Source organism: Oryctolagus cuniculus, chromosome 5, assembly GCF_964237555.1.
Source record: "Oryctolagus cuniculus chromosome 5, mOryCun1.1, whole genome shotgun sequence".
Lineage (NCBI taxonomy): Eukaryota > Metazoa > Chordata > Mammalia > Lagomorpha > Leporidae > Oryctolagus > Oryctolagus cuniculus.
Genome location: NC_091436.1, coordinates 135,766,997 through 135,878,969, shown reverse-complemented (window position 1 = coordinate 135,878,969; position 111,973 = coordinate 135,766,997). Strand labels below are relative to the sequence as shown.

The following is a 111,973-nucleotide window of genomic DNA, read 5'->3' as shown; positions in this document are numbered from 1 at the left end:
CTAGCGCTGTGGCAGCTGTGGCATAGCCCGTAAAGCCATTGCCTGCAGTGCCGGCATCCCATATGGGCACCGTTCGAGTCCTGGCTGCTCCACCTCCAATCCAGCTCTCTGCTATGGCCTGGGAAAGCAGTAGAAGATGGCCCAAGTCCTTGGGCCCCTGCACCTGCATGGGAGACCTGGAAAAGCTCCTGGCTCCTGGCACAACTCTGGCCATTGGGGCTATCTGGGGAGTGAGCTAGTGGATAGAAGACCTCTCTCTCTCTCTCTCTCTCTCTCTCTCTCTCTCTCTCTGCCTCTGCCTCCCTGTAACTCTGCCTTTCAAATAAATCTTTTTAAAAAAAAAAAAGTACAGCCCTGCAGTTGACAATGGGCAGCCTAGGTGCATTATATGTAGCAAAAGGTGTCTGTAGTGCTGTTGATGTAAAGGAGCATGCTGGACCACTGTTACAGGGAGGCATTCAGGTTAACATTGATTAGGTTTCTGAGCTGGAAGACCACACTTTCACCACACCCCTGTGTGACCTCATGCCCCTACCTGGCCATACCTTGTGCATCCACCAGCCAATCAGGTTAATTAACCACTCCCCTTTGGAAGTGGATTAAAAGCCTGGGACACCTTGGCTCACCCCTTTCTTTTATTTGGCCTTTTGCTAGTGCCAGGTTTGCTGTGGCCCTGCGCCTCCAGGGCATGTGGCCTATGAGCCACCCCCCCCCCCATATTTCCTGGCCTAGATGCTCCATGTGGCTGGCTTCTGGTACTCAGGATGAACCCAGATTTACCTCTCTCCTTTAGACAGGGCCCTCACTCTCCTATGCATCTTTCCTGCTGAATAAAAGTTTAAAATGTACCATGCTGCCTCATTCATTTATGCCAGTATTCTCTGAACATTAGGCAAGAACCCACACGGGCTTATTAATATGGGGAATTTGTTAATAAGCACAAGGTGATATCCTATGGCACCCATATTCCGATTTCCTATGGCACCCCAGATGGGACCTTTGGGAGACTCTTAGAAGGTCATATTCCAATATCATACTTTAGGGGGCCTATTCCAATATCACCACTGGGCCTATAACAGCACAGACATACAATTACATACAGCACATGACACTTGATAGTGATAATAAAAGACTGTTAGGGGCTGGCTCTGTGGCGTGGTGGGTAAAGCTGCTGCCTGCAGTGCCTGCATCCCATATGGGCGCTGGTTTGAAACCCGGCTACTCCACTTCTGATCCAGCTCTCTGCTATGGCCTGGGAAAGCAGTAGAAGATGGCCCAAGTCCTTGGGCCCCTGTACCATCGTGGGGGACCCAGAGGAAGCTTCTGGCTCCTGGCTTAGGATCAGCACAACTCTGGCCTTGGGGCCATCTGGGGAGTGAACTAGCAGATGGAAGACCTCTCTCTCTCTCTCTCTGCCTCTCTGTAGCTCTGCCTTTCAAATAAATACATCTTAAAAAAAAAAAAAAGACTGTGTGACTGGTTTATATATTCACTACACTATACTTTTTTCAATAGAGTATGCACCTTCAACTTATAATGAACTTTCTTTTAAAATGATACCTCCTGTTACATTGGCCACAACCCCTTCCATCTCATGCTCACTGAGGACTTTATTGTATTACACCATCAGCATACCACATGGCTATATATATGCCGTGTAGTCTGTGCATACAGCGGCTTCTAGTATCTTGGCTTGAGTTAGTACATTCCATGATGTTTGCATAACATTGAAATGGCCTAGCAACCTGTTTCTCAGAATATACCCCCACCATTAAGTGATGTGTGATTGACTCGTGATTGCAAATGGAGATGTCAAGGATAGTGACATTCAGGAATGCCCCTGTGGGGAGAAAAAATGGGTTCTTTCAGGTGACAGAGGGCTGACACCCCCTGAAACTGGGGCCTGGATAGAAAGGTTTGCTTTGGGGGCCAATGAACTTGCTGCTTGTGACACCAGCATCCCATATCAGAATGCCAGTTCTGATATGCCAGCAGAATGCCTGTCTGCTCCACTTCTGATCCACCCAGTTCCCTGATAATGGGTCTGGGAAAGCCGTGGATGGTGGCCCAAGTACTTGGGCCCCTGTACCCATGTGGGAGACCTGGAAGAAGCTCCTGGCTCTGAATTGGTGCAGCTCCGGCCATTCTGGCCATCTGGAGACTGAATGGAATGTGGATGGAAGATGTCTCTCTCTCTGCCTTTGCCTCTCTGTAACTCTTGGCTTTTCAAATAAATAAATAAAGTAAATCTTTAAAAAATAAGCAGATGGAAAGAACTCTGGGAAGTAGCAGGCTGGAATCCAAATCCACGTCCCTACCTCTTTAAAAAAAAGTCATTTGATTGGCGACCTGAGAAAAGAGCTGGATCATCCACAATGTGACATGAGCAAGTTATAGTCACAAAAATGCTCCATCCTGTGATTTTAAAGATAACCCATGGGTGATAAATGAGGTCAGAGACAACCTCTGAGTTGAATGTTTAAAGTGGAAACAGGGGGGCCACTGTTGTGGCACAGTGGGGTAGGCTGCTGCCTGAGACACTGGCATCCCATATGGACACAGGTTCAAGTCCTAGCTGCTCCACTTCTGATCCAGCTCTATGCTAATGCACCTGAGAAAGAAGAGAAAAATGGCTCAAGTCCCTGGGCCCCTGCACCCATGTAGGAGACTCAGAAGAAGTTCCTGGCTCCTGGCTTCTGACACCCAGCCCCAGCCCATGCAACTATTTGGGAAGTGAAGCATTGGATGGAAGATTCTCTCTCTCTCTATCTCTATCTCTCTGCCTCTCCCTCTTTGTAACACTGCCTTTCAAATAAGTAAGTAAATTTTTTTTTTTGACAGGCAGAGTGGACAGTGAGAGAGAGACAGAGAGAAAGGTCTTCCTTTGCCGTTGGTTCACCCTCCAATGGCTGCCGCGGCCGGCGCACCGTGCTGATCTGAAGGCAGGAGCCAGGTACTTCTCCTGGTCTCCCATGGGGTACAGGGCCCAAGCACTTGGGCCATCCTCCACTGCACTCTTGGGCCACAGCAGAGAGCTGGCCTGGAAAAGGGGCAACCAGGACAGAATCCGGCGCCCCAACTGGGACTAGAACCCGGTGTGCAAGGTGGAGGATTAGCCTATTGAGCCGCGGCGCCGGCCCAGTAAGTAAATCTTCTTTTCCAAAAAAAAGTATTAAGGGGCCAGCACTGTGATATAATGATAAAGCCACTGCCTGTAGTGCCAGCATTCCTTATGGGCACTGGTTCGAGTCCTGGCTGCTCCTCTTCCAATCTAGCTCTCTGCTATGGCCTGAAAGCAGTGAAAGATGGCCCAAGTGCTTGGGCCCCTGCATCCTCATGGGAGACCTGGAGGAGGCTCCTGGCTCCGGATCGGCACAGCTCCAGCCACTGCGGCCAATTGGGGAGAGAACAACGGATGGAAGACCTCTCTCTCTCTCTCTCTCTCTCGGCCTCTCCTTCTCTTTCTGTGTAACTCTGACTTTCAAATAGCTAAAAAATATTTTTTAAATATTGAACACTCAAAAAAAGTGGGAACAAGTCAGGACCCTTGTCTTTAAAAGGGCGTGGAGACAGACACATGGAGTCTGTGCCCCAGACCGTTGTGTTCACATCCTCCACGGAGGTGGTTTGGTGGCCCAGGCATGGTGGGTCCGGGGGTGGGGCTGGGGTGGGGGGTGGGTCATAGACCAGCAGGTTGCGGAGGCTGCAGGAGAAAGGGAGGAAAGGCTGAGAGGAAAGGGCAAGCCGCTGGTACCTCTTCACCCTCAACCAGCTGACACCTGGTCTCTTCCAGCACCCCCAGGGCTCACGCGTGGGAGGCCGGGTCCTCGCTGTGGCCATGTTGGGAGGGGCCAGAACCCCAGAGAAGTAGGGCCTGGTGCAAAGCCATTAAGTCTTGGGAGGGCTGAGGCTGACCCACTGAGTTAGCTCCCAAGACAGTGGTTGTTGTAAAGTGAGTGCCCCCACCCCCACATGCACCCTCAGTCCCTTCGCTCACATTCCGTTTCCAGATTCTCTGCCTCAAGGCCAAGGGTTCCTCGCGAGAACAGACGAGGCCGCTCAATCTTGGGCCCTCAGCTTCCAAAACTGTGAGCTACATAACCTCCTTCTCCAGGTAAGTACCAGCTGCAGGTGTTTGGTCACAGCAACAGAGACAGGACTGAGCCTCCATTCAGACCACTGCGCCCGAGCCCCGCCACGCTCCTCAGACGCCAGCTGCAAAGGACATGGCTGGATTCATTTACATCAACGCCGGCGATGAACGTGGAGGGAGAGTCCTCGGCAGGACCTTCACAACTTGACGTTTTGCAGTTGGGAGTGTGGAGCACAGGGACCGGTGGGATGGAGCCCCTGGCTCCTGGCTAACACGCCCTCCCTGACAATCATGTTTTAGTCCAGCTGCTGCCAGGAAGGGAGCAAATTGGTTCCCTTCATCCAAAGGGAGACTGCGTGGGGAAGGTCTGACCCACCTGGTGCCCAGGGCCTTCAGTAGTGGCTGGGGAGGAGAAAACATCTCTATTCTCAGGGGCCTCCTTGCCTCAGTCGGATCCACTCAGCGGCAGCTCTCCGCGGGCCCTGGAGAAGGTGCTGGGCCTGCAGGGGGAAAAATCGCAGAAAGTGCAGGAGTCAAAAATGGAATCAGTGACACTTCCAAGCAGAACTCCCAGAAGTCCTAGAGACCAGAGCCACCTACAGGCCAGCTCGTTAAGCCCAGCAGTGACTGGGAAAGCCAGCGTTTGCTTGCAGAGTGAGAACAGGAATCTGAGATGTCGCATGCAGCACAGGGGTGTGACGAAGAGCGAAGAGCGGGAGAGCGGTGTGCAGGACTACACTGGGCTACCGAGGAATCAGGACACCCAAGGCCAAGGGGCTTAGCGCTGGGGCCTCGGAGCCTCACGTAAGGCAGACGGCCCAGCGGCTCTGCACATCGCACCCTGAGCAGAGAGAGGTGAGAACTGGCCTGCAGGAGAGCAAGGGGGAAAGGAAGCCTCCGAAGGCTGCCTGTGTGTGTGCACACGCGTGTCGTGCATGTGTCCGTATGTGTGTACATGTGTACATGCGTGCGCAGGTGTGTGTGTACATGTGAGAGAGAGGAGAACTGGTTAAACTTGCCCATGGGTAGTGGCACACCAGGCAGGGTGGGAGGGGGAGGCTGGGCGGCAGGGAGAACTATTTTGTTAGCATTGCTTAGTCATTGCCGGTGCATGGGAACAATACAAAGTTGGTTTTAGAATTATTCTTAAATTCTCTACAAGCAGCACGGCCTCTCCTCACCACATCCGGGGCAGCCCTCCTGTGCCATCCCCTGGTGCGCTGCAGCCTGAGTGGCTGTGTGAGCAGAGGCCGGCTCCTCACCCAGATTGGGCAGCAAGGGCCCCGCGTGTGAGTGGTGTTTATTTTGTCCATGGGACCATGGTTTTGTGTAAGAGAGTTGCTTTCTAAATATTTGGTGAATGAATCAATAAATGGAGCCAAGAAAATAGGAGGAGAAATTACAGAAGCATTTAGTGTGAACACGAAGACTTCCCAACCACCATGGTCATAAAGTGATGCAGAACAGGAAACTACACCATCTCATTAGACATCTGGGGCTTCTTAACTGCATGCCTCAGACCTGCCTTTGGCAGCCTGGCGAAGTAGGGAGCATCGGATTAGCCTTCAGCAGCTACAATGAAACAATGGGACAACAAAGGAGAATGACAATACTGAAGCAGTTATTAAAATTAAAAATTCTACTGATAAGATCTAGTTGTGGATCTAACGACTATTATCATCTGCATAGTGATGATGAGTGTGCACGACAGTTCTGAAATTTTTGTATCAGCCAGAAGCTGATACAAAAATATCTGGAGGCCAGTGTTGTGGTGCAGCAGGTTAAAGCCCCAGCCTGCAATGCTGGCATCCCATATGGGAACTGATTCAAGCCCTGTTGCTCCACTTCCAATCCAGCTCTCTGCTATGGCCTGGGAAAGCAGCAGAAGATAGCCCAAGTCCTTGGGCTCCTGCACCTGTGTAGGAGAACTGGAGGAAGTTCCTGGCTCCTGGCTTCAGATCAGTGCAGCTCTGGCCGTTGCTGTCCTTTGGGGAGTGAACCATAGGAATGGAAAATCTCTCTCTCTCTCTCTCTCTCTCTCTCTCTCTCTCTCTCTTTGTCTCTACCTCTCTCTGTAACTCTTTCAAGTAAATAAAATAAATCTTAAAAAAAAAAAAAAAGATAATGGAGGGACTGGGGCTGTGGCATAGTGGGTAAAGCTGCAGCCTACAGTGCCAGCATCCCATATAGGCACCAGTTCAAGTCCCGGCTGCTCCACTTTTGATCCAGCTCTCTGCTGTGGCCTAGGAAAGCAGTAGATGATGACCCAAGTGCTTGGGCCCCTGCACTCGCATGGGAGACCCAGCGGGAGCTCCTGGCGAACTAACACTTCCCAAGGATCTGCTTTGCACCAGGGCCAAGCACATTTTGGATCTCACATTCATCATCACTATTCCTTCATAAAGCACGTGCTTTGTTTTTGCTTTCTTTTCATTTTTTAAAGATTATTTATTTAAAAGTCAGTTACAAAGAGAGGGAGAGAGAGAGAGAGACCTTCCATAAGCTGGTTCACTCCCCAAATGGCCCAGTGGCCAGGGCCCAGTCAATCTGAAGCCAGGAGTCAGGAGCTTCTTCCAGGTCTCCCACATGGGTGGCAGGGTCCCAAATATTTGGGCCATCTTCCACTGCTTTTCCAGGGCAGAAGTGGAGCATCTGGGACATGAATTGGTGCCCATAAGGGATGCAGAGTGGTAGGCAGTGGTTTGACCTGCAACATCACAGCGTCGACCCCTAAAGCAGCATTTAATTTATTTTTATTTTATTTATTTATTTATTTATTTATTTAATTTAACAGGCAGAGTTATAGAGAGAGGTAGAGACAGAGAGAGAGGTCTTCCATCTGCTGGTTCACTCCCCAGATGGCCACAATGGCCAGAACTGAGCCAATCTGAAGCCAGGAGCCAGGAGCCTCCCCCAGGTCTCCCACCTGGGTGCAGGGTCCCAAGGACCCGGGCCATCTTCCACTGCTTTCCCAGGCCATAGCAGAGAACTGGATCGGAAGCAGAGCAGCCGGGACTAGAACCGGTGCCCATATGGAGTGCTGGCACTTCAGGCCAGGGCATTAACCCACTGAGCCACAGTGCCTGCCCCTTATTTTATTTATTTTTTAAAAAGATTATTGATTTGAAAGAATTACAGGGAGAGACACACACAAGAACACACACATACACACACACAGAGAGAGGTCTTCCATCTGTTGGTTCACTCCCCAGATGGCCACAACAGCCAGAGCTGCACAGATCTGAAGCCAGGAGCTTCTAGGTCTCCCACGAGGGTGCAGGGGCCCAAGCACTTGGGCCATCTTCCACTGCTTTCCCAGGCACATTAGCAGGGAGTTGGATTGGAAGTGGAGCAGCCAGGTCTTGCATCCATATGCGATGCCAGCGTTGCAGGAGGTAACTTACCTGCTATGGCACAGTGCTGGCCCTAAAGCAGTATTTTAAATAAACTTCTTCCAAAGGAGATGGAGGCAAGCTTCTGTTGAGGGAGGCTTGGACATGACTTGTACTTGGGGCAGAACAAACGCTTTCTCCATCGGACACACAGTGTTGTGCGCTGCTCCTTCCAAGTTGCTCTTGGTCCTTCTCCAATGAACCCTCTTTGAGTTACACTTACCATTACTAGTTTACGTTTGAATTGGCTAAGACAATAAAGAGTTCTGCTTTTATTATCTTTTTAAAGATTTATTTATTGAAAGTCAGAGTTACACAGAAAGAGGTGAGGCAGAGAGAGAGAGAGAGAGAGAGAGAGAGAGAAATCTTCCATCCGATGGTTCACTACCCTGATGGCTGCAACGTCTGGAGCTGCGCTGATCAGGAGCCAGGAGCTTCTTCTGGGCTTGGGCCATCTTCCACTGCTTTCCCAGGTCATAGCAGAGAGCTGGACTGGAAGAGGAGCAGCCACGACTTGAACTGGCACTCATATGGGATGCCAGCACTGCAGGAGGCAGCATTACTGGCTATGCCACAGCGCCGGCCCCTCTGCTTTCATTCTTTTATTAAAAACTGCTTGACCTTGGCCGGCGCCGTGGCTCACTAGGCTAATCCTCCACCTGCGGCGCCAGCACTCTGGATTTTAGTCCAGGTTGGGGCGCCGGTTCTGTCCCGGTTGCTCCTCTTCCAGTTCAGCTCTCTGCTGTGGCCTGGGAGTGCAGTGGAAGAGGGCCCAAGTGCTTGGGTCCTGCACACGCATGGGAGACCAGGAGGAGGCACCTGGCTCCTGACTTCAGATCGGCGCAGCGCCAGCCATAGGGGCCTTTTGCGGGGGTGAACCAATGGAAGGAAGACCTTTCTCTCTGTCTCTCTCACTGTCTAACTCTGTCTGTCCAAAAAAAAAAAAAAAAAAAAAACAACTGCTTGATCTTACGAGTCTTGTGGGGAGACATGGTTAAGAGGAATGGTGACTACTGCGTGTACCACAGTGGTGAGAGGAAAAGAGATCTGACAGTCATCTAACGGGCACTCCAAGAGTTGCATGTCTGTGATGCGGGAATCAGTATTTGAACAAAGGAACATCTGTTGGATTTGGCCACATAGCATCTATTCCCTAGCGGGCTCCCATTTTTGCTTTGGGGCCACTGCTCCCCCTCATGGAACAGTCTGGTGGCACTGTTAGTCAAAAGACCCTGCAGCCCTCAGCCAAGGCCCCTGACTCAGCCAACCCAGAGTTCTCTCCGTGGAACGGGGCAGGAGCACTGACCCTGGCTGCCTGCATGCCAGAGTCTCCTGACTTCTTTCCTCTCCAAAGACTCCTGTCCAGCTTTCCTTCAGTCCCACAAACATCCTTCCAATCATTCACTTTTACCTCTTTTTTTTTTTTTTTTTGACAGGCGGAGTGGACAGTGAAAGAGAGAAACAGAGAGAAAGGTCTTCCTTTGCCGTTGGTTCACCCTCCAATGGCCGCCACGGCCAGCGCACCGCGCTGATCCGATGGCAGGAGCCAGGTACTTATCCTGGTCTCCCATAGGGTGCAGGGTCCAAGTACTTGGGCCATCCTCCACTGCACTCCCTGGCCACAGCAGAGAGCTGGCCTGGAAGAGGGGCAACCGGGACAGAATCCGGCACCCCCGACCGGGACTAGAACCTGGTGTGCCGGCGCCGCAAGGCAGAGGATTAGCCTAGTGAGCCACGGCACTGGCCTCACTTTTACCTCTTAATCTATTGCTTCTCTATCACTGGCTGCTTCCTCTGTCCCATGACTCTTTATGGACTCAGGAGAGAGGTGAATGTGGACACAGAAGGTTCCACCCAGTACGTGGCTTTATGATTTTGAGCTCATTATTTGAAATTCAATTTCATTACATGAAACAGGCAAAAGACCTCACAGCACTGGTCCCTACACTCAGAGAGATGAAATACATCCTCTGTGAGATTAGGGATTCGATTCACTCTCTGCTGAAGCCACAGTGCCTGTCACAGAGCCCAGAGAGGGCATCAGTAAATGTGCTGGCTTTATGACTATTGCATCCGAAAACACGTGGTTTGTCTAGCAGGTGACACGATGGCTGTGTCCGTTCTGCCCGGCAGGAGAGAGCTGACTTCTCCTTCTCAGTTATATCCTGGTCTTGCTTTGTCTTTCTTTCCTTGAGTCGTTATAATAGATCTAGTTTACTTTGGAACTCAGCCAATTTGTCTTCTCCCCATAGTGCCAGAAAATCAAAAAATCTACCGTTCTTGTGAGGAAGGTAGCTGGTCCCTATTTATTGAATGAGAAGAAAGGGGAATGTTCCCTCACTTTTTTGTGGTCCTCAAGGCACATGTCCACATTCAACAGCTCTGAAACTGAGCCAAGGTGGGCGTCCCCCTTATGTGGAGGCGGCGCTGTGGAAAACAGAGTCAACACTTCCCAGGGAGCCCAGCAAAGCAGCAGGGCAATGTGAGGCACAAAGTAGGGAAATACAGGGGAAAAGGGGTGCTTCTTTACAGGACAGGAGTCCAGGAACAGTGCTGGGGCCCCTCTGTACCGGATACTGCCTCAGGGATTAGCAGAGAGAAGCAGCAAATTCACACGGCTCTGTCGGACACAGTGACCCCAGATGTGGGATCTGGGAGGCCACTGTGTTTGCCGTCAGCGAAAGAAGTGAGGGAGAAATTTGAGGGGTGTGATGCTCCGCCTAAGGATCACAAGGCCCTTTCTAAGCCACAGAATAGATATTGGGAGAGCTGATGGAAAAGCCCCTGAGAGGCTTCAGTGAGAAGGGGAGGCCTCGCCGCCCGGGTGAGCAGGTGGACCACGGTGGACCACAGTGGACCGCTGGGGATGTGAGCTGTCGAAGAGCTCCAGCCCCGGTGCGTGCTGCCCCCTGCAGGTCAGTGTGTGAGTCGCGGCTTCCCTTCGCTCCGTGCTTTCCAGGTTCCCAGTTCTGGACCAGGGATCTGAGGACCCCCGCGGGAGTTAGATGTCTCCGAACACTGTGTGCTCCACGGGCTTCCAGAACCAGAGCCTCCACAGCTATCCCTTAGCCCCACGACTGTCATTCCAGCACTGTCCCTCAGTGAGGTCTGCAAAGACATGCAATTACCGGTCCAGACTGCATGTCTGGGCTCGGGGATGGCAGGGGAAGGAAAGATCAGAGCTGTGACGAGCCACGAGCCAGCTGCACGCCTCCCAGAGGGTATCCGGGAGCCCTTTCTATTGGAACCCACCCTCTGTCAAAACAGCTTATGCCTCTCCAGTCCCGAATCCCAACCCTTGGTCTTCCGCCGTTCTCCCGGCGCTGAACGTCTGGTTATTCATGGAAAGGGGAGGGGAGTAGGGCGAAGAGTGAGAAGCGGGAAGAAAGTAGAGACCGAGGATCCCGGGACCGGCGTCTGGGGAGAGCTCGCGGGCCCGCAAACCCTAACGCAGCACCAGGAGGCCCAAACGAACATGTGTGGGGAGCATTCAGCGTGAGAGCAGGAACTACGCCAAGGGGCGGGGAAAGTGGCCGTGGGCGGGGCGAGATCGCTCAAAGACAACCGTGACCCCGCCCCCCGATGAATCAGACCAGTCAGGAGCCGCCTGGTCCCCGCCCTCCTCTGCGATTCGGCCTCAGACTCTCAAAGCGGATAGGCCGAAAAGCTGAGTTTCTAAAGCCAATCAGACAGCTTCAATCGGAGATGGGCCGGAGCCCGAGGAAGGCGGGAGCGGAGTCAGTTCTGTCGCGCTGCCAAGCTCGGGACTCCGCGGCTCAGCCCTCCGGTCCCAGCGGCTCAGCCCGCAACCCGGGGGCCCGAGGGAAGAGCAGAAGCCGCCTTCCTCCCCCGACTCGCCCGGGACCTTGGGAGGGAGGCTAGGCCATAGGAATGGCGGAAACATCCCTGAACTCCCACTTTCCCTTCCCCTGAGCACGTAGAGGCGGCCCTGCGTCTCTCCAGCGAGAGCCTCGGTTCAAATGAGGTGTATGGGAGGAGGGAAGGCAGCAAGCAGGCTCCACGTCAAACACGCAAACGGATGAGATAAATCGGGAGGCTGCTCCGGCCCTGCCGCACGCTACAGGGTGCGCGTGGGTGCTACACTTCCAGCTAGAGGCTGTGTCCGCCGCTAGGGGAGTCATGGAGACAATCGAATCACAGGTAACTAGGGACAGTGCCCGGGCTGCACACCTGTGCCTCGTGCACCGAGGTACCTGCAATTTAAATATATGTTTTAAACCATTCACTTGAAAAGCATTTTCAGCGCTGTTGTGTAGTGGGTAACCTGCGTCGCCAGCATCCTGTATGGGCACCGGGTTGAGACCTGGGTGCTCCACTTCTGATCCAGCACCCTGCTAATGGTCTTCGGGAAAGCAGTGGAAGGCGGCCCAAATGCTTGGGCCCCTACACCCATGTTGGGAGACTGGAAGAAGCTCCTGGCTCCTGACTTCAGATCAGCCGAGTTCCGGCTGTTGCAGCCATTTGGGGAGTGAACCAGCAGATGAAAGCTGTCTCTGTGACGCTTTCAAATAAATGTCTTTTAAAAATTATTTGAAAGGCAGATCTTCTATCTTCTGGTTCATTCCCCAAATACTCTCAACAGCCAGGGCTGGTCCAGGCCAAAGCCAGGAGCCAGGAACTACATCGGTCTCCCAGGTGAGTGGCAGGGACCCAGTTGCTGGGCCACCACCTGCTGCCTCCCAGGCATTAGAGGAGGCTGGAATAAGGAGAGAGCAGCTGAGACCGAGGTCAGAACTCTCACCTGGGATATGGGCATCTTACATGGACACTTAACCTGCTGTGCCACAGTGCCTGCCCGCATCTGCCATTTTAACCAGAAGCCACCAGTAGCTTGGTTACTCACGAACTAGTCCCCTCCCTGAGGCCACTAGAGGTCAGATGTTACTATCCCTGCCCCTTCCTTAGAGATATCCCCCAAAAGGCTGTGAGCCCAGGAAGTGGTCAGAGAAGGAACGGACTCTGGAGATGAGATGGCTGCTTGGAGGCCCCAGGAGGCAGGAGCAAGGAAATGGGTGAAGAGTATCAAGTTGTATTAAATATTTATTGTTTTCTGCAGACTGGCCTTGGCCTAATCCTCCAGCCAGGAGGGGATGGGTTAGTGTTCACACTGCTGAGATCTCAGGTCAGAAAGCTCCCGAAAATGCATCACTTTGAGTGAAGGAATAAAGAAATGACTTGGAGGCAGTCTCCCCTTGCCAAGAGCTGAGTGAGAGACCGAGGCAGCAAAGGTTTTCACTGGGGAAGAGCCTGGGGTGTGTGGGGGCAGAGGAGGAGGCTGACAAAATTGGGAACAGGAGGAAGGTCGTTTGGAAAACCAGGAGAGAGTCTGGGGCAGCCTGAAGACACTGGGAGATTCAGCAGGCCAAGGGCTCCAGCTCACCCTGCGGAGCAGGGTCCCGGGAGCGAGGGCAGACTGGGGCATGTCAAAGGCCTGGGGGGCCGGGGCCAACAGGAAGGGGACGCCCAGGAGGAGAAGGGCAGGAGCTGGGGTGCGGCGTCCCTGGAGAGGTCCCGGCGCCTCAGAAGTTGGGCTTGTGCTTCTTGAGCTCCACCATGAGGTGGTGAATGTTGATGAGCTCAGCCCGGGCAGGGAGGGCGCGGAGCTGGGGCTGGGACAGCACCCGGTGGAAGCGATGGTAGAGCTGGATCAGCTGGGTCAACGCCCCCTGGTCAGAGAAGCCACCGAGGGGTCAGACTGGGGAGTGGGGTGGCGCTAGGGAGGATGACTAGGAATCGTCCAGCACCGCCGGTGGTGAAGAGCGAGGGTGGCTGGGCTGACGCCGAGCGCAGGGGAAAGGGCAGTAAGCAGCCATGGGGACACACGGGAGCCGCAGGTCACCTGGATGATACTCGTTCCATTTCTGAAGTTGGTGAAACTCCGCATTACGTCCTGACTCAGAGACTCCACTGATGACTTCCAGGAGCTGCCAAAACCGCGGATCAGCTGAGTCACCCGGGCTGGCAGCAGGAGGAAAAGGAGAGTAATAGACAGGGACGAGGTCAGGTGACCACGGAGCCCACTAAGCCCTCCCCAAGGCACAGCCATCCGCCCTATCAAGCCCATCTTTCCTGCCTCACTTCCTCCCCAAGTAACCTGTGTCCTGGCATTTTTCTTTTCCATTCACCCCATTACCACACTGCGTCCACACCTTCTTCCCCTCGGAGTCGCTCAGCCTGCCCACGCTCGATCAAAGCTTCGGCCTCCTTCACAAATGCCACCAGACCCCCAAAAGGGGGAGACAGCAACTCTTCAATAAATTCCTGGAGAGAAGCACACACACACACACACACACACACGGGCAAGTGTCCCAGTCAGCAGACTTCCAGGTAGGTGCTCAGTACACGCCCACAGCAGAACAGCGCATCTCTGAGAAGGTCATACACTTTAAGACATCGCTGGTTTCATAACAGATAGCGGAAATCTCCAAGGATCTCCCTTTTTAAAAACAAAAAACTAACTTGAGCTGGGAGCACAAAAACAGGGAATTGGGATCAGAGCTGGAGCCCAGGGGGTGGGAGCAGCAGGGATACCACAAGGCAAATAACTTGGCAACTCTGATATCCAGAAACTGGGTCTGATACCGTCTTGGGTGGGGAAACCAAGGCTCAGTCTCTTTTGAGAGCCTCAAAGAGACACCAATGTAGGGGTGGGTATTTAGCCTAGCAATTAAAAAACACTGGTTGGGATGCTAATATCTCATTATCAGAGTGCCTGGGTTTGAGTCATGGTTCTTTTTTTTTTTTTTTTTTTCCTTTTAAAGATTTATTTATTTATTTGAAAGGCAGAGTTACAGACAGGCAGAGGCAGAGAGAGATATCTTCCATCTGCTAGCTCACTATCCAAATGGCTGCAATGGCCAGAGTGGGCCAATCTGAAGCCAGGAGCTTCTTCTAGGTTTCCCACGTGGGTGCAGGGGTCCAAGCACTTAGGCCATCTTCCACTGCGTTCCCAGGCTGTAGCAGAGAGCTGGATTGGAAGTGGAGCAGCCGGGACTCAAACTGGCACCCATATGGGATGCAGGCACTTTACCCACTACGTCACAGCACCAGCCCCCCTGGTTCTGGCTCCTGATACCAGCTTCCTGCTGATGTGCACCCTGGAAGGCAGAAAGTGATGGTTCAGGTGGCTGGGTCCCTTCCACCCACGTGGGAGACCTGGACTGAGCTCCCGGCTCCCAGGTTTAGCTCAGCCTAGCAGGGGTTGTGGTGGGTATTTGGGCAGTGTACAGTGGATGGGAACTCTCTTTCTCTGCCTTTCAAATTAATTATTCTTAAAATCCTTGTTAAAAAAATCTAGTTGGAACTTGATCAAGTCTTTCCATCTTACTAAACATTTATGGGAAATACTCTTGACAGGAACAGTTTAGCCACACCATGCAATTGCAACGAGCAAGACCTAGACTGTCCATCATTCTACCTGACAAATGACTCAATGACTCAGTTTCTCTGACAAATTGCAGAGTAGTGGGGGAAAGAAGGAAAGAAAGCCTGCAGATTTAAAAAAGGTATGTGGGGGCCAGAGCTGTGGTGCCAGCATCCCATATGGGTGCCGGTTCGTGTCCTGGCTGCTCCACTTCTGATCCAGCTCCCTGCTAATGCACCTGGGAAGGCAGCAGAGGAGGGCCCAAGTATTTGAGTCCCTGCAACTCATGTGGGAGATCCAGGTGGGGTTCCTCACTTCAGTCTGGCCCAGGCCTGTCTTTTGGCGGCTTTTTTTTTTTTTTTTTAAGATTTTTATTTATTTATTTGAGAGGTAGAGTTACATACAGTGAGAGGGAGAGATAGAGAAAGGTCTTCCATCTGCTGGTTCACTCTCTAAAGGGCTGCAATGACCAAAGCTGCACTAATCCAAAGCCAGGAGCCAGGAGCTTCTTCTGGGTCTCCCATGCAGGTACAGGGGCCATCTTCAAGGACTTTCCAGGCCACAGCAGAGAGCTGGATCAGAAGAGGAGCAGCCGAGACTAAAATTCGCGACCATATGGGATGCCAGCGCCACAGGAGGATTAATCTACTGCACCACAGCACAGCCCCTGGTGGCCTTTTGAAGAGTGAACCAGTGGATGGCAGTTCTCTCTCTCTCTCTCTCTCTCTCTCTCTATCACTCTGCCTTTCAAATAAACCAATCTTTTGTAAAAAGACACGTATGGACCCTATATCAATCCTCATTTGAACCATATAAAACATGAGGTAACTGAAGACATTTGCATACTAGCTATTTAAAATGAGATAATTAAAAATTATAAAGTCTGATAATGTATTGTGTTTTATAAAACACAGATTCAGCTGTAGTGATAATGATGCGTAAGATTTCATTCAGAATAACTGGGGGAGGGTGTTCTGGGAAGAGAATGAGTAACGCTGCACACAAAACAAAATTGTACATTGTTACTGGTGGGGAGATCAGTGATGGTACCTCGGGCTCACCCTATTTGAAATTTTCCACAATAAAAAGTTGAATTTGGGGTTGATGTTTGGCTCAGCATTTCAGACAGGCCTGTGACACCCGAATCCCATACTGGGAGCGCCTGGGGTTCAAGGCCCAGCTGCACTTCCGATTCCACCTCCCTGCTAACGCAGACTGGGGGGCGGCAGGTGGTGGCTCCAGTACTGGGGTCCCTGCCAGCCAGGTGGGAAGCCCAGATTGAGTTCCACACCCCTGTCTTTGACCCAACCCAGGCTACTGTGGGCATCTGGGGAGTGAACTCACAGATGGGAGAGCTCTGTCTGGGCCTCTCTCTCTTTGCCCTTCAAATAAATTGAAAAAAAAAATTTTAATTAGAATTTTCAAAGAAAAATAATTAAATTTTTAAAAAAGAAGAGGAAAATTAAAAATGAACAAACCAAAAAAGGGGAACAGCATTGTGGCACAGAGGGCTACGCTGCTGCGTCTGACACTGACATCCCATCCCAGCGTGCCAATTTCAGTCCCTGATGCTCCATTTCTGATTCAGCTCCCTGCTAATACCCCTGAGAAGGCAGCAGATGATGACCCAAGGACCTCACCCCTGCCACCTATGTGGGAGACTAGGGTTGAGTTCCTGGCTCCTGGCTCCTGGCTTTGGCCTGGCCCACACCTTGCTGTTGCAGTCATTTGGAAAGTAAGCCAGCAGATGGAAGACCCCCCTCCTGTCTCTGTTGCTCTGCCTTTCAAATAAATAAATCTTTAAAAAATGTAATTAGTTTGAGAGGCAGATACAGAGAGACGGAGAGCAAGCTTCCATTCATTGGTTCACGCCCCAAATGCCTGCAACACTGGTGCTAGGCCAGCACTGGGAGCCAGGAACTTGGCTCAGGTCTTTCAGGTGGATGGTAAGAAGCCAATTACCTGTGCCATCACTGCTGCTTCCTGAGAGCGACATTAGCAGGAAGCTGGCGTCAAGAGCTGGAACTGAGAACTCAGCCCAGTACTCCAATGTGGGATGGAGGCCTCTTAACCACTGTCTTAACTGCTAAGCCAAACGCTGTCTCCAAGAGAAACTTTTGATAAAGCTTATCAATATCTAAGATTGTTCATAAAACAATGTTCCCAGAAACAAACAACTGGAAGCAATCCTAACACCCACTTACGGGGGAAATTCATGTTCACACATGTAAGGTGACATGGCAATGACAGAGAGTGAGCTAGAGTCCACATGCGGGATTGTGACAATATTACACAAATTCTATATGAAAAAAATCCCATGATTCTGTTTTCACAACACTGAAAAACAGAACCAATCATGGTTTTGGCATACTTAAATTCTGAAAAGCAAGAACATGACAAACATAACATTTAGGTCAATCAGTGCTGGTGCATGAGAGGCACAGTGGCCGGGCAGGACTTCACAGTTTGATGTTGGTTTTTGTCAAGATGCGAGTTCTTGGCTTGTACAGTAGGACCACAGGTGTTCAGATCACTTAAAAATTAATTGGGCTGGTGTTGTGGCAGGTGGGTTAAGCCACCATCCCATACAGGCTCCAGTTAAATCCTGGCTGCTCCCTTCTGATCCAACTCCCTGCTATGGCCTGGGAAAGCAGCAGAAGACGGCCAAGTCCTTGAGCCTCTGGCACCCTTGTGGGAGACCTGGAAGAAGCTCCTGGCTCCTAGGTTTGGCCTGCCTGTCCTTGGGAACTGTAGCCATCTGGGGAGTGAGCCAGCAGACGGAAGATCTCTCTCTCTCTCTCTACCTCTATCTCACCTCTCTCTACAACTCTGCCTTTCAAACAAAAACAAACATTTTTTTAAAAAATTAATATACCAACGACAGCATGTGGTGAACTAAGAGCTGTGTCCCGGAGGCCCCTCACGCCCCGCCCCTCCTACCTGAGTCCGCGCATTGAGCAGCTGCTGGAAGCTCTCCACCTCCTTGCTGTCGTCTGCAGCCCGCTCCTGAGGGAACACAGGCGCGGAACGCCACGTCAGGGCACAGCAGTCCTCTACTTACTGGACACGGCCAGGCTCTGCCTGACTCAAAAGCTGACACTGAACAAAACTCTCTGCCCTCGCGGGACTGACAGAGCGCCGTGGGGAAACCGCGTCTGTTACCATCAGCACGCCCAGCATCATGTCGTAGTTGTTGATCAGAAACACCAGCTGCTCCTTCCGTGACGAGAACTCAGCTGCCACCCGCAGGACAAAATTCTCCACCTCCACCTGCAAGCACGGACAGGAGGCGGTGACAAGGGGAAGCAAGGGCCCCCGCCCCTCCTCACGGCCGCCCGCAGCAGGCCTGCCCTCACCTGTAGTTGTCCCAGCAGCTGCATGGTCCGCTCATTGGGAATTGTCTGGTTGATGCTGACAAGAGCAGAGGAGAACTCGGCATACCGGCGTGTGATCTAGGAGCAAGAGGCGGGAAGAAAATCACACCACCCTCCTGGTCCAGTCAACGCCAACTCCCAACTCCCTTGGCCAACCACCCTCCACGCGACTCCCGCCTCTACTCCCTCCGACCAACCCAGGGTGAGTTATACCATACACCTAGACTGCCTCTCACAGTGTGGCCCAAACCACAAGTGTGACCTTGGCCAGCCCCTCGGTGCAGCTGGGAGCCCTGTCTTCAGGAAGCCCTTGGTTACCCCTGCCCCTTCTCACGTAGTGGGGCCGAGTGTCCAGCCCGCCCAGGCGCTGAGGGTCAGTGCTTCGGACGCTCTGGACGTTCATCTCCAGGATCATCTCAAACCGCGGCCACAGAAGGGCGAGCACCTGCTCCCAGTACCTGTGGGCTCAATCAGAATCGGAGGTCAGCTGGCAAGGAATGGGGAGCGGCGGCGGCCGACCTGAGGTTACTGGCTGACGGCTGACCGAGGGGCAGGGGTGTGTGAAGGGTGAGCTGGCCTCTGAACAGGTGACAGGGAGGAAGGGCCAAAGGTGTCAGGTCAGCAGGGGCCCGGGATGAGGGTAGAGTCGCGTTAAGACCAAGAATGCAAGGCCTGCAGGGCATCAAGGACCAGAACTCAGTGACCTGTCCAGGGCAGGAACATCCCTCTTCGCTGCGATGTTGCGGAATCGGAGAACGATGTGGATACAGAGGAAAACAGCAATGGCATCGTAGCAGTCAGCTAGATAGGACTCCAGATGTTTCTGTGATTTGGGAACACGCAGATTGCAAGAGCGTTAGTCTGGCATCCCAGTGCCTCCGGATAAGTGCATGGGCTCCTTTGGGGATGAGGTAGCAGGGAAGGACGATATCTAGAAGGAAAATGCCCCCCTTCCCTGGGCACTGGCTGCTCAAGCCCTGCCCAGCAGGCTCTATTCCAGTGGAACTCAGGGCTGAGCTGGAGTGCCAAGGTTTAGGGGTCCCTCAGTCTTCAGGAGTTACTGCCTGGTTTGTGGATCAGAAATAGGAGCAGTCTCTGTGGACCTCAGGCTTTGAGGGTTTCATGGGGAGTCACACCGCGAGCTCGAGGCTCAGGCATTCTAGAATGGGGGAGGCAGGTCCTAGTGCAGTACTGCAGGAGTTATGGCCCTGCTGTGGTGCGCACTGGGACTGAGCACAAGGATCTTACCAGGGTCATGGTGAGTGTACGGCCCATGACAGCGTGGAATAGGTCGTGGGCAGCTGGGCCAGACACGACAAAAAATTCACAGATGAAAAGATATTCACGGCAGGAATTGTCCAGGAGGGCATAGTGCTGGCTGCGGAACAGGGCCTCGAATGGATACTAGAGGAGGAGTAAAGAGAGGCAAAGGGGTGGCCCCCACACTGACCCCTCCGTGCATATGACTGGCAAATCAGCAACCCCGGTAACAAGAGCTCGGCAGACCCTTCCCATCCCATCTCAGTCCAGGCTAAAAGAGCACCCTGAATAGGCACTGAAAAAGTTGGGGAGCATGAGGGCCCCGAGAGGAAGAGCCTATCCCCCAGCCAGGGTTGCACTCCTGCACCTACCGCAACACCAGTCCCCCTCCCCTCCCCTCCCCTCGGCATGCCCTTCCTTCGGTGGTTGCCAACCCCATCACATCACGGCAGGCTGCAGTGAGTGCAGAAGGCGCTCCCAGGGCTCAGGGTACTGATGCTGGAGCCTGCGAGCTGGGAAACTGCCCAGCGATCTCTCCCTCCTGCCCCACACACGGAGTCCCACAGCGACAGAGCTTCTTCCTCTTCGCACGTACCCTTTGCTCTCCCCGCTGGGCTGTGTGAGGCACCAAGATGGGGGCCTCAAGTTCAGTGGGGGAGATGACAGAGCCACGGGTCCCCAGGGTGAAGATGGTGTTCCTGCTGCGGAGCGACGGCTTCGAGAAGAATCGTGGGAACGGCCCGAGTCAGGGGAACCAATGAGAACACAACTGGACCCAGGGACTTAGCACCTCGGGACTATCACTCAAGAAAGAGCGACAGCCTCCGTATCGCTCTTTCTAATGACAGGGCCCCACTTCACCTGACATCTGTGAATGGGCACCAGGGAGTCCATACTCCAGGAGATCACGTGACAAACCGTGTCTAGATGGCGGGTCCCTTTATCTGGGAAGAGGGTCCACAGCTTTCACCGCATTCTCCCAAGTTTTGGGGACAGAAAAAGGCAAGAAGTAGATCTTGGAGACAGAGAGAGGTAAGAAGCAGGCCCTTGGAGAGTGGCACTAGGGTCCCCCACCCTGAAGGCCTGGCTGGAGGGTCCCCAGCTCCAGGATATCTTTCTTCGCTGTATCTTCCACGCCCATTAGGTCATCCTTCTCAGCTACTTCCTCATACTAGGGAAAAGAGAAAAGAGAACTGGTGGCCGTCTCTTCCTACAGCACAGCAGAAAATCCCACTCCTTCCTTGCCCGGGGTTGTCCCCTGCTCCACGGGCCCAGGAATGCCTGTCCTTGGCCTCACCTGCACCTTCATGAGCCGCCCCAAGTAAGAGCGGTAGTAAGAAAGGTAGATCTTGCTCAGCGTCTCCACGTATTCATCCCTGATCTCCTTCGCTGTCGCTCGCTCGTTACCCAGCAGGAACTGATAGAAGAACCTGGAGGAGCCGAGGATAAGTCAGTCTTCCTGACCGCCAAGAAACAAGCCACTCACTGTGCGCTGTTCTAACACCTGGGGCACCATCCCCTCCCTCGCAAGGTGACCTGTACTTCAGCAGTGCCGTCTGAGGGATCTGATAGTTGGTCATCGGTTTTCTGAAGGAATAAATCTTCTGCAGGATGAACTCTCGGATCTTCGTCACTGCCTACATGTGGGAGCAAGCGCAGGAGGAAGGGTAGAGAGCAGCTCTCCAGTTTTCCTTAAGATTTTCAGGGAAGCTCAGGGAACAGGGCTGAGCCCTGCCAGGAGGAGGCAGGGGTGAGGCTCCTGGAGACAGGCTACAATGAGACCTGCCAGGGAAGTCCAGAGGGAAGATTCTAGAAAGGCCAGCTCCAGGGGTCTCCAGGGTCTCCACCCCCACTTCCGCCTACCTTGACCCGGAGCCGGTCAAGCACGCCTCTGACGTCTGCACAGGCTGCAGTGCCCCTGGCCTCCTGCTCTCGGACTGCGGCTGCCTTGGCATCCAACTCCTGCAGCTGCTCTAGGAACCTGGGCTCCGTCACTGGAGCCTCCAGAATCGCCCTGTTAGCAGGCAGGTGCGGGCTGGATTAGAAGCGAGACCGACATCCCTAAACTCGACCCGAACCACAGCCCTTACCTCTAGCCTGTCACCTCTACCTCCTTACCCTGCACTGTTCAGTCAGGACGTACGTACAGCTTCTAGTCCTAGATCCCCTTCCTAGGTACCTAACCTGGGATACCTGAAGCATACACCGAGGTTAGAACAGCTGTCAACAGAGCGGGTATTTGATGCAACAGCTAAGATGCCTCTCAGAACGCCCACATCCTGTATCAGAGGGCCTGGGTTCAAGTCCTGGTTCCACTTCCAAGTCTAACTTCTTGCTAATGAACACCCTGGGAGGCAGCAGATGATGGCTCAAGTACTTGGGTCCCCGACACCCATGTGGGAGACCCACATGGAGTTTGTGGCTCCAGCCTGGAACAGCCTCTGCTGTTGCAGGCACTTGGGACATAAACCAGTAGATAGATCTGTCTGTATTTCTGTCTCTTCTGTCTTTCTGCCTATCAAACAAAACAAAAAGAAAGAAAATGGTTGTCAACCCACCCACTAATTTTTGGAAGGCACCAGATGACCTGGAGCCAGGAGACCCACGAAGTAAACAGGGTAGGTCACCCCAGCCGTCCACCTGCTGGGGACATTGTGATGCTTCCAACCAGTGACTCACGTGACCAGAGCAGAGGGCACCACCAGCCCATCCACCAGCTCCCCGAGTTTCCCCCGCACTGCCTGGCGGTTACGAAGGCGAATGTTCATGGCTCCTGACTGTTCCTGCAGTGTCCGAATCTCAGAGCTGATGGAGCTGAGGTCACTCTGAAAAGCTCCCAGCATCTGCTCCATGCGCTGGGGGGAGGACAGAAGAAGGCACTGCAGTGCTGCAGGTTGGCAGGGGACAAGTGGGCCTTCTGAGTCTTGGCGAAGTCCCCAGTGCCTTCCCGTCCATGAGGAGGAAGATGATAAAGTGCCCCCAAGGTCGCGGGAAACAGCATTAGTTACGACACTAACAACAAAGCAGGTGCTGGAGGCCATCCTGAAAGTGACCCCACCTGTCCTCAGCTGAGGGCAATGAAGCAAAGAACAGCAGCAGAGGCCATGGCCTGGCCCAGAGTTGGCAGGGGGTCACAGGTCCCACACTAACCTCCAGGACGGCATCACAGGCTGTGATCTGGTTGTGCAGTGAAGCTATGTTCTCACTCTCTTGGATATCTAACCCACAGAAAGTCAAGGGGCCTCGCGGTGGAGATGGAGAGCCTAGCCTGCAGCACTCCTCCAATCCCTTCCTGGAGGCACAGAAACCTCAGAGAGAAGACACTGGACCCACAGGGCTGGCTGCACCACATTCCACCAACGTCTGTACCACCACCCCTCCCCGGAGCTGCAGGATACAATCCCGAATGGATTTCTGCTCAATCTGCTGTAATTCCAGCTCGACTTGCTTTGAATAGTGACGGAGATCCACACCCTAGGCAAACACAAAGGTGGCAGGTTAGGAGGACAACACAGTGATGGGATACAGGAGCAGAAGCAGTGAAGGGCTGGTGAGTAGGATGTCAAGGGAAGAGCTGGTTTTGTTTTTTTTTTTTTTTTTCTTTTGGAGGGAGACTGGATCAAGGGGAACAGATTAGTACAGTGGAAAGCCTCACCGTTTTAAGAGCTTCCTTTACTAATTCATCCTCCAGATTTGCCTGAATGTGAACTGGAAATAAAAGTTTACAATAAGCACCCAGGCCTCACAGCTTCCTACCTGTACCTGACATGGACACACCAATCTCTGCCTTATTCCTTCCAGATCATCAGGGAGAGCAGTCTCCCCTTATAAGCACTATTGCTTTCCACGGTTTCAGGTAGCCCCGAAAATAGCCCATGGAAAATTCTAGAAGTCAACAATTCGTGAATTTTAAGTCATGCACCCTGATGAGTGGTTTATGAAATCTGATGCCGCCCTGCTCCCCACCACGCAGCAGTGCATCCCCCTTTCCAGATCACCCGTGCTGCGTGTGTGACCCACTTAACAGCCCTCTTGGCAGACGCTGGGCTGCCAGAGCCCGTGTTCTCAAAACACTCACTTGACTTAATCATGGCTCCAAAGAGCAATGGTGATGCCGGCAATTTTATCATAACATGCTATTGTAATTATTCTTTTACTGTTGTTAATTTCTCACTGTACTTAATTTAGAAACTAAACTTTATCAGTGGCTCCTATGTACGTATACATAGGGAAAAATGGCAAAAAGGGTTTTATATGTCCCACAGTTCCAGGCATGTGCCAGGGTCTTGGGAGATATCCCTTAAGGATAATGGAGAACTGTGCTCTGCACCCGCCCTTGCCGTCACTCACCGTCCACTTCGTCCAGGATGAACTCATCAGAAGTGATATCCAACTCGCCAAGCTGCAGCGGCTCCTGAAGCCCTGGACCGGCTCCCTGGAAAGGAACAGGTTGATGGGAAGGGCGTACAGGAGAGAGGGGGAGAATAAAACAAAATTGGATGCCTCTAGTCCTTCAAGTGAGGGGGCTGTTTTTCCTGAGGCTGTTTGTATGGAGTAAAAAATGTCTAATTCTCACAGTGCACTCAGTTATGCTGGGCTAACCAAGAGGGGATATGACAAGGAGTCAGGCAATCAGTAACAGCAGAAGGGCCCGAATGAGGAAAAATAAAGGTTGTTGAAGACACAGCAGAACTTGCAGCTGAATTTTAAAGCCCTCAGGCTCCTTCTGTCACCACTTTCCTAGGGAACACCCGGACTTCTAGAAATATCAGCAAACACATGATGTTTATCAGATGCCATCTAACCCTAACGACAACCTACTTATAGGGTAGGTCCAATTATGGTCTGTGGAAAGTGGCAGCACAGAGAAGCTGGTTAACTTGCCAAGGACACAGCGTGTAAGTGGCAGAGCTGGAATTCGAACACAAGGTGGACTGGCTTCAGAGTCTACATATTCTTAACCTTTACATCTTCCTGCTTCTCTATTCTACAAAAAATGTGGAGGGAAGTTGAACTTGTGCCTCCAGAACCTGGATTTCTCCGTTCTGTTTCGCACTCGGGGTCGGGTCCCTCCCAAAAAGGGGTGTGGGGAGCCAAACAGGTATTATCGGTAGCAGGCGAGCTCCAGCCCTGGTGCTTAAACCCATCCTAGGACACAGGAAGACTGGACGGGACTGCTGGGGAGAAACAGCCCCAGGTGCTCACCAGCGGGCCCTCCTCCTCCTCCATATCTGAGGCCCCAGCCCGCAGCACCAGCTCTCGCGCAGCGGCCGCCATGGTCGCCGCAGCGGCCATTCCTCACAGCCTCACTTCCGGCAGCTGACAGTCCAGGTGAGTCCGTTACCCGGAGTGGAACTCCCAATCCCAGGGTGTCTGGCACACCGCGAAATCGTCCCTAGATATTTCATATAAATTGCGTGATTCTCGCTTTCCCTTTTCAGCTCAGAGCACTTCACCCAAATGCAAATAGAGATGCGGAAGTTTCAAGCACAACTTCCCTCCGGAACCTTCGCTGCTTTCATACGCAGGAACTTTACGGACTGTAAAGAGACACCGCACCGGAAGTTGTGGCTCTCCAGACGAACTATCAGAAATCGAGTCGGTTCCCATTGAGTTTCCGGAAGCGTTTTTCCCGAGATAGCCACGCCTCTTCCGCCCTGGGGCTATAAAAGGACACTACGTCACTTCCGTTCTCTCTTCCACAGAAGGCCTGCTCGGCGCCGGTTCTGCCGCCACCATGGTAAGCCTGAGATCGGTACCGGAATCCTGCGACATCGGAACCGGGGCAGGGAAGGTTTGCTGTCAGAATGCCAAGAATGGCATACTGTGGGGGCCTGCAGCTTTCCGTGTGGAGTCTTGGGTCGCGACTTTGGGGAGGGTCGACCAAAGGCTTCCAATTCCGGGAAGCGGGGCCCCGGGGAAGGGTCGCGGCCCCGGCGCGCTCAAGCTGCCGCAGGTTTGGGCGTGTGTAGAGCCCCCCAGCTTCCGCCGCGCGGGTTGCACTTTTGGGAACGGGCAGGACACCGTCAAGAGACGACGCTTTCCCGAGCTTGACCACTTCACATTCCTGCTGTTACTGCAGAGTTTGCTGTGGTACGAAATTGAAGCGGAGGGTGGTGGTCGTGGCTCCTGCGGAGGTGGCTGTGCGCCTGAGCGACCTTGGGGGCCAAGGGTAATTGAGCGTCTGATTTTCTCTCCTGTATTTTTCAATCAGTCTCTAGTGATCCCTGAGAAGTTCCAGCACATTTTGCGAGTACTCAACACCAATATCGATGGGCGGCGCAAAATAGCCTTCGCCATCACTGCCATTAAGGTAAAGTAAGTAAGGAGTTTGGGGGCTGTTAAGGTTTAAACCGTGAACGAGGCAGGGTTGAGCCGTTAACGGCCATATCGCTTCCGCTGCTGGGCTGACAAAAATGGCTAAGGGCACGGCTGACAAATCAGTCCCCTTGACATGGCGCATTTATGGCAGAAAGTAATCAAAACCTAACGGAGGTCTGAGGTCCAAGCCTCCCATCTGGGGAGGCGGGGAGTGGGGCAGGTTGACTGTCTGAACGCGCTAGGATTTTCCTGGGGCTCTTAGGCTGGTGATATTTCTAGAATGGGTTCCTTCAGCTTTTCCTTTCTCCCTAGTGCATCATAACAGCAACCCTTCCTGTAAAGTGTGGATGCCCCCCAAATTAGGTGGCTTTTTTATTTTGGGTGGGCGTGAGTCGACATGCCAACAAACATCAACTAAGTTTACAACACATGGGAAGAACAGTTTGACTAAGTCACTTTTCAGGCACTGAGTGACCTAACCTGTGATGTCTCCTGGGGATTCTGCAGCACTACTTGTCACTGGGAAAGGCTGTTTCTAAAGTTAGATGAATACTGAGGCTTTGCTAATTATGTGGGGAAACAATGAACTCTTCCTCTGGTGAGAGTATTAAAACTGGGGGGAGGGAATCTTGGATGGATTTGTATAGCTGGCAGAATAATTCTTGGACATTGGAAGACTGAGCCAAGAAAAGGGAAGGTGAGTATGGGAAGGGGTGGTTAAAGCAGTGGTAAGCAAAGTAAATCCGCCTGTGTAGGATGGAGAATGAGATTGGCCTTACACGTGCATTACAGCACCATCCCATGGGGCTGTCATCTGCCTGTGCTCTAGGTCAGGATGGTCTGCCTGTCACTGGCAGAGATTTGGAAACTGGTGAGAGGTTGGGGCTGGTTGAAACCTGTGAGATACCGACTGACCAGGTTACTAGAATTCTTAACCTACCAAAATACCCCTGTCCCCATGGGAAACGTTTAAGATTGATTTATTTGAAAGGTAGAGAGACGGAGGTCTTGCATCAGTTGGTTCACTCTCCAAATGGAAACAACAGCCAGGCCTGTGTCGGTCAGGAGCAGCTTCTGGGTCTCCTACGTGGGTGCAGGAGCCCAGTCTGCTGCTGTTTTTCCCAGGCGCATTAGCTGGATGAGATGCCAGCACTACTGGCGGTTGCTCTACGTGCTTGGCCACAGTGCCAGCCCCTGCTCTAAGTACTTGAATAATGCTAAGTTGGTATCAACTCTTCTGTGAGGTGCCACACCCTTGGACTACAAAGAAGAAAAAGGGAAACATTCAAGAGTAGAAGAGGGGCTGGCCCGGGGGCGCAAATCTCTGCTTGCTTCCATTTTGAAGTAAATCTGTACTGTTTCATCTGCTTAAATATTTAAATCTGAGGGAGACTTAGACCTTCTCTGTTAGAATCAGCCTGATAATTTGGTTTTAGGAGGTTGCTTTAAGATAAAGAGGAGAAGTACCATGTGTTAGTTTCCCAGCACTGTTGGTAAGAAGTTAACTCACTTAACACAACAGAAATGTACATTCTCAGCAAAGCCCGAATTCTGCATCAGCAGGGCCGAGCTGAGTCCTTCCTTGCCCCCCATCACCAGTTCATCACAGTGAGTCATGGGCTTTAGGGCTCTGATTTCTCGTTTCCTCTCTCCACAAAGATCTTAGTTCCAAATGTCACTGTGATCCAGGTAGACGAACGGGCAGCTTTTGAGCCAGCGCGCTTTCCTTCACTGTCCGGATCAGTGTGGTTTCTGAATACAGGCGGCAAGGGTGCCGGCAGTGGTCACTGGCGTTGATGGGGTGCCATAGACATAAGCATTGGTCACTAGGCACTGGTTATCTCTTGGCACTGACAATCGAGTGTGTGATCTTGGAGAACTTTTCAGGAGGATAAGATAACTTCCCCAACGAATTGGGACCCTGAACAACTGACAATCCTACAACTTGATTAACCCACTTAGCCTCACCAAAAGCCTAGTTTTGCTGCATCAGCTTGGAGAAGCAAAACCTTAATTGTCCACAATGCAGGAATCAGGCCACTTACTAACAACTGCATTTGCTAGGCAGTGAGGAGAAAGAAGGCTTCCTGCTTTCTGTAGGTTATTGTCCCAAGTTTTCTGTTATTGGTCCGACCCTGCCCCAGAACAAAGTATCTTCTTTATGGTTTTTTTTCCCCCCCAAGATTTATTTTATTTGAGAGGCAGTTAGGGAGAGACAGAGATCTTCTATCTGCCAGTTCACTCCCCACATGGCCACAGCAGCAGGTGCTGGGCAGGCCAGGAGCTTCATTCGGGTCTCCCACATGCATGCAGGGACCCAAGTAGCTTTCCCAGGCAGGTAGGCAGGGAGCTGGATTGGATGTGAGCAGGGCAGTTTCACCCATGACGCCACAGTGCTGGTCCCCTCCTTTATGTTTAAGCGGTAGGCTTTGTGTCCAGAAAAGTGGGTGAGGGAAGCATGACCTGGGAGATGGTGACGTACTCCGTTATTGCAGATCCTACCTTGGCATACCTTTTTAAATAACGGACCTATATGGGAAACGTAAAAATTGAGTGACTGAAATCTGTAATTCCAGGGTGTGGGACGAAGGTACGCCCATGTTGTGCTGAGGAAAGCAGACATTGACCTGACCAAGAGGGCAGGAGAGCTCACTGAGGACGAGGTGAGGACGGGAGGCCCGGGAGGGGGTGGGAGGCCTGGCCTTCCTTGGCAAAGGGCCCGGCTAGCTCTGACATCGCTTGCCAGGTGGAACGGGTGATCACCATCATGCAGAACCCGCGTCAGTACAAGATCCCGGACTGGTTCTTGAACAGACAGAAGGACGTCAAGGATGGAAAGTACAGCCAGGTGTGTATTCTCACGGGGATTGGGGACGCCCCCCAAATAGCACTGGACCTAAGAGCTTAGGGGTAAGACATCCTGGCCCCTCCCAATGTAGGTCCTGGCCAACGGTCTGGATAACAAGCTCCGGGAGGACCTGGAGCGGCTGAAGAAGATCCGCGCCCATCGGGGGCTGCGCCACTTCTGGGGGTGAGTGCCGGCGGGCGGGCGGCCCCTCCCCTCCTCCTCGCGCGCAGCGTCTCCAGCCCTTTCGGTGCCCGCCTGCCTCACCTGTGACCCTTCTCACTTGCAGCCTTCGCGTCCGAGGCCAGCACACCAAGACCACGGGCCGCCGCGGCCGGACTGTGGGTGTGTCCAAGAAGAAATGAGTCTGTGGGCTTTCTCTGTTAATAAATAGTTTCTGTACCTATGGCTTCCTCTGTGCTTTCTCCTTCCTCTGGTGCCGCTGAAAGGGGATGCTACCCTGCTTTCCAGGTGGCTGGAGGTGCCCCATGGGGCGGCTGGGCGGTGCTGAGGGCCACCCCACCACCACCATCACACACTGTACACACCCCCCACCACGACAGGACCCGACAGCCCCACACACACGACACGAGCCGACCCCAAACACGCGCAGACGGCCGGCCCTCTGAAGTCCCAGTGCTGGGCGGCCGTGCAGTGCGCTTCTGTTGGCCTACATGCACACCCCACACGCTAGCGAGGCTGACCGCTGCCCTGTGAAGCCGCAGTGCTGGCCACCGCGTTGCGGGGAATGTGTACAGCTGTGGGGTCCCTGGCGGGTGGAGCGGGTGGCACAGACCCCGCGCGCGGCCTCGAGGGGGAGTCCGGCTCAGTCGGGCGACACCCGCCGGCGTTGGGCGACGCGTGGGCGGTAGCTGAGCGGCGCGTAGCGGCTCCGGTGAGTCACTCCAGGACTTGGCCTGTGTGAGGGACGGGCTGGTGCGGGAGAGCTGAGGGCGGCGGCGCCGGCAGATGCGGGAGAGCGGCACACGCGCGCCCCCCGCCCCCGCGCTCCGGCGCAGCTTCCGGCGGCGGCGATGATGCGGACGCGCGGCGCCGAGAGGAAGCAGGGCGGGCGGCCGGCGCGGCTGCGGGCCGCCATGGAGCCCGGCCTGGCCGCGGCGTGGCCACAAGGTAGGTAAGCCGCCCCTGCCCTGCCGCGTCGCTCCCCGCATCCGCCCTGTGCATGGGTGCCGGCCGCCCGCCCCGCCCCGCAGCTCGGGCCAGGCCCCCGCCTTAACGCCCTACTTTCCTTGCAGATCCCAGTTGGCTGCTACACCATGCCCCTCAGCCCCTTCCGGCGCCTCCTCCTCGCCGCTTTGCTGCTGGTGATCGTCTGGACCCTCTTTGGGCCTTCGGGCATCGGGGAGGAGCTGCTGAGCCTCTCCCTGGCCTCCTGGCTCCCAGCCCCTTCCTCGCCCGGCCCGCCCCTGGCCCTGCCCCGCCTCTTGATACCCAACCGGGAGGCCTGCGGTGGTCCCGGAGCTCCCCCGTTCCTGCTAATCCTGGTGTGCACAGCCCCGGAGAACCTGCAGCAGAGAAATGCCATCCGGGCCTCGTGGGGCGGGCTGCGTGAGGCCCGGGGGCTCAGGGTGCAGACGCTCTTCCTGCTGGGAGAACCCAATTGGCCACAACCAGCGTGGGGCTCTCACGGGCACGACCTGGCGTGGGAGTCAGCCACACAGCGGGATATCCTACAGGCAGCCTTCCAGGACTCCTACCGAAACCTCACCCTCAAGACCCTCAGTGGGCTTAATTGGGCCGACAAACACTGCCCCTTGGCCCGCTACATCCTCAAAACAGACGATGATGTGTATGTCAATGTCCCGGAACTGGTATCCGAACTGGTTCTGCGAGGGGGCCGTTGGGAGCAATGGGAGAGGGTTGAGGAGTCCCAGAGGAAGGCTGCACATGAAGACAAAACGTGGGAGGGCAGCCTGGCTCTGGGTGCCAAGGCCACACCTCTCCTGTACCTAGGCCGGGTGCACTGGAGGGTGAATCCCTCTCGGCTGCCAGGGGGCCGCCACCACGTATCAGAGAAGCAGTGGCCTCACACGTTGGGCCCCTTTCCACCCTATGCCTCGGGCACGGGGTACGTGCTGTCCGCTTCTGCCGTGCAGCTCGTTCTGAGGGTGGCCAGCCAGGCACCCCCTCTCCCGTTGGAGGACGTCTTTGTGGGGGTAAGTGCTCGACGAGGCGGCCTTGCCCCAACCCACTGTGTCAGGCTGGCTGGTGCTACCCACTACCCACTGGACCGCTGCTGCTACGGCAAGTTCCTGCTGACGTCCCACAAGCTGGACCCCTGGGAGATGCAGGAAGCCTGGAAGCTGGTGGGCGGCTCTGATGGGGAAAGGATTGCGCCCTTCTGCTCCTGGCTCCAGGGGACCCTGGGCATCCTGCGGTGTCGGGTCATGGCCTGGCTCCACAGCTGAGTGTAGCCGGGGCCACGGAAGAGGAGAGAGCCGTGGTAGGGCCCAGGCCAGCCTAAGGCTGGGGCCCTCGCTGGGCTGTGGCTGTTATGTGTTCACAGTAGACCCTGTCTGTCACCAAAGACGGGTGTAGGAGATATCTAGGGCCCTGGCTGACCAGCCCCAAAGATGGTCTTCAGTAAGAGAAAAAAACTGCTGGAGCTGTTTCTCCCAGTCAGGCAGGAGAGAGGCATGAGCCCCTCAATAAACTTGTCTCTCCACCTCTCCGAGTGCAGTGTGGTCTTCACCAGGACTCCTGGAACCCAGAGGCTGCCAGGCCTGCTGGATGGAAAGGACATCTGCAGGGACAGTGGAGAGGGGAGAGCCTCTCTGGGCAGGTCTCTAGAACGCAAGGCTAAGGGGGCCAGTGCTGCGGCGCAGCGGGTGAAGCTGCTGGCTGCAGTCCTGACATCCCATATGGGTGCTGGTTCGAGTCCCGGCTGCTCCACTTCCTATCCAGCTCCTTGCTGATGCACCTGGAAAAGCAGCAAAGGTGGCCCAAGTGCTTGGGCCCCTACAACTACATGGGAGACTTGGCGTCTGGCTTCAGCCTGGTCCAGCCCTGGTTATAGTGGCCACTGAGGAATGACCCAGCAAATGGGAGATTTCTCTCTTGTTTTCTTTGTAACTCTGCCTTTCAAATTTAAAAAAAAAAAAAAAAAAAAAAAAAGCAAAGCTAAGGCCACAGCAACCACAGGGATAGGGGAGAGATGGAGGCAGGGCCCTATGACCCTGCTGATCCTAGAACAGGCCCATGCAGGGTAGGGAGCAGGTCCACAGGATGATCCAGATGTATTATCCAAAAAATAAACCACTTTCCTCTTTAATACCAGCCCACCCCAGGAAGGGGGCACACTGCCCCCTCCCACCTTGCCCTGATATTCCAAGAAATCGTCATTTCCATACAGGTGATCTTGGTGAAAGATGGTTGTTCCCAGCCAAGCCAGAGCCCGGCTCAGTGCACGAATCTGTCCAGGGCAGATGGCCGGGCCCCCGTGGGCTTGGGCTTCTCCTGCTGCTGCTGCTGCTGCTGCTGCTGCTGCTGCTCGAGGCTCTGCCGGACCTTGTCCTGGGGACAGATAAGAGGAAGACAGCGGCGTGGTGAAAAGCGGCCGGCTGGAAGGCCAGGGCCACGTGCAGGAGGTGCAGTCCGCCCTGCCAGGGCTGTTACCCTGTGCTCCTTGTCCATGACCTTCTTCTTTCTCTTCACCACGTTCGCTGTGGAGCTGCGGCCCTTCTGCTTTGGCTTTGGCTGGAAGGGAGCCTTGGCCTCGGGGTCATAGCCCTATGGGGACAGAAGTGAAATCCCAACAGCGCCAGGGTCAGGGAACTGGCAGGAAACACACACCCCAGCACACCACACTTCTGGGGGCAGGCCATGGTGGAATGAGGAAGTGGGAGTGAGACACTCTGGGTGCTGGGGGTCTGCTCCATACCAGCCTCTCTATCCGCTCCTTCTTTTCCTGCTCCAGAGAGATGACGTCCACTTCGGCCAGGGCTCGTGGGTCCAAACAGATGAGCTCTGCAGGAACCTGGGGGTGGCACCAGAGGGACAGAAGCCAGGGATGCAGCTGAGCCCCACTCTTCCCAGCCCCGAAGTGCGCACAGACGCCTCCAGCAGGGAGCAGCTCACCTTCTCCAGCAAGGCCTTCACCTCCCACTCCTGGCGCTGCTTCCGGCTCCGGTACGGGTTACTCTCCAGACCATCAAAGTTGGGCTCAGCAGCCCCTGAAGAGAGGAGCACGGAGCCGTGAGGAGAAACGCCTATAGCTCCAGCCAGCCAAGCCCCTTGCTCCTGCCATCAAGGACCCACTGATTCCCACCTGGAGTTCACTGACTGCCCCGTTCCCTGGCCACTCACCGGGGACCAGCATGCTAGTGATGCCCCCACTGTGTCCCACTCCCAGAACATCTTCAAAGGGGCAGAACTGAAGGCCATGGGCATGGCCTGCGAGCCGGTGGGTGAGGTAGGGCTTCTCTAGGGAGGGCAGGCTGGCCTTGCCCTGCCCGGCCCAGATGCTGACAACGTCGCCCATTCCCGCAGCCAGCAGTCCTCGCTGGGAGAAGGTCAGGTGCCCTGCTCCCTGGGGCAGCGTCCGAGCACTCAGAGGCTGGAATGTCCCCCGCAGGTCAAAGATCTTCAGCTGGTGGTCTAGGCCGGAGGTGGCCATGTACCTGGGAGGGGAAGGGGAATCGGCGCGCTGGGTTACTAAGCAGGCTTGTGGCTACGTCTAGATGTCAGATCTGCGTGGAGAGGAGACTGATACTAACTACTACCGCTACCGTCATATTAGACGCACCAACAGCATCTCAACTCAGCTTCACACATTCTGACTTACTTTTTAAAGATTTATTTGCTTCTTTGAAAGATACAGTCACAGAGGGAGACAAGAGGAAGATCTTCCATTCTCTGGCTCACTCCCTAGGCACTCCGGCTGGGTTGGGGCGGTAGAGGTTGGGGGAGGAAGTACCTGTCATTTGCTACCTCCCACATGCCTTAGCAGGACGCTGGATTGGAAGTGGGGAAGCTGGGACACACACTAGGCCCCCCGGCAGGATTGGGGTCACCCCAAGTGGCAGCAGAAGCTGCTGCACACCACCCCTCTGCGGATTTCCCTGTCACAGTGAGGAGTCTGAGGCACAGAGCAAGCAAATCTGAGTGAATGTGGGGCTGGAATTCAACTCAGGCCTGTGTTTTCTGTTTATTTTTTAAAATGTTTGCTTTTTGGGAGACCAGGAGAAGCACCTGGCTTCTGGCTTCGGATCAGCGCGATGCGCTGGCCGCAGCGCACCAGCCGTGGCGGCCATTAGAGGGTGAACCAATGGCAAAAGGAAGACCTTTTGCTCTCTCTCTGTCCACTCTGCCTGTCAAAAAAAAAAAAAAAAAAAAAAAAGAAGAAGAAGTTTGCTTTTATCTACTTGAAAGGCAGGAGACAGGGATTTTCCACCCACTGGGTCACTCCCCAGATGCCCACAGCAGCCAAGGCTGGGCCAGGTGGAAGCCAGGAGCCCAGAGAAAGCACAAGGTCAGGGAGCAGATTCCCACCCTGCCCGCGCTGCTTCTGTTGCTTCCTTGAGGAGGCTGGGTTTCTGTCCCAGTTTCTCAGAGAGCGAGGCTGAAGGGGACATGTTTGCAGAACACAGGAGTCTCTTTTTCACCCTGGTTGTGAGCCCAGGAGGGAACTAAAGCAGTCCTATGAGTAGAGATTCAGCCAGTGAGGGAGCCCAACACAGGCCCAGGGGGACACTTCTGACAAGATAACCAGGGCCCTGACTCGGCCAGAGACAAAGGCCGTCTGCAGCAGGAATTACCTACGGCCCCTGAGCACACGCAGCTCCCCTCTGCCCAGCAAACCTGGGTAAACACTAGGCCAGGAGTCCAGGCCTCACTGCTGTACTAGACTTGCAAGAGGCAATACAGCATTGAGAATCCAGTCCAATCCTAACGCAAGACTCCACAAAGCTGCAGGAGGAAGATGCTCAGCTTTGTCCCTGGTGTCCCCATAGCCTGTCTGCAGAGCTGAGGAGGACAAGATGAGCATGGGTGCCTGAGGACCAGAGCTACTGCACCAGGGTGTTGGTATGAGCAAATCCTGGGCTTCAGTGAACTAAGTGCCTAAGGCTGCGGCAGAGGAGTGGCTGACCCAGGCGGCCTGTGGGACAAATGACAGCATAGGCCCAGGGACTCATAGATCGCAGGAAGCCTTGAGCAGACAATGCCACCTTCTCAGGGCCATCCCACTGCCGACAGGGGAGTAAAAACAGGGTAGAGCCAAATTACTTGGCCACAAAGCTACAACTATGCAAGGCCCAGGGGGTCCGAGCATCCCAAAGGCATAAGTTGGTGACCACTGGGTTTTCCATTTCCAGGTGCACTTGCTCACTAATTTTCTTTAACAGAGTTTAAGAACAAACAGGGGCTGGCATTGTAGTGTAGTGGGTAAAGCCGTCACCTGTGATGCCAGCATCCTATATGGGCACTGGTTCAAGTCCCAGCAGGTCTACCTCCTATCTAACTCCCTGCAAATGTCCTGGGAAAAACAACGGACAATAGCCCAAGTACTTGGGCCCCTGCCACCTTAGTGGGAGACCCAGACGAAGCTCCTGGCTCCTGGCTTCGACCTGGCTCAGCCCTGGCCATTGCAGCCACTTGGGAAGTGAACTAGCAGATGGAAACTCTCTTTAACTCCTTCAAATAAATAAATAAATATTGGCCGGTGCCATGGCTCACTTGGTTAATCCTCTGCCTGTGGCGTCGGCATCCCATATGGGCACCGGGTTCTAGTCCCGGTTGTTCCTCTTCCAGTCCAGCTCTCTGCTGTGGCCCGGGAAGGCAGTGGAGGATGGCCCAAGTGCTTGGGCCCCTGCACCCACATGGGAGACCAGGAGGAAGCACCTGGCTCCTGGCTTCAGATCGGTGTAGCTCCGGCCATAGCGGCCATTTGGGGGGTAAACCAAACGGAAGGAAGACCTTTCTGTCTCTCTCTAACTCTATCTGTCAAATAAAATAAATAATAAATATTTTTTAAAAAATAACAAAAACCCTTAAATATTCTATACATATTATAGAAGATTCCTGAGCAGCAGGTACACAATGAAAGCATTTTACAGGAAAGATCATGTGACAACAGCGCCCGGACAATGCTAGGAAGACCTGGGGCTGGAAACCGGCTGTAAGGTTCATGCCCATGGGAGATTTCAAGGAGGGAGAGGAGCTGACCTGGGAGGGAACCCTGAGCAAGAGCAGCCCGAATCCCAGAGGTGACCATGGATAGTCAAAGAAGCACTCCCCCAAAGTATCACTGCCTGCGGACCCAGAAAACACTCAGGAAACAGCGCCCTCGATTCCTGCGAGTCCTGAAGGCTGAAGAACGCAGGAGCCACGGGGCTGCCACGGGGCCAGCTGCAGGAAAGAGAAATTCTGGGGGTCGGGCAGCTACAGGAGTCCTGGGAGTGGGAAGACCTCTCCAGTGCTGGACACACTCCATCGGGGACGACAGATAACGACTGAGCAGGAAGGGATGATGCCGGCTTCTCACACTGGGCTGAATTCCTGGTTCTGGTTCCTAACTCCAGCTTCCTGTCGGGCCCTGTGAGGCAGTGTTGATGGCTCAAGAAGGTGGGTTCCTGCCCTCCATGTGGGAGATCTGGATTGACTTCCCAGCTCCCAGCTTTGGCAATGGCCAGATCTAGCCATTGAGGGCGTTTGGGGAGTTAACCGTTCTTGCTCTTTCTCTCAAGTAAATAATATTGCACTTAAAAAAAAAAAAAAAAAAAAAAAAAGAACTAGGTGGAAATGAAATGGATCAACTGGCCAATCATCCCTATAAATTAAGGTCACCTGGTTTTGTATAAAAAGCGTAACTGGGGGCCGGCACTGTGGTGTAGTGGGCTAAGCCTCCACCTGTGGCACTGGCATCCCATATGGGTGGTGGTTCAAGTCTCAGCTGTTCCTCTTCCCTCTTCCCATCCAGCTCTCTGCGGTGGCCTGGGAAAGCAGCGGAGGATGGCCCAAGTGCTTGGGCCCTGCACTCACGTGGGCGACCTGGAACAAACTCCTGGCTCCTGGCTTTAGATTGGCCCAGCTCTGGCAATTATGGCCATTTGAGGAGTGAACCAGCCGATGGAAGACCTTTCTCTCTCTCCTGTCTCTCCCTCTGTCTGTCTATAACTACCTCTCAAGTAAATAAATAAAATCTTTTTTTTTTTTTTAAAAAAAAGGCAGCATAACTGGAACACCACACTAGGGCAGCCTCAACGAATCATGGTCATCCTCAGGACCTCGACACAGAACCCAGCCTGAAGCAGACGCCAGTGACTGCCTGGCAGGTGGAAGGAATCAGGACAGCAGTGCAGAGCAGTTGGCCTCTCCAGCGAGGAGTCCACAGCAGGCTCACCAGCCCACCCTCACTTCACCAGGCAGAACTGCAGAGACCGACAGAACTCCCACCCCGATTCACTCCCTAAATGCCAGCAACAGCCAGGGCTGGGCCAGGCTGAGGCCAGGAGCCCAGAACTCAATCCAGCTCTCCGACATGGGATTCCGGGACCTACAGATGTAAGTCATGATCAGGGTGCACGAGGCAGAGGCTGGGACTGGAAGCACGACCAGTGCTAAACCTTGACAGCACTCAGAGTATGTCACATACCACCGACCTCCTTACCTATCTGTGTGAAAAGACATTTGCAAAGATAAACTATGGGGGCCGGCGCTGCGGCTCACTAGGCTAATCCTCCACCTTGTGGCGCGGGCACACTGGGTTCTAGTTCCGGTCGGGGTGCCGGATTCTTTGCTGGTTGCCCCTCTTCCAGGCCAGCTCTCTGCTGTGGCCCGGGAGTGCAGTGGAGGATGGCCCAAGTACTTGGGCCCTGCACCCCACTGGAGACCAGGAGAAGCACCTGGCTCCTGCCATTGGATCAGTGCGGTGCACCGGCCGCAGCGCGCTGGCCACGGCGGCCATTGGAGGGTGAACCAACTGCAAAAAGGAAGACCTTTCTCTCTGTCTCTCTCTCTCACTGTCCACTCTGCCTGTCAAAAAAAAAAAAAAAAAAAAAGATAAACTATGGGGGCCGATGGAGTCGTATAGTGGGTTAAGTCATTGCCTGCAATGCCCATCTTATATAGGCTCTGGTTCAAGTCCTGGCTGCTCCACTTCTGATCCTGTTACATGCCAATGTGCCTGGGAAAGCAAAAGATGACCCAAATGCTTGGACTCCTACACCTACGTGGGAGACCCAGATGAAGCTCCTGGCTTTGTCCTGGCCCAGCCCTAGCCATCACAGCCATTTGGGGAGTGAAGCAGCAGATGGAAGGTCTCTGTCTCTTCTCTTTTTTTTTTAAGATTTATTTGAAAGGTAGTTACAGAGAGAGGTAGAGACAGACAGACAGAGAAGGTCTTCCATCCACTGGTTCACTCCCCAAATGACCGCAATGACTGGGGCTGGACCAGGCCAAAGCCAGGAGCCAGGAGCTTCTCCCAGGTCTCCTACATAAGTGCAAGGGCCCAAGCACTTGGGCCATCCTCTGCTGCTTTCCCAGGCCACAGCAAAGATCTGGATTGGAAGAGGAGCAGCTGGGACTCGAACTAGTGCCCATATGGGATGCCAGTGCTGCAGACCGGGGCTTTAACCTGCTGCACCACAGTGCCAGCCCCCTGTCACTCTTTCAAATAAACAAACCTTTAAATTTAAAGTTGAAATATGGGGTCAGTGTTATGGCACAAAGGGTAAGCCATTTTATCAGGCCAGCATTTCATATGTATGCCAGTTTGAGTTCCTGCTGCTCCACTTCTGATCCAGCTCCCTGCTAGTGCACCTGGGAAAGCAGAGGAAGATGGCCCCAAGTTCTTGGGCCCCTGTGCCCATGTGGGAGAACTGGATGAGGTTTCAGGATCCTGGCTTAGGTCTGCCCAGCCTCGACTGTCGCAACCACCTGGAGAGTGAACCAGTGGATAGAGGACCTCTGTCTCTGTCTCTCTCTGTCACTCTGCCTTTCAAATAAATAAATCTTAAAAAACGAACATATGAAAAAGGTCCAAAAGATAACATATGTAAAGTCTCTACAGGTCAGCATTAACAGATGAACACTCAACTTTCATAGTCTGGAACACTAACCTTGAACCTCAATTAAGCAAAATGTTATTTTCAGAAAGAGTAACTCAGTTCTTCCCATTAGCGGACCTGTATTACAAGAATACCATAATCATTACATTTTTAAGTTCACCATTTTAAATGCTGTGATGGGGCGGGTGGGACAGTCGGTTACGCCATCCCCTGGGATGCCACATTGCAGAGCAGGATGCCTGATTCCAGTTCCAACTGCCACACTTCCAATTCAGCTTTCTGCTAACACACCCTGGGAGGCAGCAATGATAGCTCACGTGCTTGGGCCCCTGCCAGCCATGTGGGAGGCCTGGATGGAGTTCCAGGCTCCTGGCTTCCACCTGATACAGCCTTGGCTGTTGCGGCATTCGTGGGAGGGAACCAGTGGATGAAAGAGCTCGCTCACTCTCTCCCTGTCTCCACTGCTCTGCCTTTCAAATAAATAAGAAAATAAATCTTAGGAGAAAATATTTTGTGATAACTTATTTTCTTTCTTGTAATTTAAGTACCTTTAGGGGCTAGTATTGTGGTGCAGTGGGTTAAGCCACGACCTCCAATGCTAGCATCCCCTGCGGGTACCAGTTCAAGTCCTGGCTGCTCCACTTCTATCCAGCTCCCTGCTAATACATCTAGGAAAGCAGCAGAAGATGGCCCAAGCACTTGGGCTCCTGCCACCCACATAAGAAACCCAGATGAAGCTCCTGGCCTCAGCCTGGCCCAGCCCCAGCTGTTATAGCCATTTGGATAGAAAACCAGCAGATGGAAGATCTTTGTCTCTCTTCCCTCTCTAACTCTTTCAAAAAAAAAAAAAATCTACATAATACCCTTCATTTTGCCTCCTGGCCAGCAAAGTCTATAACATTTACCATCTACCTCTTCAAAGAAGGTTTTTCCTGCCCTTGAGCCAGGGTTGGAAAATTCTAGCACCCAGAGGTGTGCCTGGCCAGGCAGTGGGCACACTAGAATTGAAACCCAGGTGGCCTGGCCATAGCACCTGTGCTTCTAAAGGTATCTCTCAGACCTTGCCCCTGTGAGCCCCAACCCTTTGTCCCCAATCACTAACTTACGTGCCTGTGGCATCTACTGCCACAGCCTGGACGCCACCACGGTGGCAGAGAATCTTCACCAGGGGCTCCTTCATGGCCGGACTCCATAAAGACACCGTGCCTGGAAATGAGAGGGGAGAGCCGAAGTTACTAACGCAAACCCAAGCCTGAAGCTAGCAACCCTACGGGAGACGTTGCGGCGGAGCCGGGGACTGACCGTTGCTGTGCCCAAGGTGGATGACGGCATTGTAAGGGTTCTGAGCCATGACGCGGAGCCGCCCAGCCCGGGCGTTCAGAGCGGCCACGATCTTCCCCACCGACACATCCAGGTAGGTCAGAAACCCTGTCTCTGACTGAGAGAGAGAGAGAGAGAGGAGTCCTGATGGTCCTCCATCTGCCCTCTCACAGGCCCTTCCCAGGGCTGCCCCGGGCCCGGGCTCCACGGGCACTCACAGCCGTGGCCAGGAGGAAATGGAAGGGCAGGAACTCCAGGCACGTCACTCGGTCACAGCGGCGGACGCAGTGCAGCTCGATGCCCTGGTTGTCGTAGATGTGGAGCCAGCGGTTCTGAGCGACGGCAAGCAGAGCCTCGGAATGAAGGAACCTTGGAGCCGAGGAGGAGGGGGTCAATGGGACGCCGTGGGGTCCACCACGAGTGGGCTGTCCTAGCCCCCGATCGACGACAGCGAGGCCACTGACCGGATGTCCCGCACTGCCTCCATGACATTGATCTCACACATGAGCTTTTTTGTCACCCAGTCGAATGCAGCCACGTGACCCCGACGCCCGCCTAAAGCCAGGTGTCTGTTAAAAGTGAGGAAGAGGCACACATTAGTCCAGGCGGAACCCCAGGACTCAAAGAGCAGGAGGTCCACCCTGTGCCAGCTCCCTGTCCAGGGTAAGGGGAGAGATGTGACATCCAAGCAAATCTCAAGCCTTTCCCCACACCCACGACCCCACACACACTGTGTGAGGCCGCGGTGGGCATGGCTGAGGCGTTTCAGAAAGCCTGGCCACGTCTTGCTTCAAGAGTCACTGGAGTTCAGCCTTACCTTCCAGTTCGAGAGTAATGCAGCCGGTACGGTCCAAACTGCCGCAGATTCAAGTCAAAGTGCTGCGGGAGAGGGGAGTTTGAAAGGAAAAGAAAAAATCCAGAAAGACTGGGGTTCAATTCCCAGCTCCACTCCGGAGGCACCAATAATGGCATAAGTCACTTCGTTCCTGCCACCCACGTGGGAGACCCGGACTGCATTCATGGCTTTCAGCTTTGGCCCTGGTGTGGCAGGCGTTTGTTGAGTGAACCAGCAAATGGGATTTCCCTGTCTCTCTCTGTGTCTGACTTTCCGGTAAACGCTACAGAGGAGCGAATGGGCTCCCCTCCGTATTGCCTCTGCTGCTCTCCCCCGATCAGCCCGGGGGCTCCTTCCCTCCTCAGCCTCACCTTGGCTGCACTTGCGATGTCCACGGCCTCCACAATGTCAGCCTGGCGGATCTTTGCTGTGTCTTCCCCATCCTCCCCTTCCAGGAACCTGGAAGAGCGTCCATACTGCAGTAAAGCTCCCTCTATGAAGTGGGCACACCAACATAAAACGAGGCAGGGAAATCCCGCGAGACGAGGGCCGGCAGGGCCAGGTCGGGGTCCACTCACCCAGGCTCCTCAGCAAGCAGCAACTCTGAGCGGGCAGCTTGGACGCTGGTTTCCTCTTCCTCAGCTTCAGCTGCCTCAAGTCTGCTGCGCGTCTTGGACTTGGAAGGCGGCAGCTACAACAGCGTTGGGAGTGGAGGAGGAGGAGGAGGAGGAGCGGAGGGAGAACACGGAGAATCACAGCAGAGCCACCGGGCCCCACCTCCATCCTTCTCACCCAGGCGCTCCCAGCCTCCAGTCCTTCCCCACCGTCCAGCGATTCTCACCTTTTTAGATTTGTCAATGCGACGGAACTTCCGGGCTGCCTCCACCGGGACGGGGGCGGGGCCCGGGAAGGGGTCCTGGGCCTGGGGCAGAGAGGAGGCAGTCAGCTCACAGCTTCGGGCTGACCCCCCAACCCTTTCACTCGCAAAGCACAGAGAAACCTGCCCCCGCCACCCTGCCGCGGTGCAGGCTCACCCCAGACAAGCTCCGCTGGGGCTCCGGCTTCTTCGGCCCTCGAGACTTCCTCGCGACCAGGGTCTTCTTGGAGATGCGCGACTTCTTTGTGACCTGAGTGTTCTTTGGTCTCTGGGGCCGGAGCTCCCGGTTCCGCTTCTTCTTAGGAGGCGGGCCTGGAGAGGCGCCGGTGGCGCTCGGAGTGGTGTCCACTTCCCAGTATCGCCGCGGTTTCTACGGGCAGATCAGGAGCCCTGGAACTCCGCGGCCCACGTCCCGCCCCCGAACCCCACAGCTAAAACCTCCCTGCCCGTCCAGAGAAGCCTGTACCTTCCTCTTGGCCTGAGGTTTGTCCTTCTTGGGTGGGGCATCCTGACTGGCCTTTGGGACTGTCTCCATCTCGCCCACTGGAACAACGATCCACGTGCAAATCTCTCAGCTGTCCCACAGTCGGCTTAGACTCTCCCGGAAGTCCTCTGTTCCGCCTCAGCCAATCAGCATCGTTCCAGGGCTGAAGTCTTGAGCACGCCATCTTGAGTGAGGGCACACTCTCCTTTAAGGGGCGGGGCGTGCTGTGGCATCTCCCTCGGGCGCCGCAGCTTATACCCGAGGAATGGGGAAAAAAAGTCAAGTCCGGGCCAGAAACCAGTAACAGAATAGTCTTTTTCCGGATTAACTTCTCTGTCTTGCCTAAAACCTTCTGAGTCCAGTCATTTCAGCCGAATGCCGCTTATTAAAAATGTTAGAACTACATTTCCCGACATGCAACCTGGAGGCAACTTCCGGATTGATTTTCCCAGCATTCCATGTTTACTTCCGGGTTGATTAATACAGAAGGGAGAACGTGAGTAGGTTAGGGTACCGTTTCAGGGGTTTTGCGTTTCTTTTCGTCCTGCACCCACTGGGGTCGGGTCGATTCGACTTCCCGGACAGGGAGAGGCCGCGGTGCCCCGAAGGACTGCCTCTCAAGAGGACTGTCATTTCCGTCGGCCCGACCAGAAAGGGGAGCTCGACCCCAGCGCCCCTCTCCCGTTCCCGCAGGCTTTCATCCCCGCCATGGCCGAGCTGATCCAGAAGAAGCTGCAGGGAGAAGTGGAGAAGTATCAACAGCTACAGAAGGGTAAGGGACCGGGTGGGCGTAGTCTCGCCGCAGCCCGCAGACTAGCCGAAACGAGCTCTCCGCCCCAGCCGGCCCGCTCCTTCCCCGCCTGTATACTCGCCCCTTCTTCCCGGTCTGCTTCCTCACATCCGCCTTCTGGGCCAGGACTGTGGGAGCCCGTGGCACTCTTGGTGTCCCACTCACGTCTCCCTTCCTCCCTAGACTTGAGTAAATCCATGTCAGGGAGGCAGAAGCTTGAAGCCCAACTAACGGAAAACAACATCGTGAAGGAGGTGAGGGGCCGGGAGTTGTGGGGGCGGAGCAGCCTGGACCGGCTGCGGTTCTGATCAGACCCGTCCCGCTCGCCCACCAGGAACTGGCTCTGCTGGACGGGTCCAACGTGGTCTTTAAACTGCTGGGGCCGGTGCTGGTTAAGCAGGAGCTGGGGGAGGCGCGGGCCACGGTGGGGAAGAGGCTGGACTACATCACAGCTGAAATGTGAGTTTTTGTCCCACTGCCCTGGCTGTCGGCCGGCGGGTGCTGGGGACCTGAGTGGATTGCCCTTCGGAGCAGCCCACGGAAGCCTCCCCTTTTAACGCGGCCTGCCCCTCCCCCTAGCAAGTCCCTCTAACTTCTCCCTGTCTTCTCTGGCCCCTGGCCTCTCCTCAGTAAGCGATACGAATCCCAGCTCCGGGACCTGGAACGGCAGTCAGAGCAGCAGAGGGAGACCCTGGCCCAGCTGCAGCAGGAGTTCCAGCGGGCCCAGGCGGCCAAGGCAGGGGCTCCCGGGAAGGCCTGACCTCGGGGCGGGGCGGGGTGGGATGGGCCACTCTAAGTACCTAATAAAATGTAAACACCTGGCTCTGTTGTCCTGCTTGTCTGTTCCCCCGGCCTCCATCACCTGACCCACACACCACACACCACTGTTACTCCCTCAAGCCCACATTCCAGCACCTGCAGTCTCTGGAACTAAACTCTAAAATGTCTCAAAGCTGCTCCTCACCTGTACTCGTATGTACAGCCCTTAATTCTCCGTTATTTTCCTAAGACACGGCCTTTTAGGAAACACAAGGACATTTACAACCTAAGCATATTGTTGGGAGTGTCGTTTAAATTGAAGAACTCAGAATTCTCTGAGAACCCAGGATGAAATGTGACTCCTCCCCTTGCTGTGAATACAAGTGCTCCGTAGGGCTCATGGGAAAATGGAAATAAAAGGTTGGGTTACAGCAGGTGGGGGCTTTTGACTCTGCTTCTCAATAAAAATATTTCCATGCAAGACATTTTGAATCATGCATTTTCCATGTACTCTTTGAAGACCCATCACATGCATGACTCCAAAGCTTCTGTACCAAAATAACCATCTCTCTCGTGTTCCGTTTTTTCATGAACTTTTTGCAGTGCCCTCGTACATCCACCAGGAAGCCCAGAAATCCTAGTTCTCTGTAGCTTCTGCCTGCCTAGAATGTGTAGTTTAGACTGATTTAAAAATCCCAACACATAATGCTTTACATTGTTATGAGATTTCCAAGTTTTACGTCACCCACAAAGTGGTTCTTGCATTTCTTTGTCCTAAAATTGTTTCTTAATTTGCAGCCAGGGGAGTCCTTCATACAGATGGCTTTAATTTGGGGCTCCTGCCTCACATGGGTCATGACAAATGAGAAAATCTTCAGAGTAAATGAAGGAAAGAACACATTCTATGGAAACCATTTTCACTGAGACTTCACTCTGCTCATCATGGGGGTAGAAAACACTGCTGCCCTGTTCCCCAGCTTTATCCTTGGCCAAGGCGGATGCACTGCAAGACCACGGACAGTCCAGGTAGTGTTTTGGTTTATTAGTGTTGTCACAGTGACAGGAACCCCCAGCGTGGGAAATGACGCTCCCACTAGAACCCACCAGCCGTCCCCGTGTGCCCTGGGGCTCAGAGCCTCGGCCTTGCCCTTCCCTGCCCCATCTCTATCCTGCGTTTCTAGGCCTCCAGGCTTTTCCTTGGCCCGCTGCTGCTAGGATGTGGCCAGGAATCAGAAACCAGTGCCTTTCTCCACGACTAGTTACGTGGCACATTGACGAGAGGTAGGGAGCTGTGTACAGGTATCCAACTTGGTTGCAAGGTTGTCAGCTCCCACAGGACTGGATCTCTCAGTCTGGTAAGCCGGTGGCACTTCACCGCCCCAGGGTGGCTGGCCGCCGTTAGGAAGTTCTGTCCCGGTGTGACCCATCGGCCCCACCCAGGGCGCCTCCCACGTCTGCCATGAACACCATGACTTCTTCGAGCCAACGGGGCTTCCTCTTCAGAACAGGGCCCGTGCAATCTTCCTCCCTGTGGCTTTGATCCTGGGAAAGGAGCCACCTCCTCCCTCACTTGGGGGAGTTCCTGAGGCCGAGGGGCCGCTGGTGGAGCCCGGGGTAGCAGCAGAAGGCCTCCGCCGCTGGCGCAGCAGGAAGTCGTGCGATGCGCCATCCATAGCGTAGAAGACGTTAGCCGAGGGCGGGATGGTCAGCTCTGTCGGGTCACAGGGTGGGCGTCAAGCACAAGACGGGGCCCCTGACAACTCCACCGAGGGGCGCCACTCCTCCCACATCCACATCTCCCTCGTGGCCCCTCACCTCGCTCCCCTGGTAGCAGCTGGACCAGCTCGTACTCGGAAGCCACCGCGTGATCACGATTGTTTTTCTTAAGGACACGACTGATGACACTTGGAGCCTTGTCCTGGCTTGTCACCTGGTAGAACAGGGACCAAAAGAGCAGAAGAGTGGCCCTGATGACCACTGCTCCCCATCCTTCCAATCAGCCACTGCCCCAACCATAAACGGTTACCTTTGCCCAACACTTTAAAATGAACAGGGTGGGTCCCTGTACCCCATAAAGCCAGCCCATGTGGTGCCCAGTGCAAGAGGGCTGCTGGCACAGCAGTTAACACACTGCCACTCAGATACCCACATCCCATTATCCTCTAAGTCCCCGCCCCACTACAGGTTCCAGTTTCCTGCTAATGCACACCCTGGGAGGCAGCGGGTGACGCATGGCTCAAGTACTTGGGTCCCTGCCACCCCTTGGGACACTCAGACTGAGTTCTGGGCTCCTGGCTTCAGCCTGGCCCAGTACCAGTTGTTGAAGGCATCTGGGGAGTGAACCAGCAGATGGAAGAGCTCTGTCTATGCCTCTCTGCCTTTCAAATAAGTAAAAAAATTTTTTAAAAAAGGGAGAGGCTGCTTCCCAGTGAGGAGACTGCAGTTGGTTCTGAAAACCTGGTAATGGATTAAAACTAGAGGAGGGGCCAGTGCGGTGCAGCAGGTTAGGCTGCCACCTGCAACACTGCCATCCCACGTGGGCACCGGTTCAAGTCCCAGTTGCTCCACTTTTTTTTTTTTTTTTTTTTTTTAATATTTACTTTGGGGCCAGCGCTGTGGCGCAGCAGGTTAAAGCCCTAGCCTGGAGCACCAACATCCCATACGGGTGCAGGTTCAAGACCCATCTGCTCTACTTTCATCCAACTCCCTGCTAATGCACCTGGGAAAGCAGTAGATGGCCCAAGTCCGAGGGCCCCTGTGCCCACGTGGGAGAAGAAGCCCCTGGCTTCAGACTGGCTCAGCTCTGGCTGTTGGGGCCATTTGGGAAGTGAACCAGTGGATGGAAGACCTAGCTGTGTATCCACCTCTCTCTGTAACTTTCAAATAAATAATAATTTAAAAAATTATTCTTATTTATTTGAAAGGCAGACTTAGAGAGAGTGAGAAATACATATAGAGATCTTCCATCTGCTGGTTCGCTCTCCAAATGGCCGCAATGGCTGGGGTCAGGCCAGGCCAGGAAGCCGAGAAGCAAGAACTCCCAGGTCTCCCACATCTGGGAAACCAGATGGAGTTCCTGGCTTCTGGTTTCAGCTGGGCCCAGCCTCAGCTGTTGCACCCACTTGGGGAGGGACCCAGCGGGTGGAAGCCCTCTCCCTCTCCTTGTAGCTCTGCCTTTCAAATAAGTAACTCTTCAAAAATGAAGTAAAACTGGAATCATTTGGCTGCCCAGACCTAAGACAACATTTACGGTCCGACCAGGCACGCCCAAACCGCACCGCAGCCACGGCCGCTCACCAGGATGCTCTTGTAGACACTGCCATCTTCCCCCAGCTCCATCTGGACTCGGATGATTCGGCAGTCAGAGGCCCCTGGCCCAGATGCCCCTCCCCCACATCCAGGCCCCCTGGAGGCCCCTTCTGCACCCCCACTCAGTGGGGAGCCACAGGAGGCGGAGCGCCGGTGACCTCGAGAGGGCCTGGGGGAGGAGGCTGGGGGAGAGAGGTGAGTGGGGTCAGCGGGGCTGTGCAGGGACACGCTGCTTTCCAGGGCAGAGTCCAGAGAGGAGACGGATGGCCACTTCATGTGCTGGAGACAGACAGCGTGAGAGGCGGCATGAGGGCGGGCAGGGTCGGCAGGGAGCCTTCAGAGTCGGGGTCGGGAGCAGCGCGCACCTGGGCCAAGCGGGTCAGCAGAGGAGCAGGGGTTCCAGGCGCCTCCTCTCCCCCAACACTGGGCCGGTCCCAGGACACCATGGGGGTGGGGCCCCCGACAGAGCCCAGAACCCTGGAATGGCAGGAGATGGACAGGGTCAGAGGGAGGGCGGCGCGTTCCCAGGAAACCACCCCCTAGGCGCCCCCTGCCTCACTCTGTCCACTGTGAGATGACCAGCGTTGGCCGCAGCACTCTGGGGGCAGGAGAGTCACTGGTACCCGGCGGCTCCACCTCGCAGGACACGCGGTGACTGCAGAAGGGGTGATAGGCGGAGGTCAGGACAGGACAGCTTCCCCATGCCCAGCCAGGGCCCCGGAGTCCCAGCCTCACCCAGCCAGTCACCTCTGGGCCTCCGTCAGTGGCCGGAGCCCCTGTAGCCACTGCTGGATGTCAGGGTCGGGTCGGAGGTCATAGCCGCGACACTCGTTCTGGAGCCGCCGCAACTCAGACAGGACAGCGAACTCCTAGGAAGGAGTCCTCCAACTGCAGGGGCCGAAACCCAGGGACCCCTGACGTCCCCGTGCCCCCTTCCTGGGACAGCGACAGGGATGGCCGGCATCCAACTCGCACGCGCCTCTCACCTTCCTCCGCTTGTCAAAATTGATGTATCCATTCTGCAAGGATTAAAAATGGGGGTGGGGCGAATGGCCTGGCCCTGCCTTCCAGGCCACACAGCACATGCCTCCCACCCCCCCTGCCCGCCCCTCACGTCCACCCTGCCCTCAGCACTCCACTTGGCCCTTTACACCGAGTATCTTGGCGGGGGGTGGGAGGGCAATGTGGCGTAATAGGCTAAGCCTCCGCCTGCAGTCCTGGCATCCCAAATGGGTGTCAGTTCTAGTCCCAGCTGCTCCTCTTCCCATCCAGTTCCCTGCTTCTGGCCTGGGAAAGCAGTGGAAGATGGCCCAAGTCCTTGGGCCCCTGCACTCATATAGGAGACTAGGAAGAAGTTCCTGGCTCCTGGCTTTGGATCAGCTCCGCTCCAGTCATTGTGGCCATTTGGGGAGTAAAACAGTGGATAGAAGATTCTCTCTCTCTCTCTCCCTCTCTCTCTGTCTATTACTCTACTTCTCAAATAAATAAAATCTTTAAAAGAGAATTGAGTATCTTGGTTAGAAAACGTGCTTGCTGAGGCTGGCACTGTAGCACAGGTTAAGCTGCCACCTGCAGCACTGGCATCCCATATGGGTGCCAGTTCAAGGCCTAGGTGCTCCACTTCTGATCCATTTCCCTGCTAATGCGCCTGAGGAAGCAATGGAGGATGGCCCAAGTCCTTGGGCCCATGCACTTGCGTGGGAGACCAGCATGGAGTTCCAGGCTCCTGACTTCAGCCTGGCTCAGCCCCAGCCATTGCTGACATCTGGGGAGTGAACCAGCAGATGGAAGATCTCTCTCTCTGCCTTTTTTTGTAACCCTGCCTTCCAAATTAGTAGATACAAATTTCTAAAGGTGCCTGTTTTATGGATAAGAAAACTGGGGCTCAGAGGATGAGGAACTTTAACTATGCTGATGCTTCAGGCGCGCCCTCCCACTGAACCCATATGCACGCCCACTTACAGACCAGCCAGGCCCAGAGAGGTTAAGCGACTTGTCGGAGGGTCAGAGTGAGCACCCCACAATCTGGCTTTTTCAGCTGCTTAGGCTCTGCTTTTCTGGGGGGACGTCTGCCTGCCTCTGGGGCCCACTCATTACGTCGCTGTAACGTGAACCACACACACACACCCCATCACCTCCAGCATCACACACACACACACACACACACACACTCCACTCACCTCCAGCACCACACACACACAAACACACACACACCCCGCTCACCTCCAGCTCATCCTTGGAGGCTGCATCCAGCATCACCAGGTCCTTAAGGAAGGTGCCAAGGTATGGGACCACACCCTGAGGTCAAGGGTCAGGGTCAGAGGCTCCTGCCACATCCCACCTGCCCACTCTGCCTCCCCAGTGCCCCAGAGGACAGATTTCATTCTCCTGGCCCTGTCCCACCCTTCGGGCTGCAACCCCCATAACACGCTCCCTACTCCCTCGCAAGCACCCCTGCCAGTCACTCACCCCACCCCGGGAGCCAGACCTCGGGGGCTTCTTGGAGTGTGGCTCCAGAGGGGCCTGCAGCTTCCCCTCCTGCTGGTGACGGAACAAGGAGATGTGGAGGAGGGGCGGGGGCGGGGGCGGGGGGAGGGTGGCCAGGAACACTGGAAGGCAGAGCCTCACCTGTGCCAGGAGCTCCCTGCTCTGGGAATAATTATCTTCCTCGGAGAAAATCTGGCAGAGGTTGGAAAAGACTCTGAGGCTGTCCCTGGAGGAGGGGACATGGCGGCCGTAAGGGCAGGCCTGACGTGGCCACCCCTACTCCCCAGCCCTCGGAGGGGTCGCCACGCCCAGTGCAGCGCCTGGCTGCCCCACCTGGCTGCTTCCCCCCAGGCTGCCCGGAGCCGGTGGATGGGGCTGGACTGCAGGGCCGACACCACGGCATACACGGACGAGAAGTTCCGCAGCAGTCGGCACTCCTGCGGGGGTCCGAGAGGGAGGCCAAGGCTGTGGGACCCCTGTGCACACCCCCGCCCCCAACAAGGCAATCCCCTCTCACCTCTGCCACGCGAATCCACTTCTCCAGGAGCCGGGCCCTCTGCGGGGGTCGCAGTGGCCGTATGGTCACCTCCCCAGGCCCCTCTCCGGTTGAGGTGGCCCCCAGGACAGAGCTGACCACTGCCCCTGCCACCTTGTTGAACTGTGTGACAGTAGCTCTGACAGATGGGCAGAGATGGGAGTGTCCCGGCCGGTCTCTGTGGCCCCACAGGCCCCCCAAGCACTGAGAGGGGACCAGATTGAGGAACAGCTCCTGGAAGGCAGAGGTCAAAGATTAAAGTTCAAAGCCATATGAGGCCAGACTTCCAATATCAGGGATCTGAGGATCTCGGGTAGCCAGGGAACCAGAGCGGCCCGGGGTTTGAAGGGTAACAACCAAGGGGAAAGGGGAAAGGTCAAGTGGGATTTGAGGAGGCTGGGAGCTGGATCGGGAAGGGGTGGAGGCAAGGGAAGGGTGTGGAGCCGAGGAGAGGTTAGTAAAGGGCTGGGGGCATGGGGGCAAAGGTCAGGGTCTCACCGCATCTAGCAGGGTCAGCTGTTCGGCCAAGTGGTCAGCGAGGAACACCAGGACATCCGTGGGGTCAGCAGGGGGATCGCCGGGGAGGGCCAGGGGCTTAGGAAGGTCGGGGGCCTGGGGGTCCACCCGAGACCGGAGGTTTCGGATGAGGTCAGCGGTGCCCCCCCCAACACCCTCCCCTGCTGCATACCCTGTCCGGAGCAAGAAGCTCTCAAGGCGGTCAAGCTGACCCTTGACCTCAGAGCCAAAATCCTCAGGGTGAGAGGCCAGCCAGGTGGACAGGACAGAGATGGCTACCCTGGGAGAAGGGGAATCAGCCAAGGGTCAGAGGTCAGGCTGCAGCTGGTGCGGAGGGGACGGCGAGGCTAAGAATCCGGGGTCACTCACCCTGTTGTCCGCTCTAGTTCATCAGCAGGATGAGACTCAAGTGCTTCCAGTCTGCAGAGGGAAGGACATCTCTCCAACCACATCCCCCTGCCCGCCTCGCCCCGCCTCGCCCCGCTGTGGGATGCTGGGGGCTTCAGGAAATCCCGACACCGCCATGATCCTTGGTCCCTTAGGTCCCTCACCTGTCAGCCACGAGCCCTAGCAGGGCAGGCGTGGAGGTGAAGGCCCGGTGGGTGGCCAGGAGGGCGGACACGAAGGTCACATCAGCCCCTGACGTCTGAGGGTCCAGCAGGTGTCTGACCAAGGCCACCAGGGTGCCAGCTCGGAGCCGTCGGGAAGAACGCGGGGGAGGCAGGGGAGCCTGCAGGATGCAGAAGACCCATCACTGACTTCCGCCCTCAGTTCTGCCCCTGGGTCTCGGGGACAGTCCCAGATCTAGACGTTAAGCCAGTTCATGTTGCTGAGACCCAGAGAGGGGCCAAAGACCATCAGGACAGCAGATGTCCAACCTAGCACTCGGGCCAGAAAGTCAGCCAGAGCGGAGTCAGAGCCACCATCTCACCGAGGGGTCAAGAGGCCGGTACTGGCGGCTTGTGACGGTAAACGTGGCGCCATCCTCCTCCTCTTCCCACACAGACACGGGGGCCTGCAGCGGCGAGGAAGGGGAAGTCATAGAGTTCCACACACCACCGCCCACTGCCCAGCCCTCGCCCGGGCCCTCCGCCTCCCTCTGCACCCCTCACCTGTGGCGGCAGGGACCAGTACCAGCGGGTGCGGGGGGCCGGGGGGGCTGGCGACCCCAGGTCTCTCCCACTGGGGCCCAGACAGCCCCCCCCTAGCCGCCTCAGGGCCCGATGGAGTCGAGGGGATTGCAGTTGGGGAGCGGATGGAGTGCAGAAACTCTGATCCTGGAGACCCCCAAAGCCCCTTCCCCCCAGAGCTGAACCCCAACACAGCAGAGGAGCAGGGCGCAAAGGGCAGGAGAGGCAGAGCACCAGAGGCACAGAGAAGCTGAAAGCCCAGTCACCGGCAGAGCGGCCTCATGCCCCGCCCTCCCAACCAAGGACCCTCCTTCTCCCCCGCCCTCTTCTACCCTGGTTCCCCGGCTAGGGGGCCTCCACTATCTCAGTCCTGGGGACCCCAAAGGTAGCTGCTCCAATCCCAATACAGGAAGGAGAAGGGGAAGTGGGGATGATGGGGGGGGTGGATTCAAGAGTCACGTGGCCCCAGCCCCTCCCCCCTGCCAATCTCGAAAAACCAGCCCTGCCAGTCTCCCTGCCTTCACTCAGGTCTGGACCCGGGAGTCCAGGGCCCGAGGGCCCCAAAACCAACTTCCGGCCTCTCTTGAGGCCCCAAACCCTGCTCCTGGCCACCATCATTCGTCCCCAGGAAAAGCAGATGACCACCCCGTGTGTCCAGCCTCGGCCTAAGCACCAGGCAGCGGGAGGGGGAGGGACGCTGGGAAGGGGAGGGGTCAAGAAACCAGAGGGTTCCCTCCCCAATCCCAGAGTCAGAGAAGCTGGTTACTGTGGCAACAAACCCCTCCCCGCCAAACAAAACCCAGGAGGGCGACGGGGAGCGCGACCCCAGCGCCCAGAGAGGCGGGCACTCTCAGGTGTAGGCAGGGAAGGCCGGGGACCAGCCGGGACGGCCGGGCAGGACCAGGGCATGTTCCTGCGGACAGCTCCCGAGCCGCACTGACACAAACCACAGACGCCAGCACTCCCTGCGGCAGGGCGGCTGGCACACACCCAGGCCGAGGCGCGGAAGTCCCTGGAGCTGGGAGGGAGGGGAGAGGCAGGGCCCAGAGGCAGCGGGAGAAAGGCGGACAGTCTCGGCCACGTTCACGCCCCTGCCTCCCGCCGCCCGCGTCTCACCTCTTCTTCTTCCTCCTCCTCCTCTTGCGCCTGCCCCCCGCCCACGACCCGGCCACCTGGGTCCCCACCCGCTTCGGGGTCTCGGCTCCGGAAGCTGCTCAGCACGACTCCCCCGGGGGGGCTCGTGTCCAAAAGCAGCCGCAGGGGCCGCGGGAGCATGGCCGAGTGCAGGAGTCAGCGGGGTCGGGCCATGGGGGCGCCTGGAGAGAGACGGGGGAGGGGTGCGGGTGGCGGGGTCAGGCGGGCGCGAGCGTCCAGGCGCCCAGATGAGAGTCCTGCAGGAGGCCGGGGCAGGCGGGCGACGCGGGGGTTGGACACTGGGGGCCCTGGGTGCGCTCTGCAGAGGAGAGGCTCACAAGGACGGGGAGCGGGCAGGGTCACAGGGTGCTCTGGCTCTGACCTGCTCGGGAGGGGTGGGGGCAGCGTGGGTCCCAGGCCGCTGTTCCGGTCGTCCTCTGGCCCCCGACCGAGTCCCCTCCTCGGCTTCGCCGCACCACCCCCCTTGCACCCCTCCGTCCGCTCTCTGGCCCTCCCGCCCTTTCCGCTCCCCCCCGCGTCCGCCCGCTCCGAGAGCAGGAGCCAAAAGGGGAAGGAAGTGAGAACAGGAGCCAGGGCCGCGGACCAGGGCAGCGCTGGACGGCCCAGGGTCCGGGACCCGGGAGCGCGGGTCCCCGGCGCCAGTGTCCTCCCCGCCCCCACTCGGGGATTCCGGAGCCCACGTCGCCGCGCACTGAGTGGGACTAAAGATTCCAGTCTCTAGACCCCGGGGAGGACAGATGCAGAATTAAACAATGCCTTCTCCACAAGAGCGAGGCTAAATCTCCCGCGGCAAGCATTCTAGGCGGGGAAAGACCCCGGGCTCCTACCCCCGGGCCACACTCCCCATTGCAACCAAGCCTGGCAGCGGACCGAAATCCACTCCGGGTTTTCCGAAGAGCCCCCAGTTCCCGCCCTCTTGTGAGGAGGCGGGACAGGAAGCCGCCACTTCCGGTCCCAGGTTCGGGGCTCCGGGGTTTCCGGTGCTCGGGGCCCGGACCTCCGCTGGCGCGCGGCGTCGTCTCGCTCCCGCGGGGAGTCGGCTCCTTGGCGACCTGTGGCGAGCACTCAAACTGTTTCGCCTGGGTGGTGGATGCTCTGGGCCCCTTTGGGAGATCGGGGCCCGATGTGACTGGAAGGTTCATTGGGGCAGAATGAGATCCAGTTGGAAGTACCGGAAGACAACTTTATTGCCACACGATTAGACCCGACCCCCGCCCCTCAGAGTCCCTAAGCCGCGCGGTCGCCGCTCCCGTCCTCCAGCATCAGCAGCTTTTAGAGGAGCGCCCTCTGGTGGGCGTCGCCGGGCCGCTGCCTGCCCTGGAGAAGCCCCCAGCCCGGGAGGACGAGGAGGCTGACCCGGCCTGGAGCGCAGGGAGCGTGAGGGGTGACCAGCAGAGGGGGCAGAGCGCTGGGGCCCGAGCCCGGGCCCGGCGGGCGGCGTTGAGCTCACCGGGGGAAAGGAGAACCGTCCTGTGGAAGGGGCGCCGGGAGGAGGCTGGGGGCTCCCGCGCGAGGGGACACGTTGGCAGGAGCCAGAAGAATGGATCTGGCCCTAGAGCCCTGGTTCTTCAAGTGTGGTCTCTGTCCCCGAGGCCCCCGAGTCTAGTTCTGGGGGGGGGGGGGTATGTAGAATCAAGAGCGGATCGCGCCAACATCGTGTCCAGCATCATTTTCAGGGAGTGTGCGGTGGCGCTGCCCAGAAAGCCACCTGATGTGAAGCCACACCGTCCCCCTCACAGCAAATGGGACGTGTGCGTGTCATTTAAATACGGTAAATAGCTTTAAATACGGTAAATAGCGCTACTCGTCATGCACACAGCTCTCTGAGGTCCTTGATGATTTCTAAGAGGTCCTGAGACCAAAAACTGTGAGAACCATTGCCCTAGAGTTCGAAGATGAATGCCCTGTGATTTGTGTCTTTTAGAAAAGCCACTCAGTGGCGGGAAACGAGGGAGTAGGAGCAGATGGTGCGGTAATATTTTGCGGGGCCACTGCAGTAGCTCGGGCCAGAGATGATGGAGGCGTCCGCGTGGTGGTGGCGGGTGCCCTCACTGGGTTTTCTGGAAGAGAAGCAAGAAGGGGGTAAGGAATTGGGGGACTTAAGGAGGTAGGCTGAGGGGCCCATCCACAAACGTGAACCTCTGTGGGAGAAGCATGGGGCTTTGCTGACTGCCTGCCAGCCCGGCACTGAGTCTCCAAAGGCCCCACCCCCGTGTGGAGGGCAGCCAGTCCCCAAGGAGATGTGCTGACCATCTAGAATGAACACTTGTTTGTGAAGACTTAGAATGCAAACAAGACTGATTGTCTACATGTAAAATGGCAGTATGTGGATATATTACTTAAAGTGTCTTGTTCCATTAATTGTGCCTGTTTAACCACATTGTTTAAATTTACATATATAAATGTATACGTTCTATTCCTATTGGACAGCACAGCTTAAATAAACTCAATCCCCACAGCCAAGGACACAGCTGTAGCCTCAGCAGCGTGGTCACGGGGCCTGCAGGCAGTTAACCCAGCTCCGTGAATTCCTGGTCTGGGCCCCCTCTCCTGCGGTGACAGCTGGGGAGGAGGGTACAATGAGAGAAAGACAGGGGGAGGCTGAGTGCGGTTACCTTCTCCTCTGAACCCGGACGAGTGGACCGGCAGGCAGCTGTGGGGAAAGAATGAGAAGGAACGCTGTAGGAGTGCTCGCGGGGCAGGGTGGGGGGAATGCCCACCGCCTGAGAACCACACTCACCGACCCAGCCCAGCGCCTTGATGAGTCCGAGGAGGAAGAAAGCAGACAGGAAAAGGCCGACGCTGTCCTCCAGCGAGGGCCCCGAGAGACCTGGCACGCGGAAGGGGCTCGTGAGCTCCGAGTTGTCCCCGCCGCTGGCCCAGGCTCCCCAGAGCCCCCCACACACACACACACTCACCTGCCACCTCCAGGGTGACCTCGGCGCTGCGCCCCGAGGCAGGCAGGCTGGGGTGGAGGACGCGGCAGGCGTAGCGCGCCCCGTGCTGCTCGGCGCTGACCGGAGGCGGCCGCAGGTGCGCGGAGAGGCTGACGGAGCCGTCGGAATGGTGGCGCAGGGCGGAGAGCCAGCTCTGCCCCCCGACCTTCCGCGAGCCGCCCTCGGCGCCGCCCCGGAGCTCCCACTCCACCTCCAGGTCCTCGGAAGGGTAGAAGTGGGACACGAGGCAGAGCAACTCCGGGGGTGCCTCCCCGGGGGCAGCCCACACGACGGGAGCGGGCTTCAGGGACACCGTGGGGGGCTCTGGGCAGAGTAGGAACGGAGCATGAGAGAGTGGACCCACAACGTTCTCCCTCTGAGGTCCTGGGTTTTCCCGCCTCCCCTAGCTGCCTCCATACGGGGCTCTAGCCAGGTTTTCTCTTCTGCCATGGGGACCCCCGCTATCTCCCCATTGGTGCTTCACGGGAATCCCGTTTAACCCTCCCCCCAATTTTCAGGGACCCTCACTTCACCTTCCTGCCTTTGTCCCGTAGCTCCTCAGGTGGCCACCGATCGTCCACCGGCTTCCCTTGCCTGACTACTTCTTCAGCATCCCCATCCCTCCCAGGGTACCCCCTAACCCCAGGTCCCACCCTCTACCCTTGGCGACTTTCATCCCCAACTCACTGTGCACAGCAAGCTCCAGGGTGACCTGCCCTTGAAGGTATGGCAGGTGTACGGTGGCCAGGTAGGTGCCCTCCTGAAAGGGCCGCACTGCAGGCAGCCAGAAGGTCCCATTTCCGGTCCATGGGCCTGAGGGCTCATCATCGTCCCAAGCAGCGAATGCCACCGCCCCCTCCTGGGCAGCTGGCATCTGCCCATTCAGCCCAGGAGTTGCAGCCAGGAGCAGGTGCCCCTTACCCAGGTGCTGGCGTCGCCACTCGAGTCCAAAGGGAGGAGGGCCTGGGGCCAGCGAGGTAGCAGCTGCAGGGGTTGGGGGCATGTAGGCGAAGCTCAAGTCCAGCATGGCGTCTCGTCCCAGACGGACTCGAGGGGCAGGGGTGTGGGTGAGGACGGTCAGTACCGCTGGGAAGGACAGGAGGGGGGTGGGCATGAGGGAGAGAAGGAGAGGGAGAGAAGTGGAGTTAGAGGGAGCCCTGAATTCCAGTTTTCCCACCCCTGAGGACAACTTTTCTGATACTCATCTCTGCCAGGCCTCCCTACAGGTCTCCTTTGCCCTGGGACTGGGTGGGAGCCGGTGTGGCTGAGGGTGAGACCTTTCTAGTGTAAGGGTGCCCAGGGATGGTGAGCGGGTGCAGGCCTGGAAGCCGGCTCTGAAGACACGGCCCACTCAGGTTCTGGGGCCAGTGACATCTGAGGGCATTTCTGACACCATCTGTACCAACCCAGTCTTCAGGCACCACCCGTGAAAAGCCAGGGCTTCCCCGGTTCCCGATGAAGCTACGGCTGTCGACCCTTCTGCTACTGTATAGAACATTTACTGACTCCAGAAGTCTGGCTTTTGCACAGACACCTTTGTCTCCTGAAGCAGTGTAGCGCAATGGTTAAGGGCCTGGAGCCTCGCTGTCTTCGTTCAAAACAACTCTAGGGGCCAGCACTGCAGCACAGCAAGTTGAGCTACTGCTTGCGACACCCAACACCGACACTCCAGACTTGTTCAAGTGCCAGCTGCTCCACTGCCAATCCAGCTCTCTCACTTTCTCACCTGGGAAGGCAGCGGATGATGAGCCAAGTACTTGGGCCCCTGCACCCACGTGGGAGAGTTCCAGGCTCCTGAGTTTGGCCTGGCCCAACCCTGGCTGTTGTGGCCATCCGAAGAGTAAACAAGCAGATGGAAGCGCTCACTCTCTCTCTCTCTTTTAAATAAATAAATCAACAACAACAACAAAACAAACTCAGCAGCTTAATTGTATAGTCTTGGGTCCCTTTTCCATGGCTCAGCTTAATCTCTAAAATAGTTATGATAAGAATATTAGTTACCTCCTGGGGTCCTTGTGAGGAGTAGATCACTTAACTTCTCTTGCTACCCGAATCCAGTAACTTCCTGCTTTGGGATTCAATCCATGGCAGGTGCTTACCACAGAGCCTGAAATGCACTACGTCTGCTGCTCGTTTTGCTCACACTTAACTGTCTGCCAGGCACACTTCATGGGCTCCAACACATCACATCTCTCCAACACGCCCACGCTGCCCCTACGCCCACCTTTCCTGGCTGTGAAGAATGCACCATCAGCCCCCAGACACGAAGGGCAAACACTTGGAGGCACTCAGACCTCCTCTCATTTGCTCATTCAATAAGTATTTATTAAGCACCACGGATGTTCAGGATATAATCATGTAGAAGTAGAGAACAGTGAGCAAGACAGAAGTCCCTGGCCTCGGGTTCCCAGAAATCACACATTGTGTGCTGTCTCCACCAGACCCTAACAGATCTCACATCCGGTACTCACTCAGGTTCTCATCAACATATTTTTGGAAAATGACAACAGCTTCCTCTTTTGTCTGCCTTATCCTCAGTCTCTCTCCCCTTCAACTCCTCCTTCACGTGGAAGTCAAACGTGTGGCTACAAGTCCGATCAGGTCCCTGGCCTGTTTAAAACCAAGCTACCTGGGAAGTCAGCAGCTAACGACACAGTTCAATTTCTAGCCCTGATTTTTACAAACTGTGTGTCCTTGGATAAGTTACCTAACTGCTCTGTGCCTCAGATTTCTTCATCTGCAATCTGGGGATAGCATTAATACCCATGTCTGACGATTATGAAGCAGAATAAAAGAGACTGTGCAGAGAACTGCTTAGAACAGGGTCTGGTATCTAGAATATGCTTGATGATGTTAGCTCTTGCTGTTCTCATTACCATCATGGGCTTGCTAGGTATCTTGGGAAAATCTCTTGACCTATATTCTGCTTACTAGTTCAATGATCTGATCCTTGCCTACTTTTTTTCTTTTAAAGATTTTTATTTATTTAAAAAGTTACAGAGAGAGAGAGAGAGAGAGAGATCTTCCATCTGCTGGTTCACTCTTCAGATGGCCACAACAGCTGAGGCTGGGCAGGCCAAAACCAGGAGTCAGGAGCTTCATCTATGTCTCCCTTGTGAGTACAGGGGCCCAAGCACTTGGGCCATCATCTGCTGCTTTCCCAGGTGAATTAGCAGGAAGCTGGGTTGGAAGCAGAGCAGCCAGGACTTGAACCCATGCCCACATGGGCTGCTGGCAACACAACAAGCAGTGGCTTCACCAACTGTGCCAAAACACCAGCCCCCTCACCTACCTTTTATAAGAATCAAAAGAATAGGCTTTTTAGAATAATGTTTCTCCTCCCCCAAAATACACCCAACTTCTGACATTCACTGTCATCTGCAGAATAAAGCCTCACTTTTTTTTAAAGATTTTATTTATTTATTTATTTGAGAGGTAGAATTACAGACAGTGAGAGGGAGAGACAGAGAGAAAGGTCTTCCTTCTGTTGGTTCACTCCCCAAATGGCCACAACGGCCGGAGCTGTGCCGATCTGAGGCCAGGAGCCAGGTGCTTTTTCCCGGTCTCCTATGTGGGTGCAGAGACCCAAGGACTTGGACCATCTTCTACTGCTTTCCCAGGCCACAGCAGAGAGCTGGATCAGAAGTGGAGCAGCCAGGACTAGAACCAGCGCCCATATGGGATGCTGGCGCTGCAGGTGGAAGATTAACCTACTGCGCCATGGCACTGGCCCCTCTCACTTTCAACATATTTGAAAATCCAGCCCCTAATCATCTCTTCATATTTCCCCTATGCCCTAAGAACCAGCCACATAGAGTCCCTCTCTTGTACCCCAAAGAAACTTGAATCATGGGCTGGCGTTGTGGCTTAGCTTTCAAAGAAACAAGCAACTTGAATCCCTGAGCACCGCTCTGCCTAGGTCATACAATTCCATCCATTTCCCACGTCTTTCCAGTTTTCTTATTTTTTTTATTTTTTATTTTTTTTTTATTTTTGACAGGCAGAGTGGACAGTGAGAGAGAGAGACAGAGAGAGAAAGGTCTTCCTTTGCCGTTGGTTCACCCTCCAATGGCCGCCGCTGCAGCCGGCGCACTGCGCTGATCCGATGGCAGGAGCCAGGATCCAGGTGCTTTTCCTGGTCTCCCATGGGGTGCAGGGCCCAAGCACCTGGGCCATCCTCCACTGCACTCCCTGGCCATAGCAGAGAGCTGGCCTGGAAGAGGGGCAACCGGGACAGAATCCGGCGCCCCAACCGGGACTAGAACCCAGTGTGCCGGCGCCGCAAGGTGGAGGATTAGCCTATTGAGCCACGGCGCCGGGTCTTTCCAGTTTTCTAACATCCACATATTCCATGTCCTTCAAGCTCAGTGCCACTGCTGTTCCCTCCTACAAGTGACGAGGTTCTATACATAGAAGTCATTTTTTTCTCGTTATTTTTTAATCCCAGCTGCTGAGGCCTATAAAGTTTTCTCAGGGCCGGCTGTGGCATCATGGGTAAATCTGCCTGGGACATCAGCATCCCATGTGGGCACCAGTTCAAGTCTCAGCTACTTCACTTCCGATCCAGCTCTCTGCCAACCCGCCTTCAAAAGCAGTGGAGGATGGCCCAAGTGCTTGGGCCGCTGCCCCCATGTGGGAGACCTGGAAGAAGCTCCTGGCTCCTGGCTTCAGATCGGCAGCTCTGGCCATTGTGACCATTTGGGGAGTGAACCAGCAGATGTAAGATCTCTCTGTCTGTCTGTCTGTCTGTCTCTCTCTCTCTCTCTCTCTCTCTCTGAAACTCTCTGCCTTTCAAACAAATAAATAAATCTTTTAAAAAAGTTTTCTCAACTTCATCAGATTGTCTTAGTTCAGTAGAGAAAAGAAAGAAGGTCTGAAATTTCAATTAGTTTCTCAAAATCCAAAAACCTATTGAACTGGTGGAAAAGATCCACAGGAAGATGTTTAAAGTTTAACCCCTAAGCTAACAGGGTTATTGGAAGCAATTTTAGCCCTGCCTCCCACAAATTATCCTCAGGGATGCTTACTGAGAATTTATGAGTAAAATAATAGGATGCCTGGGATGTGCTTTAAAATGATTTTTGAAAAAAACATGGAGGAGAGGTAGGATAAGTGAAGATTTTGGTAAAATGTAATAGCTACACAAGCGGGCAGGGTAAACACAGAGGGCTCCATTATCCTATCCCTACTTTTGTAAATTTGAGATTTTGATAGCAATGTTTTCGAATGGTGAAAACTAAACAGCATGCACACAAAGTATGTTGAGAAAGGAGATTTGTCAACAAACACGCTAAGCTACTTAGTAAGGAAGAATGTATTGGGGCCAGCACTGTGGCTTGGCAGGTAAAGCCTCTGCCTACAGTGCCGGCATCTCATATGGGCACCGGTTCGTGTCCCAGCTGTTCCTCTTCTGATCCAGCTCCCTGCTTCCGGCCTGAGAATGTAGTGGAAGATAGCACAAGTGCTTGGGCCCCTGCACCCAGGTGGGAGACCTGGAAGAAGTTCCTGGTTCCTGGCTTGGGCCTGGCCCAGCCTGGGATTGTGGCCATCTGGGGGAGTGAACCAGCAGATGGAAGATTACTCACTCTCTCTCTCTCTTCCTGTCTTTCAAATAAAGAAAGAAATTTTTAAAAATGTATAAATGTATATTAGCAAGATTATCAATGATCTCAGCATTGGAGAAATGTCACACAAAACAACAGCATCCATTTCCTGAAATCCCTTATCAAGCAGAAAATCTTGAAAAGACAGAACACAGGTCCTTGGTTTTGGCCTGCTTTGTGAGCTGCGGACCATCCTCCTGCCTGGTGAACCATCAGGGACCCCACCTGCACTTCCTGCATTGGCATGAGCTGGTCTGCCCCTCACGCTGCCCAGACGCCCTTTAGAGCAGGTGTACATCTACCTGATCATCTCTTCAACCCTTGAAAGTACCCCAGGACTGGCTGGCGCTGCGGCTCACTAGGCTAATCCTCCGCCTTGCGGCGCCGGCACACTGGGTTCTAGTCCCGGTTGGGGCGCCGGATTCTGTCCCGGTTGCCCCTCTTCCAGGCCAGCTCTCTGCTGTGGCCCGGGAGTGCAGTGGAGGATGGCCCAAGTCCTTGGGCCCTGCACCCCATGGGAGACCAGGAAAAGCACCTGGCTCCTGGCTCCTGCCATCGGATCAGTGTGGTGCGCCGGCCACGGCGGCCATTGGAGGGTGAACCAACGGCAAAGGAAGACCTTTCTCTCTGTCTCTCTCACTGTCCACTCTGCCTGTCCAAAAAAGGAAAGAAAGAAAGTACTCCAGGGCTTGTGAAACAATTGCTTGGGTTCTGAGGTTTAACTGAGGTTCATTAATAGTCAAAGCTTTGCCAGGGGAAAGAAATAAAAGTTAAGGAGCATGCTTACTATGAAAGAGGGTTTTGTTTTTTAACTTAACTTACAGTTTACTTATTGTTTTTAACATTATATTTTCATTTTCTTGACCAGATGGCCTAGATAGTCCAATGCTACCTTTTGAAATGGCATCATTGTCTCCTTCAGCATAATTGAGTGATACTTTGAGATTGGTTTCAGGAAAGCCTGTCATCACTGATCAGCCCTAAATGAAAAACAGTTTAACCTGCTCGTTAAAAGGGAGATTTAATTTGATTCCAATGAAGTGTGGCAGTGATTATCGGAATCCAGTGTGTTGAAGAAAGGCATATTGTTTGTATTTTGGAACCAGAAAGGAAAAGCCACTTAAGATAGTTTGAAGTAGGGGCCAGCACTGTGGCATAGCGGGTAAAGCCGACACCTCCAGTGCCGGCATCCCATATGGGCGCCGGTTCTAGTCCTGGCTGCTCTTCTTCCAATCCAGCTCTCTGCTGTGGCCTGGGAAAGCAGTAGAAGATGGCCCAAGTCCTTGGGCCCCTGCACCCGCATGGGAGACCCAGAAGAAGCTCCTGGCTCTTTGCTTTAGATTGGCGCAGCTCCAGACATTGCGGCCAATTGGGGAGAGAACCAGCAGATGGAAGACCTCTCTCTCTTCCTCCCCTTCTATCTCTGTGTAACTCTGAGTTTCAAATAAATAAATAATTTCTTTTTAAAAAAAGCTAGTATGAAGTAATTGAATTTCTGTCAATTGCCAAATCATTTAAATTTCTATATTCCCAAGCCCCAGAATAGATAATGACCGCCAGAATTCCAATTTTAATTGGAAGGCTAAATAAGTAAAATATTAAATTTCTTAATGATCATATTTTCACAGTTTTAGAAAAAGGAAAATCTTGTACATTTATTAAGGACATGTTCCTGTATAACAAAAATATTGATTTTGCTGAATGTTTTAAGTTGAAGTCACTTCATGGATGTCATACACACGAAGTGCATTTGGATAAGGTAGAAGGAATTGTCTTTTAAAAAAAGTTTAGGGGCCAGAAGATCTCTTCTGTCTTTTTGCCTCTGCAAAATAAAGATTTATTAAAAATCGAAAGATCTATTTTATTTATTTGAAAGACAGAGTTACAGAGAAAAGTAGAGAGAGAGAGAGAGGTCTTCCATCACTGGTTCACTCCACAATGGCCGCAACGGCCAGAGCCACACCAATCTGAAGCCAGGAGCCTCCTCCAGGTCTCCCACGTAAGTGCAGGGGCCCAAGGACGAGGGCCATCTTCTACTGCTTTCCCAGGCCACAGCAGAGAGCCAGACTGGAAGAGGAGCAGCTGGGACTAGAACCAGTGCCCATATGGGATGCTGGCGCTTCAGGCCAGGGCTTTAACCTACTGCACCACAGCGCTGGCCCCAATAAATAAATTTTCTTTAAAAAAATAAATAAAAATAAAACGTTTAAGTACCAAAAGGTTAGTTAATAAGTTAGTAAGTGTTGGCTTTTCTAATTTGTACTGTCACATCCTTACACTTTCTATTTTCAGTACATCTGTTTCTCAAGTAAACTTAGCTATTTTCCACACCTGTTTTCTTTCTGATGCGGAATTCAGGTTAATTAATATTTTGCTGCATCTGATAATGTATTATACGTTTGAAGCCTAGTGACTTCATTTGGACCTTCTTGTGATTTCATATGCTGTATTCTTCAAGCATAACATTCTGGTGAGTTTTATAAAACTGAAAAATAAATAGTGCTCCAGGCCACCCAACAGAGTCTGGTAATTGGCCTGGAGAGAGTATACCCACTGGTGTGGGTATTCTTTAGCTTTCAGGAAGATTCTTATTTGCAGCCTGGACTGCGAATTACTGAGCCCCAGTTTATTCTTGGTGCTAATACATGTTTATTGACTCAGTGAATAAATTAACACACTGCCTCCCCTGAGAGTCACAACAACAGGAAGGCAGCTGGGAAGTAGCATCCACATTTCACAGTTGGAAGCGCCTTCGCCCCCCACCTCCGGGAAGCCCGCAGCCCTCCGACACACCCCTCCCCAGTGCCGCCCCGCCTCAGGAGGCGCTGGGGCTAAGAGCGCAGCCCTGGGCAGAACTGGGGGCTCGGGCTGGGGGCCGTCCGTTCCCCGGGTCCTGCGGGTGACCCGCAGAGAGGAGAGCACGGCGGAAGCGGGGTGCAGGGGCTCGGCTGTGATCCACCTGTCTACGGGCTGGGCTGTTAACTAAAACGAGATTGAGGGAGGCCAGGCCGCTACCCTGGCCCCGACTACGGAGCGGGAACGCTCCCCGGCAGCCCAGGCAGAAACCAGCCCCCGACTCCGCACCCCGGCCGAGCCCCGCGACAGGCTCGCCCCAGGGCCCCGGGGGCACCCGAACCGCCTGGGCCTGCGCACTGAGCGGGCTCCGCCGTTCTCGCCGCGGCCCCACGGCCCGCTAGCGCCCTCTTTCGGGCGAGCCGAGCCACCGCAGGCCCGTGCGCCTGAGGGAGGCGGCCGCCGCGCGCGGGGTGGGCACGGGCGAGGCTCGGAGGCTGGATTTTGAAACAGGTGAACTGCCAAAGGCGAGGGTGCTTGGCAAGGCACAGCTCGGGGAGAAGCGAAGACAGAAGTTCCGCTCCCGAGCCCCTCCCTGCCCCATCACCTCGCAGGGCTGAGGCCCCGGGGCGGAAGCCCCGCCCCGCCGCGGTTCCCGCCCTCTTCTGCTGGGTGGCAGGCGCGGTAGAGGTAGAGTAGCTCAGGCCGACCCACTCCGCTTTACAAAAGCGGAAACTGAACCTGGTCCGCACTGCGAGTCGCCGGCCGATCGGGACCCGCAGCCGTCACCCGCCCATCTCCACCTCCCTCCACCCCGCTACCTGTTGCCATGGTGATGAGAGCCGGCTCCGGCTGAGGCTCCGGCTGAGGTCGCAGGAGGCTGGAGAGGCTGAGGACCGGGCTGGACACGCTGACCATCAGCCAAGCCCCGTCCAGGGCCCGCGGGCAGTCCTGCTCCGGGGTCAGGCGGCTGGCCCACTTGGCGGAGGCCGGGAGCGGGACGAAGCGGGTCATCTCGCAGTGGGGCGCAGGGGCGTCTCGGGGATACCGCCTGAAGGCGCCTTGCAGGGCGCCCGCGGGATCTGCGAGAGCCCAGGAGGGGAGTTGCAGTTGTAGGCGCACGGCGGGGAAAGGGGCTGGAAGGGCAGCGTTCGGGGAATTTCAAATGCACGGACTACCGGTAGTGAGGTGAGGCTGGGCCAGCTTCAGTCACCGAGGGGGAAACTGAGGTTATCCAAAGGGCAGGGGCTTCAGGTGGGGCGGCAGAGGGGAGGGCGAGTCCCAGAAGACTCACCGTGCACGCTGAGGTAGAGCTCAGGGTCGAGGTCCGGCCGGGGCGGCGGTCCCCCGGGTCCCTGGCGCAGCAGCAGTGCCGCGGGCCTCTTGTTCAGGCCGCCCCCGCGCGCGTCCTCCACGAACCAGCACTCGATCACCGCGGGTCCAGCCGAGACGCGGGTCACCAGGCCTGGGGGAGAGCGGCGCGAGTGAGGGGGGCGGCCGGGACGTCGGGTGACCCACCCTTCACCCTGGCGCGGGATGCAACCGCCTCCCTCCATTTCCATCTCGCAGCTCCGGGCGAGGAGTCGCGGGGGTCGCTCACCCAAAGCCACGGCGACGAGCAGGGACAGGGGCTTCATGGCGCTGCGCTCTCCTCAGTCTTCTCAGCCCCGAAGCCTCTTGTTCCAGTTCCCTCTTTCACTTTCACTTTCCTCCGAAAGCCAGCAGAACCGGACGGAGGAAATCCCCGCTCGGTTAGGTGAGGGCGCGTGCGTGGGCAGCGGGTGCCTCCCGCACTGGCCACGTAGGGACCGAGGAGCATCCTCCCCAGTTCAGGTGGGCACCTCGGCCCTGCCGCGCCCTCCTGGACCACCCAGCAGCGCCAAGTTGGAACCCTCCCGGAACCTAGGCTCCCTCTCAGAGAACCTCCCCGCACCTGCCCGCCCCTCCCCTCCCGTTCCCCCAGAACCATTATCCTAGCTTTCCTCTACCTCTGCTGGGTAACCAGCAAACACATAGGGGCGGTCCGGAAGCCAAGTGAAATGACCAATAAATATTTTAATTATTGTTTAAAAAAATTAAAACCTTGTACTCCTAAGACTCACTCCCTCGCCCTCCACCCACACCCCATGAGAACGGAGTTGGGGATCCCCACGGGCTGAGACAGGACAGAAATGAGGGATGCTTCCTGCCACAGAAGGTAGGTTCTAGGACAAGGGTGGGGGTCAAAGGCCTGGTCTCCACGACGACACAAACACAGACTTCAGGCACAGACTACAATCACCTGACCCTTAACCCTTGACTCCAGGATGCCGAACCCCTGCCCTCCCCTCCCCACCACAATGTGCGCCTTGCTCTGCGGAGCTGGGGCTTGGGTGTACCCATCAGAGGGGAAGGAAGGGCTTAGCTCCAGGGATACCTTGGGAGGCACCGTGGTTCCCCCTCCAGCATATGTACAAGTCCGTAGAGATACAAGGAAGACAGTAAGGGTGGTGGGAAACCACCCAGGGGCCATGGCGGCGCTCCTGTTCTCTCTTCTGAAGCTACTCCAAGGAGCCTGCCCCTTCAGTTTGCTGCTCCACCCCCACTGAAGCCCATCTCCACCTTGGGGACACTGGCGGGGGACCAGCCGCGTTGGCTGGACGGGGGTGTGGCCCCACCCGCCTCATCGCCGCTGCCCCCACCAGCTCCAGGGGACTCTCTTTTGGGCGGCAGGGCTGGTGCGGTGGGCCCCCCTGGTCCTGGTCCGGGTCCAGGTCCGGGTCCGGCCCCACCCCCACCCATGCGGTGCCGGCGCTCACAGTGTCCCCGGTGGCGCATGAAGCTGTCTCGCCACATGAACTTCTTGGCGCAGACACCGCACTCGTAGGGCTTGAGGCCTGTGTGGGTCTTCATGTGCTCGGTCAGGTGGTGTTTCATCTTGAACTTTTTGTTGCACACAGGGCAGTCAAAGGGCCGCAGGTTGAGGTGCATGTTCACGTGCCGGTCCCGCATGCTCTTGTGGGAGAAAGCTTTTCCACAGTGGCACAGAAAGATCTTGTTTCCGTCCCCACTGCCAGTCCCCCCGGGGGTGCTGGCCACGCCCAGGCTCCCCGCGGAGGACGTGCCCCCCAGCGTTGTCGGCCCGTGTTCCCCTTGGCTTCCTGGTGGCTGGCCTGGAGCCTGAGAGGAGGAGGAGGAGGAGGACGAAGATGACGGGAAAACCAGGATCTGGTTGCCCTGCATGTCCAAGGGAAGGAGGGCTCTTGGGGGGTGGGAGGGGACGTAGGAGGAGGGGGTCGGCCCCCCTGAGTCGTCAAGCCCGGCCCCAGGACCCCCACCCTCATAGGGGCCAAAGTCATTGGAGGACTCACAGAAGTTGACCTGCTCCTCCCCCTTGTCCGGTGGCTCCGTCAGAGTCCGGACATCGCTTATGCTGAGGGTGGCCTCAGGCCCTCCCCCTGATGGGACCCCAGAGCTAGCCCCCAGCTCCTCATCTTCATCATCCTCACAGGTCAACACCAGATCTTCCTCCTCCTCCTCCTCTAGGTCTGGGTCTTGGGGAACAAGGGGTGCTGGTGCTGGGCAGATCCCACCCCGCTTCACATAGACCCAGTGTTTCTGCGGCACGATGCTGGGAGGGGTGTAAGCGGGTCGCCGGAGCCCAGCCCCAGGGACCACCGCACCCCTCCCATCTCCGCCATCATCACACAGCTCGTCTGCCTCCAACAGCAGCTTCCCAGAGCTGGCTCCCCCACTGCCAACCACGGGGGCTGGGAATACAGGGCCGCCTCCTCGCCGCTCCCCATTGCCCACGGCAGAAGCCGTGAATGCCTCTTGGGAGGAAGACGAGAAATCAGCGGACTCCCGGGGGCTGAAGTAGTTGCTGCTGCTGGGAGACTGATTTTCACTGGCCCGGCTGGAGGCATGGGAGCGCCCGGAGCCCACGGAGGTGGGGGCCAAGGTGCCTCCGCTCCCTGATGGGGCGCCGGCACCAGGGACAGTGACAGAGGTGGCTGCAGCAGTAGTGACGGTGGTGGTGCTGGCAGAGGCCCGGCCTTCTCGGAGGAGTTCAGTGCACTTGTCCACAATGTGCCACATCTGGAGCACGGAGCCCACCGTGAGGAAGTTGACAATGTCAGCAGCAGCCATGCTGAGGCGGCCAGTGTACGCGGAGGCCAAGACAGTCTCAAAGGCGCCGGGGTCCATGACACTGGGTAGTGAGATGGAGGTCATGCCCTTGAGTAGGACCTGGTCATGGAAGTAAGGGGAGGAGGCGGCCAGGACAGCCCGATGAGCCCGGAACTCCCGGCCCTGCACTCGGATGGACACGTCACAGAGCTGGCCCTGCAGCCGCTGCTGATTGAGGGACTCCAGGAGGGCACTGGTCACCTCGGGGAAGGACACATGTACCACCGCGGCTGCAGGCAGGGGCAGCGGGGGTGGAGCCAGCGACAGAGGCAGGGGGAGTGCGGCCCCGCTGGGGGAGAGAGGAGATGGCTCCATGTTGTGGTGGGAGGGGATACCCCCCCCAGCCACAGGAACAAAGGAAGGAGAAGGGCGGCCGGGGGGGTCTCTGGGGAGAAAAAAGAGAGAAGAGCGCTAAGACCTTAAAACGACACAGCCCTTCACCGTTTAGAAACATGTTCACACTGGTCACCTGAGTAACTCCCCACAACTCAGGCAGATATGCCTCTCAACCCATTTGGTGGATGAGGAAACTGAGCCTCCGAATGATTAAGAGATCGTTCAAGGTCACACAGCCAGCAAGTGCCACTGCCAGCAAATGCAGGTGTCCTGACTCCGAATTCAGGGCCCTTTCCTGGGAGGTTAGGGAAATACGGTGCTCCTAGGGAGTGGGGTGCCTTCTCTTGGAACTAGACCCTGTAACCCTGGGAGCCTGACTTCCCAAAATCCACCTTTTGGGTGTCTGGTGCTTTCCTTTTCGACAGAAGGCACGTCTGCCTCCCCACAGAACACCACCTCCATCTCCCCTTGCCCCCCAGTTCCCGAGGCCACGCCCCTTCCGCCCCAGCTCACCTATAACCACGCCCCCTTTGAACCTGCCTTGCGCTCCGCCCCCCTTGATCCCTTCGACCCCGCCCCTTGTCTACCCCCGCCCCCGCCGGACCCCGCCCCCGCCTGCTCCGCCCCAAGCGCTACCTCGGCCTCCTCTCCCACCCGGAAGGCGCCCCCCAACCCCGCGCGTCCCCGCTTACCGGGCCGCGCGCCCCCGGGCCCCCCCCGCCCCTCACTCGGCGGCCAGAGCTGCAGCCTGGGCCCCTCCCGCCGCCATCTTGCGCCGACTCCCTCCGCCCTCCGCCTCCGCTCCGCCTCCCGTCCCTCCGACTTTAAAGGCACAGACAAGCACCCCGCCCGTGCCGCTGGGCAATACTCGGCCGACTCGGCTGCTTTTCCTTTAAAGAGCCGTGGCCTCATCCCACCTTAAAGGTGTCAGGCCCCCTCCTCCGCCGGAGACTCGGAACTTGTTTCGGCCGAAGTCTTCCTTCCCCTTTAATTTTACCAGCCTGCCTTTTCCCATTGGCGACGAGTCCTGGCCGCCGCTCCCCAGGCCCCGCCTCCGAGCCGTGTCCATTAGCAGGTCTGCGAGATCCGAGAGTCCTCTTCCCAGCGCTGACAGACCCTCGAAGCCCCGCCCCCTTCCTCCGGGCCTGGATTGGCCAGATAACCTCGAGTCGGGCCCTGATTGGCCTTTTACTCCTACCGCTAGGAGTGAGAAAGTAAAGCGCGTTAGGAGGCCGAAGCACATTTTTTTTTAAAAAGTTCTCGGTAGCGGACACCGGGGACCCGGGGCATCAGGAGAGCGGTGTAGGGGCCAGGCTAGGAAAGGGCAGATCCGAGTCCGGAGCTCGGCCCTCAGCGGCAGACAAGGAACAGGCAGGATACAGTAAGAAAAGCATTTTATTGTTTTTAACGTTTCTGTGTAAAACTTAAGCTTATTTTTTAAAAGAAACCACCAGAAGGGGTCACTCAGTCCCCCGCCCCCGTCCCCCTCCACTGTCATCCCGGAACGAACGGAGGCAGGACGGGGCAGCTAATCCGAGTCCGAGAGCACAATGATCTCCTCGGGGTCGCACTGCGTGGCCACGCTCGTCTGCGGAGAACCAGAGGCACAGTCAGGGCGCGCGCCCGGGGAGCTCGAGCGGGCGGGACAACCAGCGGGCCTCGCCCTTACCTTGTAAGTGCTGGCCCGGGCAGGCTGTGCCGGCAGGGTTTGGGACAGCCGGGCTGGCGACGGGCTGCAGAGGGAGCTGGTCACCAGGCCATGGCTGGGAGAGTCCACCCTCGTGGAGGAGTCCGCGGCTGAGGCCGTGGAAGCCAGCGGGGAGGGTGGGCTGGGCAGGGGCCGGCTCCTCCTCCCGTTCTTCTCAGGCACGGCTCGTTCCCGGTCCACGCAGCTGGGTACGGAAACAAATTCACAGTGGGGCACGGGGCTGGAGCTGGAGGGAGTCCAGCCTGAGAGCCCCTTGGCATCCCTCTGGCTCCTTCCCTCTTCCCCCGCCGGCGCTGTTACCTGTTTCCTAAAGGCCCGGACGCTATCTGCCGGTTCTCCTTCCGAGACTTCTTACAGGGGGGGCTGGCACCTCCCCAGGCATGGGGAGAAACACCTCCATTGAAGGAGGTGGAGGTGACCGCGGCTGCCCCGTTCTCCAAGACAGTGGTGACGGGCTCCTCCGCGTGCCTCCTGGAAGAGGAAACGTCCGTCTCCTCAGGGGAAGACGTGGTATCCAGGGGCAGGGCTTCAATCTCCAGCTCAAAGAGCTGAGACACGGGGCTCTCTTCCTCCGGGGGCACCTCCGCAAGCTGCTCCCCGTTCCTTTCCACACCCACGCTGGGGCGGGCCGCGGGCTCTTCCAACAGTGAGGGTGCTAGCGCTTTGAGTCCTGTGTTGTGCTGCTCCCTGGGAGACCTGCCGAGCTCTCGGCCGGGTTCCGGATTCTTTTCAGTGGAGACCTGTGGTGGAGGCCCGGGACTCCTGTCTCCAGCCTCACCTGGAAAAGGAGAGGGGACGGCTGCTGTGAGAACGGGAGACAGCGCCGCTGGGCGAGGGCCAGGTCTCCCACGGGCGGCTCGCGCGCAGGAGGCACTGACAGCGGGGCGACACGCTGCTTACATACCTGTTCCCTCCTCCTCCTCCTCCTCCTCCTCTTCATCTTCCCCCTGACCTTCCTGCATCTGCTCCAGATCCTCCTCCTCTTCGGAATCTGTGGCCTCCTCTTCCTCCTCCTCCTCTTCCTCCTCCTCCTCACTTTCCTCATCTTCTTCATCATCTGTCTCAGCTTTGGAGGTAGTAGGGCACTCCTGGGAAGCCATTCCACTGGGACCCTGGAGGACAAAGGAGTTTCTCTAAGGAATCCCTGGCCTCAGGGGGTTTGGTTCTTGCATTCCCTCTGTACCCCCCCATCCATCACCCTGGAACCCCTAGCGGCCAGCGCAGGGGGAGGACAAGGTCTCTCTGAAGGCTGCTGTCCCTTCCACACCTCACCAGAATCCAAGGAGGCTGTGGGGGAATCTGCAGGCTGGGAAGAGGTGCCTTGGGGGAGGCGGGCTCTTCTCTTCTGTCTCTCGCCTTCCTCACTTCTGTCTTGCATCATTGCGTATTTGGAGATGACCTCGTCTAGGCGGCTCAAGGCCAAGGTCCGGTTTTCCCGAAGGCGCCGGGCCAAGGCAGGATCTGACAGTGCAGGGTCAATGCCTACATGGGAAGATATGACAGCAGAGCACTCAGCCCACACCCTGGCAGAGAGGGCGAGCGGTCCCCTCTGCCTCCGACGGGCACCCCGCTAACCCGCTACCTGGCCTGTAGTCATCCGTGAGGTGGCAGCCGAAGTTGTAGATGAGGTCGAGATGGCGTCGCTCCTGTAGCCTGACGCCCACATCTCGGAAGGCGTCCTGGGCCATGAGCTGGAGCTGCTGGCGCGGGAGGCCGAGGCTGTGCCGGACAGCTGCCTTCTCTACGGCCCGCAGCACATCACCGTAGTCGGGGAAGGTGTCGGGGCCTGGCTTGTTGATGAGCCGCTCGATGCGCCTGTTGACCTCTGGGTAGCGGGTGCCGCGGTAGGGGATGCGCTGCTCTATGACCCGGCCGGTCAGCGAAGAGCAGTCTTTCAGCTCGCACAGTCGCCCAAAGAGGCGGATCAGCTTCCGCTTCAAGCGCGACTCCTGCAGGTACGTGGAGTCTGGGTCATCCAGTTCTGACAGATCCAGCTCCTTCTCCTGCAGCCTCCGGATCTCCGCCACGTACAGTGCCAGCAGCTGCTCTAGGCGCTGGATCTGCCGGCGGGAGCCACGGGTCCTTGGGGCCTCGGAGACAGCGGCCTCAGCATTGCCGGGCTCCGAGGCCGGGTCTGCAGAAGTATTACTCCCAGAGGGCTCACTGGAGGCGGTGGCAGCAGGAGCGAAGTTCAGCTTCTTCTTGGCTGAGTGGGCCTTGAGAACGGTGCAGAGCTCGTTGATGTAGACGTAGAGCTTGGCGGGCCGGCTCCGGGCCCGGGACAGGACCCGAGAGAGGATGTTGCAGAACTCGGCTGAGGCCAAAAACACAGAGTGGGCACGCTGCTGCCGACTGGAGAGGAACGGGACCACCTCAGGGTGGTCCGCTGTCTGCGTCTTACACAGTTCAAGGAACTGGAGGGTTCGGGGGAAGAAGAGAGCGGACAAGAGACAAGGGAGGGGGTTGAGAGAGAGAAGGGGGGGTGCAGTTAGTGGGGGAGAGAGGACCAGAGAGCCAGTGCGCCATCCCCCTCCCTGGGGTATAAGAATCTTCTCCCCTAAAGCTCACCTCTTCAAACAGCTTCTCATTCTCCAACTTGTAGCATTTCTTGCCGCCAGAACTACTGCTTCCTCCGGCCCCATGGGGCTCAGAGGAGCCAGGGGCTTCTGCCTGGGGTGAGGCCGGAGTGGGGGGTGGGTGGGAGGGCCCTGGCTGAGCGACTGCTTCATCTTCGTCATCATCATCCAGCACAATGATGCTGTTAGCGGTGGCCATGAGGGATCAAATCCCCCGGAGGGAGGAAGTGTTGGGGGTTTCAGAATTCCTGCTGGAAGGGGATGGGGCCTCAGAAAGAGCCCCTCCAGCATAGCCCCTCCCTTCAGCTCAGTTTCCAATCTCCGTGGGTTTCAGCAACACCCAGCCCTGCCCAACAGTGTCCTCACTGCCTGTCTTCTGCAACCATTAGCTCTGGATGCCTTCCCGGGCCCTTCAAGTGGCCCAGGACAGGGAACCGCAAACATTCAATCGCCACACCCAGCTCTACCTCTCACATTGGCTTCCGGTCTTTCTGTTCCATCTCCCCACTATTTCTCATAGTTGTCAAGTTGGTTCTTCCAACCCCAGTCCCGCTTCCCAGATTCCCATGACACCCTCACACACGGAAAACACACTCGCTCTGGCTGCCTCACGTCTGGCCCCTTTCACCCCGAAACATGTCAAACCCATACCCCACCCTTAATGATCACCCCAACTCCTAGACAATCCAACAGTCCTCTCAACGATCCATTCTCCTTTCCCCTCCTGCTATTAACTCCGTATTTCACCCTCTGATGGGCTTCTTCAAACCAGGGCACTGGGTTGGAGTATGACACCTCAAGAGCCCTCCCTCTCACCCCACCCTGATTTTACCTGGTCGCTCTCTGTGACTTGTAACCGATCGTGAGACCTACAGTGGGCTCTCCCGATTCTTCTCGGATCCCACCCTTGAGTCGCGCCGGCAGGGTAGATGAGCTTCCCGCCAAGTCCCCCTCCCCCAGGTCAGACCCCTAGCCGCCCCACTTCCCTTCAGGAATAAGGTACCAGAGCATGCCTCTCAGACTCAGAGCCCGCGTCTCCCCAGTACCGCCTCCTCGATATCCCCTCCCCCGTTTTCGCTCCCCACACAGTCCGGCCCGCACCTCAGAAACGGTCTCACGAGACGACCCTCGCCGCTGATCTCAGAACCTCGCATGGTTCCCTCCGCCTTCCTTCCCCCTCCCACCGCAGGCCCCACTACAGACCGGAAGCCGCGGAGTTTCCGCCTACACGCGTATAAGCGCGGCCATATTGTCGTACGGAGCCCAGCCTTCCTGCTTCCGGAAGGCCCCACCGAGCGTGCCTAGTACCGCCCACCTAGCCCGCGACTCCCTTCCCCCTGACCTGTAGGGGGCGGGGCCTGCCCCTTCAGGGCGTCCCGAAGTTGCTGGGGGCCGCCATTTTGTTGTACGGCCCCAGCTCTGCAGTGACTTGGGCCCTCAGCCGGCGGAGCTATTTTCACCTGGTGCTTCTGGGACTCCGCCAATCAGAAACTTCCTGCCTCGAGCCCAACCGCCAGCTAGTCGCGTGCCGAGACCACTGAGCCACCTTTCCCAGGGGTGGGAGGGGGGCAGTGGAATAGGCTGGCTGAAGAACTGGGGTCGCCAAGGCTGTGCATGGCTTCAGGAAAGGGCAGGCGTGTCTAAACGGGGAAATAAAACCTTTTCCTTCCGCTGGGCAATTAGTGAGGCTTCCGGTCCTGCTTTCCTATCTCCCAGGTACCGGTTTCCACCGCTTAATGGGCTTTGCGCCCCTCGCCGCTGCCCGGCCGCCGCTTCCACTTCCAGGTGCTACGTCCCCGGCCGGGAAATGTCGACGCATGCGTACAAACGAGCACCGCGCTCCCTGAAGGTGGTGGTGGTGGTATTACTATCGCTACGTTGTTGTTGACTGGCTTTCCGAGCTCCGCCTCAGAACTAATCAGCGTCCAAGCCGGCGGGACCCGAGCGGCGCTGCGCTGTTCTCCGAGTGGGGCCTGGACGCTGCGGCGGCATCGGCCCCTCGAGGCTCTGTCGTGGGGTCCGGGGGCTGGGGGGAGCAGCTGGGCGATGGCCCCCGCGCGTGCGGGGAGACGCGGTGGTCTCCTGCTCCTCAGGGAGAGCCGAGGACAGAGTGAGGAAGGAGCCGGAGGAGACGCCTCGCGTGGGGGAGGCCGGGCCGCGTCCCGAGGCGCGCTTGCGGGGACAGCGCGAAGCCCACGCGCGGGTGGTGGCCTCCTGCCTCAGGCCCGCGGCCTTGCATCCCTGACGCTTCCTTTGAGAATCCCTGTCACTTCTCGCCAGTCGTCCAGGCCTACAGCCTTCAAATTGAGCAACAAAACTCGCCAAGACCACTGGGTCTTGACAAAGAGGATTTAAGTTTCAGATCCTCAGCTTTCCCAAAATTGGGCTCCCAGAGCGAGCGCCTGCGGTAGAGGTTCTCCCTCTTCCTTCCCCTTCACAATGGACTTTCTCCATCTTATAATAATTCACAGCCGTGAAGTTGCCTGGGTCTCTTACCTGGCTGAAGTCAAAAGACACGTGGTCTATTTCAGCGATGCACCATGAACACAATCTTCTAGCTTATTAAAAATTCGTAATGCAAAAATTTGCACAATCTTTGTGCTGCTTGATAAATTCGTTTTTCATAATTGTAACGATAAATATTTTTAACAAAGAGTCAAAATCGCAAGAAAGACTTTTTTATTTAAAAAAATGTTTTTTATTTGACAGGTAGAGTTAGAGACAGAGAGAAAGGTCTTCCTTACGTTGGTTCACCCCCCAAATGGCCACTACGGCTGGCGCTGTGCCGATCCGAAGCCAGGAGCCAGGTGCTTCCTCCTGGTCTCCCATGCGGGTGCAGGGCCCAGGCACTTGGGCCATCCTCCACTGCCTTCCCGGGCCACAGCAGAGAGCTGTACTGGAAGAGGAGCAACCGGGACTAGAACCCGGCGCCCATATGGGATGCCGGCGCCGCAGGTGGAGGATTAACCAAGTGAGCCACGGCGCCGGCCCCAAGAAAGACATTTTTCATCTCAATTAGTATATATGTACCTTCAGGAAAACGTAAGAGGTTGGTCAATAAAAGATTTTCAAATATAAGAGCATATAGTTGGTGTTGGTGCTGTGGATTAAGACTCTGCCTCTGGCACTGGCATCCCATGTATGGGTGATGGTTCGAGTCCCAGCTGCTCCACTTTCAATCAAGCTCTCAGCTATGGCCTGGGAAAGCAGTAGAAAATGGCTCAATTCTTTAAGCACCTGTACTCGCATGGGAAACCTGGAAGAAGCTCCTGGCTCCTGGCTTTGAATCGGCCTGGCTCTGGTCGTTGCAGCCATTTGGGGAGTGAACCAGTGGATGGAAGACCTCTCTCTCTCTGCCTCTGCCTCTGTAGTTCTGCCTTTCAAGTAGATGTTTAAAAAGATAAAAAGAGCATATAGTTGCTGTCAGTGCTGTGGAGTAACAGGCAAAGCCGCCGCCTGTAGCACTGGCATCCCATATGGGTGCTATTTCAGGTCCTGGCTGCTCCTCTTCCAATCCAGCTCCCTGCTAATGGTCCTGGGGGACCTGGAAGAAGCTCCTGGTTCCAAGCTTCAGCCTGGCCCAGCACTGGCCATTTGGGGAGTGAACCAGCAGATGAAAGACTTCCTCTCTCTTTCTTTCTCCCTCTCTCTCTGCCTCTGCCTTTCAAATGAATAAATAAAAAGATTTATTTGAAAGGCAGAGAGAGAGAGAGAGAGGTCTTCCATCTGCTGGTTCACTTCCTGAGTGGCCACAACAGCCAGAGCTGGGCCAGGCTGAAGCTAGGAACCAGGAGCTTCTTCTGGGTCTCCCATGTGGGTGCAGGGGCCCAAGCACTTGGGCCATCTTCTGCTTTCCCAGGTCACAGCAGAGAGCTGGATGGGAAGTGGTGCAGCGGGGACTTGAACTGGTGCCCATACACTGCAGGCAGTGGCTTTACCCACTACACCACAGTGCCAGTCCCCCTAAATGAATACATTTTTTTTTTTTTAAGATTTACTTATTTGAAAGAGTTACACAGAGAGGAGAGGCAGAGAGAGAGAGGTCTTCCATCTACTGGTTCACTCCCCAGTTGGCCACAATGGCTGGAGCTGTGCCAATCCGAAGCCAGGAGCCAGGAGCTTCTTCCGGGTTTCCCACGAGGGTGCAGGGGCCAAGGACTTGCGCCATCATCTACTGCTTTCTCAGGCCATAGCAGAGAGCTGGCTCGCAAGTGGAGCAGCCAAATCTCAAACCGGTGCCCATATAGGATGCTGGCGCTTCAGGGTGCTAACCCGCTCCGCCACTGTGCCGGCCCCTAAATGAATGTCTTTAAAAGAATAAAAATCATATAGTTGTCTGGGGTGGGGGGTGGGCATTGTGCAAGGTGTTAAGCCCCTGCCTGGATGCCTGCATCCTTTATCTTGGGTGTTAGTTCAAGTCCTGGCTACTGATGGAAAATATCTATCTCTTTCCATCTCTCTCTCTCTCTCTCTCTCTCTCTCATTCCCTCTCTCCCTCCCTCCTTTTCAAATAGATATAAATAAGTAAACATTTTAAGAAGTCTGTTGGGAGATGGAATGGTAGGAGTTCAAGTTCAAGAAGAAAAAAATGAAGAAGAGAAAAATGGTTCCCTACTGTTTTTATTTTAAGTGGGTGTTGGTGGGTACCAAGTCACAATATTTCTATTCTCTTGACCACTCAGAAAGATGATTTTTTAAAAGATTTTTTATTTATTTGAAAGTCAGAGTTATACAGAGAGAGGAGAGGCAGAGAGAGAGAGGTCTTCCATCCACTGGTTCACGCCCCAATTGGCTGCAACGGCCAGAGCTGCGCCGATCCGAAACCAGGAACCAGGAGCTTCTTCTGGGTCTCCCATGTGAGTTCAGAGGCCCAAGGACTTGGGTCATCTTCTACTGCTTTCCCAGGCCATAGCAGAGAGCTGGATGGGAAGTGGAGCAGCCGGGACTCCAACCAGCACCCATATGGGATGCTGGCGCTTTAGGCCAGGTCATTAACCTACTGCGCCACAGCGCTAGCCCCCCAAAAAAGATGATTATTTTAAACTGAGTATTTTTAACATATCAAGAATTATATTCTAGAAACAATTTTAATTTATGAAATTTTTATTCACTTTAAAGATTTTTGAACTTTTTTATTTATTTGAGAGGTAGAGTTACAGACAGTGAGAGGGAGAGACAGAGAGAAAGGTCTTCCATCCACTGGTTCACTCTCCAAATGTCCATAACAGCCAGAGATGAGCTGATCCAAAGCCAGGATCCAGAAGCTTCTTTCAGTTCTCCCACGTGGGTAAAGGGACCAAGGACTTGGGCCATCTCCCACTGCTTTCCTAGGCCATAGCAGAGAGCTGGATGGGAAGTAAAGCAGCCGGAACTCGAACTGTCAGCAACACAGGATGCCACTGATGAAGGCAGAGGCTTATCCTATCACACCACAGTGCTGGCCACTAAGGATTTATTTGAAAGGCAGAGTGACACAGAAGGAGAGACACACAGAAAGAAATCTTCCGTCAGCTTGTCCACTCCCCAAATGTCCACAAGAGCCAGGGTTGGGCCAGTCCAAAGTCAGAATCCAAGAGCTTCATCTGGGTCTCCCATATGGGTGGCATGTACTTGGGTCATCTTCCATTGTTTTCCCAGGTGCATCAGCAGGAATTTTGGTCAGGAACACAGGAGCTGGGACTTGAACCAGTACTCTATAGGGGACACTGGTGTCCCTTGCAAGGGACCAACAACACCAGCACCTATGATGAAAAATTTTAGATGAATACTTAAAAATATGTGAGGGATAGCAAAGCAAACAGTTCCTGTACAGCAAGGGAAACAAGCATCAGAGTGAAGAGACAGCCTGCAGAATGGGGAAAAAAATAACCGTTTGAAAGCTATTCATCCAATAATGGATTGAAACCCAGACTATATATGATGAAGTATGGGCTCTGCCTAGTATCCATCTGTGATGAATGGATAAAGAATACGTGGTATATATACACAGTAGAATATTGTCTGGCCACTAAAGAGTGAAATCCTGTCATCTGTGGCAACATGAGTAAGTCGTTGTGTTAAAGTGAGCCAGGCACAGAAAGACAAAGCATGTTCTCGTTCATACGTGGAAGCTAAAAACATTGATCTTCTAGAAGTAGAAAGTAGAATATGGCTAGGCAGGTGGGGAGCAGAGGGAGACAGGGACAATGAGGTTAGACAGGAGGAGTCGATTCTAGTGTTCTACAGCACAGTAGAGTAACTACAGTTAATGTATACTTCAAAATGGCTAGAGAATGCTTGAAAGTTTCCAACACAAAGAGATGATAAATGTTTGAACTGACAGGTGTGCAAATTACCCTGATTTGATATCGCACACTCTAATACATGTGTCAAATCACACTTTCCCCACGAATATGTACAATTAGAATGTGTCAGACATTTTTTGAAATGTGTGAGGGGTTACATACTTTTCCAAAAATTTCCCTCAAGAACAGATGCAGAAACTTAGGGTGACTGCTGTACACCCTCCAAGTGTCCCCTCCACAGCCCCCAACAGCCCCATTTCCCTCTCTCTCTCTCTCTCTCTCTCTCTTTCTCTCTCTCTCTCGGCTCCCCTCTCACCTCTGTGGCAGGCAAAGACGCTGCGGTCACAACTCCAGCTCCTCCTCCTTCGGGGGGGTCCCCAAGAGCCAGTCCCCAAACTTGGCCCATGGTAGTGGCCACAGAAGCTTGTAAGCGGCCTCCAGCATGAGCAGGGTCAGAAAGAGGGTGAGGAAGATGAAGAAGACCTTGTCCAAGGTGCGTTGAATGGGACCCCTGGGAAGAGAGGGCCCCTGGGCAAATGCTAGGAATACATCCCCCTCATCCACATCACCTTCCTCTTCTGCCATCTTAACCCAGGGTCTGACAGCTGGCTGGGGCTGGGAGCCCTTGGTCAGCACAGCCAGGATTAAGGGGCATCGCTGTGGACATACTGCACCTGCCGGTCTTGACCCTAATTCGCACCCCAGAAAGGAGAGAGCGGCCTCTGAGCCTTCCGAACAATTATTCAGTCATGCATGCGATGTGGAAGGCCTGGGCCAAACGACCCCTAAATTCTGTTCAACTTTACCACAGTGAAGTCCTGTGGTTTGCAAACTGAAAGCCAACACAGAAACACGACCTGGAGCTGGGGCCCTGGGTTCAAGGCTCAGGCCCCTCAGAGAGCGAGCACGGGACGGAGCACTGCGGGCGGCGGTCGCGGGCCCCTGAGCGCTGGGTTCCTAACTTCCGGTCCCTGCGTTGCGGGAGGACCGCAACCGGAGTCCCGCCGGGAAGTTTAGGATTGGTCAGCGGGGCGAGGGTGTGTGACTGCGAGGCACTGCGGCGAGGGGTGGGGTCCAGCTCCCCAGGTCGCAGTGGGGGCTGCGGCCCCAGAGGCTGCCTTCGGGACGCCTGAGTTTAAGCGCATGAGGCGGAACCCCCTAGAGAGCCTACGGATGGGGCTGGTCCCTAGAAAGACAGGGATTAGAGGATTGGTTTGGGGTTGAAACTTCGCGTCCTGCTGCCCAGCTCCAGGAGGGGCTGGGGCAGTTGCCTGCGCTGATGAGCTTGCCGGGTGGGCGGGGTGGGCGCCTGCCCCGGGGACCCTGTACCTCCGCGTCTGGCTGTTCACCTGAATTATGTCCTTTATTGAAAGCACCGGGAAACCTAAGTGTTTCCCTGAGTCCTCTGACCCAGGGAGGGGCGGGAGGAGCCTGGGGTGCAGCTGGCCAGTCAGAAGTGCACACGCCCCGAGGGGTCTCACAGGAGCCCCAGGGATGGAGGACACGCAGTGAGGGTCGACCGGGGAGCTACGCGCAGACTCACACCTAACCGGTCACAGAAGCGTTTTGTGCATTGAGTGGGAGAGGAAAGGAAGGAAGTTTTTTTACTGGAGTTACACATTCAGAAGAATATCAAAACCAATTATATTTAGTTATTATTGCCCGTATTTAGGTTTTCTGTTGGTAGACCGGATATGGTTGAATGAATGATAAAATAAGCACGCATTATTTTGTTAAAAAGTATTTACGTATGTATTTATTTGAAAGGCAGAGCAAAGGGGTGGGGGAGGGGTCATCTGCTGTTTCACTCCCATAAGGGTCACACGTGTAGAACTGGGCCAAGCCAAAGCCAGGAGCCAGGAGCTTCTTCCGGGTCTCCCACGTGGGTTGCAGAGGCCCAGGTACTTGGGCCATCTTCTACTGCTTTCCCAGGTGCATCAGCAAGAACGCTGCATTAGAAGCCGAGCCGCAGGAACTCAAAAAGAGCTCTCTCAAACAGGATGCTGGCATCCCAAGTACGTACACACACACCATCAATTTTTTCTTGGCTTCATTTCAATGAAGTCACTAATTTTATTATTATAAATCAAGATTTTCACATAATCTGTATTCTATTAATGATAATGAATTAAAGAATTAAAAAATTAAAAGCAAGTAAGCTTTACATACTTTGAATATATTTTTATATAAAAATTTTAAATTAAGATTATTTTCATGCTTTCAAATGACATCTTTCTAATGTATAAATTACTTAAAGTACAAAATACAGGCCGGCGCCGCGGCTCACTAGGCTAATCCTCCGCCTAGCGGCGCCGGCACACCGGGTTCTAGTCCCGGTCGGGGCGCCGGATTCTGTCCCGGTTGCCCCTCTTCCAGGCCAGCTCTCTGCTGTGGCCAGGGAGTGCAGTGGAGGATGGCCCAGGTGCTTGGGCCCTGCACCCCATGGGAGACCAGGAAAAGCACCTGGCTCCTGGCTCCTGCCACCGGATCAGCGCGGTGTGCCGGCCGCAGCGCGCCTCCGCGGCGGCCATTGGAGGGTGAACCAACGGCAAAGGAAGACGTTTCTCTCTGTCTCTCTCTCTCACTGTCCACTCTGCCTGTCAAAAAAAAAAAAAAAAGGTACAAAATACAAATTATAATTGTTAAAATTTAAAATAAAGTTGTTATATATTAAAGTTGACATTTTATTAAATATAATTTTAAATAATTGATTTTTTGTATTTTATTTGAAAGAGAGGCAGAGCGAGACCTTCCACCCAGTTTCACCCCCCAGATGCCTACAACAGCTGCTGGGCCAGGCAGAAGCCGGGAGAGCGAACTCAATCCAGACCTCCCACAGGGTGCAGGGATCTGACTATGTGAGCCATCTCTGCACATTAACAGGGAGCTGGGATGGCAAGCAGAACCGGGACATGAACGCAGGCTCTGGTGTGGGCTGTGGGAGTCTCAAGCATCATCTTAACTGCTGTGCACACCTCTCAGCTCTAAGTATTTTATAAAAATAAGACCAGGGGCCAGCACTGTGGTGAAGGGGGTGAAGCCTCTGCCTGTGATGCCAACATCCCATGAGGGCACTGGTTCAAATCCCAGCTGCTCCACTTCTGATCCCGCTCCCTGCTGGTGCACCTGAGAAGGCAGTGGAAGATGGGCCCCTGCACCCGCATGGGAGACCCGGAAGAAGCCAGGAAGAGGCTCCTGGCTTTAGTCTGGCCTGGCTCTGGTTGTTGTGGCCATTTGGGGAGTAGACCCGCAGATGGAAGATTTCTCTGTCTCTCCCTCTCAATCTGTAACTCTGAATTTCAAATAAATAAAAATAAATCTTTTTAAAAAAATAAAACTGTAATTCAAGCCTTGGATGCCTAAGTTGCCAGTGTGACTTCACGGTCATACTTGTTATGCACGTATACAGTTCCCAATTTGCATCGTTCAACTTATGGTGGTGTGAAAGTGATACAGATTTGGGAGAAACTGTACTTTGAATTTGGATCTTTTCTGGGGCTAGGGTATGCAGTCCCACACTCTCTCTGATGGGCATCAGCAGAGAGCCACAGCTGCCAGTCATCCATGCAGTCTGGAAGGAAAACTACCCTCAACCTGCGTCCTAAGGCAGGATATGCAGTCGCTTAGGAACATGTATGGAATTCATTTTCTGTTTGCGACATTTTCAACTTAAGGATGGGTGTATAGGGACTGAATGAAAGTGCCTCTGTATACCAACTTGAATGTAATATGAATATTTTAGTGTGAGAGAGTATCTTTCAGCCACCACGTGCAACTGTGGCGCCACTAAGAAATGATAGTTATGAAAAAAAGTCTGCATTCATGCTGAGTAAGAGAAAGGCTGACAAGCTAATGAATTTGTCTTTCCACTTCCCGAAGCACTTTTCCTGCTCAAGTTCTCTCTGAATTCCATTTTCTAAAAGATTTATTTATTTGAGAGGCAAAGTTACAGAGAGAGAGAGAGAGAGAGAGAGAGAGAGAATCTTCCATCTGCTGGTTCACTCCCCAGATAGCTGCAATGGCCAGGGTTAGGCCAGGTTGAAGTCAGGAGCCAGGAACTTCTTCTGGGTCTCCTGCTAGTTTCCCAGGTGCGTTAGCAGGGAGCTGAATCAGAGGTAGAGCAGCCAGCACCCAAGTGGGATGCCAGTGCTGCAGCAGTGGCTTAACCTGCTGCGCTCAAAGTGCCAGCCCTTCTCCCTCTCCCTGAATTCTAAACAAGGGCCCCTCTCTAGGATCGGCAGTCGCACACATCTTGCCAGCATTTGGTCACCATCACCTTTGCTTCAGCGACAGTACAAGCTGTGTGGAAGCACATTTCTTTGGGACCTGAATAGTGTTGGTTATAACAACAGATGATTGCACCCATGCTGCATGAATTAGGAAGCCTTCCAAAATGGTTCCTGGGTGCTTGGGGTGCCTGCATCCCACATCAAATGCTTGGGTTGAGTCCTGGCTCTGCCCCAGTTCCAGCTTCCGACCAGTGCAGAGCCTGGGAGGCAGCAAGTGATGGCTGAAGTGGCTGGCTCCTCCCACCCACATGGGAGATTTGGATTGAGTTCCTGGCTCCTGACTTTGGCCCAACCATGACTGTGCCATAATTAATTTAATCATTCTCGTTCTGATGGATGCCTAAACTATGTCTCATTTGTTCTTATGACTAATCAGGCAGAGATAGAGATCACTGAATGTACGTTCTTGGGCAAATGTATATGTTTTCTTTAGGAAAGCTCTAGAAAAGTGCAAATTGGGTAAACATGGAAAGAGAACAATACTTATAAATTGTTTGATATTGTTAAAATTCCTTTCCAAAAATGTAGATTCCCACAGGCATCCTACTTGATCAGTTTTAAATTTGGGGCAATTTCTTTGAAAGTATATTATATCACTTTTATTTCAATTTTTAAAATCTTTTTTACTTTTTTTAAAAGCTTTTTTTTTTTAAAATTTGAGGCAGAAAGAAATAAACATAAACAGAGAAAGCTGACAGCTACCAGAAATGGCTAGACCGAGCCGGGCCAAAGCTGGGAGCTGCCCTGGGGCCTGCATGAGCAGGAAGCTGGACTTGGGAGCAGAGCCAGGACTCACACCTGAGTACTCTGACGACATAGGCTGTGGGCATTCTAGGCCAAACACCCACCTCTTAATTCCTTTTTAAATTCATAAACAATGACTGTCCATAATCACATAGTATTGTGTGATCATTCAGTATAAATATACAACGTAGGATGGTCAGACGAGGGTAATCTGCATCTCCATCTCCATAAACATCTATCATTTCTTTGTGTTGGAAGCTTTCAGCCTTCCGTGTCTTTACAGAATACATGTAAACGGCTGTGCATTGTAGTCACCCCACTGTGCTGTACATTAGAACTTACCCCTCCTGTGTAGCTGTAGGTTGATACCCATTTCCAGGCTCCCTTTCGTCCCCTTCCTAGCCTTTAGTAATCGCTTTTCCACTTTCTACCATGAAATCCACATTTTAGCCTCCACATATGAGTGAGAACATCTGGTACTTGTCTTTCTGTGCCTGCCTTACCATTTTTTTAAAGGGTGCCTGGCTTATCTTACTTAACACAGTGTCCTCCATTTCCATCCGTGTTGCCATAAACAAGAGGAGGCTTCAAAATGTTTGTGGAAAGCTGAATTAAAATACACGTTTCTTCTGTCTGTTCATCTGCTGATGGCACCTGGCTGGTACCAAATTGCTGTTATAGATAGTGCTGCAGTCAGTGTGGAATGTTGGGTGTCTCTTTGACATGCTGATTTCATTTCCTTTGGATGTAAACCCAGCAGAGGGCTAGCTGGATCCTACGGTAGATGTATTTTTGGTTTTCTGAGGAGCCTCCGTACTGTTTTCCGTAATGGCTGTACTGATTTACATTCCCACCAGCAGGATATAAGAGTTTCCTTTTCTCGACAGCCTCACCAGTATTTGTTATTTCTTGTGTTTTTGATTAGAGCCATTGCAACCGAGGTGAGAGTTTATCTACATCTCCTTGTAGTTTTGATTTACATTTCCCTAATGATTAGTGATGTGGGTATTTTTTTTTCATTTATTTCTGGCCCTTCTATGTCTTCTTTTCAAAATGTTTCTAAATAAATAAATACTCATTTTACTTGAAAGGCAGAGAGACAGGGACAAAAAGAGAAAGACAGAGAAGAAAGATATTTCCATCCACTGGTTTGCGCTCCAAATGTTCACACCAGCCAGGCAGACCCAGGCCAGGCTGAAGCCAGAAACCCGGAACTTTGTCTGCGTCTGTCACGTGAGTGGCAGGGACCCAAGTACTTGAGCCATCACCAGATGCCTATGAGGGCACACATTAGCAGAAAGCTGGATCAGAAATGAAGGAGCCAGAATTCAAACCAGGCAGTCCAATGCAGGACGTGGGCATCTAAGGCAGTGTCATAACCGCTGTACAAAACACCTGGGCCTGCATACCTTGGGAGACATGTTTACTCAAAATATTGCAGCATTTTAAAATTGAATTTAGTTTTTATTTTATTTTATTTTTTGCTGTTGAATTCTGTATGCTAACTCCTTGTCAGATGGGTAGTTGGCTGATGTTTTCTGCAGGTTGTCTTTTCACTCTGTTCACTGTTTCCTTTACTCGCAGGAAGTTCTTAGTTTCATATAATCCAACGTGTTCATTATTTTCTTTCTTTCCTTTTTTTTTTTTTTTTGACAGGCAGAGTTAGACAGTGAGAGAGAGAGACAGAGAGAAAGGTCTTCCTTCCATTGGTTCACCCCACAAATGGCTGCTACGGTTGGCGCATGTCGCTCCCCGTCTTCGTGGAGGAACGACACAGGACCCTGTGTTGTTCTTTCGTCTGCTCGGCCCTCCCCGGGTTTGCTGCTGGTTCTTCCCGGGTTGGCTACCGTCCCTTCCACCTCCGTGGAAGGGCGGTTCCCCCTGCCACTTTCCCCACTTCTGCGGGGGAGCGGCACACCGCCGGCCGGCTCTCTCGGGGGCTGCTCAGGTGTTATTCTTAGATGGTCCCCTTAGATGTTCGTCGTACATGTCGTCTCTCTCCTCCTTTATAGTCCTCTTCCACCAATCCCAAATCTGCTACCCACACGCCGAGTACACTGCTCTCCTCCATTCAGGAGCAGGTCCTGCTGTTTATTGGTTGAACTGGAGGCAGCTGCGTAGAAGCTGTTTCCTCCTCTCCCAGCGCCATATTGTGGGAGAGCAGATGCATAGAATAAGTCTTAATTCCAGTAACTTAGTCTAGTCCGAGTTGCTCCCCACAGGCGCACTGCACCGATCCGAGGCCAGGAGCCAGGTGCTTCTCCTGGTCTCCCATGTGGGTGCAGGGCCCAAGCACCTGGGCCATCCTCCACTGCCTTCCTGGGCCACAGCAGAGAGCTGGACTGGAAGAGGAGCAACCGGAACAGAATCCGGCTCCCCATCCAGGACTAGAACCCGGGGTGCCAGCGCCACAGGCGGGGGATTAGCCAAGTGAGCCAGGGCGCTGGCCCATTCTTTTCTTTTCTTTCTTTTTTTTTTTTAATTTAAAGATTTATCTATTTATTTGAAAGTCAGAGTTACACACAGAGAGGAAAGACAGAGAGAGGTCTTCCATCTGCTGGTTCACTCCCCAGTTGGCTACAATGGCTGGAGCTGTGCCAATCCGAAGCCAGGAGCCAGGATCTTCTGGGTCTCCCACTCGGTGCAGGGGCCCAAGGACTTGGGCCATCCTCCACTGCTTTTCCAGGCCATAGCAGAGAGCTGGATTGGAAGTGGAGAAGCCGGTAGCCTGCCCTGCGGCTCACTAGGCTAATCCCCCGCCTGTGGCGCTGGCACTCCGGGTTCTAGTCCCAGTTGGGGTGCTCGTTCTGTCCTGGTTGCTCCTCTTCCAGTACAGCTCTCTGTTGTGGCCCGGGAAGGCAGTGGAGGATGGCCCAAGTGCTTGGGCCCTGCACGCACATGGGAGACCAGGAGGAAGCACCTGGCTCCTGGCTTCGGATCAGTGCAACACGCCAGCCGTAGCGGCCATTTGGGGGGTGAACCAACGGAAGGAAGACCTTTCTCTCTGTATGTCTCTCTCTCACTGTCTAACTCTGCCTGTCAAAAAAAAAAAAAAAAAAAAAAAAAAAGGAGCAGCCGGGACTCAAACCGGTTCCCATATGGGATGCTAATACTGCATGTGGCAGCTTTACCTGCTATGCCACTGCGCTGGCCCCCCAATGTATTTATTTCCACTTTTGTTGCCTGTGCTTTTGGGGTCTCACCTGAAAAATCATTGCCTATACTGATGTCCTGAAGCATTTCTCCTGTTTTCTTCTGGTAGTTTCATAGTTTCAGGTCTGACGTTTAGGTCTTTGATCCATTTTGAGATGACTTTGTATATGGCAAGAGACAGAGTCTAGTTTCACTCTTCCGTTTCTCCAGAACCATTTATTGAAGAGGCTCTCCTTTCCTCAGTGTATCATTTTGAACGGTTATTAAAATTTTAATTTATTTTATTTTAAAGGCAAAGCTACAGAGATCTCCAATCTTGCTGGCTCACTCCCCAAATGCCTGCAACAGCCAGAGCTGGGCCAGGCTGAAGACTAGAGCTGGGAATTCAATCTTGGGGATCTCCAGCGTGGACAGCAGGGCCTCCGCTACTCAAGTCATCACTTGCTGCCTCCCAGGGCACATATCAGCAGGAAGCTGGAACCCAGAGTGGAGTCAGGAGTTGAACCCAGGCACTCTAATGTCATATGTGTGCTTCTTCTTCTTCTTCTTCTTCTTCTTCTTTTTTTTTTTTTTTTTTTGACAGGCAGAGTGGACAGTGAGAGAGAGAGACTGAGAGAAAGGTCTTCCTTTGCCGTTGGTTCACCCTCCAATGGCCGCTGCGGCTGGCGGGCTGCGGCCGGCGCACCGCGCTGATCCGATGGCAGGAGCCAGGTATTTATCCTGGTCTCCCATGGGGTGCAGGGCCCAAGCACTTGGGCCATCCTCCACTACACTCCCTGGCCACAGCAGAGAGCTGGCCTGGAAGAGGGGCAACCGGGACAGAATCTGGTGCCCTGACCGGGACTAGAACCTGGTGTGCCGGCGCTGCAAGGCGGAGGATTAGCCTAGTGAGCCGCGGCGCTGGCCGAATGTGTGCTTCTTAGCCCTGTGCTAAATGCCCACCCCCTCTCTATGTGTATTTTTGGTGTCTTGTCACCAATCAGTTAGCTGCAGATGTGTGGGTTCATTTCTGGGATCTCCATGCTTGCCCACTGGCCTGTGTGTCTTTTCTTTCTGCCAGTACCATGCCGTTTGTTTACTATAGTACTGAGTACGTCTTACAGATGAGGTATTAAATTGCCTCTAAGCTTTGCTTTTTTATTCAAGACTGCTTTGATATTCAGGGTCTTTTCTGGCTTTGTATGAATTTTAGGATTGATTTTCTGTAAGTAAGTCAGGCACTGTGGTGTGGCAGGTAAAGCTGCCGCCTGCAGTTCCGGCATCCTATATGAGCACTGGTTCAAGTCCTGGGTGCTTCACTTCTGACCCAGCTCTCTGCTAAGGCCTGGGAAAGCAGTAGAAGATGGCCCAAGTCCTTGGGTCCCTGCACCCATGTGGGAGACCCGGAAGAAGCTCCTGGCTTCCGGCTTCGGATCAGCTCAGCTCAGCTCCGGCTGTTGGGGCCATCTGGGGAGTGAACCAGCAGATGGAAGACCCCCCCCCCCCACCTCTCTCTCTCTCTCCTTCTGCCTCTCTGTAACTCTGCCTTTCAAAAAAGCAATAAATCTTTAAAACAAACACACACACAGATTCCACCTTCTGTGAGGCTAGTTCTCCACCCTGACCTCACCCTCTGCTTGGTAATTAGGCAACCTCCAGGCCTGCGCATCACACTGAGGGTGGAGCCAAACCAGTGGGATAAGGCTGCGAGCTCAAAATCCATGGGAGTCTACACTCTGGGTAGAAGAGCCTTCATCCAGCCCCTCCCTCCTGCTGTTTGTCAGGGGGCTGGAAATGCACTCTTACCCCCCAGGATTCTGAATCTCTGAGGAAACTGACCCCATGAAAAGACGCACCCGCAGATATTGACGTTTGGGTGTTACCCAAAGAAAGAAAACGCTGGGCTCTCTCTCAGTCACATTGTGGTGTTAGTTCTACTAGTTCTGCTGGTTCCAGCCGGCATACCAAGCAGCCCACCAGCTCAAGGGCGGCCCTCTCTCCTAAACAGGATCCTTAGTTAAGGACCATCAGATATTTGAGGAAGACTTCAGACATGAGAAAGTGAAAAAGAGCACCCAAGGGCGGCGCTGTGGCGCAGCAGTTAAAGCTGCTGCCTGCATCCCATCTGGGCGCTGGTTCAAGTCCCGGCTGCTCCACTTCCGATCCAGCTCTCTGCTATGGCCTGGGAAAGCAGCAGAAGATGGCTCAACTCCTTGGGCCCCTGCACCCATGTGGGAGACCCGGAAGAAGCTCCTGGCTCCTGGCTTTGGATCAGCCCAGCTCCAGCCATTGGGGCCATTTGAGGAGTGAATCAGTGGATGGAAGACCTCTCTCTGCTTTTCTGTAACTCTGCCTTTCAAAAAAATAAATACATTTTTAATTGAAAAAACTTTTAAAAAGGAGAACCGAGGAAACAGAAGGGAAAACTTTGCACAACTGTAACAATCTTCCTTTTAGATAAGAGACGGTATCAGAAGAGCGTGTTGTGAGAGACCAGGGGTGGGGGGGGTGGGGGGGTGCCGTGAGAGCAACAGAAGTGGAAAGTCCAATTGTAAGAGCTAGATTTTATTTTTGTGGCATTTAAAAAACAATAGTTGGGGCTGGGGCTGTGGCACTGCGGGTTGTTAAGCTGCCGCCTTCAATGCTGGCATCCCATGTGGGTGTCGGTTCAAGTCCCGGCTGCTCCACTTCTGATCCATCTCCCTGCTATGGCCTGGGAAAGCAGTGGAAGATGACCCAAGTGCTTGGACCCCTGCACCCATGTGGGAGACCTGGATGAAACTCTGGGCTCCTGACTTTGACCTGGCTCAGTCCTGGCTGTTGCAGCCACTTGGGAAGTGAACCAGCAGATGGAAGATCTCCCTTTCTCTCTGCCTGTCTCTGTAACTCTTACAAATAAATAAGCAAACCTTTTAAAAAATAAAATAATAGTTGTCTTCATATACTTGCAACAAACAGCCAACAAAATATACCCATCCTCTTTTTTTCTCTTGAAAATGACAGAAATTGAGAAATTGCTATCCTGATCATCCCAGTCACTTAGGAATTATATTGATTTGATGTTGCAGTTAATTTGCAAAAATCCCCTCCTATTGGACGGACAGCACATGCACAAAATCCCGAAGAGATCAAGGTGCGTGCTTGTTGTCCTCTGTCCCCTACCACCCAGAGCGCCTCTCGGGGTGAGGCCCCTTATGGGTTCTGTCAATCAGCTTTTCATTACTGCAGCGAAGTGTCTAAGACAAGCTACTGAGGAAGAAAGGAAATTTATTTTGGCTCACAGTGTTGAAGGCTTGCCGCCATGGTCGGGCATCCCCACTGGCTCAGCATCTGGTGATGGGTTCTTGCAGGTGGAGCCCCGAGGCACCACAGATTGTCACATGTTGGGGGGGATCCCATAGTGAGCCAGGAGGTAGGCACCTCCCACCTGAGGCCTTATTAACCAACCCTCTCCTGAGACCCACCTTCTGAAGGCACACCCCCAGTGACCTCAGAAACACCCACTAGGCACCTCCTACACACTGTCATTGGGCTAGGTTTCCACTCTTAGTACCCCTCACTTAAGACTGTGGGGTTGAAGTGTCCCCGTGAGTTCAAAAGGCCAATCCTGTTCAGACCACAGCACTGCTTTCTGGTGCATGTATTTGTGTAACTACACATACTTGCATACATAAACATACAAAAATACACTCTGCCTTGCCTTTTCTTACTTAATCTCTTGAAACCAAACATTTATAGAGTTGCCTCAATTATTTTTTTTTTAAATTTGAAAGGCATAGTAACAGAGAGAGACAGAGAGACAGAGAGACAGAGAGACAGAGAGACAGAGAGGGGGATCCCCCATTTACTGTTTCACTCTCCAAATGCCTGCATCAGCCAGGTCTGGGCCACGCTGGAGCCAGGAGCCTCATCCAGGTCTCCCATGTGTGTGGCAGGGCCCCAGCATCTGGACTATTACTTCCTGACTTCCCAGGTGCATTAGCAGGAAACTTGATGGGAAGCTGAGCACTCAGGCCTGGAACCAGCGCTCTGATTCGCGCTGCTGGCATCACAGGCAGTGACTTGACCCGCTACTGTACAACTGGCCCGTCTCATTCTTCTTAAGCTTTCTGTTGCATTCTGTTGTGGGGATAAATGTTGCTTTTATCTAACCATTCATCTACTGGTGAAGAACGACTTCCAATAGTTTAGTAATATGCACATTCCTGCAATGCATATGTTTTTTTAAAAGATTTATTTATTTATTCACTTGAAAGGCAGAGCCACAGAGGCAGAGAGAGAGAGAGAGAGAGAGAGAGTCTTCCATCCACTGGTTCACTCCCCAGTTGGCTGCAATGGTCGGAGCTGGGCCAATCCAGAGCCAGGAGACAGGAGCTTCTTCCTGGTCTCCCACTCAGGTGCAGGGGCCCAAGGACTTGGATCATCTTCTACTGCTTTCCCAGGCCACAGCAGAGAGTTGGATCAGAAGTGGAGCAGCTGGGACTCGAACCAGTGCCCAAATGGGATGCCGGCACTGCAGGTGGCGGCTTTACCCACTATGCCATAGCGCTGGCCCTGCAGTGCATATTTTATATACAAGGGGTCTTCGAAAAGTTTGTGGGGAGAAGGAAAACTGTTGCAGGGAGCGGCATAGATAGCATTAATAGCATCAGTCCTGGGGCCACATTACTTGTGTTCCCATTCCTGCTCTGCTTGTCGCTGCAGAGTGACTGTGGACACAGTTTTTAAATTTCTTGGGGCGAGTGTTTGTCCACATCAGAGTGTCTGGGTTCGGTCCTGGCTCTGCTGCAGGTCTCATACCCTGGAAGACAGCAGGTGATGGCTCAAATTGGAAAGGAGCCCATTAAGCGGGGATGGTAAGAAGGTGGACAGGACAAAGGGCCTGGGAAGCTGGCCTGAGCTGGAAAACAAGTGTGATAGCAGAAGAGACAAAGAGTTTCACTGTTCGGTCTAGAAAAAAGCAGGCTCTGCTGTCCAGACCACGGAGCAGGCGCCGTGGCTGGGTTGGCTGGGAGTTTGCTGAGGACAACAGCTCCCCCGACCCACAGGCCTTGTCCTCTGTCCTGTGCCGGTCATACTGCGAGGCAGGAGGGCAGATAAGAAGGCAGGACGAGCTCACCACACAGGAAGTGCTTTTCTAAAAGGACCTTGTACAGAAGCCAGCGCTGTGGCGTAGTGGGTAAAGCTGCTGCCTGCAGTGCCAGCATCCCATATGGGCGCTGGTTTGAGACCCAGCTGCTCCTCTTCTGATCCAGCTCTCTGCTATGGCCTGGGAAAGCAGTAGAAGATGGCCCAAGTCCTTGGCCCCTGCGCCCACGTGGGAGACCTGGAGGAAGCTCCTGGTTCCTGGCTTCGGATCAGTGCAGCTCTGGCCGTTGTGGCCAACTGAGGAGTGAACGAACAGATGGAAAACCTCTCTCTCTCTGTCTTTCCTTCTTTCTCTGTGTAACTCTGACCTTCAAATAAATAAACAAATCTTTAAAAAATAAAAGGACTTTGTACAAACTTCCCAAGGGGTGTAAGCCCCACATCACTGCCTTTCACCCCCTTTTTCCCAAGGAAGCCCCTCCCAGCTGCTTCCCTGGGAGCTTTCCCTCTGCGCTTTCCATCTCTCCACTCTTTTCAATAAAAGTCTTTCGGTAAAAATCGCCTTCTCGGTTTGTTCCTCTTCCTCATACTTCGTCGTGGATAGTGTTAACGAGTTGCCATAACGAGTTGCCAGAGTTTGTATCAGCTGTACCACCTGCACCTACAGGGGGGACCCAAGTTGAGCCCCAGGCTCACAGCTCCAGCCTGGCCCAGCTCTGGCCATTGCAGGCTTTGGGGCAATGAACCAGCAGATGGGGACACTCCCTCTCTCTCTTTCTGCCTTTTGAATAAGAAATAAATAAAAACATAAAATTTCTTTAGCTGATTAACTATCTATAAGATAGGATAGTAAGGGCCATCATTGTGGTATAGTGAGTAAAGCTGCTGCCTGTGACACCGGCATCCCATGTAGGCACCAGTTTGAGTCCTAGCTGCGCACTTTGGATCCAGCTCCCTGCTGATAGCCTGGGAAAAGCAGCAGAGGATGACCCAAGCATTTGGTCCCCTACCACCCGTGCAATAGACCTGGATGGAGCTCCTGGCTCCTGGCTTTGGCTGGGCTCAGTCCTGACCATTGCAACCACTTGGGGAGTTGTGGTGGAATGAGGTGAAAAGGTCATGCCAAGATGGCCACTGACAACAGAAACTGCCTGGCAACAGGCTGTGATTGGATAGCTTCAGAAACCACATGACAACAGAGGAAACCACATGACAACAGAGCCTGACTGATGGATGGTTTCAGAAACTGCCTGGCGACAAGAGCCTGACTGGCAACAGGATGTGATTGGATGGCTTTGGAAACTGCCTGGCAACAAGCTGTGATTGGTTGGGGCATAGACCGCTCCTTGACCGGATTGGCTGGTCTTGGTTATATAACCTGTTGTACCAACTGAAATAAACGAGACTGCTGGCTGCTCACCTCAGGCCTACTTTCACTTGACTCCAGGGTCTGTGTGGTGACTCCATGCCTCTTGCCCCCACCACAAAACAAATCCACTGCAACATTGTTGAGAAATCAACTGCAACAGGGAGTGAACGCTTTCTGCTCAGTCCTGACCATTGCAACCACTTGGGGAGTGAACCCTTTCTGCCCCAGCTCTCTAGCTCTTTCAAATCAATCAATCAATCAATCAATCAATCAATAAATCTTTCTTTAAAAAATAGGATAGTAATAATCTCTCCCTCACAAGGCTAAAGTCAACTCCTTAATCAGGAAAAAGATAGCTTAGAAACCCAAGATAAACAATACTGCTTTTCCTGTTTTCTTTTTCTAAATAATAATAAGGAAGGGCCAGTGTTGTGGCACAGTGGGTTAAGCCGTGGCCTGCCTGGCATACCGTATCACATAGAGTGCTCCTTTGAATCTTGGCTGCTCCACTTCAGATCCAGTTCCCTGCTAATGAGCCTGGGAACGCAATGGAAAATGGTCCAAGTGAGGGAGACCTGGATGAAGCTCCTGGCTCCTGGCTTCAGCCTGGCCCAACCCTGGCTGTTGTGGCCATTTGGAGAATAAACCAGTGGATAGAAGAATCTCTGTCTCTCTCCTTCTATCTGTCACTCTTTCAAGTAAAATAAAATCTTTTAAAAGCTGACAAAATATTTAAAGTGAAAGGATGATAAAAATTGTGGCATGCAAATTACGAAACAGAATGCACCTGGCAGATAACTTTTTTTTTTTTTTTTTTTAAGATTTTAAGGTAGAGTGATGGGGGGAGAGAGAGAGATAGAGAGATCTCATCTGTTGGTTCACTCCTGTAATGGATGCAATGACCGAGCCTGGGCTGGGCCAAAGTCAGGAGCCTGGAACTCCATTTGGGTCTCCTACATGGGAGGCAGAGACACAAACACTTGGGCCATCCTCTGCTGCTTTCCCATGCACATCAGCAGGAAGCTGGATTGGAAGTAGGGCAGCCAGGACTCAAACTGGTGCTGTGATATGGGATGCCGGTGTCACAAGCAGCAGCTCCTGGCACAGATAACTTCTTAAACAACTCTATCAGTTAGGAGGGTTGCGTTGAAAATACTCCCAAACTTAGTGTCTTAAAATAACCATTTAATCAGCTCATGATTTTATGGTTCATGATATGGGCTGGGCTCATACGGGCAATCCTTTTCATTTCAGCACACTTCCTTTATTTTTTTTTTTTTTTAAAGAATATAGCCTTTTATTGACTAAGTAGAACAAATTAAATACATATGATGTGTCTGTGATCAGCTGCTGGTCCCTGGAGGTGGGCTGGGGGTTGTTGAGGGTGACGACAGGTGCCTGGACCACATACCTCATCATCCAGAAGACCAGCCCGAGCTTGTCTGGGGTTCAGAGCTCCCTGGGCCTGAGGTCAGAGGTCGCACATTGCTGCCCTACCTCTGTCCCACTGGCCCACGGTGCGAGTCACAAGGGCAGTCCTGATTCAAGGAGGACGCACACAAACTCCACCTTTTGATTCCAGAGCAGTAGCTGCAGAGGCCACTGAAGGGGCTCCAAAGACAGGAAGTGGCCGAAAATTGCAGGCAATCTAACACCTAGGCAAATTCAAGGTATCATGAGTTTATGAAAGACAAAAGGGGCCTGCGCTGTGGCGTAGTGGTAAAGCCACTGCCTGCAGTGCCGGCATCCTGTATGGGCGCGAGACCAGAAAGTGTATCTTCTCCATCCCTGGCACAAAAAATCCTCCAAGCTTTGTTCTGAATTGCAGTTCTTCTCTCAGCCAGCTATGACTGGCTGCCGCCGACTGCTTCTTTGTGTTCTTCTCTGCCCCCACCCACCCCTGATGGCTGGGTCCCCACTCTCCACCTCAGAGCTGGACACAGGGCAGTTGAGAGAGTGCAGGTGCTTCACTTCCCTGACACAGACCAGAGTGGTTTGTTATTTTGGCTGTGGCAGATGTTCAGACCGACTTTTTCTGTTGTGGGATGTGTTTGTGAGTCTTTTTTTTTTTTTTTTTTAAAGATGTATATATTTACTTAGAAGGCAAAGTTACAGAAGGGTAGAGGCAGAGAGAGACAGAGAGAGAGGTCTTCCATCTGCTGATTCACTCCCCAAATGGCCGCAATGGCCGGAGCTGTGTCGATCTGAAGCCAGGAGCCAGGTGCTTTTCCCCCGGTCTCCCATGTGGGTGCAGGGGCCCAAGGACTTGGGCCATCTTCTACCGCTTTCCCAGGCCATAGCAGAGAGCTGGATGGGAAGTGGAGCAGCCGGGACTGGCGCCCATATGGGGTGCTGGCACTGCAGCGGGTGGCTTTACCTGCTGCGCCACAGCGCCGGCCCCTGATGTAGACAACTGCGGGCAGCCCGGCAGTGACGTCTAGAGCAGGTCCACCCCCTGACGTATCCTCCTGCTCCTTTGTAGTTAATCCTCACGCTCCCACCCCGGCCTGCAGCTCCCAGCAAGCACTGATTGATTTTTCCCCTCACAGATTTTTTTAAAAATAGATTTTTCTTGATGTGGCTGTCCAGAAGTTTATTGATTTGAATGATGCTCCCAAAGAAGCAGATTTTGGTTTAATCGATTTTTCTCTACTTTTTCTGTTATCAATTCCATTGCTTTAAAAAAAAGCATTTTTAAAAAGCAAGAAGAAAAAAAAATTTTGAAAAAGAAAAAAGAAACAATTCATTCATTTTTGCTTAAATCTTTATTTCCTTCTTTGTTTGCATTCCCATGTAAACACCACTTTGACTATGGCTCATAAAGTTTTTTGAAGATTTATTTGTTTATTTGGAAGACAAAGTGACAGTGAGAGAGGGAAGGACAGAGAGAGAGAGAGAGAGAGAGATCTTCCTTCTGCTGGTTCACTCCCCATATTTCCACAACAACCAGGGCTGGGCAAGGTGGAAACCAGGAGCCAGAAACTCCGCCTGGGTCTCCCATGTGGGTGGCAGGGGCCCAAGCACTTGGGTCATCCTCTGCTGCCTTCCCAGGCGCATTAGCAGGGAGCTGGATCGGAAGTGAAGGGAGGGGACTTGAACTGGCACTCTGACACTGGATGTGGGTGTCCCAAATTGGAGCTAAACCCGCTGCACCACAACACCTGCCTGTCTCACAAGTTTATGTATTTTATATCTTCATTTTCATTTAATTCAAAATATTTTCCAATGTCTTTGACCAAAAAGTTTTTTATTTTATTTTTAAATATTTACTTATTTATTTGAAAGGCAGAGTTACAGAGAGGCAGAGGGAGAGAAAGAGAGAGAGATGGAGGGAGAGAGAGATATGTCTTCCATCTGACGGTTCACTCCCCAAAAGGCTGCAAATGCCAGAGCTGTGCCAATCTGAAGCCAGGAGCCAGGAACAACTTCTTGGTCTCCCATGTGGGTGCAGGGCCCCAAGCACTTGAGCCATCTTCTGCTGCTTTCCCAGGCCATAGCAGAGAGCTGGATTGGAAGTGGAACAGCTAAGACTTGAACCGGCGTCCATGTGGGAGATCAGCACTGCAGGAGGCAGCTTTACTCACAGTGCTGGCCCCAGAGGTTTTTTAGAAGTGTGTTGTTTTGCAAATATTTGGAGGGTTTTTAAGATATCTTTCTGTTACTGATTGTCACTTTAATTCAGTTATGGTCAGAGAACAACTTTTTATGATTTTGAGTCTTTCGGATTGGTTGAGGTTTGTTGAATAGACCAGTTTGGTCTGTCTTGATGAATGCTCCGTGTACCCTTGGAAAGAACGTGTGTTCTGCTGTTGGATGAAGTGTACAGTAAATATCAGGTAGATCAAAGCTGTTGACAGTGTGTCCGGGTCTTCTAGATTCTTAATTGATTTTCTGTCTACTTGCTTTATTGATTACAACAGACGTGTTGAAGTCTCCAACTGTAATTGTGGATTTATCTATTTTGCCTTCTGTCCTTTGAGTGTTACAGTAAGGTTTATTTTTATTTATTTTCATCTACTTGAAAGGCAAAAAGAGAGAGAGAGATCAATCTTCTATCTCCTGGTCACTCCCCAAAGGCCTATAACAGCCAGGGTTAGGCCAGGTGAAAGCCAGGAGCCTGGGATTCCGTCTGGTTCTCCCGTGTGGATGGCAGGGACCCAAGCACTTGAGCCGTCACCTTCGGCCTCCCAGCACGTGCATTATCAGGAAGCTGGACCAGAGGCCAAGGCAGGACTCAGCCCCAGCACTCTGAAGTGGGGTGAGGGCATCCTAAGGGGCAGCTTAACCTGCTGTGCCACAACGCCCACCCCACAATGCATATTTTGAAATTGTGTTCGATGCACGAACCATAGGGCTGTTAGCTTCTTCATGAATGCCTCTTTATCATTATCATTCTAACCCCTCTTTATCCCTAGTGATATTCTTTTATTTTGTTTAAAGATTTATTTGAAAAGCATAATTATAGAGATAGAAGGAGAGACAGTAGGAGAGAGAGAGAAAGATCTTCCATCTGCCAATTCACTCCCCAAAGGGTTGCAATAGATAAGGTCTGGGCCAAGCCAAAGCCAGGAGCCTGGAACTCCATCTGGGTGTCCCACGTGGGTGGCAGGAGCCCAAGCACTCAGGTCATCATCTTCAGCTGCTTTCCCAGGTGCATTAACAGGGAGTTGCATTGGAGTGGAGCAGCAGGGACACAGACCGGCACTCATATGGGATGCGAGCATCACAGGCGGTACCTTAACCAGATGTGCCATGAGACCAGGCTCATAATTTCAAAAAGATTTATTTATTTGAAAGTTAAAAGTGTCAGAGAGAGAGAGAGAGAGAGAGCGAGCGAGCTTCCATCTGCTGGTTTACTCTCCAAATGACCACAATAGCCAGGCTGAAGTCAGCAGCCTGGAATTCCATCTGGGTCTCAAGTGCCATCTTCCCCTGCCTTCCTGGGTGCATCAGTAGGAAGCTGGATTGGAAGCAGAGTAACCAGGACTGGAACCAAGCAGTCCTATACGGGATGGGGGCGTTACAAGCAGTGGCTTAATCTACTGTGCCATAATGCTGGCCCTCGTATATTTTAATCTATCTGGTATTGATGTACCTGTCTGCTTTCTTTTGATTAGTGTTTGCATAGTATCTCTTTTTGCATCCTTTCATTATTTTTTAAAAAAGTTTATTTCATAGGCAGAGACTGGGGTGGGGGTGGGGGTGGGGAGCAGGCAAGCACTCCCTTTCACTATTCACTCGGCAAATGCCCCAAGTGACTGGGGTGGAGGGAACTCAGGTGGGCAGTAGGAACTCAATTCCTTGAGCCATCACCGCTGCCTCCCAGGGTGTTGATTAGCAGGAACTGGAATCAGGTGCTGGATGTGGGACTTGGACACCAGCACGCCCTCATGAATCACGGGCACTGCATCCGCTTCCCAGCCACTGTGTCAGCTGCCTGCCCCTCCCCATTTTTATTTTTTTTATTTGAGAGGTAGAGTCATAGACAGTGAGAGGGAGAGAGAGAGAGAGAGAGAGAGAGAGAGAGAGAGAGAGAGGTCTTCCTTCCGTTGGTTCACTCCCCAGATGGCTGCTACGGCCGACACTGCACTGATCCTATGGCAGGAGCCAGGTACTTCTCCTGGTCTCCCATGGGGTGCAGGGCCCAAGCACTTGAGCCATCCTCCACTGCACTCCCAGACCACAGCAGAGAGCTGGAGTGGAAGAGGAGCAACTGGGACCAGAATCTGGTGCCCATATGGGGTGCTGGCAATGCAGACAGAGGATTAACCAAGTGAGTCATGGCCCCACCCCTCCCTAATTTTTAAAATCCTTTTCTTTCTTTTTTGTTCTACTTTCTGAGGAATTTCAACAACTTTACCTTCCAAATTTCCTAGTTTTTTTTTTTTTCATTTCTGCTAGCATAGTTTTTCCTGATATTCAAGAGTGCTATTTTTTTCTATGAATGTTTCTATAGTATGCTTTTTTAAAGATTTGTTTATTTATTTGAAAATCAGTTACAGAGAGAAAGGAACAGACAGCGAGAGAGAGGTTTTCCATTGGCTGATTCACTCCCTAGATGGCCGCAACGGCCAGCGCTGGGACAAGCCAAAACCAGGAACTAGGAGTTTCTTCCTGGTCTCCTACATGGACACAGGAGCCCAAGCACTTGAGTCATCTCCCACTGCCTGCCCGGGCCATTAGCGGGGAGCTGGTTCAGAAGCGGAACAATTTCCAATCCAGCTCCCTGCTAATGTGCCTGGGAAAGCAGCAGAGGATGGCCCAAGTGCTTGGGCCTCTGCACCCACATGGGAGACCCAGAAGTACCTCCTGGCTCCTGGCTTTGGATCAGTGCAGCTCCTGCTGTTGTGGCCATTTGGGGAGTGAACCAGCAGCTGGAAGACCTCTCTCTGTCTCTTCTCTTTTGCCGTCGGTACAAAATATTTTGAAATCCATGTATGCAAGGGATTTTCAAAAAATTCGTGGAAATGTAAATTATGAAAATATGATGCATGGATCTAAAAAATTTTCCATGAACTTTTTGATGTATTCTCATATATTTCAAGTCAAAGATTTTGCTTATATTTCTGACATCTTTACCACCTCTTTATGTATAAGAATAAGGCATTATAGGCGCTGGCGCTGTGGCATAGTGGGTAAAGCCACCTCCTGCAGTGCTGGCATCCCATATGGGCACCGGTTCAAGACCTGGCTGCTCCACTTCCAATCCAGCTCTCTACTATGGCCTGGGAAAGCAGCAGAAGATGGCCCAAGTCCTTGGGACCCTGCACCTGCGTGGGAGATCGGGAAGAAGCTCCTGGCTCCTGGTTCGGATCAGCGCAGCTCTGGCCATTGTGGCCATCTGGGGAGCGAACCAGCAGATGGAAGACCTCTCTCTCTCTCTCTCTCTCTGCCTCTCATCTCTCTGTGTAACTCTGACTTTCAAGCAAAATAAATAAATCTTAAAAAAAAAAGCTAAAAAAAAAAAAGAATAAGGCATTATAAAGTTGATTTGGGGCTGGCATTGTGGAGCAGCCGTTTAAGCTTTCTGCATCCTGCCAGAGTCCTGTCTGCTCCAATTCTAATCCAGCTTCCTGCTAAAGGGCTTAGAGGTGGGGAGGGGGAGGCCGGTGCTGTGGCATAGTGGGTAAAGCTGTCGCCTGCAGTGTCAGCATCCCATGTGGGTGCTGGTTCAATGTTGCTGTGGATTCGTCCTGAGAGGACGAGCGTAGTGGGGGCAAGAGGGGCGGAGTCACCACACAGACCCCGGGAGCAAGGTGAAAGCGGGCCAGAGGTGAGCAGCCCACAGACTCGTTTATTTCAGTTGGTACAACAGCTTATATAGCCAAGGGGCGGTTTATGCCCTAACCAATCACAGCCTGTTGCCAAGCAGTATCTGAAGCCATCCAATCACAGCCTATTGCCAGGCAGGCTCCATTGCCAAGGGGGTTTCAAAGTTATCCTAAGTAACTGATGCTTGCTTGCCAGCGGCCATCTTGGCATGGCCTTCTCATTGCACCACAGTTCAAGTTCCGGCTGCTCCACTTCCGATGCTGCTCTCTGCTGTGGCCTGGGAAAGCAGTGGAAGATGCCCAGGTGCTTGGGCCCCTGCACTTGCATGGGAGACTTAGAAGAAGCTACTGGCTCCCGGCTTCGGATGGGCGTAGCTCTGGCCATTGCAGCCATCTGGGGAATGAACCAGCGGATGGAAGACCTTTCTCTCTCTCTCTCTCTCTATGCCTCTGCATCTCTGTCTTTCAAATAAATAAATCTTCTAAAATAATAATAATTTAAAAAAAAAGGGCTTGGGAAGCCAGCAGAAGATGGCCCAAATGCTTGGGCTCCTGTACCCACACTTGGGAGACCAAGATGGAGTTCCTGGCTCTTGTCTTTGGCCTGGCCCAGTCCTGGCTATTGTCGCCATTTGGGGAATGAACCAGTGGATGGAAGACCTTTTTTTTTTTTTTTTTTTTTTTTTTTTTTTTTTTTTTTTTTTGACAGGCAGAGTGGACAATGAGAGAGAGAGACAGAGAGAAAGGTCTTCCTTTACCGTTGATTCAACCCCTAATGGCCGGTGCACCGCGCTGATCCGATGGCAGGAGCCAGGTGCTTCTCCTGGTCTCCCATGGGGTGCAGGGCCCAAGCACTTGGGCCACCCTCCACTGCACTCCCTGGCCACAGCAGAGAGCTGGCCTGGAAGAGGGGCAACCGGGACAGAATGCGGTGCCCCGACCGGGACTAGAACCCGGTGTGCCGGCGCCGCAAGGTGGAGGATTAGCCTAGTGAGCCACGGCGCCGGCCAGAAGATCTCTTTCTACGTCTGTATCTCTGTTGCCCTGCATTCCAAATAAATAAACTAATAAATATTTTAAAAAATAAGTAATAAAGTTGAATAGAAGCTCTGTTCATTTTGCACGAGGCTTTGCAGCATTAAAGTGATTGTCTTAGTGTGTCCCCCCAACCAGTGGCCCCTGCGGCCTGTGTTTGAGTGGGAATGTGGTGAGACACCGAATGAAGGCAGTCAGAATGCTAACTACGGGGCCGGCGCCGTGGCTCACTTGGTTAATCCTCTGCCTGCAGCGCTGGCATCCCATATGGGTACCAGGTTCTAGACCCGGTTGCTCCTCTTCCAGTCCAGCTCTCTGCTGTGGCCCAGGAAGGTAGTGGAGGATGGCCCAAGTGCTTGGGCCCTGCACCTGCATGGGAGACCAGGAGGAGGCACCTGGCTCCTGGCTTCAGATCAGCGCAGCTGGTCTTACTGGCCATTTGGGGGGTGAACCAACAGAAGGAAGACCTTTCTCTCTGTCTCTCTCTCTCACTGTTTAACTCTACCTGTCTAAAAAAAATAAATAAATATTAAAAAAAAAGAATGCTAACTACAACCAGGAGTGACTGAGGCTTAATCCTACAGAGGACCATTGGAAAGATGGTGAGAAACACACATCTCAGAGTTGCTGCAAGCAAACGCAAGGCAGTGGGGGTACCTACACGTCACAGAGCCACAGGCGGTGGCAGGGAATTGCTGCTGGGAGTGCTAATGTCCTAGCACTTCCACCTTCTTGTGCCAGGGCAGAGTATCCTTCCCTGACTTCCTGATCAGACCGTAGGTCCATTGTAGTGGACACTGACAAGAGGGCGTCGTGTAAGGCAGACAAGGTTTACTGGGGGCTCCTGCTGGAGCACAGGATGGCCAGCACAGCAGCAAGAGCCTCCGCTGACTGGTGCCCAGAGGGAGTAGGGCAGGGTTCTCATCGGGAGGGGAGGCCTGCTGGTTTCCCCTCAGCACACGTCACTTTGGTTTGCACCGGTACCTGGATCGGAGTCTGACGGCTGCTGTTGGTTTATTTGCACAAAGCACATTCAAAATGGTGGCGTTGCTCAACTGCACCCAAGGAAAGTCTCATTCAGTGGCATTAGGCTGTTCTTGGCATGTGTCTGGGTTGGGGAAGTCACTAACGGCCGCAGGGGGTCTTCTGCAGTTGGGGTCTAGACATCCCTTGTATCCAGCTGGTTTGAGCTGGAGATGGACATGTGTCAGGTCCAGAGGTGCTGGCTGAGCAAGTCCTGGTTCTGCTTTTCTTTTTCTTTCTTTCTTAGGATTTACTTATTTATTTAATATCAGAGTTAGAGAGAGAGAGAGCTCTTCCATCCACGGATCACTTCTAAAGTAGCCACAATGACTGGGGCAGGGCCAGACCAAAGCCAGGAGCCTAGAACTCCATCCGGATCTCCCACGTGGTACAGGGGCTCAAGCACTTGGGTCATCTTTGCTGCTTTCTCACGCACATTAGCAGGGAGGTGGACTGGAAGTGGAGCAGCCAGGACTCAAACGCGTGCTCATATGGGACGCCAGGTGGTGGTTTAACCTGCTGTGCTGCAGCGCTGGCCCGAGTGAGGCCTGGCTCTGCCCTGTCTCCAACGGGTACCAGCTGGAAGTCAGCAGCAGGCATGGAGTGGGCAGAAGAGTGGCCTGGCTGGGCTGCTACTTGAGAACTGCTATCAGCATGTTTAGGCCTTCCTCCTCTTCCTCCTTTCTTCCTCTTCCTCCTCCTCTTCTTCATTCTTGTCAAACTTCCTGGACAGTCTCTTGTTGAGAAGGTCTGACGCCCCGGACACAGCACTCAGTGGAGGGTGCCCGTCAGCCCCTCGCCCCCCGCCAAGCCTTTCGAGGCCTCCACGCTGAGGCTCTGGACGTGGGAGTGAGGAAGTCCTCAGGGCAACCCACCCTGAGCAGAGACCCCAGGGGTCAGAGCGGGGCCCTGCCACAATTCCTGGCCCACCGAATCGTGAGAGACACTCAAAGGACTGCTGCTGTGAGATGCAGTTGTGGGGCAGTTTGTTACACGGCAGCAGATACCCGACACTGAACCAGGCGAGTGTTTGAGAGGCTTCTTCCACGGGCCAGGAAGGTCCGCTGACACTTAGCTGTGCTTGAACAAAGCTGAACAGAACACTGCAAAAAGCATAGGTTGGGGGCCGGCACTGCGGTGTAGCGCTGAAGCCACTGTCCGTGACACTGGCATCCCATGGGGGCACCGGTTCAAGTCCCAGCTGTTCCACTTCTGATCCAGCTCCCTGCTAATGGCCTGAGAAAAGAAGTGGAATATAGCCCAAGTGCTTGGGCCCCTGTACCCACGTGGGAGACACAGAAGGAGCTCCTGGCTCCTGGCTTCAGCCTGGCCCAGCCCCGGCTGTTACAACATCTGGGGAGTAAACTAGTAAACAGAAGCGCTCTCTCTCTCTCTCTCTCTCTGATTTTCAAATAAAATTTTTTTAAAAAAATCAAAACTTAAAAATAGCACAGGCTGAAAATATGCATTTTAGAATTTTAACGTTTAAAAAGTATGAACTACAGGCATTTTTTTCCTTACCCATAGCTATATTCTTCAAAAGCCTAAGTTTAAAGACGAGAGTGGGAAATGCCCCAAACAGCACCACCTGATGGGGCGGCTTTCTGACCCATCCCGGCATGAGCACCCTCCAGCCGCGGGGAGACAGCAGGGGGCCGGCCTCACCGCTTCTGCTGTCTCTGCAGCAGACTTAAACTTGCTCTCTCTAGTTTAAATCCAGGTTACATAAACTTATTTTTGTTCTTGTCTTAAAATATGAATTCCTACACGGAAGAAAACACTCATCGGTACTGAGTGCTCTCCATAGCGCTGGCACAATGGAAATGCAGAGAAAGCACAGTATGTGTAGCAGTGCCAGGGGCCGGGGTCGGAATCCCACCTCCTTCGTAGTTTAGCTGTGTGGCCTTGGAGAGGTTGTTCAGCCTCTTAGCCTGTGCTCCCTCGTTATTAAAAAGTGACTATGGGGCCGGCGCCATGGCACAGCAGGTTCGGCTGCCGCCTACAGCACCAGCATCCCATTCGGGCACCTGTTGGATTCCCGGCTGCTCTACCTCTAATCCAGCTCCCTGCTAACGTGCTTGGGAAAGCAGCAGCAGGTGGCCCAAGTGTCTGAGCCCCTGTACCCACACTTGAGACCCAGAAGAATCTCCTGGCTAGTGGCTTTGGCCTGGCCCAGCCCTAACCATTGTGGCCATTTGCAGAGTAAAGTAGTGGATGGAAGATCTCTCTCTCTCTGTCTCTTCTTCTCTCTTTGTAACTGTGCCTTTCAAATGAATAAAATAGGTCATTTTTTAAAAAGTGAGTATGAGCCGGCGCCGCGGCTCACTAGGCTAATCCTCCGCCTAGCGGCGCCGGCACACCGGGTTCTAGTCCCGGTTGGGGCGCCAGATTCTGTCCCGGTTGCCCCTCTTCCAGGCCAGCTCTCTGCTGTGGCCAGGGAGTGCAGTGGAGGATGGCCCAGGTGCTTGGGCCCTGCACCCCATGGGAGACCAGAAAAAGCACCTGGCTCCTGGCTCCTGCCATTGGATCAGCGCGGTGCGCCGGCCGCAGCGTGCCGGCCTTGGCGGCCATTGGAGGGTGAACCAACGGCAAAGGAAGACCTTTCTCTCTGTCTCTCTCTCTCTCACTGTCCACTCTGCCTTTTAAAAATAAAAAAAAAAAAAAGTGAGTATGAGAGTGGGTTTTTGGCGCTGTGGTTAAGACAGTGCATCCCTGGGCCAGCGCTGTGGCATAATGGGTAAAGCTACAGTCTGCAATGCTGGCATCTCATATGGGCATCAGTTCGAGTCCCAGCTGCTCCACTTCCAATCCAGCTCTCTGCTATGGCCTGGGAAAGCAGGGGAAGATGGCTCAAGTCCTTGGGCCTCTGCACCCACACGGGAGACCTGGAAGAAGCTCCAGGCTTCAGATTGGCCCAGCTCTGGCAGTTGTGGCCATGTGGAGAGTGAACCAGTGGATGGAAGACCTCTTTCTCTCCCTCTCTCTCTGCCTCTATAACTCCACCTTCCAAATAAATATTTTTTAAAAATGGTTAAAATGGAAAGACTAAAAAATAAAAGCTTCCTGCTAATGCACACCCTGGGAGGAACCCAAGTAGTTGGGTTCCTGACACTCAAACGGGAGACCCAGATTGAATTCCTGGCTCCCAGCTTCAGCCTGGACCAGTCTTGACTGTTGCAGACATCTGAGGAGTGAATCAGCAGATGGGAGGTCTCTCACAGTCGATCCATCTGTCTTTGCTTCAGACTGAAAGAGGAGGAGAGAGAAAAAAGAAGATAATTAACTTTAAAAATGGTACCGTTTAGGGGCCGGCGCTGTGGAGTAGCAGGAAAAGCTGCTGCTTGCAGTGCCGGCATCCCATATGGGTGCTGGTTTGAGTCCCGGCTGCTCCACTTCTGATTCAGCTCTCTGCTCGGGCCTAGGAAAGCAGTAGAAGATGGCTTAAGTCCTTGGGCCCCCTGCACCCGTGTAGGAGACCCGAAAGAAGCTCTTGGTTCCTGGCTTGGGATCAGCGCAGCTCTGGCCGTTGTGGCCATCTGGGGAGTGAACCAGCGGATGGAGGACCTCTCTCTCTCTCTCTGCCTCTGCCTCTCTGTAATTCTGCCTTTCAAGTAAATAAATAAATCTTTATAAAAAAAAAAAGGTACCATTTGGAGATAAAATGACATGAAATGTACATCACATGTTGCCTAGTATGTATTGAGACTCATATAAATCGTGGCTTTACTGTTCTGCACTGGGAGACTCGGAGCCAGAGTGTTGCTCCAGAGTGGTCAGGGAGCCAGCAGCTGGATGGCTCTGTAACGGCTTGGTTGGGTCACCACTGTCCTCTCTTCCATCCGTGTTGCTGCTGATTTAGATTCTACAGAGAGAAGATTTTTAAAAATATTAACCTATTATTTCATATTTCCTATTATCCTGCATTCCCTCTCCCTAGTATCACCATAAAAGCCAAGTATTCTGGCTTCATTATCTAAAGAAAGGAGTAATAGAGGCCTGTGCCGTGGCTCACTAGGCTAATCCTCCTCCTGCGGCGCCAGCACATTGGGTTCTAGTCCTGGTCGGGGTGCTGGATTCTGTCCAGGTTGCCCCTCTTTCAGACAAGCTCTCTGCTGTGGTCCGGGAGTGCAGTGGAGGAAGGCCCAAGTGCTTGGGCCCTGCACCCCATGGGAGACCAGGAGAAGCACCTGGCTCCTGGCTTCGGATCAGCGCAGTGCTCCAGCCACAGCGCGCCGGCCGCAGTGGCCATTGGAGGTTGAACCAATGGTAAAGGAAGACCTTTCTCTCTGTCTCTCTCTCTCTCACTGTCCACTCTGCTTGTCAAAAAAAAAAAAAAAAGTAATAATAGAACACCAATTATAAATGAATCAATTAAAAAATCTGCTCACTTATTTGAAAGGCAGAGTTACAGGAAGAAAGGGAAAGACAGAGATCATCCATCTGTTGGTTCAGTCCCTTATGGCCACAATGGCCAAGGAGGGGCCAGGCCAAAGCCAGGTGCTAGGAGCTTCATCCTAGTCTCCCACATGGGTGCAGGGGCCCACGCACTTGCACCATCTTCAGCTGCTTTCCCAGGCGCATCAGCAGGGGGCTGTACAGGAAGTGGAGCAGCCAGGACTCAAACTGGCGCCCATATGGAATGCTGGCATCATGGGCAGTGGCGTTACTCACTATGCCACAATGCTGGCACCCAATAAGTCAAATTTTTGACTTGGAAGTTTCAAGACCTATGACATTAAAAAGAAAAAGAGAACAGCTTGGAAGAATAACTGGAGAGTTCATTTTTTCCTCAACGCTCTCGTCCCTACACACACATATATGTGCTTGCACATAGATGAACTAGATGAAAAGTCTCCAGACCTCGGAGCAGGGAACCAGGTGCGAGCAGGAAGCTGGGATGGAGAATGCAGGAGAAATGATTAATGTGTTTTTGACTTTTACCCTTTTCTTTTTTGTCTCCAGCAAGGAAATTGCCCCTTCCTTATTTGGTGTGGCATCAGTCTGTTGGTGGAATTAGAATTGTTTCAGTAGGAATATAAAGAGAAGGAAAGGGCGAATGTGCATCTATTGAAATTCAAAATAGGATTCCACGGGAGGACAATGGGCTTGAAAACTGGATTCTGTCAGAGAGAAATAATTTTCTGCATTCATTCAGCTCCCACTGAACATAATCAAGATCCCGATCTGGAATCACATTTCTACCAAAGGCGGAGGTAATTGACTCTCTCATCATTGATTTCCTATCTGTCCATAATGAGGATAATCACACTTGCTTCAAAGGATTGTTTCCAAAAGCAGCCCTTGTCTTCTGAAGTGGCAGCCAGAGCCAGGAAGCCGAAGACATGATATGAAAGGCATAAAAGAGACGCCTACCCTGTCTTGTGTTGGGGGCTGAGGAAGAGGGGGAGGAGGGGGAGGAGGAGGGTGTGCAGGAATCCAGGGGACTAACTTGAAGTCAGAGTAGTGGTTTCAGAACCTCCAGGAAACAGATCCCTGAAACTGGCACTGTGTGCCCGATAAGACAAGCGTGGGCATGGGGTACGATGGGGAAGGTCAAGGTCTCGTCTGCCCTGTCCCTCGCCAGTGAAGGACACTGACTGGAGAGACACGGGCCTGTCAGAAAGTGTGGTGTGCCAGGAAGTCAGTGCATGGCTGCAGAAGCATGGGTTCAAAAGTTCATTAGCTGCTGACTGATGCTGGCCAAAGTCATGTCAGACTGACGGACAAGCTGGCACACCTGGACCACATGTTTGCAGAGAGTGCGTTTCATGCACCTCTGTCCAGTGCACCTCCTAGTATGGAGATGCAGGTGCAGAATTAGCAAGATGGTTGCTGAGCATGAGTCCGAGGGGGCTGGGAGTGCTGAGGGAGGTTTCCCTAGGGGCCTTAAGAGGCCACAGAACCATCTCTGCCTTGAGTGGATTTAGTTGGTTTTTAAATAATTTATCTAACTATTTGCAATGCAGACAGACAGACAGAAAGAGAGCGAGCTCCTGTCCACTGGTTCACTCCTCAAATGCTTGGGATGGCCAGGGTTGGGCCGAGCCAAAGCTGGGAGTCAGTTACTCAATCCAGATCTTCCACGTGGGTGTCAGGATCCCAAATATTTGCGCATCACCACCTCCTCCCGGGGGCTTCATTAGTAGGAAGCCAGGGTCAAGAGCCAGAGGCAGATATCAAACCCAGACACTGGGGTGGCATCTAAACTGTTAGGCCAAGTGCCTGCCCCTAGATTTTGGATTTTTAAAAATGTAACCTGGCTGGCGCCACGGCTCAATAGGCTAATCCTCCGCCTGCGGCGCCGGCACCCCAGGTTCTAGTCCCGGTCGCTCCTCTTCCAGTCCAGCTCTCTGCTGTGGCCCGGGAAGGCAGTGGAGGATGGCCCAAGTACCTGGGCCCTGCACCCACATGGGAGACCAGGAGAAGCACCTGGCTCCTGGTTTTGGATCAGCGCGGTGCAATGGCCGCAGCGTGCCGGCCGCAGAGGCCATTTGGGAGTGAACCAACGGCAAAAGGAAGACCTTTCTCTCTGTCCTCTCTGTCTCTCTCTCTCACTGTCCACTCTGCCTGTTAAAAAAAAAAAAAAAAAAGTAACCTAACTCTGTAGGCCTGGATACAGTTTGATTATACAGTATACAGTATAACAAACAAACAAACAAAAAATCTCTTAGACTGACATTGGAGCTCTACCTGCAGTATTAAATCAAGTCCTATCCAAGCCCCTCTTTGTCTGTGAAGGGAATTCATCTCCAGAAATTTCTGGTCTTCCCCATGGTCCGGTATAGCCTCTGGCTGTCAGGCGGCACGATGACCACCCTGGAACCCCTGAGTGCCCAGAGCCACCTCTGCTGTACCTGCTAGAACTCCCAGGCATCACTGGCCCCCAGAGATCACGGGTCCCTGGTACTGACGCATGTCTTCTATCAGGCTCCTGCGCTGAGGGCGTGGGACTGCCCTTCCGTCTCCCTCCGCAGGCCTCCGGTTCCACAGCTGAGGCTGCAGCCTTCCTGCTGCCGATTTTCTCCTTTCTTCTCAGGCACAAGGCTTCACGGGGAGCTGGAATTTGCCCATATCTAGAGATAACCTGATTTATGTCCCACTTTAAGGCTATGTCTTTCACTTATTCACTCCATCTAGAAATATCTGTTAACAGCCAACGTTGTGGCATCAACGTGCAAAGCACTGGGATAGAGGGGGACAAAAAGGAGGACACGGCCTTCTTCAGCACATGGGCCTGCTGAGGAGGCCGGCGTTCAGGGAGAGAGGCAGGACATGTGAAACGGGCCGTGACAGCGGAAGTGCTCAACAGCACGGAACAGGCCCTTCACTGGTGTGGGAGATGCCAAAGGCCTTCTGCAGGTGTGAGGTTCACAGTGAGGATGGAAGGATGAGTAGAAATCAGCCCAGGAAAAAGGGCAGGGCAGAGGGCTTGCCATGTACATAAATTATGTTTAAGAGTAGAAAAACAAGGGACCAGTATGTGGCATAGTGGGTTAAGCCTCAGCCTGTGATGATGGCATCCCATATGGGCCCTTGTTCAAGACCTGCCTGCTCCACTTCCGATCCAGCTCTCTGCTATGGCCTGGGAAAGCAGTGGAAGATGGCCCAAGTGCTTGGGCCCCTGCACCCGCGTGGGAGACCTGGAAGAAGCTCTTAGCTCCTGGCTTCAGCCTTGCCCAGCCCTGGCCTTTGCAGCCACTTAGGAAGTGAACCAGTGGATGGAAGATCTCTCGCTGTCTCTATCTCTCTGCTTCTTTCTCTCTGTAAACTCTGCTTTTCAGATAGAAAAATAAATCTAAAAAAAAAAAGTAGAAAAACATGTCATGAGACTAGTATTATCTGAATACAGTTATCACTGGCATAAAAAAACAAAACAATTAAACAAAATGTACCTTTCCAGAGAAGAGAGGAGAGTTACTTTCAAACTATTTTATAAGATTGACCACAGCACTAGACAGAGACCACACAAAAAAGGAAAAAAAAATACACACTAATCTCAGCAACAAACACAGCTGGAAAAATCCTAAGTAAAAATTCTCCCAATAAAACCAAGCAGGGCAGGGGTGAGGGGGAAGATATACATTGTTAATCTGACACTGAAAAAGGAAAAAAGACATAAACAATGATTTTTCAAAAATTGATTGATTCATTTTTATTTTATTGGAAAGGCACACACACACACACACACATACATAGTGAAACAGACAGACAGAAGACACCTTCCAGCTGCCGGTTCACACCCCAAATGCCCACACAGCTTAGGGCTAAGCCAAAGACAGGAGCCTGGAACTCCATCCAGGTCTCCCAGTTGGGTGGCAGGGACCCAGCACTTGAGTCATCTGCTGTCTCCCAGAGTGTGCATCAGCAGGAAGCTAGACTCGAACCCAGGCACTCTGATAGGGGAGGCAGGAGTTCCAGGTGGAGGCTTAATCCACGGTGCCACAAGACCTGCCCCAAGGAAACTTTGTTTAACTGTTTGAAAAAGCTTGGATTTATTTAAATATTTATTTATTTATTTATTCGAGAGTCAGTTACAGAGAGAGACAGAGAGATCTTCCATCTGCTGGTTCACTCCCCAATGTCCTCAACAGCCAGGGCTGGGTCAGACCAAAGCCAGGGGCCAGGAGCTTCTTCCGGGTCTCCCTGTGAGTGCAGGGGCCCTTGTCCTTGGGCCATTATCTGCTGCTTTTCCCAGGCCATAGCAGAAAGCTGGATGGCAAGTGGA

The 111,973-nt window shown here is 53.8% G+C and overlaps 10 protein-coding genes and 2 long non-coding RNA genes across 29 annotated transcripts; 5 read left to right on the top strand and 7 right to left on the bottom strand.

Annotated features, from left to right (window-relative positions):
• Positions 1-12,528: 12,528 nt before the first annotated feature.
• VPS52 (VPS52 subunit of GARP complex) lies at positions 12,529-25,104 on the bottom strand. Of its 2 annotated transcripts, XM_008262777.4 has the most exons (20): positions 24,709-25,104; positions 23,854-23,938; positions 23,159-23,211; positions 22,902-22,977; positions 22,654-22,721; positions 22,183-22,358; positions 21,367-21,517; positions 21,040-21,140; positions 20,801-20,933; positions 20,617-20,674; positions 20,099-20,232; positions 19,492-19,647; positions 18,948-19,066; positions 18,578-18,701; positions 18,226-18,321; positions 18,032-18,139; positions 17,810-17,875; positions 13,656-13,767; positions 13,346-13,464; positions 12,529-13,172 (listed from the first exon to the last, which is right to left on the bottom strand). In XM_008262777.4, exons 1-20 carry the CDS (start codon positions 24,796-24,798, stop codon positions 13,026-13,028), a joined length of 2,172 nt encoding a protein of 723 aa, XP_008260999.1. In that variant the 5' UTR covers positions 24,799-25,104; the 3' UTR covers positions 12,529-13,025. The 2 variants fall into 2 exon arrangements, with proteins under 2 accessions (XP_008260999.1, XP_051710809.1); XM_051854849.2 differs by lacking the exon at positions 23,159-23,211 and having other exon boundaries at positions 24,709-25,023.
• Positions 24,945-29,071, top strand: RPS18 (ribosomal protein S18). Of its 2 annotated transcripts, none has more exons than XM_002714532.5 (6): positions 24,945-25,243; positions 25,718-25,816; positions 28,401-28,487; positions 28,571-28,672; positions 28,764-28,855; positions 28,959-29,071. In XM_002714532.5, exons 1-6 carry the CDS (start codon positions 25,241-25,243, stop codon positions 29,032-29,034), a joined length of 459 nt encoding a protein of 152 aa, XP_002714578.1. In that variant the 5' UTR covers positions 24,945-25,240; the 3' UTR covers positions 29,035-29,071. The 2 variants fall into 2 exon arrangements, with proteins under 2 accessions (XP_002714578.1, XP_051710824.1); XM_051854864.2 differs by having other exon boundaries at positions 25,202-25,297.
• A 446-nt stretch (positions 29,072-29,517) lies between these two features.
• On the top strand, positions 29,518-32,743 carry B3GALT4 (beta-1,3-galactosyltransferase 4). Of its 4 annotated transcripts, none has more exons than XM_002714617.5 (2): positions 29,518-29,564; positions 29,926-31,357. In XM_002714617.5, the coding sequence occupies exon 2, from the start codon at positions 29,947-29,949 to the stop codon at positions 31,096-31,098; it is 1,152 nt and encodes a 383-aa protein (XP_002714663.1). In that variant the 5' UTR covers positions 29,518-29,564; positions 29,926-29,946; the 3' UTR covers positions 31,099-31,357. The 4 variants fall into 4 exon arrangements, 3 of the variants coding, with proteins under 3 accessions (XP_002714663.1, XP_017200528.1, XP_017200529.1); XM_017345039.3 differs by lacking the exon at positions 29,518-29,564 and adding an exon at positions 29,662-29,800; XM_017345040.3 differs by lacking the exon at positions 29,518-29,564 and adding an exon at positions 29,669-29,804.
• WDR46 (WD repeat domain 46) lies at positions 31,928-42,360 on the bottom strand. The gene is made up of 15 exons (XM_008262778.4): positions 42,196-42,360; positions 41,887-42,099; positions 41,694-41,774; positions 41,431-41,543; positions 41,224-41,311; positions 40,835-40,896; positions 40,482-40,586; positions 40,236-40,386; positions 40,000-40,135; positions 39,804-39,903; positions 32,996-33,309; positions 32,768-32,862; positions 32,571-32,666; positions 32,306-32,419; positions 31,928-32,203 (listed from the first exon to the last, which is right to left on the bottom strand). The coding sequence occupies exons 1-15, from the start codon at positions 42,262-42,264 to the stop codon at positions 32,090-32,092; spliced, it is 1,851 nt and encodes a 616-aa protein (XP_008261000.1). The 5' UTR covers positions 42,265-42,360; the 3' UTR covers positions 31,928-32,089.
• On the top strand, positions 33,512-36,854 carry LOC138849810 (uncharacterized). Its single transcript, XR_011389026.1, has 2 exons — positions 33,512-36,253; positions 36,609-36,854. It is a non-coding gene; the product is annotated as an uncharacterized lncRNA (long non-coding RNA).
• Positions 42,361-42,663: 303 nt separating the features above from the next.
• PFDN6 (prefoldin subunit 6) lies at positions 42,664-43,825 on the top strand. Its single transcript, XM_002714540.5, has 4 exons — positions 42,664-42,985; positions 43,187-43,257; positions 43,338-43,462; positions 43,634-43,825. Exons 1-4 carry the CDS (start codon positions 42,922-42,924, stop codon positions 43,761-43,763), a joined length of 390 nt encoding a protein of 129 aa, XP_002714586.1. The 5' UTR covers positions 42,664-42,921; the 3' UTR covers positions 43,764-43,825.
• Positions 43,826-44,783: 958 nt separating this feature from the next.
• On the bottom strand, positions 44,784-53,556 carry RGL2 (ral guanine nucleotide dissociation stimulator like 2). Of its 3 annotated transcripts, none has more exons than XM_002714446.4 (18): positions 53,256-53,556; positions 52,856-53,055; positions 51,541-51,624; positions 51,161-51,339; positions 50,979-51,029; positions 50,592-50,889; positions 50,076-50,327; positions 49,892-49,995; positions 49,700-49,784; positions 49,541-49,609; positions 49,295-49,369; positions 48,058-48,090; positions 47,819-47,940; positions 47,631-47,726; positions 47,437-47,548; positions 47,060-47,350; positions 45,578-45,692; positions 44,784-45,473 (listed from the first exon to the last, which is right to left on the bottom strand). In XM_002714446.4, exons 2-18 carry the CDS (start codon positions 53,012-53,014, stop codon positions 45,262-45,264), a joined length of 2,337 nt encoding a protein of 778 aa, XP_002714492.1. In that variant the 5' UTR covers positions 53,015-53,055; positions 53,256-53,556; the 3' UTR covers positions 44,784-45,261. The 3 variants fall into 3 exon arrangements, with proteins under 3 accessions (XP_002714492.1, XP_008261002.1, XP_008261003.1); XM_008262780.3 differs by having other exon boundaries at positions 49,541-49,612; positions 53,256-53,527; XM_008262781.3 differs by having other exon boundaries at positions 49,541-49,612; positions 50,076-50,232; positions 50,782-50,889; positions 53,256-53,527.
• Positions 53,557-54,063: 507 nt separating this feature from the next.
• TAPBP (TAP binding protein) lies at positions 54,064-65,966 on the bottom strand. 2 transcript variants are annotated; one of them, XM_008262783.4, is made up of 8 exons: positions 65,827-65,966; positions 65,521-65,691; positions 65,048-65,308; positions 56,518-56,916; positions 55,813-56,154; positions 55,635-55,724; positions 55,510-55,547; positions 54,064-54,954 (listed from the first exon to the last, which is right to left on the bottom strand). In XM_008262783.4, the coding sequence occupies exons 1-8, from the start codon at positions 65,861-65,863 to the stop codon at positions 54,943-54,945; spliced, it is 1,350 nt and encodes a 449-aa protein (XP_008261005.1). In that variant the 5' UTR covers positions 65,864-65,966; the 3' UTR covers positions 54,064-54,942. The 2 variants fall into 2 exon arrangements, with proteins under 2 accessions (XP_008261005.1, XP_051710816.1); XM_051854856.2 differs by having other exon boundaries at positions 55,639-55,724.
• On the top strand, positions 65,276-66,301 carry LOC103349735 (uncharacterized). Its single transcript, XR_517879.3, has 2 exons — positions 65,276-65,414; positions 65,796-66,301. It is a non-coding gene; the product is annotated as an uncharacterized lncRNA (long non-coding RNA).
• On the bottom strand, positions 66,262-69,810 carry ZBTB22 (zinc finger and BTB domain containing 22). 2 transcript variants are annotated; one of them, XM_008262782.4, is made up of 2 exons: positions 69,647-69,810; positions 66,262-68,778 (listed from the first exon to the last, which is right to left on the bottom strand). In XM_008262782.4, the coding sequence occupies exons 1-2, from the start codon at positions 69,796-69,798 to the stop codon at positions 66,789-66,791; spliced, it is 2,142 nt and encodes a 713-aa protein (XP_008261004.3). In that variant the 5' UTR covers positions 69,799-69,810; the 3' UTR covers positions 66,262-66,788. The 2 variants fall into 2 exon arrangements, with proteins under 2 accessions (XP_008261004.3, XP_002714511.1); XM_002714465.5 differs by lacking the exon at positions 69,647-69,810 and adding an exon at positions 69,422-69,535.
• A 296-nt stretch (positions 69,811-70,106) lies between these two features.
• Positions 70,107-74,612, bottom strand: DAXX (death domain associated protein). 9 transcript variants are annotated; one of them, XM_017345027.3, is made up of 8 exons: positions 74,474-74,612; positions 73,006-73,264; positions 72,020-72,851; positions 71,705-71,919; positions 71,342-71,549; positions 70,738-71,215; positions 70,399-70,621; positions 70,107-70,317 (listed from the first exon to the last, which is right to left on the bottom strand). In XM_017345027.3, exons 2-8 carry the CDS (start codon positions 73,210-73,212, stop codon positions 70,258-70,260), a joined length of 2,223 nt encoding a protein of 740 aa, XP_017200516.2. In that variant the 5' UTR covers positions 73,213-73,264; positions 74,474-74,612; the 3' UTR covers positions 70,107-70,257. The 9 variants fall into 9 exon arrangements, with proteins under 9 accessions (XP_017200516.2, XP_051710808.2, XP_017200517.2 ...); XM_051854848.2 differs by having other exon boundaries at positions 73,006-73,261; positions 74,474-74,595; XM_017345028.3 differs by having other exon boundaries at positions 74,356-74,494.
• Positions 74,613-78,617: 4,005 nt separating this feature from the next.
• On the bottom strand, positions 78,618-79,942 carry SMIM40 (small integral membrane protein 40). The gene is made up of 2 exons (XM_051854865.2): positions 79,614-79,942; positions 78,618-78,754 (listed from the first exon to the last, which is right to left on the bottom strand). The coding sequence occupies exon 1, from the start codon at positions 79,880-79,882 to the stop codon at positions 79,640-79,642; it is 243 nt and encodes an 80-aa protein (XP_051710825.1). The 5' UTR covers positions 79,883-79,942; the 3' UTR covers positions 78,618-78,754; positions 79,614-79,639.
• Positions 79,943-111,973: the final 32,031 nt, after the last annotated feature.

What these genes read in the sequence shown, in the direction of transcription:
- WDR46 (XM_008262778.4), bottom strand. Translation starts at nt 42,264, where the DNA reads ATGGAGACAGTCCCAAAGGCCAGTCAGGATGCCCCACCCAAGAAGGAC. An exon ending in CCCAGCGGAGCTTGTCTGGG is followed by an intron (nt 41,775 to 41,886) that starts GTGAGCCTGCAC and finishes TCTCTGCCCCAG; the next exon opens with GCCCAGGACCCCTTCCCGGG. An exon ending in GCAGTAGATGCCACAGGCAC is followed by an intron (nt 33,310 to 39,803) that starts GTAAGTTAGTGA and finishes TTCCCCTCCCAG; the next exon opens with GTACATGGCCACCTCCGGCC.
- DAXX (XM_017345027.3), bottom strand. Translation starts at nt 73,212, where the DNA reads ATGGCCACCGCTAACAGCATCATTGTGCTGGATGATGATGACGAAGAT. An exon ending in ATGAGAAGCTGTTTGAAGAG is followed by an intron (nt 72,852 to 73,005) that starts GTGAGCTTTAGG and finishes CGAACCCTCCAG; the next exon opens with TTCCTTGAACTGTGTAAGAC. An exon ending in GGAGGAGGAGGAGGGAACAG is followed by an intron (nt 71,216 to 71,341) that starts GTATGTAAGCAG and finishes CTCCTTTTCCAG; the next exon opens with GTGAGGCTGGAGACAGGAGT.
- B3GALT4 (XM_002714617.5), top strand. Translation starts at nt 29,947, where the DNA reads ATGCCCCTCAGCCCCTTCCGGCGCCTCCTCCTCGCCGCTTTGCTGCTG.
- RGL2 (XM_008262780.3), bottom strand. Translation starts at nt 53,014, where the DNA reads ATGCTCCCGCGGCCCCTGCGGCTGCTTTTGGACACGAGCCCCCCCGGG. An exon ending in CCTCCAAGGATGAGCTGGAG is followed by an intron (nt 48,091 to 49,294) that starts GTGAGCGGGGTG and finishes TAATCCTTGCAG; the next exon opens with AATGGATACATCAATTTTGA. An exon ending in GTGTCTACAAGAGCATCCTG is followed by an intron (nt 45,693 to 47,059) that starts GTGAGCGGCCGT and finishes CTGTTCTACCAG; the next exon opens with GTGACAAGCCAGGACAAGGC.
- TAPBP (XM_051854856.2), bottom strand. Translation starts at nt 65,863, where the DNA reads ATGAAGCCCCTGTCCCTGCTCGTCGCCGTGGCTTTGG. An exon ending in CCTGGAGCTTGCTGTGCACA is followed by an intron (nt 56,155 to 56,517) that starts GTGAGTTGGGGA and finishes TACTCTGCCCAG; the next exon opens with AGCCCCCCACGGTGTCCCTG. An exon ending in TCATCAAGGCGCTGGGCTGG is followed by an intron (nt 55,548 to 55,638) that starts GTCGGTGAGTGT and finishes CTTTCCCCACAG; the next exon opens with CTGCCTGCCGGTCCACTCGT.
- SMIM40 (XM_051854865.2), bottom strand. Translation starts at nt 79,882, where the DNA reads ATGGCAGAAGAGGAAGGTGATGTGGATGAGGGGGATGTATTCCTAGCA.
- RPS18 (XM_051854864.2), top strand. Translation starts at nt 25,241, where the DNA reads ATGGTAAGCCTGAGATCGGTACCGGAATCCTGCGACATCGGAACCGGG. An exon ending in TCGGAACCGGGGCAGGGAAG is followed by an intron (nt 25,298 to 25,717) that starts GTTTGCTGTCAG and finishes TTTTTCAATCAG; the next exon opens with TCTCTAGTGATCCCTGAGAA. An exon ending in GGGCTGCGCCACTTCTGGGG is followed by an intron (nt 28,856 to 28,958) that starts GTGAGTGCCGGC and finishes TCTCACTTGCAG; the next exon opens with CCTTCGCGTCCGAGGCCAGC.
- PFDN6 (XM_002714540.5), top strand. Translation starts at nt 42,922, where the DNA reads ATGGCCGAGCTGATCCAGAAGAAGCTGCAGGGAGAAGTGGAGAAGTAT. An exon ending in GTATCAACAGCTACAGAAGG is followed by an intron (nt 42,986 to 43,186) that starts GTAAGGGACCGG and finishes CTTCCTCCCTAG; the next exon opens with ACTTGAGTAAATCCATGTCA. An exon ending in AAAACAACATCGTGAAGGAG is followed by an intron (nt 43,258 to 43,337) that starts GTGAGGGGCCGG and finishes CTCGCCCACCAG; the next exon opens with GAACTGGCTCTGCTGGACGG.
- ZBTB22 (XM_008262782.4), bottom strand. Translation starts at nt 69,798, where the DNA reads ATGGACACGGCTCGGAGGCGGGGCCTGGGGAGCGGCGGCCAGGACTCG. An exon ending in GGGGGCCTGACACCTTTAAG is followed by an intron (nt 68,779 to 69,646) that starts GTGGGATGAGGC and finishes TTTTCTCCCCAG; the next exon opens with AGACCCCCCCGGCCGCCCTT.
- VPS52 (XM_008262777.4), bottom strand. Translation starts at nt 24,798, where the DNA reads ATGGCCGCTGCGGCGACCATGGCGGCCGCTGCGCGAGAGCTGGTGCTG. An exon ending in TAAAGGAAGCTCTTAAAACG is followed by an intron (nt 22,978 to 23,158) that starts GTGAGGCTTTCC and finishes GTGTTTGCCTAG; the next exon opens with GGTGTGGATCTCCGTCACTA. An exon ending in ATGGAACGAGTATCATCCAG is followed by an intron (nt 13,173 to 13,345) that starts GTGACCTGCGGC and finishes TTCTCTGACCAG; the next exon opens with GGGGCGTTGACCCAGCTGAT.